Source organism: Somniosus microcephalus, chromosome 21, assembly GCF_052327205.1.
Source record: "Somniosus microcephalus isolate GS21.2 chromosome 21, FLI_Smic_1.0, whole genome shotgun sequence".
NCBI classification, from domain to species: Eukaryota; Metazoa; Chordata; class Chondrichthyes; order Squaliformes; family Somniosidae; genus Somniosus; species Somniosus microcephalus.
In genome coordinates, this window is record NC_141007.1 from 64,848,497 (window position 1) to 64,971,970 (window position 123,474).

Sequence of the window (123,474 nt, forward strand, 5' to 3'; positions counted from 1 at the left end):
CTCTCAGGATGATAGCATTCCTGCTCCCACCACTGCCACTTCCCCATTGCACTTGCCACGGGCTGCAACACAGCCAGCCCAGACTGCTGCCGCCCATGCAGAGTTGGTGCAGTCTGCAGCCGGGCCCTCCAGGCCCAGAGCTGGTCGAGGGCGTCCTTCAAGGCTATCTCCAGTCTCTGGATCCAACATTCAGCAGCCTTCCGCCAGCCTTGTTGCAGTCACTGGGCCACATTACGGAGGAGCAGTAGGGTGGGAAGGGGGGAAGTACGCAGGGGATGGAGGTCTCCCTTGAAGGCCGAAAAGTAGAATTTTTTAATAAATGGGAATGTTTGTGGGAAAGTTCAATGTTGATGTTATTGTATTTGTTTACTGTTTTGCCGCTTATCTCCATGTTGTGAGAACACGTTTTGTTAGTTCATTAATTGTTGGGTTTGTTTCTAATTGTTTGTCCTGAATAAATGACAGAGTTTGTAATATAAATAAAAAAAATTATTGTTACTTTACATCTTTGCTGATTTGAGTCATTGGAGCTTTGCCCGGCAATAGTGGCTGCGGGATGTTTGCGATGATGTGCTTCTTCATCCCAGAAGCCATCTTCTCTGTAATTCGTTAGAAGCGGTGTCTTATCAGGCGTTCACGGACAGCCCTTGCAGAGGCAACATTGAGCGCCTCCCTCCCACATTGGTGCTGCTGATCCTCCTCCTCCTGAGGTGGTGTACCAATCCCTGGTGGCAATGGCTGGGTCCTCATAATTACAAGGTTGTGAATCATGCAGCACACAACAATGAAAAGCGAGACTCGCTCGGGAGAGTACTGCAGGGCTCCTCCAGAGTGGTCAAGGCACCGGAACCATTGTTTCAAGGCGCCGATCGTCTGCTCAATGAGGTTCCTGGTGACGCTATGCTCTCATTGTATTGCAGATCAGCAGGAGTGTTGGGGTTATGGAGCGGTGTCATCAGCCAGGTGCAGAGTGGATAACCCTTGTCCCCGAGGAGCCATCCACTAGGTAGATGCGGTGGTTGGAAGTGGTCTGGGACACCGGTCTGGGACACCAGTCTGGCGTAGGATAAAAGCATTGTGGCTGCTGCCAGGATAGCGGGCATTGACGGCGAGGATGCGCTGTCTATGGTCACACACCAACTGGACATTCAGAGAGTGGAAGCCCTTGCGGTTTCGGCACACCTCTGCATTCTCATGAGGTGCCCACAATGCCACATGCGTGCAGTCAATGGCACCCTGAAACATGGGGAAGCCTACTATTCTACCAAAGCCACATGCGCATTCGCGCTGTTAGTCCCAGGTCATGGGGAAAGAGATGTACTGCCTTTTCCTTTTGTACAGAGCACTTGTCACCTCCCGGATGCAACAATGGATAGTGAACTGGGAGATATTCGCTATGTCCTCAGTTGAAGCCTGGAAGGAGCCGCTGGCGTAGAGATTCAGAGTCACCGTCACCTTCACTGCCACTGACAGAGACGCCCTGGTCCTGAGCTGAGGCTGTAAATCTGGTTGCAGAAGGTAGCAAAGCTCAGTGACCACTTGCTCAGCCTTCTGAAACACTGCTCCTCAGACAAATGAATGTAGGAGAATAGCCCCAGAATACCCTGGGAGGGTAAGGTCTCCTGTTCAGAGGCCTGTTGGCCCTCCTCCCTTTGGCCACGTTTGCCATTCTCTCTCTGCGCCTCTGCTGCCTCCGAAGGTGAAGCTGGAGGACGACGCCCCGAGTTAGTACAGCCCCCATAAAATCTTCTAAATGTGCTAAATATGAAGGTCAAATAACTAGGAACCTCAGTAGTGGTGCTGAGGATCAAAACTCCTTTGGACAGCATTAAATCTCTCCAGACGTCTCTCTCCCTCTCAACCTGCGTGTACCAAAAATGTTGGCGACAAGAAAAAGCAGGAAGCGCACGCCTTTAAATAGCGCTCCCCCAGCCCCTTCCCGACTTGAAAACATTCCCCTCTACCTGTTGTTCCTAGCGGCAGGCGCTAAGACGGGGGCGCTAATCAATTTCCGGTCCGGGGCGCTACCGGGGCGTTGCACGCTTGCATGACGTCACGATCTGCAGGCGCAGGCGATCGTGGCGGTTGTGTTTAGCGCCAGCCCAAAACGACAGGTCAATTTTGCGAGCGGCGCTCAAATCACCGCGCTCAAATTGCCACGCTCAGGCACTAAGTTGCTGGCGCCCCGTTAGCACCCCCCCTATGGCGCTAACCAACCAAAAATTTCCCCCTTCATCTCCAGAGCTTCAGAAAGCTTTGGCATTTCATTTTTTTTTCTCTGTGCATAAACTGTGCAAATATTTTGAATTTAGTTTGAATGTTGGAGGAAACAGTTCCACAAGTGGCTTTCTGTCACCTCATCATCTCCCCCTCCTCAGCAGTCGCCAAAATTAAGATTCACTGTCCGTAGAAAACGGCAAGCACACATAAAACCAACCATTTATCAGACGTTGCCTGGATATGGAAACTCGCCTTCCGGGGAAAGGATCTTCCCCAAATCTTTCCTTCTTGTTGTAGCTATGGGACAAAGGCACCTATTCACTGGGTAAAATTGCATGAAAAAGCCCATCAAACGTGACCTTCACTAGCTTGTTCTCCATCAGGGGCCTAATCAAAATTGCTCAACTGGAAATCAATGCAGTGTTCCGTGTCCTTTCCTTGCAATGAGTCAGTGTGTTCCGGGGGAGTCATTGCGCAGAACAAAGAGGCACTGTTATTTCCTCTGTGATGCATATCTGGTACTTTGTTGTAAAGTCAGTTCTCCCATCTCCTCACGGAGCAAGGCACAGAAGGTTGAAATCCATCCGTGCAATATTACTAACAAAGACACTCATGACATTTCACAAATAACCTGGTTTAAACTCATTTAAAATAACTTGCTTAAAGCCATCATTAAAATATTGAACAAAGGAATATCATACAAGTGCATTAATACCACGCAGCACAAATTCAAATCTCGCAGTGTGCAGTCTTTCCTCAATTAGTTTGGGCATCGTACAACACATCATTTTGATCACCCCCTTGTGCACTGTTGAATGTGGTCTGTTGCCATTGGTGACAAAGTACCATTCCCAGTACATAGTACTGCCCCATATTGTTATTACATTGTACACCACCTGACTAATCCATCTCATTAGATCAATACAATGGCTATTGTCACTTTAGAAGAGGAAAGAATTAAAGCGGAGAGACCGAGCAATTCCCTATGCCGAGGAAGAAAAATCAGAGAGGGAGAGCTGTCATTGGAACATTCCTGGGCATCTCTTCACACTTAGAGCAGTAATTGCAGAACCCTGGGACCAGGCCCCCTGCCTTCCTCCCTCTTGTTTACTCGTGTACAGCTCAGGGTGAATTAACACGATGATTCACACCACAGTACAGACGTCAGGTCAGGCAATAACATCAGAGCAGAGGGGTCACTACCACACTGCTACGCTTTGTGTTGACTATGTGGTTCCTCATTATAACCTTCACTCCGCTGCTTGTAACAGCGAGGGAAAGAAAGCATCCATTAACCCCAAGGGGGAGCTTGATATGAATGTCAAAGTTAATCAGTGTGCTGTCTCAGTAATTGTAGTGTTAATAACATTTCCTCATTGTGCATCTGTAGTTAGATGCTGCTGTATTTAATCAGTGCTGGTTGGATTAATTGAGACAGCTCTTGTTCCAAACAGGTAGCATATCTGTTATATTGTGCTTAGCTTTTTTACTGGGTGATGAAGCATTCCTGTGACCCTCATTCCTCACAGTAAACAGCCTCATTTTCAGATTTTTCTATTACAAGTTTTCTATTTATTCCCTTTGCATTTCTTCTGTATTTTTATGTCTAAGTGGTTCATATTTTGCCAGCAAATTATGGATGTTTCTGGGATGACACTGGACTTTTTTTCTTCTCTTCAGTAAATTGGTGAAAATCTAGATATGAGTGAAGAGTGAAGGCTTGCCAGTAGAAAGTTTTAGTGGACAATTCATCAGTGCTTCTCTTGAGGACCCCTCCTGTTCCAAAGTGACTTCACAAACATTATTTGTTAAGGGCTTGTCAAAAGCCAATCATGAAAACCTTGTGCAGTATTACAAAGCTGTGTGGGACAATTGAAAAGGGAGTGCAGTATTTAACGCCAGGTCAGACCGCCTTTGCCAGGTATCTTATAGTGCAACAGAGGGGAAAAGGAGGGGAGGTTGGCCCAGGAGCGTAGCGGGCATAGAAGGCAAATAAAGCATGGTAGGCACTTATCCAGTCAGTGGGTTTACCGCCAAAGAGTCAGCTACCTGGGCACGATGAAGGAGCAGAGAATGATAGGCTTATGTGTGAGTGACTGTGCCATCTGGTCAACAAGATCTGGAGGGACAATCTACCATTCACACTGCTTACCAGTGGTGCTAAAGGTCACGACTGTCATCTGACCTTCATGCCACAGGGTCCTTCCAGGCACCGACGGGAGATACCTCAGGAGTCAGATGGTTTACGGTGCACCATTCATTATATATGTGATTGGATTGTTGGTTGAGGCAAGGATGGCAGCATGTCTAAAGTCAAGGATGCCATCCATATACCTTGGGGAAAGCCACCAATTTGGAGAGAACTTTAACTTCCTCTGCTGCTGGTGCTCACTTCTGAAGTTTACATAGGCGGGTATGTGATGAAGCAGAGTTTCAGTTAACTCCTTAATGGAACTGCAGGCACCAGAATGGCTGACTCTTGCGATGTCTGCTTGGTGCGCCGGAAAGGACTGGGGCACGGCTGTTGAGGGCCGCTGTGATATACACCGATAGTGCGGTGAAGATGAAAATCTCTCTTTGGAGCTCTTTTGGATTAAATTACACAGTTCAGTCAGACCTCCCCTCCCCCCATGTCCATGCACTGCTCCCACTCTTGCCCGGGTAGTGTCTCCTATGCACTCTCAGGCTACCCTCTCCTCGTCCTCCGGGCAATGCCTGCTGTGCCTATGTGCTGGGAATGAAAACCCCTGCCCCTTCCCTTGTACAACTAACTTACAGGCCTGATTTATGTGTTCAGAACTCAATTTTTATTCCCCGCCATACAATTCTGTGCAAACGTCTCTTAATTGGCCTTTAACAAGGCCTTAACCAGTGCATTACTCTTTCTAATAGTCTTGCTGTCATTTACTCACATCTACTTTTTCATTAAACTTAACACCCAGAGAAAAATGAGGCCCAAATTGGCCAACAGGCTTCACAGATATCAGCGCTGGTTACAACACATTTCCTGAATTTAACGTATCACAAAATTCAGCACAATAGCAACACAATAACAAACTGCAACATCACTGTACATTAACACGGTGCTCATATGGTGGCCGACTGCTCTGGATGCTGCGCAGCAACGAGCTTGGCAGCCAGCAGAAATAAAGCCCCAGAAATGACCTCCAAGACACAAGAGAAGCAGGCCAAAGCCATGGACCAACTGAAGCCGATGTGAACATTGTCAAACAACTTGTGTCCGTACAAACGCATCGCGATGGCGAAGGCTGCTTTTGAGTAAGCGATGTACACCGAGATCCCAGTGAGGGTCAGAGCACCTGGAACACAAAGAACAGGTGACGTTAGGACTTCAACCTCAAAATATATCCACACGTTTGCCTTTTTTTGTGTTGACGCCAAGGAATATTCACCTTGGGCTAGGGGAAAGGACCATTTTCCATTTCAGGTGCCCAGTGCCATCAAGCCCAGGTTTAGCAGTTAAATGCAGCAAGTAGAACCAATCTCAAGAGTATCCCCTACTGCACCAGTGTGACACTTCTCCATTTCCTTACACCACTTTTGAGGCTTCTCTGCGAAAAACTGCCCATTTAGAGGGCCCACACTAGGGGCTGGATTTCACATGGAGTCCTTCCAACTGGTAGTCGGACGTCACTTTGATCTCGTCAGTCTGGGCTGAATTTGAACCCAAGTCCCAGAGGTAGAAGCTCAGCGTCTAACGCACTGCACATCCAGGCCTTCACCATACGTCAGAGCCAAGGTACTCTGTGGGCTGAGTTTTGTTCAGTTGTTAGCCAGTGAGAAATACCAGCTTGGAGAAGTCCCGCTGACCTCTGACCTCTGATCCCACTCACTGGATCACCAGGGAGACCAACCAGCGGCTGCTTTTAACGTTTGATCTCCACCACTACATGCACCAGCTGACAGAAGAGAATCTTTTGAAAGGGTCAAGGTGGTCCAGGTAAGGACTAACAAACTGCAGTACTAACCTCTGGAATTCCCTTCCTAAAGCTCTCTACCTCCTTAAAACTGACCTCTTTCACCAAGCCTTTGGTCACCTGTTCTAATAAGTCTTTATGTGGCTCGGTGTTAAATTTTGTTTGAAAACGCTCCTGTAAAGCGCCTTGAGACGTTTTACTATGTTAAAGGCGCTATATAAATGAAAGTTGTCCTACACATACTGTGGCAAAGCACTTAGATTTCACCATATTTTAGAATAACATTTCACTGCAAATAAACGACTACAAAGCAGTGGAATCTTTTATTACAGGGAGCAGGTCATTTACCTGCCTCCTCCGTTGATCAAAGGTGTGTGACACAGAGGGAGGCAGAACTGAAAGGAGAGTTAACTAACGGCAGGAGGAGGGAAGAGAACATGTTTTGTAAAATATCATGGTACACAGTTTGACACTGTTTGAGGAAGGTGTTTTGGCAGGTCTTGCTTTACACTGATTCCACATTTTGCCACAATCCCATGTCATCCCTTTTCCAGGATAGTAACTTATTGAAGGATTTTCTTTAGTACCTATCACAGTGCTGATTCAATCACACAGGATTGCTGATTATTACCAGGGACTGATAGCTCAGCTTCATCAGCCGAACAGAAACACACAGACGGTGGGAAGAGTCTCTCACATTTAGGTGCTTCTCGTCTCTCAAACGTCTCCTGTTGCTGGGCTCCTGAGGAGCATCGGTTCAGGCAGAGATACCAGCTGGTTCACAAGCTAAATATAGATGAGGCAGATCATTTGGACAGTCCTAAGTTCATCCATTCAAAAATAACATATGTTACCACACCCCCTGAATTCATCTAATTGTGTATCTGGATGAATGTAAGCTCTTACGCTTTCCCACCCAGAAGATTTACATCATCTGTGCCATTTAACGTCTTGTATACTTTTATAAGAACTTAGAAAATCATAATGTGATTAGAGAGAGTCAATATGGTTTTATGAAAGGGAAATCATGTTTAACAAATTAATTAGAGTTTTTTCAGGATGTAACTAGCAGGGTAGGTAAAGGGGAACTAGTGGGTGTAGTATATTCGGATTTCCAAAAGACATTCGATAAGGTCGTACATAAAAGTTTGCTCAACAAGATATGGGGTTGGGGTAATATATTAGCATGGATAGAGGATTGGTTAACGAACAGAGGGTAGGGATAAATGGGTCATTTCCAATTGGCACGCTGTAACTGGTGGGGTGCCACTTGGGCCCCAGCTATTTACAATCTATATTAATGACTTAGATGAAGGGACCGAGTGCAATGTATCCAAGTTTGCTGATGATACAAAGCTAGGTGGGAAAGTAAGCTGTGAGGAGAACACAAAGAGCCTGCAAAGGGATACAGACAGGTTAATGAGCGGGCAATAAGGTGGCAGATGGAGTATAATGTGGGGAAATGTGAGGTTATTCACTTTGGTAGGAAGAATAGAAAAACAATATTTTTTAAATGGTGAGAAACTATTAAATGTTAGTGTTCAGAGAGATTTAGGTGTCCTCCTCCAGGAAACACAGAAAGCTAGCATGCAGGTACAGCAAGCAATAAAGAAGGCAAATGACATGTTGGCCTTTATTGCAAGGAGGTTGGAGGACAAGAGTAAGGAAGTCTTGCTACAATTGTACAGGGCCTTGGTGAGACCACACCTGGAATACTGTGCACAGTTTTGGTCTCCTTATCTAAGGAAGGATATACTTGCCTTGGAGGCGGTGCAATGAAGGTTCACTAGATTGATTCCTGGGATGAGAGGGCTGTCCTATGATGAGAGATTGTGTAGCATGGGCCTATACTCTCTGGGGTTTAGAAGAATGAGAGGTGATCTCATTGAAACATATAAGATTCTGAGGGGGATTGACAGGGTAGATGCTGAGATGTTGTTTCCCCCTGGCTGGAGAGTCTAGAACTAGGGGGCATAGTCTCAGGATAAGGGGTCGGCCATTTAAGACTGAGAAAGGGAGGAATGTCTTCACTCAGAAGGGTTGTGAATCTTTGGAATTCTCTACCTGAAAGGGCTGTGGATGCTGAGTCGTTGAGTATATTCAAGGCTGTGATAGATTTTTGGACTCTAGGGGAATCAAGGGATATGGAGATCAGGCGGGAAAGTGGAGTTGAGGTCGAAGATCAGCCATGATCTTATTGAATGGCGAAGCAGGCTCGAGGGGCAGTATGGCCTACTCCTGCTCTTTGTTCTTCTCTTTTCAGTCCCCTCTTTTCAAGACTGACACAGGTTATGTTGCAATCACGCCCACCAGTGCCCCCCCCCCCAGTGCTGACCCCCTCGGAGTTTATGGGGTCAGTGGGAGGGGGTGCGACTTTGGGCGTATCTCTGGTGCCCACCAGCGTTGCATGTCCGAAACAGTTTAAGAACAGTGAATCAAATCTCCAACCTAAATACTGAGGGGAAACCCTTTGGGGCCTGAGCGCCATGTGACTGGTGCCAGCACTGTGTGCACCTGCGCACAAATGGTCCGGCCCGATCCGACCAGCTAATGTCAAGTCATCTTATTTACATCACTCTGGACACACCAGGAATGCCGGAGCTGTATTAGTGTGTACCAGTGACGGAGAGCTGGCTGCCTGTTGTGAGCCAGGCGCTTTCCCAGCATGGGGGAGGAGGAGCATGGGAAAAAGGGGAGAAAAGTGGCATGGAGGGGGGGATCGGGTATATGGGGAACCAAGGTCAGAGGTGACTGGGGGGCACCAAGGTCCGAGGTACTGGGGGGCAAAGGGCAGAGGTGACTGGGGGGGCACAGGGCAGAGGTGACTGGGGGGGCACAGGGCAGAGGTGACTGGGGGGGCACAGGACAGAGGTGACGGGGGCACAGGACAGAGGTGACTGGGGGGCACAGGGCAGAGGTGACTGGGGGGGCACAGGGCAGAGGTGACTGGGGGGCACAGGGCAGAGGTGACTGGGGGGCAAAGGGCAGAGGTGACTGGGGGGCACAGGGCAGAGGTGACTGGGGGGCACAGGGCAGAGGTGACTGGGGGGCACAGGGCAGAGGTGACTGGGGGGGCACAGGGCAGAGGTGACTGGGGGGGCACAGGGCAGAGGTGACTGGGGGGGCGCAGGGCAGAGGTGACTGGGGGCCACAGGGCAGAGGTGACTGGGGGGCAAAGGGCAGAGGTGACTGGGGGCAAAGGGCAGAGGTGACTGGGGGGGCACAGGGCAGAGGTGACTGGGGGGGCGCAGGGCAGAGGTGACTGGGGGCACAGGGCAGAGGTGACTGGGGGGCAAAGGGCAGAGGTGACTGGGGGGGCACAGGGCAGAGGTGACTGGGGGGGCACAGGGCAGAGGCGGCTGGGGGGGCACAGGACAGAGGTGACTGGGGGGGCACAGGACAGAGGTGACTGGGGGGCAAAGGGCAGAGGTGACTGGGGGGGCACAGGGCAGAGGTGACTGGGGGGCACAGGGCAGAGGTGACTGGATTTAAAGGCGGCATCCCCTTCAGCAACAAATCAAAAAGTGCAGGTGCTCCAGCCCCACTATGGGGCGGGCACCTATTTGAAATGCAAGTCAAGAGTCTAATGAGCCCCGTACCCAACCTGTGTGCTGACTCCCAGCCCCCTCCACATTCAACGCTGCATTGGGTGCATTGAGATCCTCGGGTGCCTTGTAGGGTTCAAGTCACTGTTCCCGATCTTCCAGTGTGACTGTCATCATATTATCAGCCCCTTTATTTGTACAGAGTAATTTAAAATTCAACTAAGATCATTTTTTTAAAAACCTGTGTAAAATCTTCAGGGTTAAAGCATTAACAAATGATAACATATCGAGGGGCCATTACATTGTCACTTTCAAACCAATGCAAAAATGTTTTGAGTGCTCATCAATGCAGAGTAAGAGTATAAAAAGAAAGACTTGCATTTATATAGCGCCTTTCACGACCACCGGACGTCCCAAAGCGCTTTACAGCCAGTGAAGTCGTTTTTGAAATGTGATCACTGTTGTAATGTAGGAAAACATAACTGAGGAGACGGCCAAGAACACTAGAGCCTTCAAGTGTGAGATCTTCTACAGGAGGTCACCTCACACTGGTTTTAGTTTGCAAAGACTGCGGTATAACTCCAGCCGAAATAAATTCATAAGAGCTGGCACATGTGGCAAGATGTCTCCAAGATCATGTCCCTCGCCATCAGTCACACAATTAATTCAGTAAATCTCACAGTTTCTCTTCCAATTGTCTCTGTGGTTTTATTATGCACCAATTTAATCTCGTCCTATTTTGCGATGGTTGATTAGCCTTTCTCCTGGTTAGGAGCGGTACTGATTTATCAGTCCTATTACTTCAACTGTTCTTTTGCACTTCAATTATCCTCCATTTATCCTCATAATCTTCCCATCCTTCCAATCTATTTAAAATATAAAATAATGAATGCAACCACTCCCAGCTTACACTGAAATTACTTCCCTCTGCACTTACCTTTTTCTCCAAGAGATTCTGTACATGTTGTTGAAGATTAATAATGACATTTTTATCTTCTATATTTAATAGGACTTTGAAATTTCATGCCAATGCTCAATCATGGGCAGTTTTGTGCTGCGGATCTGCACCAATTAGTAACTGTTAAGACTGGGCGGGCGCATTTCATATAGGGTCTTAAAATACTCCTGTGCAGCGCCTTGGGACATTTTACTACGTTAAAGGCGCTATATAAATACAAGTTGTTGTTGTTGTTGACTTATGCCCATTTTATGTTCAGGCGTATTCTAATGAGATCTGCAGGAAATTTGAGTGGAACTTGACATCAGCGGGAACGGGCGGATTGTCGGGTCTAACTTCCGACTTCCGCCCATGGAGGAGATTCCAGAACAGGGTGCTCACAGCTGTCAGCGGGCCTCCAGATGTGAACCCAGCTCCCACTGTACAACACACCGTGCTGCACACCCAGCTTCATTTCCTGCCCCCCATTATTGCTGGAATTTTCACAAGATCCTGCTGTTCACCAACATGGTGACATATGTCACATGTGTTGTGTATGTACCTTTAAGAGAATAACTGGTCTCAGACTGCAGTACCAGCAGTGACCACCCCTGTATAAAAGGCGCTAGTGAGCCTCTGTTGTTTCAGTTTCACTATTGACTTCCACCAGTAAAGACTTATTTTGTTCCACTCCTGCTGTCCGTGTCTCAATCATTCACGGACGTAATACTGGCGACGAGCAGATACGAACCTACCTACAGTCTGCACCACCTCCTGGGATCCATTCCTACAGCGAAGTGAGCAGAGGTCGAGGCCAGAAAGAAAAGAAAGTAAGAGGCAGTAGAAACGGACGTCGACCGTGGGCATCCGCCCTGTGTTGCAGAGTTGAAGATTGCTGGAGAAGCTGTCGGATGCGGGGCCTGGTTCCTGTCGACGGTGTTTCAGCTAATCGGGCTGGTGGCAGGTAGTGCACTGATCCTTCCTGGGCTGCGGCGGTCGCGAACTCGAGCGGGTGGTTTGCAACGGGGCCGAGCAGCGTTGTCGGGAAGAAGAGAGAGAGAGGGTGGAGCACACAGGGCGTGGCCGGTGCTACGAAGCCGGGCTGCGTATAGACCCGCGAAGAGGGAGGCAAGAGTCCCACAGGGTTGTTCCACGACGGGAAAATAATTTAAAAAAAATATTAAACGCGCAAGAAACCGTGGAAAGCAGCGCTAACAACAGCGGGGAAGAAGGCAAAGCGCGGGAGGCGCCATCTTAATCAGCGGGGAAGAAGGCAAAGCGCGGGAGGTGCCATTTTGTTAAATCGGGGAAGAAGGCAAAGCGCGGGAGGTGCCATTTTAGATTTGCAAGATGCCGAAGACTGGCTGTATCACTGCTTTTGATAATACAATAGAGGACTGGACCACGTATGTGGAAAGAGTCGAGGTATATTTCGAGGCAAACGAAATAGCGGAGGAGAAAAAGGCATCGATATTGCTAAACTTAATGGGCGCTAGAACGTACAACCTATTGCGGGACCTGATTACTCCAGCCAAACCGAAGGCAAAGAGTTTTAACGAAATTGTTGCTGTCCTACAGGAACACCTAAACCCTGCACCGCTGTTGATAGCAGAAAGATTTAAATTCCACAGGAGAACTCAGCACAAAGATGAGAGCAATGCTGAGTATCTTACGGAACTACGCAAGCTATCAAAGCACTGCCAGTTCAGAGCAGGACTGGCAGATACCCTACGGGACAAATTTGTCTATGGACTCCTGAGTGAAGGAACACAGAAGAAGTTACTCTCAGAGAAACAGCTGACGCTAGATAAGGCTTTCAGCGTGGCAGTATCATATGAAGCAGCAGCCAGGGGAGCTGCAGAAATTCAACAAAAACCACAGGAATACGGCACCCACGAAATGACACGGGGATTTGCAAAATGTTATCGCTGCGGCAGAACTAACCATGACCAGAAGGACTGCTGGTCCAAAGACAAAATATGCAGGCAATGCAGGAAGATGGGACACATTGCATGAGTTTGCAGGTCTGGGAAGAAGACCAGCGACAACAAAAAGGCTACTAAGGAACCATACAAGAAAGTACAAAAGATGACGGACAATAGTTCCGAAGACCAGATGAGCGATAGTGAATCCGGGAACAGGAGACTAAGCTGTCTCAAACTTCACAATGTAATCGCAAAAGAGGATCACCGAACCATTTGGGTCACCCTCACGATAGCAGGGTCCCAAGTTAAAATGGAATTGGATACAGGATCAGCGCTAACCGTCATGAATCGACGAGACTACGAGTGGCTATTTTCACATATACCCTTGAGAGAGACATCCATCGTCTTGACGACGTATACGGGGCAAAAAGTATACCCCAGAGGAAAAATAAGGGTGCCTGTTGAATACAACGGCAAGAAAATACGGAAATTGTATCTCTACATACTGCCAAATGGTGGACCACCGTTATTGGGACGGGAATGGATCAGGAAGATAAACTTAGATTGGCACTCCATTCATGCAATGACGGTGGACAGTAAAAAAGATGAAGATGTCACTCCTGGACGATTGTCAACAATCTTAGCTAACGCCAAAGAGGTATTTCAACAAGAACTGGGCACGCTTAAAGGCGTAACCGCCTCGATAAAAATAGAAGAGAATGCAGTTCCCAAGTTTTTCAAAGCAAGACCGGTACCATATGCAATTCGCCCAGCCGTCGAGGCAGAGCTGGAGAATCTGGAGAAGGCGGGCGTGTTGTCTAAGGTCGACTGGAGCAAGTGGGCGACACCCATCGTTCCTGTCATGAAGAAAACGTTAAGCAATAAGTCCGGGGAGCCAAGGAAGATTCGCATCTGTGGGGATTTCAAGGTGACGGTGAACCCTGTCCTTCACACAGTACAATATCCTCTTCCAAGGATAGAAGACATCTTCGCCTCACTGTCTGGAGGGAAGCGTTTTACAAAAATTGACCTAGCACAAGCATATTTGCAGATGGAGGTTGACGAGTCCTCTAGGAAGTATCTCACGATAAACACTCACAAAGGTCTTTACCAGTATCATCGATTGGTATTCGGAGTAGCATCGGCTCCGGCGATATGGCAAAGAGCGATGGAACAAGTCCTGCAAGGGATTCCGGGGACTCAATGTTACTTGGACGACATCCTTGTGACAGGTGAAGATGACAGTGAACACCTTAACAACCTAGAACAGGTGCTCACTAGACTACGGGAACATGGGCTGCGAGCCAACCGCCCCAAGTGCGAATTTTTTAAGAAACAGATATCGTACTGTGGCCACATGATTGATGAAGAGGGGTTACATAAGTCCCCTGACAAAATTGAAGCGGTTGTTAAGGCCCCAGTGCCTGAAAATGTGTTGCAACTGAGGTCATTCCTCGGATTGGTGAATTACTATCATAAGTTTTTGCCGAATTTGTCGACAATTCTGCACCCACTGAACGCCCTGCTACGAACGGGGGTAGCATGGAAATGGAGCAATGATTGTAAGCGTGCTTTTCAGAAGAGTAAGGACTTAATCACTTCAAGGGAAGTATTGGCTCACTACAACCCAGCACTGCCGATCAGACTGGCGTGTGATGCGTCTCCCTACGGCATTGGGGCAGTACTGTCACATAAATTCCTTGATGGGTTAGAGAGGCCGATAGCTTTTGTGTCACACTCGTTAACTTCTGCCGAGCGTAACTACGCCCAGATTGACAGAGAGGCCCTCAGCCTAGTGTGGGGGGTGAAGAAGTTCAATCACTACCTGCACGGTCAAAAATTTACTCTACTAACCGATCATCAACCTCTTGTCTCCATTTTCAACCCTCAGAAGGGCGTACCGATAATGACAGCACAACGGCTGCAGAGATGGTCCCTTTTCCTAGGGGCACACCAATATGACATCGAGTACAAAGGAACTAAACAGCATGGAAATGCTGATGGATTGTCACGCCTACCGTTGCCGACGGTGGAAGAAGAAGACCTTGCAGTGGATCCAATGGAGTTATTCCACTCGACCATAGTCGAATGTCTCCCTGTGACGAATGCAAACATAGAAAAGGAAACACGGAATGACCCGACACTATCACGGGTCTATGATTTAACGGTGAAGGGATGGCCAGCACATGGCGGACCACTGCTGCCAGCATTCTCGCCAAGAAGAGAACAGCTGTCAGTGTGCAGAGGAACCTTGATGTGTGGATCCAGAGTAGTAATTCCACCTAAGTTGACGGATAGAGTGCTCAATGAGCTTCATGAGGGTCATCTGGGTGGGGTAAAAATGAAGAACTTAGCCAGAGCGTTTGTGTGGTGGCCGGGAATCGATAGAGAAATCGAAGAGATGACCAAGAGCTGTGCAGGATGCCAGAAGGTCCAAAACGCCCCACCACAAGCTCCTCTGCATCCATGGGAGTGGCCCTCATCTCCATGGCAAAGGGTGCACATTGATTTTGCTGGTCCCTTCATGGACTCGATGTTTTTAATTGCGGTGGATGCACATTCAAAGTGGCCAGAGGTAATAAAAATGTCCTCAACCACCACGGAAAAAACTATCACAGTTTTACGAACCATATTCGCCAGGAATGTGCTGCCTGAACAGATTTGCTCTGACAATGGACCACAGTTTGTGTCTGAAGAGTTCCGGAGGTTCTTAAAGAACAATGGTGTTAAGCATTATACATCTGCCCCATATCATCCAGCCACTAATGGATTGGCCGAGAGGTTTGTCCAAACATTCAAGAAGGCTATCAAGGCAATGTGTAATGAAGATATACCCCTACAACACAAGGTGGACAACTTCTTGTTTGCCTACCGGAATGCGACACATGCGGTTACCAACCAAACTCCAGCCATGATGTTCTTCAATCGAAGACTACGATGCCGCTTGGATTTGGTTAAGCCAAATGTCCGAAGAGATGTGGAGAACAGGCAGTTTCAGAATATGAATGAAAGGCCGACCAGGAGTTTTAAGATAGGTCAACCAGTTTTGGCCCGGGACTACCGCACTGAGAAATGGCAGCCAGGAACGATTTGTACATGACAAGGACCTCTCATGTATACCGTGGATGTTGGGGAGAGCATTGTAAGACGCCATGCTGACCAGATTCTAGAGTCACTGGAAAACGTCAACTCCACACCACGATCTGATACACCTGGTAATGAAATCGACGTTCCAATTGCAGCTACCGCAGAACCGGTAATATTGGAAGCAGATGAACCAAACAACGACATTGATCCCGACTCAATATTGCCAGAAGAACCTGATACCCCAAAGAGGCGTTATCCAGACAGAATCAGGAAGCCTCCTCAAAGACTGAACTTATAATTGCTTAAACTTAACCAATGTATCTAGCAACAGTAATTGTGATTGTAATTAGTTATCATTTAGTTGTTAAATGAATGTTATGTACTGTTTATCTAAAAGGGGAGAAATTGTTGTGTATGTACCTTTAAGAGAATAACTGGTCTCAGACTGCAGTACCGGCAGTGACCACCCCTGTATAAAAGGCGCTAGTGAGCCTCTGTTGTTTCAGTTTCACTATTGACTTCCATCAGTAAAGACTTATTTTGTTCCACTCCTGCTGTCCGTGTCTCAATCATTCACGGACGTAATAACATGCACTCTCTCCGACATTATAACAGTGACAACACGTCAAAAGTACTTCATTGGCTGTAATGCACTTTGTGATGTCCTGAGGTCGTGAAAGACGCTATTCCTTCCTTCCTTCCTTCCTTCCGTCCTTCCCTTTCCTTTCTTCTTCAGTTAGTAAACACTCGAGTCTGAGTGCAGGAGATCTTCCTGATGTCATTGCTAGCATCAAATAAAATGCTCTGGTTGGCTTCATAGATCACAGCCCTTTCGACAGCAACCTTTAGAGAAAGCATCTCGCAGAACAATCACCTCTGGTGCCGTGCCTGAATTAAGGCATTAATTCCACTATATGGTCCATTACTGTCAGGTGGCCAGTGCTCTAAACTGCTTAGCTACACTCATTTTTTTTTAAAATTCAGTCAAGTTTCTTTTTAACAGGATACAAACAGAAGGCTACATAAATTGCCTAATCAAGGCTTGCATCCTCTGAGTAAGTCTATTTAATGAAACAACAGACATTTGGTGAAAAACATACAATATCCAGCCAAGTAGTAAATTGTATCTCCTCCCCAGGCAGAACAGTCAATAACAGGAGATTGTGTCACCTCCCGGCACAGCACACTTCTCTTGTTAAAGAATAACACTCCGGGCCTGAAATATCTGTCAAATCCTATTTTTTTTTCTCAATATTATCCTAGCATAGGCTGACCATACGTCCCCATTTTCCGGGGACAGTCCCTAGATTAGGTACTGTGTCCCCGGTTCAGGAAACTCATCCCCAAATAGAGCCATGTTCATTGATCCGCCTGTCGGCAGGAGTTGGATTTAATCTTTATTTTTGGATAAACTGGAAAAATGTAATCTTTGTGTTTTTTTAAACCCGTATGTACAGAAACCTCAGGGAAGAGGAGCTCCGTGTCCTGTCCGCGCCCGGTTTGAGCTCAGGAATGGATTCCAGGAGCCGGTTGAACGGAGTTGACGATGGCGGCCCCACCTTCCCACAATGCAGCACGGCGGAGAAAAGGCCCCATCAACAGCTCGGGTTGCACTGCACTCTGGGGGATTGAGTCACCTGACCCCGTGTTGTAGGCAATAGTGACTGAACCTGTAAAATGCGCGGGAGAAGCCGAGGGTGCGGCAGTTGAGAGCTGGTGGGCGAGTGGATTTACTTTACCTCAGAGATTAGTACGGTGCATTGTGTTTTTTTTTACTGAATAAAGCAAGCTCTAAATCCTCCCACTGGGAAGAGGTTTCTGAGACAGAGGGTGTTTCACACCTCAGTTGGAAAATCTCAGTCTGTTTGGAACAGATCTAAAATTGAGAAATTAAAAGTTAGGGTATTCGGGGATGAGTGTGGATGGTACATCACTATTGCCAGAGCACACGCAAGATTCAAGATTCGATGTAAAGTGAAAATGGCGCTGTCTCCACGCGTATTCCACCAGCAGAAGCAAAAAGTCGTCATGCCGGTTTTCTTGAAATGCGTCCTGGCTACTTTGCTGTGCTCCCACCCTGTATATCCCAGATTCGATTTACAAAATATGGTCATCCTATCCTAGCACAAATTATCGCACAGAAGTACAACAGCAGTTTGTTTTTGCCCACTGTTCGTGGTGATCTGAGAAATGGTTGGTAGTTTTTTTCTGAAGGAGTCTGCGTGACATCACTAGCTTTGGGAAACGAATGAAAACCCGATAGCCAGTTGGCTCAGAGTTAGCCCAGCAAACACGCGTGCTCGGTGAGCAGCTTCCGTGCATAACATGGAGACTCTGGAGCCACATACCAGGGTGGAATTTCCAAACGGGTTCGCCAATCTCCCGCTGTAACATCGGCAGGAGATCGACGGAAATCCTGCACCAGTGGCAAAAGCGACCGTGAGATCGGGAGAACTCCCCCCGCGGGAATTCCAGACGGTGCAGAGTTTAAATCGAAATGGCGGATTCTCCGACCGGGTGCTCCCTGTGAGGAGTGGCACCCACAGGGATCACTGGTCAGGGAATCGCAGGCCTGTGCTGCCTGATTTAACGCCCATTTAAACTAACACATGGCTCAGTGGGTAGCACTCTCGCCTCTCAGTCAGAAGGCTGTGGGTTCAAGTCCCACTCCAGAGACCTGAGCTCAAAAATCTAGGCTAACTCTCCAGTGCAGTGCTGAGGGAGTGCGGCACTGTCGGAGGTGTCGTCTTTCGGATGAGACGTTAAACCGAGGCCCTGTCTGCCCTCTCAGGTAGATGTAAAAGATCCCACGGCACTATTTTGAAGAAGAGCAGGGGAGTTATCCCTGGCGTCCTGGGCCAATATTTATCCCTCAATCAACATCACTAAAAACAGATTATCTGGTCATTATCACATTGCTGTTTGTGGGAACTTGCTGTGCACAAATTGGCTGCCGCGTTTCCTACATTGTAACAGTGACCACGCTTCAAAAAGTACTTCATTGGCTGTAAAGCACTTTGAGGTGTCCGATGGTCATGAAAGGCACTATAAAAATGCAAGTCTTTTCTTTTTTAAATCAGGCACCGCGAACCAGTGACTTCCTGCCTACAGATCCCCGAGAGTGTCGGGAACGCTCGGTCAGGGTATCAGTCCGATGCTTCCATTAATTAGCACAGAGCTCGATACCGGCAGACCTTGGTGTTCTGACTCAGCATTTATCAACCAATAAGGCAACAGTGCTAAACCGCGCCCTTTCCAAACCTCCAGGTTCACACAATTCAAATAGGAGAGACCGGTGGATATGAACCATCAGCACAAGTGGCACAAAGTTATCTGGGCTTCAAGACTGGGTTGCCAGGGTCCAGGAAACACTCCTGCTGTAAAGAATTCTCCTCAAATTGTGCTATGCTTAAAGATTTCAGATAAATAGGGAAGTCACAGTGGAGAATGAGAAGCACAGTAAGAAATGGTTAATTCTACATGGGTTTAATTACACTATATTAGTGAGAATAATGCACCGTACATGCTCAGGCATTGGAGTAAACCACTAGCATACTCCTCCAGGGTTTTCTGTTAATGGGCAGGGCCCTGGCAACAATCAATCTGATTGATGGTTATAACTGCTCCTCTGTATAAAAAAAGGATGAATTAAGCTGTTTGTGTGAATCAGTTACTGGCCTCTATGTCTGAATCCTCGGGGAAACCTACCCATCAGCTAAGACTGTAGGAGATTCACAAGTCTTGTTCTTTCTTAGGTATAAGTCAGAACTGTAATGTGCTGGACTCCAGGTCAGTCACAGCTGTGAGAGCATTTTCAGGCTCACTGTTGGTATAGTGTATGTATGTAGTCGGTGAATGCCACCAGTAAGGCTACGGGACAACTGAGTCAAACCACTGGTTCACTCCGCAACCACACCAAACAAAATCTATGGGTACGACTTCTAATTGGTGAAGTTCATGTTTATGTTTGACCTACTTATCCTACATTATATTGTGTGCTATTTTCACGAAGCTTTAACTAATTTACAATAAATGGGTTAAAAGAGTACACGCAGGAACGTAGTACAAGTGTGTTTAGCATTCATCACCAATTGCCAGTGCTACCTCCTTAACCTGTGCTCTAACAATGGGGCCTTTTATTCTACACATTTTCTCCCTATTCTCTCCTGATTTATGAGTCCTTGGGACCTGACAGTCCTCTGTTTCCTTTCCCAAATAGTCATTCTTTGTAATATTGACCTGTGTGTAGGCAGTCCATCTGTAGCTGTAGCAGTAGCTTCGCTCCCCACCCCGCCACTTCTGGAGTACTCCACTGATCTCTCCTTGGCCCCCGTCTTCCTCCTCTTCCTGCCGTACATGGGGAAGAGCAAGGCACAATTTCAGCTTCCACAGGAGGCTCTGCTGATGACACCTGTAATGTATGTACCTTTAAGGGGGAAACTACTTTCTACAGCTCATGTATACTGTAGTACCGGCAGTGACCACACCTGTATATAACGCTGAGTAGTAATCTGTTGTTTCAGTTGCATTTTGAACCACGTTGAGTAAACACCTGTTGTACCGTTCTCTGCAGTCCTTTTCTTATTATTACACGGACGTAACAGTGGCGACGAGCAAGTTCGAACCTACCTGCAACTCTGCATCACCTCCCAGGGATTCGCTCCTGGAGAACAGTGGAAGAAGGTCGAGTCCAGAAGCACGGGCGTCGTCCACGGGCAACCGCCCAGTCATCCAGTGGAGATTTGAGCATCGCAGGGGAGGCTGTCGAGAGCCAGGCTTGGCTTTCCAGTCACGGTGGTCCAGCGAAACGGGCTGGCAACAGGTACTGCGCAGGCCCTTCCCGGACAGCGACGGGCTAGAGCCCGACCGAGCGGCACAGAAAAAGGCCGAGCAGCGTCAACGGGGGAGAGAGAGAGGGCAGAGCGTACAGGGCACAGCCGGTGTTCAGGACCGAGCGGCGTCAACGGGGGAGAGAGGCGAGAGAGAGCAGAGCGCAGCCGGTGTTCAAGGGCCGAGCAGCGTCAATGGGGGAGAGAGGCGCGCAGGAAAACGCGAGGCGCTGCCATTGCCACGAGGACCGCAGAGAGCGGCGTTGGCAGCAGCGCAGGAGCAGCGCATGAAACCCACAGGGCGTCGCCATTTGCCACGAGGACCGCCGAGAGCGGCGTTGGCAGCAGCGCGGGAGACGCCATTTTAAGCCGCAGCGGGGAAGAAAGGAAAGCGCGGGAGACGCCATGTTAAGCCAGTCTAACCACACCCAAAAATGCCGAAGAGTGGCAGTATCACAGCGTTCGACAATGAAGTCGAAGATTGGACGACATATGTCGAACGCATAGAAGTATACTGCAAGGCGAATGAAGTACCAGATGACAAGAAAGTGCTGGTATTGTTGAATTCAATGGGTGCAAAAACGTATGGCTTACTACGAAACCTAGTAACCCCAGAAAAGCCAGTAGAAAAGGATTTTGAAAACATAGTGTCAATCCTACAGGACCACTTAAACCCCACACCGCTGCTGATAGCAGAAAGATTTAAGTTTCACAAAAGGAACCAGCATAAAGACGAAAGTAATGCTGAGTATTTAACGGAACTGCGCAAGCTATCGAAACACTGCCAGTTTGGAACGGGACTAGCAGATACTTTAAGGGACAAGTTTGTGTGTGGGCTTCAAAGTGAAGGAACCCAGAAACGGCTTCTATCAGAAAAGGATCTTATGCTGGACAAGGCTTTCAGCATTGCAGTATCACACGAAGCAGCAGCATGGGGCGCTGCAGAGATACAACGGAGACCGCAAGAATATGGCACAAATGAAATGTCATACAGAACAGTGAAGTGCTATCGCTGCAGCAGAACAATACACGACCATAATGATTGCTGGTTCAAGGACAAAGTGTGCAGACAGTGTGGAAAAGTAGGACACATAGCAAGAGTCTGCAGGTCGGGAAAGAAAACCAGCAGCAAGAAATCTCCACAGGAGAAGTACAAGAAGGTACATAAGGTGACGGAGAGTAGTTCAGACGAACAGAAGAGTGATACAGACTCCGGAAGCAAGGAGCTGGGTTGTCTGAAACTACATAATGTGATCAAAATGGAGGATCACCAAACTGGGTCACGCTCAAGATAGCAGGAGTCCAAGTGAAAATGGAATTGGACACAGGATCAGCCCTAACAGTCATAAACCGAAGGGACTACAAGCGGCTATTCTCACATATACCCTTGAAAGATACAAAGATTGTCTTGAAGACGTACACGGGGCAAAAATTCTACCCCAAAGGAAAAATAAGGGTGAACGTTATATATAACGGCAAGGAAACACCAAAAATGGACCTATATGTATTGCCAGATGGAGGACCACCACTACTAGGACGTGAATGGATCCGGAAGATACAGCTAGATTGGCATTCCTTACAAGCACTGACTGTAGATGCCAAAAAGGATGACGACGTCACACCTGGACGACTGTCAAAAATGCTAACTGATGCACGAGAAGTGTTCCAGCAGGGACTCGGAACACTAAAAGGCATAACAGCGATGATCAAAATAGAGGAAAATGCAAGCCCAAAGTTTTTTAAGGCCAGACCGGTACCTTATGCGATCCACCCAGCCGTCAAAGCAGAGCTGGAAGGTTTGAAACATTCTGGAGTACTGTCCAAAGTGGACTGGAGCGAGTGGGCTACACCCATCGTTCCTGTAATGAAGAGGTCATTGAGTAATACGCCTGGGGAACCAAGGAAGGTTCGCATCTGTGGGGACTTTAAGGTGACAGTGAACCCAGTCCTTCACACTGTACAATATCCGCTTCCGCGGATTGAAGATATTTTCGCCTCGTTATCTGGAGGGAAACGCTTCACTAAGATTGATCTGGCCCAGGCATACCTGCAAATGGAGGTAGAAGAAGCCTCAAAACAGTACCTCACAATCAACACTCATAAAGGTCTCTACCAATACAACCGGCTGGTGTTCGGGGTAGCATCAGCTCCGGCTATTTGGCAAAGGGCAATGGAACAAGTCCTGCAAGGGATTCCAGGGACCCAGTGTTATTTGGACGACATCCTGGTCACGGGCAAAAATGACAGTGATCACCTTGCCAACCTGGAGCAGGTGCTCACTAGATTGAAGGAATATGGGCTCCGAGCTAATCGCCACAAATGCGAGTTTTTCCAGAAGCAGATCTCGTATTGTGGCCACGTTATTGATAAAGAGGGGTTACATAAGTCCCCTGAAAAGATTGAGGCAGTAGTCAAGGCTCCAGCACCGGAAAATGTGTCACAACTGAGGTCGTTCCTCGGGCTGGTGAACTACTACCATAAGTTCTTGCTGAATTTGTCTACTGTACTACACCCACTGAACACCCTACTGCAAACGGGGGTACCATGGAAGTGGAGTGACGAACGTAAACGAGCTTTCCAGAAGAGCAAAGCATTGATCACATCAAAAGAGGTGTTGGCTCATTGCAACCCAGCACTACCAATTCGGTTGGCGTGTGATGCATCACCCTATGGCATTGGAGTGGTGCTGTCGCACAAATTCCCGGATGGCTCAGAGAGGCCAGTAGCCTTTGCGTCTCGGTCACTAACCTCAGCCCAGATTGACAGGGAGGCCCTCAGCCTAGTGTGGGGAGTGAAAAAGTTGAATCACTATCTGCACGGGCAGAAGTTCACCTTGCTGACTGACCACCAACCACTTGTCTCCATCTTTAATCCAAAGAAGGGCGTTCCGGTGATGACTGCGCAATGGCTACAAAGATGGTCCCTTTTTCTAGGGGCGCACCAATATGAAATCGAGTATAAGGGCACGAAACGGCATGGAAACGCTGATGGGCTATCACGCCTGCCACTGCCTACTGCGGAGGAAGCACCAGCAGTGGATCCTGTCGAAATATTTCATTCGACTATAATTGAATGCTTGCCAGTAACTAACGCTGGTATAGAGAAGGAGACCCGAAATGACCCGACACTGTCTCGGGTATATGATTTGACGGTGAAGGGATGGCCAGCACATGGCGACTCACTGTTGCCAGCATTCTCATCCAGAAGAGAACAGCTATCAGTATGCCAGGGGACCTTGATGTGTGGATCCCGAGTGGTAATTCCACCCAAGTTAAGGGAGAGAGTGCTCAATGAGCTTCACGAAGGTCATCTGGGAGGGGTGAAAATGAAAAGCCTTGCTAGGGCTTATGTGTGGTGGCCGGGGATCGATCAGCAAATCGAGGACCTGACAAAAGAGCTGCTCAGGATGCCAGAAGGTCCAAAATGCACCACCACATGCCCCTCTACACCCATGGGAGTGGCCCTCATCTCCATGGCAACGGGTGCATATTGATTTTGCTGGTCCATTCATGGACTCAATGTTTTTAATAGCCGTGGATGCACACTCGAAATGGCCTGAGGTGATCAAAATGTCCTCCACCACCACGGAGAAAACTATTGCAGTCCTACGGACCATTTTTGCCAGGAACGGCTTGCCAGAGCAGATTTGCTCTGATAACGGACCACAGTTTGTGTCCGAAGAGTTTAGAAGATTTATGAAAAGGAATGGGGTAAGGCATTACACATCCGTCCCGTATCATCCAGCCACAAATGGATTGGCTGAGAGGTTCGTACAAACCTTTAAAAAAGCAGTAAAGGCCATGTGCGATGACGGCATTCCACTGCAGCATAAGGTGGACAATTTCCTGTTAGCCTACAGAAATGCGACACATGCAGTCACCAACCAGGCCCCGGCCATGATGTTCTTTAACCGAAGGTTGAGATCTCGTCTGGATTTGCTCAGACCAAATGTACGAAGAGATGTTGAGAGTAAGCAATTCCAGCACATCAATGAGAAGCCGACAAGGAGTTTCAATGTAGGGCAACCAGTCTTGGCTCGCGACTACCGAACAGAGAAATGGCAACCAGGAACGATATGCACACGGCAGGGGTCACTAATGTACACAGTGGACGTTGGGGAGAGCATCGTGAGATGCCATGCTGACCAGATCCTAGAGTCACAGGAACGAGTCAACCCCATGCCTTGCCCATACGTACCTGGTGATGAACCCGACGTACAGGTAGCATCTACCCCAGAAACAGTAGCATCGGAAGCTGATGAACCAACCAACGACAGGGGGCCAGAATCGCCTCCGGACCAAGAGCAAGACACTCGGGAAAGGCACTATCCAGAAAGGATCAGGAAGCCTCCCCAAAGACTGAATTTATAAATAGACTATTTTCAGCTAATGTTGCATGTTAAAAGTGTTAATTGTAATTAGTTTGATATTTAATTGTTAAATGAGTGTTATGGTACTGTTAATCTAAAAGGGGAGGAATTGTAATGTATGTACCTTTAAGGGGGGAACTACTTTCTACAGCTCATGTATACTGTAGTACCGGCAGTGACCACACCTGTCTATAACGCTGAGTCGTAATCTGTTGTTTCAGTTGCAGTTTGAACCACATTGAGTAAACAGCTGTTGTACCGTTCTCTGCAGTCCTTTTCTTATTATTACACGGACGTAACAACACCCAGCTCTACCTCTCCCGCGCATCCCTCAACCTCAAAACCACCTCTATGCGGCCAGCTCTTGCCAAGTTGTTCCGAGTCAAAATTTGCTTCAAACGAACAGCGGACAGAAAGACCTAAAGAAAGACTTGCATTTATATAGCGCCTTTCATAGCCTCAGGACATCCCAAAGCGCTTTACAGCCAATGAAATACCTTGGAAGCGTAGTCACTGTTGTAGTGCAGGAAATGCAGCAGCCAATTTGTGCACAGCAAGCTCCCACAAACAGCAATGTGATAAATGACCAGATAATCAGTTTTAGTGATGTTGATTGAGGGATAAAAGCAATTGTTTCTGGACACCACATTAAACTCTGACCCCCCGCCACTGATTCCAACTTCCTCCCAGGCCACTCGTTGAGGTTGAACCATGAAATATCTTGGCATCCTGTTCAACCCAGAGCTGAGTTTCAAATTCCATATCCTGTCCATCGCTGCCTGCCTCTGCTACTACCTCAGCCCCACTGTTGCTGAAACCATTATTCACACTTCTGTTACTTAATTTCTCCAATGTCTTCCTTCCTGGCCTTCTCTTCCTCACCGTCCATAAACTCCAACTTGTCCAAAGCTCAGATACCCATACCCTGTCCTGCACTCAGTTCTGCTTACCCATCTCTCCTGTCCCACAACACATTGAATTCAAAATCCTCATCCTTGTCTTCAAATCTCTCCATGGTTTCAGTTCACCCTACCTCTGGTCTTATATTCTGGCTTCTGTGCACCTCCACCTCCCTTCATCTCATTATTGGTGGTACAGCCTGCAGCCACCTTGCCCCATCTCTCTCAAACTTCCACTCTAAACACCTCCTGATCACCACTTCTCCCTCCAGCTTTAAAATCCTTCTCAAAACTCACCTCTTCAACCAAGCTTTCGGTCACTCCTCTTAACTCACACACATGGCTTTGCGTCCAATATTCTGTCCTCCACCCCCCACTCTGTGTCGATGTCAACCTTGAGTCAGTGGTAGCCCCCTTGCCTCTGAGTTCCAGCTTCACTCCAGAGACTTGAGCACATAATCTAGGATGACGCTCCAGTGCACCACTGCCGGAGTTGCGATCTTTCAGATAAGATGTTAAACTGAGGCTCCGCCTGCCCTCTCAGGTATCTGTAAAAGAAGAGCAGGGGATTCTCCCCGGTGTCCTGGCCAACATTTATCCCTCAACCAACATCACTAAAACAGATTATCTAGTCATTTACCTCATTGCGGTTTGTAGGACCCTGCTATGCACAAAATGGCTGCCATGTTTCCCTACATTGTAACAGTGACTACATATTAAAAGTACTTTTTTGGTCGTGAAACATGCTGTACAAACGCATAGACAACTGAACGTGTGTGTGTGTGTGTGTGTGTGTGTGTGTGTGTGTTGCGTGTGTGTGTGTGTTGTGTGTGTTGCATGTGTTGTGTGTTGCGTGTGTGTGTGTGGCGTGTGTGTGTTGTGTGTGTTGCATGTGTGTGTGTGTGTTGCGTGTGTTGCATGTGTGTATGTGTGTGGCGTGTGTGTGTGTGTGTGTGTGGTGTGTGTGTGGCGTGTGTGTGTGTGTGTGTGTGTGGTGTGTGTGTGTGTGGTGTGTGTGTTGTGTGTGTGTGTTGCGTGTGTTGCATGTGTGTGTGTGTGTGTGTGTTGTGTGTGTGTGTGTTGCGTGTGTTGCATGTGTGTGTGTGTGTGTGGCGTGTGTGTGTGTGTGGCATGTGTGTGTGGCGTGTATGTGTGTGTGTGTTGCATGTGTTGCATGTGTGTGTGTGTGTGTGGCGTGTGTGTGTGTGTGGCGTGTGTGTGTGGCATGTGTGTGTGTGTGGCATGTGTGTGTGTGTGTGTTGCGTGTGTTGCATGTGTGTGTGTGTGTGTGGCGTGTGTGTGGCGTGTGTGTGTGTGTGTGTGTGGCGTGTGTGTGTGTGTGTGTGTTGCACTGATAAAGCTGGTGGGAGGTTTGCAGGAGCAAGAATAAGTTTAATTCACGACTGACATCCCATCACTGAACCCCTGCGACATTCAGCCGAGTGTAGCTGTTACTGAATCAGCCTGCAGTCTGTATACAGGCTGCAGTGCTCTCCATCCCAGCCTCTGACTGAAGCCTACACAATATGGACTGGTAAACTGCTTTGTTATTACGAACTAGGGGAGCATTTGAAGTTGGAATACTGAAGGAATTTTGTAGGTTGTCAATTACAAATTTACATCCATTACAAATAGCCTGTTAAATTGACAAATACGAGTGACATTTGAAGATGCTGCTGTTGCCTCTCGTAGGTCCTTGTATCTCACCAGTGGGAGAAGCTTAATTGCTGCTACAAGACTGTTTTAATTACACCGCTCCGACAGGTAATAATTTAATTGACATAAGCTGCCTAGTACTAATAATATACAATGATTCCCAGCTGATGCCGAGTTTCAGAGGTACAACTTAAAGTCTGCGTTCTCTCAACAATCAGTACATAAAACCTCAGACAGTCTTATATTCATGAGAAAGCCTTTATATTTCACTGTATGCCAAATGTTTTAAGTGTTTTTCACATCTCTGTACAACAAGCTGACTAATGATGTCCCAAAACGCTTCATGGCCAAAGAAGTACTTTAAATTTGTAGGTTGGCGTTTTCCGGGGGATCAGTGGCGGGTCGGGTGGGAAATTTGATTTTTTTTGACAGCGGGTCAGGACCCCGCTGTCAACCCGCTGCCACGCACCTTTCCCAATGCCGGGTCTGTCAGCGCTGAGCAGACCCGACAGGCAGCGGCGGGCGGCCCAATTAAACTCATTACCATCTAGTTGACAGATCATTAACAGGCTTTTTTAACTTACCTTTTCACTTTAACTTCCTGGCCACGGGAACCACGCAGTTCGGGGACCACGTCTGTCAACCTCAGGTGGGAGTTCAGTGGCCATTGCTCCAGCTGATTACTTGACAGCTTCAAATGTACAGTTAAAGCTCCCACCTGACAGATCATCATTTTCCTCAGCCACAAGCTGTTTCTCAGTCCATTTCCAGCACAGATTCTGCAGACTTTCCACTCGCACCTCATTGGAAGAACTCTCTCACCATTGAGAGAGTGCTTCTGTCATCTCCACTTCACCTGCCGTCTATTCCATCAACATGGGTGCCCTTTATACTCTCTCACCTTGGTCCTCAGAATCTGACCATGATCAGCCCCAACACCAGCAGCACCAACAACACCAACCTTCTCCGCAATCACCTGATGCTGCACAGGACACAAGGCATCAGCACCCGACTACATTGCTGTCCGGGAGGCCAGGGATGGCCTCACCATGGCCACATTTACTTCACTTGACGCCGTACACCCTGGCTGTCACATGATGCGCCAGGTTAGCACCACCCCACACCAACACCATAAAACATCCCTGCAATGCCCAAGCCATTCCTTTCACACCATTGCAGGGGGTACCGTTATGTCTCATTATTCACTGCAACTCACTAAACCACTTACAAAGGTGCATACAAATCTGCCCAAGAACGCAAAGTGTTGAAAATAAAGGTTTCAATGTTTAACACCACATTAACAGAAACTTCACATGAACATTGGCTAAAACACACAAGCACCTACCCTTGTGTGTTGTTAGTTGGTATGATTGGACTAGGGTTAGTTGGTATGATTGGACTAGGATGAGGGTGAGTGTGAGGAGTGGCTAGTGAGATGTGGAAGTGATAATATAGATAGAGAGGGATGGGTGGAAGTGCAAGGTAAGTTGGTGTGAATAAGGATGTGCAGGAGTAGGGCAGGGAAGGCAGAGTGATGGGGATGTGATGAGTGGCACAGCAGGATGAGGTTGAGTGTGGCTTTCCAGTAACGTTTCGTGATCTACTGAGATCATTGAAAGGTTTGTGCCACTGCAGCCTGGTCCTCCTGACGACATCCCTGCTTGTGTCCTCCTCTGCAATGTGTAACCAGGCTGTGTTGGTCTCCTGGGGAGGTCTCTTCCGCCCATCGGAAGGGAAGAGGACCGCCCTGCGTGCTGTGACTCCCTCCATAAGCATATGGAGGAAGTCATGGAAGAGCCTGGGTGCAGCCGTGCACCTCTGTGCAGTGCTTGTCAGTGTTTGCAGCACCTCAATGCTGTAGAACACTGACAGCACAAATGTTTAAAGAAAGTTGACCATGGTCCCTTTAAGGAAACCGGCTGATGACGTGTCATGAATGATGTCACCAGAACCGCTTCCTCTAATTGGACTGGAAAACGCGCTGGGCGGGATTAACAAGCCCCATCAACGTAAAATCATTTTCCAGAGCGGGATGGAGCCAGCAGCAGGGTCGGGACCGACATCACCTGCCCCGGATCCACCGAGGTAAGGAAAATCCAGCCCGTTACAACTTAGGGAAACGTGGCAGCCATTTTGTGCACAGCAAGGTCCCACATACTGTTATACTCCAGTAAGGATACAAGGGATTGGTGACATTTGTCAAGCGTTACAATTGTAACTAGACATTTCACTGCCTTCCTGAAGCTGTGAGTTTTGTTGGAAATCCTGAAGGCTTGTCCTCTCTGTAGTGTATGTACCTTTAAGGGGAGAACTACTTTTTACAGTAACCACACCTGTATATAAACCCTGAGTAGGGATCTGTACTGTTAGTTTTAGAGTAACCCTCATCCAGTAAACACCTGTTGATTGTTCCTCTGCAGTCTCTGTCTATTTCTTGAAGGACACCATACATCAAGATTCACGGATTTAACATTGGCGACGAGTCGATTCGAACCCACCTGCAACTCTGCAGAGGAAGGCCGATTCCAGAGGCACGGGCGTCGACCATCCGGCGGAGACTCCAGCGAGGCGGGCTGGCAACAGGTACGGCGCAGACACTTCCTGCACAGCGGCGGCTAGAGCCGACCGACGGCACAGGAAAAGGCCGAGCAGCGTCGACGGGAGCAGAGAGAGAGGGTAAAGCGCACAGGGCGCAGCTGGGGTTCAGGACCGAGCGGCGTCAACGAGAGAGGCACGCAGGAAAATGCGCAGAGCGCGGCCGGTGTTCAAGGGCTGAACAGCGTCCGCGGGGGAAGAAAGGGAAGCGCGGGAGACGCCACTTGAGCCGCAGCGGAGAAGAAGGGAGAGCGCGGGAGACGCCATTTTTAAGCCGCAGCGGAGAAGAAGGGAGAGCGCGGGAGACGCCATTTTGAGCCACAGCGGAGAAGAAGGGAGAGCGCGGGAGACGCCATTTTTAGCCAGTCTAACCACACCCAGGGATGCCGAAGAGTGGCAGTGTCACAGCGTTCGACAATGAAGTCGAAGATTGGGCGACATATGTAGAACGCATAGAAGTGTACTGCAAGGCGAATGAAGTGCCAGATGATAGGAAAGCGCTGGTATTGTTGAATTCCAAGGGTGCAAAAACGTATGGCTTACTGTGAAACCTAGTAACCCCAGAGAAGCCAGTGGAAAAGGATTTTGCAAGCATAGTGGCAATCCTACAGGACCACTTAAACCCCACACCGCTGCTGATAGCAGAAAGATTTAAGTTTCACAAAAGGAACCAGCATAAAGACAAAAGTAATGCTGAGTATTTAACGGAACTATGCAAGCTATCGAAACACTGCCAGTTTGGAACGGGACTAGTAGATACTTTAAGGGACAAGTTTGTGTGTGGGCTTCAAAGTGAAGGAACCCAGAAACGGCTTCTATCAGAAAAGGATCTTACGCTGGACAAGGCTTTCAGCATGGCAGTATCATATGAAGCAGCCGCACGGGGCGCTGCAGAGATACAATGGAGACCGCAAGAATATGGCACAAATGAAATGTCATATGGAGCAGTGAAGTGTTATTGCTGCGGCAGAACAACACACGACCATAAGGATTGTTGGTTCAAGGACCAAGTGTGCAGACAGTGTGGAAAAGTAGGACACATAGCAAGAGTCTGCAGGTCGGGAAAGGAAACCAGCAGCAAGAAATCTCCACAGGAGAAGCACAAAAAGGTACATAAGGTGACGGAGAGTAGTTCAGATGAACAGAAAAGTGATACAGACTCCGGAAGCAAGGAGCTGGGTTGTCTGAAACTACATAATGTAAACAAAATGGAGGATCACCAAACTATCTGGGTCACGCTCAAGATAGCAGGAGTCCAAGTGAAAATGGAATTGGACACAGGATCAGCCCTAACAGTCATAAACCGAAGGGACTACAAGCGGCTATTCTCACATATACCCTTGAGAGATACAGAGATTGTCTTGAAGACGTACACAGGGCAAAAAGTCTACCCCAAAGGAAAAATAAGGGTGAACGTTATATATAACGGCAAGGAAACACCAAAAATGGACCTATATGTATTGCCAGATGGAGGACCACCACTACTAGGACGTGAATGGATCCGGAAGATACAGCTAGATTGGCATTCCATACAAGCACTGACTGTAGATGCCAAACAGGATGACGACGTCACACCTGGACGACTGTCAAAAATGCTAACTGATGCACAAGAAGTGTTCCAGGAGGGACTCGGAACACTAAAAGGCATAACAGCGATGATCAAAATAGAGGAAAATGCAAGCCCAAAGTTTTTTAAGGCCAGATCGGTGCCTTATGCGATCCGCCCAGCCGTCGAAGCAGAGCTGGAAGGTTTGGAACGTTCTGGAGTACTGTCCAAAGTGGACTGGAGCGAGTGGGCTACACCCATCGTTCCTGTAATGAAGAGGTCGTTGAGTAATACGCCTGGGGAACCAAAGAAGGTTCGCATCTGTGGGGACTTTAAGGTGACAGTGAACCCAGTCCTTCACACTGTACAATATCCGCTTCCGCGGATTGAAGATATTTTCGCCTCGCTATCTGGAGGAAAACGCTTCAGTAAGATTGATCTGGCCCAGGCGTACCTGCAAATGGAGGTAGAAGAAGCCTCGAAACAGTACCTCACGATCAACACTCATAAAGGTCTCTACCAATACAATCGGCTGGTGTTCGGGGTAGCATCAGCTCCGGCTATTTGGCAAAGGGCAATGGAACAAGTCCTGCAAGGGATTCCAGGGACCCAGTGTTATTTGGACGACATCCTGGTCACGGGCGAAAATGACAGTGATCACCTCGCCAACCTGGAGCAGGTGCTCACTAGATTGAAGGAATATGGGCTCCGAGCTAATCGCCACAAATGCGAGTTTTTCCAGAAGCAGATCTCGTATTGTGGCCACGTTAATGATGAAGAGGGGTTACATAAGTCCCCTGAAAAGATTGAGGCAGTAGTCAAGGCTCCAGCACCGGAAAATGTGTCACAACTGAGGTCGTTCCTCGGGCTGGTGAACTACTACCATAAGTTCTTGCCGAATTTGTCTACAGTACTACACCCACTGAACACCCTACTGCAAACGGGGGTACCATGGAAGTGGAATGACGAATGTAAACGAGATTTCCAGAAGTGCAAAGAATTGATCACATCAATTGGCTCATTTCAACCCAGCACTATCAATTCGGTTGGCGTGTGATGCATCACCCTATGGTATCGGAGTGGTGCTGTCGCACAAATTCCCGGACGGCTCGGAGAGGCCAGTAGCCTTTGCGTCTCGGTCACTAACCTCAGCCGAGCGTAACTACGCCCAGATTGACAGGGAGGCCCTCAGCCTAGTGTGGGGAGTGAAAAAGTTCAACCATTATCTGCACGGGCAGAAGTTCACCTTGCTGACTGACCACCAACCACTTGTCTCCATCTGTAATCCAAAGAAGGGCGTTCCGGTGATGACTGCGCAACGGCTACAAAGATGGTCCCTTTTTCTAGGGGCGAACCAATATGAAATGGAGTATAATGGCACGAAACAGCATGGAAACGCTGATGGGCTATCACGCCTGCCACTGCCTACGGCGGAGGAAGCACCAGCAGTGGACCCTGTCGAAATATTTTATTCGACTATAATTGAACACTTGCCAGTAACTAACGCGGATATAGAGAAGGAGACCCGAAATGACCCGACACTGTCTCGGGTATATGACTTGACGGTGAAGGGATGGCCAACACATGGCGACTCACTGTTGCCAGCATTCTCATCCAGAAGAGAACAGCTGTCAGTATGCCAGGGCACCTTGATGTGTGGATCCCGAATGGTAATTCCACCCAAGTTAAGGGAGAGAGTGCTCAATGAGCTTCACGAAGGCCATCTGGGAGGGGTGAAAATGAAAAGCCTTGCTAGGGCTTATGTGTGGTGGCCGGGGATCGATCAGCAAATCGAGGACCTGACAAAGAGCTGCTCAGGATGCCAGAAGGTCCAAAATGCACCACCACATGCCCCTCTACACCCATGGGAGTGGCCCTCCTCTCCATGGCAACGGGTGCATATTGATTTTGCTGGTCCATTCATGGACTCAATGTTTTTAATAGCCGTGGATGCGCACTCGAAATGGCCTGAGGTGATCAAAATGTCCTCCACCACCACGGAGAAAACGATTGCAGTCCTACGGACCATATTTGCCAGGAACGGCTTGCCAGAGCAGATTTGCTCTGATAACGGACCACAGTTTGTGTCCGAAGAGTTTCGGAAATTTATGAAAAGGAATGGGGTAAGGCATTACACATCCGCCCCGTATCATCCAGCCACAAATGGATTGGCTGAGAGGTTCGTACAAACCTTTAAAAAAGCAGTAAAGGCCATGTGCGATGACGACATTCCACTGCAGCATAAGGTGGACAATTTCCTGTTAGCCTACAGAAATGCGACACATGTAGTCACCAACCAGACCCCGGCCATGATCTTTAACCGAAGGTTGAGATCTCGTCTGGATTTGCTCAGACCAAATGTACGAAGAGATGTTGAGAATAAGCAATTCCAGCACATCAATGAGAAGCCGACAAGGAGCTTCAATGTAGGGCAACCAGTCTTGGCCCGCGACTACCGAACAGAGAAATGGCAACCAGGAACGATATGCACACGGCAGGGGCCACTAATGTACACAGTGGATGTTGGGGAGAACATTGTGAGACGCCATGTCGACCAGATCCTAGAGTCACAGGAACGAGTCAACCCCATGTCTCGCGTACCTGGTGATGAACCCGACATACAGGTAGCATCTACCCCAGAAACAGTAGCATCGGAAGCTGATGAACCAACCGACGACAGGGGGCAAGACTCGCCTCCGCACCAAGAGCAAGACACTCAGGAAAGGCGCTATCCAGAAAGGATCAGGAAGCCGCCCCAAAGACTGAATTTATAAATGGACTATTTTCAGTTAATGTTGTATGTTAAAAGTGTTAATTGTTAAATGGTACTGTTAATCTAAAAGGGGAGGAATTGTAGTGTATGTACCTTTAAGGGGAGAACTACTTTTTACAGCTCCTGTATACTGTCGTACCGGCAGTGACCACACCTGTATATAAACCCTGAGTAGGGATCTGTATTGTTAGTTTTAGAGTAACCCTCATCCAGTAAACACCTGTTGATTGTTCCTCTGCAGTCTCTGTCTATTTCTTGAAGGACACCATACATCAAGATTCACGGATTTAACACTCTCTTTGCTAAGTTCTTTAATGGGAATGTTAAATTCACTGAGGTGTGGCTTTCTTGCTAACTTAATGTCATTTTCCCTTCCTTTTTCTGAACCTTTTTCTTTGTGTTTTGTCCCTCCCTCATCGTATATCCCCCACCCGCCCCCTTTCTGACCTCAAGGTGCTGCCTCAGATTAGTCACAGGCACCAGCAGCACCTTCCTTACTTCACCGCGAGTGACCATTCTCTGCATGTGGGCCCCGACAGTGAGTATCGACAGGCTCTTTGATCATGGGTGGCAGTGCTACACATGTTCCAGCAGGGGTCGCCAGAGAGCAATCAACGCCGATTAACCTTGGCCCACGAGCTCTGAGACCAGTCACCAGCTTGCTCAGCACATTCTGAGATTGAACCTGGGGCCTTCCGCTTTGACATACCTCAGTTCTGCAATGAGAAGAACGTACCAAATAAGCACCATGTCCTTTTCCGTCCCCGCCATTGCAAAGTATGCTTCACTTCTTCGCAAAGGTCAGTTAGATTATTTCTTAAAGTGTTAAAATAGCATGACTTCATCTAATTCACCAATGCAGAGATGTGGGCTACGCTACACTTACAGAACAGCAGTAAACACCAACACATAAATACTAAAAAAGTGTCTTAATGGCCCATCCCCGTCCCCCGCAGGATAATTCCTCACCCTTATTCATCACGTTTAAGGTGTTTTATTAAACTGGTCAATAGAAAATATCTGCTTTAGATCCACTTGATAATAATTACTTTCTGTTTCAAATGATTAAGTCTTGTTCATCCAATTAGGCAAGGAAAATTCAGTGGCTTCGTAGCAAGGGTTTAAATAATTGAGGCATGAAGGTGCAGCCACACTGCGAACAATAAGGGTTATGATGGAGGAGCAGGGTATAGAGCCATAAATATTCTGATTTTATTGCACTTCACACAGGAAGGGCACTGGAAAAGCAGTTAACTATTCAACTGTATAAAAAAGTGAAACCTGTTCCATCTTTTACAAATAGTAAACAAAAATGAGAATTAATTATCAATCATTTCTTAATGAGAACATTAGGAATTCCATAAATTCATATATAATTTTTAAATAAACAGCTGGATCAGCAGAACCTGAATGTACAGACCCCATGTTTTTCTCCTCTTATATCACCTAACTCCCTCATGCCCTCTCAGCCTTAGCTCAGCTCCCTAGTGCACACTATTGTGGTTTCTAGATCATGCTGCTCCCAATGCTACTCCAGCACTGTTTGCAGTGACTGTGCCTCCTGTCCTTTGTATAGTAAAGTTACCAAACAATTAGCTCTGGATTGTAGTAAATTACACTGATGGTAATACAACACTTACAGTAATCACTAGTGCTCCATATTTTTCATGTACCACACCTTATCCAGCTGTCCTGGAGTGTTGCATGTTTACTAAAACACTAATTATTAGGAGGATATCAGACTAAAGTAAGTCGGAATGGTGTTGTCCACATTGAATAGCCTTGAGCTCCACGGTATTTTGTCACAACTGAAGTGGATTTAAACACTGCCGTCCTCTCACTCTCCACCCTCACTGGGTTTATGAGCTCATATATATCTAGTGTGAGTACAGTGTTCCCTTTGATCACTGACACTATGCAGCAACAGAGCAGAGGCATAGATTTAAAGTAATTGGTGGAAGGATTAGAGGGGAGTTGAGGAGAATTTTTTTCACCCAGAGGGCGGTGGGGGTCTGAAACTCACTGCCTGAAAGGGTGGTAGAGGCAGAAATCCTCATCACATTTAAAAAGTACTTGGATATGCACTTGACGTGCCGTAACTTACAGGACTACGGACCATGAGCTAGAAAGTGGGATTAGGCCGGAGAGCTCTTTTTTGGCCGGCACAGGCACAATGGGCCAAATGGTCTCCTTCTGTGCCATAAATTTCTGACTCTATGAAAGGAAAGATAATTCAAATGGAAGAAGAAAGATTTTATTTTGCAATTTGGCCTTTGTACTTTTCTCCCCTTATCTCAGCCACTCCTGAAGGCAATGATTTGAAGGTGGGCATCAGCACCCTCCACTCAGCAGTGACTAATCCATTATTCAAGTCTGATCCTGGGTTGTGAGTGTCAGCAGGTTGCTTAATTCAACAGACGAGCTTCAAATTGTCCCAATCTGACATCCGCAGGTTCACACTGCAGCAAGAGTCACTGAGCAGTAATTATGGTCTGGAACTCCAGTTGATTATCTCCCAGGGAGGCCAAGACTAAATGTAGTATCACCGCCCTGACTGAGGTTAGCTAAATCAGTACAGAGCAGAGATCGGATTTGAGACCTCCCTGGTCTGTGTGACTCGGCTAAGGAAGCCGCAAACTAAATGTAGCAAATAACTCCTTATAATTCCTGTCACATAGTGAAGTAAGTACTGACTCGGTATTTTAAAAGGAACTTTGTGGATGTAACGAGCAGGGTGGACAAAGGTGAACCAGTGGATGTGGTGTATTTGGATTTCCAGAAGGCATTCGATAAGGTGCCACATAAAAGGTTACTGCATAAGATAAGAGCTCACAGAGTTGGGGGTAATATATTAGCATGGATAGAGAATTGGCTAACTAACAGAAAGCAGAGAGTCGGGATAAATGGGTCATTTTCCGGTTGGCAAAAAGTAACTAGTGGAGTGCCACAGGGCCTCAACTATTTACAATCTACATTAATGACTTGGATGAAGGGACCGAGTGTAATGTAGCCAAGTTTGTGGATGATACAAAGATGGGTGGGAAAGCAAGTTGTGCAGAGGACTCAAGGAATCTGCAAAGGGATATAGACAGGCTAAGTGAGTGGGCAAACATTTGGCAGATGGAGTATAATGTGGGAAAGTGCAAGGTTATCCACTTTGGCAGGAAAAATAAAAAAGCAAATTATTATTTAAATGGAGAGAGATTACAAAATGCTACAGTTCAGAGGGACCTGGAGGTCCTTGTGCATGAAACACAAAAAGTTAGCATGCAGGTACAGCAAGTAATCAAAAAGGCAAATGGAATGTTGGCCTTTATTTCAAGGGGGTTGGAGTATAAAAGCAGGGAAGTCCTGCTACAACTGTACAGGGTATTGGTGAGACCACACCTTGAGTACTGCGTACAGTTTTGGTCTCCTTATTTAAGGAAGGATATACTTGCATTGGAGGCAGTTCAGAGATGATTCACTAGGTTAATTCCTGAGATGAGGGGGTTGACTTATGAAGAAAAGTTGAGCAGGTTGGGCCTATACTCATTGGAATTTAGAAAAATGAGAGGTGATCTTATTGAAACATATAAGATACTGAGGGGATGCACGGTGGCATAGTGGTTAGCACTGTTGCCTCACAGCGCCAGGGACCCGGGTTCGAATCTGGCCTCGGGCGACTGTCTGTGTGGAGTTTGCACATTCTCCCCGTGTTTGCGTGGGTTTCCTCCGGGTGCTCCGGTTTCCTCCCACAGTCCAAAGATGTGCGGGTTAGGTTGATTGGCTATGATAAATTGACCCTTAGTGTTAGGGGGATTAAATACGTGGGGTTACGGGGATCGGGTGGAATATGTGTCGGTGCAGGCTCGATGGGCCGAAATGGCCTCTATCTGCACTGTGGGGTTTCTGTGATTCTGTGATTCTGTGAACAAGGTAGATGCAGAAAGGATGCTTCCCCTCGTGGGGAAATCTAGAACTCGGGGGCATAGTTTCAGAATAAAGGGTCGCCCTTTTAGAACTGAGATGAGGAGGAATTTCTTCTCTCAGAGGGTCATAAATCTGTGGAATTTTGTGCCCCAGAGAGCCGTGGAGGCTGGGTCATTAAATACATTTAAGGTGGAGATAGATTTTTGCAAGATAAGGGATTGAAGGGTTATGGGGAGCGGGCGGGGAAGTGGCTTTGAGCCCAAGATCAGCCATGATTTTATTGAATGGCGGAGCAGGCTCGAGGGGCCAAGTTGCCTATTCCTGCTCCTACTTCTTATGTTCTTATGAACTGGCACAATCCTTGATTCAGTAGAAGTAAAGAGATAAATGGTTTGGGGCTGTATAAATGGTCACTATGATAGCCTGGCAAGCACTTGTCAATCCCTGCAGTCTCCAGTTCCCTCTCCCCACTGTGGGATTCATTTCATTCACAGAAAAGTAGAATATTTAAATGTCTACCTCAATCTTGTAACAGGAGTTAGATGATCAGGATGGCATTTTTCAATGCTACATCCTTATGCTTGTATGACATTTCTCTGTTAAACTCTAATAAAGCCAATTATATTGATATAATGTACTCACTCAAGCTGAAATGATGTGATATAGCAGTGAGTCCCAGGGCTTGTTGCAATGTTTTATAAGTATATTAAGGGCAAGAGGATAACCAGGGAAAGGATAGGGCCCATTAGGGACCAAAGTGGCAATCTGTGTGTAGAGCCAGAGGATGTAGGCGGGGTTTTAAATGAATTTTTTGCATCTGTGTTCACTATGGAGAAAGACGATGCAGACATAGAAATCGGGCAAGGGGACTGTGACATACTTGAACATATTAGCATCGAGAGGGAGGAGGTGCTAGCGGTTTTAGCGGGCCAAAAAGTGGATAAATCCCCAGGCCCGGACGAGATGTATCCCAGGCTGCTGTGGGAGGCAAGGGAGGAGATTGCAGGGGCTCTGACACTAATTTTCAGAACCTCTCTGGCCACAGGGGATGTACCAGAGGACTGGAGAACAGCTAACGTAGTACCATTATTCAAGAAGGGTAGCAGGGATAAACCAGGGAATTACAGGCCAGTGAGTCTAACATCTGTGGTGGGGAAATTATTGGAAAAAATTCTGAGGGACAAAATTAATCTCCACTTGGAGAGGGAAGGATTAATCGGGGATAGTCAGCATGGCTTTGTCAAGGGTAAATCATGTCTAACAAATCTGATCGAATTTTTCGAGGGGGTGACTAGTGGGGTGGATGAGGGAAATGCTGTGGATGTGGTGTACATGGACTTCAGTAAAGCTTTTGACAAAGTCCCGCATAGGAGACTGGTCAAGAAGGTAAGAGCCCATGGGATCCAGGGTGCCTTGGCGCGTTGGATCCTAAACTGGCTGAGTGGCAGGAGGCAGAGGGTGATGGTCGAAGGTTGCTTTTGTGACTGGAAGCCTGTGTCCAGTGGGGTACCTCAGGGATCGGTGCTGGGTCCCTTATTGTTTGTGATCTACATAAATGATTTGGATGAAAATGTAAAAGGTATGATCAGTAAGTTCGCAGATGACACGAAAATTGGTGGGGTGGTAAATTGCGAGGAGGAAAGCCTCCGGCTACAGGACGATATAAACGGGTTGGTCAGATGGGCGGAAAAGTGGCAAATGGAATTTAACCCTGAAAAGTGCGAGGTGATGCATTTTGGACGGACAAATAAGGCAAGGGAATACACAATGAGTGGTAGGACCCTAGGAAGTACAGAGGGTCAGAGGGACCTTGGTGTACATATACATAGATCCCTGAAGGCAGCGGAGCAGGTAGATAAGGTGGTTAAAAAGGCATATGGGATACTTGCCTTCATTAGCCGAGGCATAGAATATAAGAGCAGGGAGGTTATGATGGAGCTGTACAAAACGCTGGTGAGGCCACAGCTGGAGTACTGTGTGCAGTTCTGGTCGCCTCACTATAGGAAGGATGTGATTGCTTTGGAGAGGGTGCAGAGAAGATTCACCAGGATGTTACCTGGGATGGAGCGCCTCAGCTATGAAGAGAGGCTGGACAGGCTGGAGTTGTTTTCCTTGGAGCAGAGAAGGCTGAGGGGGGACCTGATTGAGGTGTACAAAATAATGAGGGGCATAGATAGGGTAGATAAAGAGGAACTTTTCCCCTTAGTGGGGGGGTCAATAACAAGGGGGCATAGATTCAGGGTAAGGGGCAGGAGATTTAGAGGGGATTTGAGGAGGAACTTTTTCACCCAGAGGGTGGTTGGAATGTGGAACTCAATGCCTGAAAGGGTGGTGGAGGCAGGAACCCTCACAACATTCAAGAAGCATTTGGATGAGCACTTGAAATGCCATTGCATACAAGGCTATGGACCAAATGCTGGAAAATGGGATTAGACTGGACAGGGATGGATGGGCGGCGCAGACACGATGGGCCGAAGGGCCTCTTTCTGTGCTGTAAAACTCTATGACTCTATGACTCAATGTAATAATTCAGCTGCTGTACATGTTTAGTCTGACTTTGTATAGACGTTGTAATCAAAGAATTATTATGTCGAGGACAAATGAATTGTGAAGGATGTCTATGGAAAATAGTGTACAGTGGTTCATCAAATTCCAAAGTAGGAGCTGCAATTTATGAATTTTATGTACAAGTTAAAAATTCAATTTAAAAGTAATGAATTACTTTATTTTCTGTTTCTGTCTGTATATCGAACGATGGGCAGTTTAGCTGGTCGAGTGCCTCATTGGGACAAAATGGCTCTTGATTCGAATCCTGGGGGGATCCAGCCTTTCATCTTTCTTCACTTGTGTCAGCTTGGCTCAGAGGTCGCATTCTCACCTCTGAGTCATACAGTCACGGGTTCAAGCCCCATGTCAAGGGCTTAAGCACAGTGGCCCAGAAATTCGGCTCTCCACGGTTGAGTACGCACGGGGTACTCACCCATAGGCCGAATGGAAGTACGGGTTTCCTGCATGCACTGCGCATGCGCGGGAAACCGGCACTTCCGATCCTCTGAACGAAGGGGTTCAGAGGTTGAACGCGTGCGCCGGGGAGGCTGCGCGTGCGCTTTGAACTTAGGTTTTTTTTCAGGTTTTCACGCGAGGTTAAGCCTGTAGGATTTACACATTTAAAAAGCAGGCGTAAGGCCTGCTTTTTACAAGGTCAGTGGTCAATTAATTAAAATTAAAACATTTTTTCAACAGGTTTATTATTTTTAAATACTTTAAAGCAAGGTAAGTTTATTTTTAGCCGTTTTTTTTATAAATTTTTTTTCAAAAATTTAAATTATTGTTTAAAATAGTTATTTAATGTAATTTGTAGTTTATTGAAAAAGTGTGATTTAAAAAAAAAATTATTTGAAGGTTTAATGCTATTTTGAGGCCCGTAGTATTCATAAGTTTAGACAGGTCTTCCTGTCAATCTTATGAATGGGCTTTTCCCTCCTCCGATTGGCTGCCCATGGCTCACGTGATCCCAGGGGACACATCACACTAACTACGCCCCTGGGACACGCAAGCACAGCGCACCGGCAGCTGGACCAGGCCCCGGAGCGGAATTCCACGGGGGCCCACAGCTCAACTGCCGTCGCGCAAGGTAAGTGCAGGTCGGGGGCTTGCACCCGCGGGAAGCCCCCGACCCGAATTTCTGGGCCATAATCTAGACTGACATTTCAGTGCAGTGCTGAGGGAGTGCTGCACTGTTGGAGATGACTCTTTCAGATCAGATGTTAAACTGGGACCATGCAAAAGTTTCCATGGCACTTTTTCGAAGAGCAGCGAATTCTCTGAGTGTCCTGACCAACATTCATGCCTCAACTAACACCACCAAAACAGACTATCTGGTCATTCATCTCGTTGTTTGTGGGGCCTTGTGGTGTGCAAACTGCCTGCTGCATTTGCCTACAAAATAAGAGACCACACTTCAAAATTAATTCATTGGCTTTGAAGTGTTTTGGGGCATCCCAAGGATGTGAAAGGCACCATATAAATGGGAATTCTACTTTTTCTATGAACGAAATGAATCCCACAGTGGGGAGAGGGAACTGAAGAGTGCAGGCATTGACGAGTGTTTGCCAGGCTATCATAGTGACCATCTTCAGAAACAACAAAAGAAATTTAGATCTTCACTGACTCATTCTACCTTCTGGTGGCAACAAGATAAACCTCTCTATCTGTCCCTCTTTCTTATAGCTACATATGAAATAGATCCTTCTCTATAAAGTTGTCCGTAGAGCTATGTGATTCAAGGTGAGTTTTAGAAGTTTCTCTAGTGGCAAGAGAGCAATCCGTAGTAGGTTTTATTCTAGACAATAGAATGTTTACTTATCTATCAGGGTAGCAGAGTGGTGCTGGTGATAATGCCCCAAGGTGCTGGGTGTGCAGTGTTTGGATGCAGACTCATACCAGTGATGCCTTACCTCAGTTGTGTAGCAATGGAGATGGTGAGGGGAGGCCACAGAGAGGGGAGGGAAATCAGAGTTTGCTCCCATTCACCTCCCAGCATCCAGCTCTCGAGCAGCACTGGCTTGCGAGCAGGTCTCACCCCATCTTGCACTGGGGCATGTGATTGAGAGTAATTAAATAACTGGCAGAAAATGCAATTGGTAGAACCCAATGATAGTCACTGCTTTCAACACCTCTTATTCTGAAACAAAAGTCAAAGTTTTGGGTGTTTTGATTTGCTTTTATTCTGCTTGTTTCATACTCTGGAGCCCTCAAAGAGTCAGACAAGTGCAGTTCTGAAATCTGGGCTGTTCTTTGGGTTCATTAGAGTTGAACAGAAAATAAAGGGCAGCAGGACAGCCTGCTAAAGTATCTGAGTTTATCAGCTCCTCAGGCTGGATTTTACCAACCTCGGCGGGTCCGTGGCGGGTGATGTCGGTGGCGGGTCCTGACCTCGCTGTTGGCTCCAGCCCGCGGTCCAAAATCATTTTCCCCTGATTGGGCTTGTTAAGCCCGCCCAGCGCGTTTGCCGGCCAGTTGAAGGAAGCGGGTCTGGTGACATCATTTAACGACGCATCATCAGCCAGTTTCCTTAAAGGGACCATGCACAAATTTAGTTTGACAGTTGTGCAGTCAGCGTTCTACAGCATTGAGGTGCTGCAAACACTGACAAGCACTGCACAGAGGTGCACGGCTGTACCCAGGCTCTCCCATGACTCCATCCATATTATGGAGGGAGTCACAGCACGCAGGGAGGCTCTCTTCCCTTCCCATGGGCGGAGGAGACCTCCTCAGGAGATCAACGCAGCCTGGTTGCACATTACACAGGAGGACACAAGCAAGGATGTCGTCAGGAGGACCAGGCTGCAGTGGTGCAAACCTTTCAATGATCTCAGTAGATAACGTAACATTACTGCAAAGCCACACTCAACCTCATCCTGCTGTGCCACTCATCACATCCCCATCACTCTGCCTTCCCTGCCCTACTCCTGCACATCCTTATTCACACCAACTTACCTTGCACCTCCACCCATCCCTCTCTATCTACTTCTCACTAGCCACCCCTAACACTCACCCTCATCCTAGCCCAATCATACCAACTAACAACACACAAGGATAAGCACTTGTGTGTTTTAGCCAATGTTCATGTGAAGTTTCTGTTAATGTGCTGTCAAACACTGAAACCTTTATTTTCAACACTTTGCGTTCATGGACAGATTTGTGTGCACCTTTGTAAGTGGCTTAGTGAGTTGCAGTGAATGGTGAGACATAACAGTACTCCCCGCAATGGTCATGAGTGTGAAAGGAATGGCTTGGGCATTGTAGGGATGCTTTATGATGTTGGTATGGGGTGGTGTCAACCTGGCATATCATGTGGCAGCCAGGGTGTACAGCGTCAAGTGAAGTAAATGTGGCCATGGTGAGGCCATCCCTGGCGTTCCAGACAGCAATGTGGTCGGGTGCTGATGCCCTGTGTCCTGTGCAGCATCAGTTGATTGCGGAGAAGGTTGGTGTTGTTGGTGCTGCTGGTGTGCCTGGTGCTGCTGGTGTTGGGGCTGATTGTGGTGGGATTCTGAGGACCAAGGTGAAATAGTTTCAAGGGCACCGATGCTGATGTAATAGATGGCAGGTGATCTTGAGATGATAAAAGTGATCTGTCAATGGTTAGAGAGGTTGTTCCAATGAGGTGACACAGGATAGAGAGTTTACTCCAGACACTTGCAACCTGCATAAAGCTCAATCTGTCTTCCAAATGCAGTAAGCAACAGCTTCTGAGCTTGGAAAGTGAGCAGCAATGAGAGGGGAGCTTTTATAGCACATTTGCAGCCGTCAAGTAATGAGATGATTCCATGGTCATACAACCCCTGACCTCCTAACCTGACGTGATCCCCGAGCAGCATGAACCCCGTGGGCGACCTCGTAAAATGTAAAGTTGAGCTCAAAATACTTCTTAGTGGGCTGTTAACAAGGTCATAATGACCTGAATTGCCTTCCCCGCCGCTGCGTGTCAGGTCTGTTCAGCGCTGACAGACTCGACATCTGGGAAAGGTGCATGGCGGTGGGTTGACAGCGGGGTCCCGACCCGCTGTCAACATTTTTTTTTCCTATCCGATCCATCACCGAACGCACACGCTGACCCCCCGAAAAATTCCCCCCGAGTCCATCACTAGATATACTGTGTGATATTCATCATAAAGGGAAATATTTCACTACTGATGCGCTATCAATTACTCATAAAAGACTGAGAGTTAAGAGAGTAACTAAAGGCTTTTATTAGCAAAGAACAGAGCATGCCTCTCGTGGTTGACTGGGTTCCAAGAAGGCAGGGGGCTGCAGGTCAATCACCTTTATACCTGGGCCTGTGTGGGTGGAGCCAGCCGAGACATGTTGAGGCATGCATAGGTACAACAGTGTGTATCAACAACAACAACAACAACAACAGTGGTTTACCGCATTCACCCCTTGTTTAAAATTGAGTCCGGCGGGGTGAAGTGTACTAAAGGTTCGTGTAAGTAAGTCTATCAGGTGGCCTTGTATGCCGTCCTGATCGTCGTGGTGGCGGCGGTGATGGTGCAGCATCCAACGTTGAGTCTGGCGTCTCATTGAGTGGTTGGGTGGTCAATGACGGGTCCTGGGGCTGCGGCATGCCGTCTAGCGGGGTTGGGTTATGGGTAGTGGTGGATGGCAATGGTAGTGTTTCAGGGGCACCCAAAGGTGCGAGATCTCGTGTGGGGGCTGTATCCTCCCGCCCATCCGGTTACGCTACGTAAGCGTACTGGGGGTAGGCGTGGGTAGTGGTGGATGGCGAGGGGGGTGTTTCGGGAGCACCCGAAGGTGCGAGGTCTCGTATGGAGACTGTGTCCTCCCGCCCGTCCGGGTACACCACGTAAGCATACTGAGGGTTGGCATGGAGGAGGCTCACCCTCTCGACCAGGGTTCCGTCTTATGGGACCTCACGTGCTTCCGCAGTAGGACGGGTCCTGGAGAAGTCAGCCATGTCGGTAACGAGGTCCCCGATGTGGACTTCCTGGGGAAGGAGAACATTCTCTTGTGAGGGGTAGCATTGGTGGCTGTACAGAGCAGTGACCGAATGGAATGGAGCGCCGCAGGGAGGACTTCCTGCCAGCGAGAGGTCGGGAGGCCCTTAGATTTCAAGTTTAAAAGGACTGCCTTCCAGACCGTCGCATTCTCCCTTTCCACCTGGCCATTCCCCCGGGGGTTGTAGCTGGTGGTCCTGCTTGTAGCGATACCTCTCGAGAGCAGGTACTGCCGGAGTTCGTCGCTCATAAAGGATGAGCCCCTGTCGCTATGAATATAGCTAGGGAAACCGAACAAGGCGAAGAGGTCTTTCAGACATTTAATGACCGTGGAACTGGTCATGTCTGAGCAAGGGATGGCAAACGGGAAACGGGAGTACTCATCAATTATGTTGAGGAAGTACACATTGCGGTCGGAGGAGGGGAGGGGCCCTTTAAAATCGACGCTCAGCCGTTCAAAGGGGCGCGTGGCTTTGATCAGGCTTGCTCTGTCTGGCCTATAAAAATGCGGTTTGCACTCGGCACAGATTTGGCAGTTCCTGGTCATGGTCCTGACCTCCTCGATGGAGTAGGGCAGGTTACGGGATTTGATGAAGTGAAAAAACCTGGTGACCCCCGGGTGGCAGAGGTCATTGTGGAGGGTCTTCAGCCTATCGACCTGCGCGTTGGCGCATGTACCACGTGATAGGGCATCTGGGGGCTCATTGAGTTTCCCGGGCCGGTACAAGATATCGTAATTGTAGGTGGAGAGTTCGATTCTCCACCTCAAGATCTTGTCGTTCTTGATTTTGCCCCTCTGCTTATTATTAAACATAAAAGCTACTGAATGCTGGTCAGTGAGCAGGGTAAATCGTTTTCCGGCCAGGTAATGCCTCCAATGTCGCACAGCTTCCACAATGGCCTGGGCCTCCTTTTCGACAGAGGAGTGTCGAATCTCGGGGCCCTGGAGGGTCCTTGAGAAAAAGGCCACGGGTCTCCCCGCCTGGTTAAGGGTTGCAGCTAGGGCAAAGTTGGAAGCGTCGCTCTCCACTTGGAAAGGGATGGACTCATCCACTGCGTGCATTGTGGCCTTCGCAATATCTCCTTTTATGAGAGTGAAGGCTGCACAGGCCTCTGCTGTCAGGGGGAAGGAGGTGGACTTGATGAGGGGTCTAGCTTTGTCCGCATAGTTCGGCACCCACTGAGCATAGTACGAGAAAAACCCTAGGCATCTCTTCAGTGCTTTTTGGCAGTGGGGGAGGGGGAGCTCCATAAGGGGGCGCATCCTGTCGGGGTCGGGGCCGATGACTCCGTTCTCCACTACACAGCCAAGAATGGCAAGGCGCTTGGTACGAAACATACATTTGTCCTTGTTGTATGTTAGGTTCAGCCGCTGGGCCGTACGGAGGAATTTCTCTAGATTAACATCATGGTCCTGCTGGTCTTGGCCGCAGATGGTGACGTTGTCTAGATAGGGGAAAGTGGCCTGGAGCGCGTTCTGGTCAACCATCCGGTCCATCTCCCGTTGGAAGACTGAAACCCCGTTGGTGACGCCGAAAGGAACTCTGAGGAAGTGGTAGAGACGACCGTCAGCTTCAAAAGCTGTGTACTGGCGGTCCTCAGCCCTGATGGGGAGCTGGTGGTATGCCGACTTCAGATCAATCGTCGAGAACACCCGGTATTGTGCTATCTGATTGACCATGTCAGATATGCGGGGGAGTGGGTATGCATCTAGCTGGGTGTAGCGATTGATCGTCTGGCTGTAGTCAATAACTAGGCGCTGTTTTTCGCCAGTCTTCACTACCACCACTTGTGCTCGCCATGGGCTGGTGCTACTTTCAATAATCCCTTCCTTCAGGAGTCTTGCTACCTCGGATTTAATGAAGCTCCTATCCCCGGCACTGTAACGCCTGCTTTTGGTAGCGATGGGCTTACAGTCGCGGGTGAGGTTAGCGAACAAGGAGGGGGGGGGGACTTTAAGGGTGGAGAGGCTGCAAATGGTGCGCGGCGGGCAATTTAAAAGCTGCTGGCTGCAGACTGTGAGTGGGGGGAGGGGTCCGTCGTACGCTAATGTGACACTCTTAAGGTTGCACTGAAAATCCAACCCCAGTAGAACGGCAGCGCAAAGATGGGGCAGGACCAGGAGTTTAAAATTTTTGTATTCTGTGCCCCTTACTGAAAGGGTCACTACACAGTAGCCACTGACGTCCGCTGACTGGGCTTTGGAAGCCAAAGAGATCCGATGTCGCGTCGGCAGGACCGGGAGAGAGTAACTCCGCACCGTGTCGGGGTGGATAAAGCTTTCCGTGCTCCCGCTGTCAAAAAGGCAGGTAGTGGCGCGGCCGTTTACCTTAATGTCCATCATGGACCTGGACAGTTGATGAGGGAGAGATTGGTCCAGCGTCACGGAGGCCAGCGTATGGTCGAGCGAGTCGATGTGGTCGTCAGGTGAGGCGGTGGTTGAGTCCGGGTCCCCCGTGGTTGAAGTTGGAGACGTCCGAGATGGCGGACAAAATGGCGGCGCCCATGGTCCCGATCCCCACGCGGCTGGGGGAGCCCAAGATGGCGGACAAGATGGCTGCCCCCACGGTTCGCACGTGGCGCTGCTGGCGTTAGCGGTTTTACCTTTGCAGGCGCTGACATAGTGTCCTTTCTTCCCGCAGCTGGAGCAGGTAGCGTTTCTCGCCAGGCAGCGTGCTCTGGGGTGTTTTGCCTGGCCACAAAAATAACATTTCTGTGCCTTGGACATCGCAGCAGCAGTTGAAGGTGGCGGTCCCATGACCCAAGGTTGTGGCGTCCACGTTGCGGAGCGGTTAGGGGAGAAGGCGTCCATATTCCTGTGGGCCGCGTCGAGCGAGAGCGCGAGGGACACTGCCTTTCTCGGGTCCATTTCTCCCTTTTCCAACAGTCTCTGCCGGGAGTAGTCGGACCTTAGACCCGCAACGAAAGCATCTCGGATCAGTCCCTCCGTGTGTGCTGCGGCTGATGCTTCTTTGCAGTCGCAGTCTCGGCCGAGTATCCGTAGTGCCCGTAGGAAGGCCTCCACCGATTCCCCGGGCTGCTGTCTGTGGGATCTTAAGAGGTGCCGGGCATAGACCGTATTTACCGGGCGTGCGTATTGCCCTTTTAGCAGACCGATAGCCGCCGCGTAGGTCGTCGCGTCCTGGATTATTGTATAAACTTGGTGGCTCACCTTTGAGGCCAGGATTTCCAACTTGTTTTCGTCCAGGGTCACAGTTGAGGCTTGCAGGTAGGCCTCGAAGCAACGCAGCCAATGCGCGAATTTGGTAGCCGAACCCGCCTCTTGGGGGTCTAGGTCCAGGCATGTTGGTCTGAGGGCTCGCAGCAGCTCCTGTTGCTCAGCGTTTGGTGCAGCAGTCTGCTGTTCAGCGTTTGGTGCAGCAGTCTGCTGTTCAGCGTTTGGTGCAGCAGCCTGCTGTTCAGCGTTTGGTGCAGCAGCCTGCTGTTCAGCAAATGTCGACATTTTGTTTTTGCTAATAAAATTGATGCGCTATCAATTACTCATAAAAGACTGAGAGTTAAGAGAGTAACTAAAGGCTTTTATTAGCAAAGAACAGAGCATGCCTCTCGTGGTTGACTGGGTTCCAAGAAGGCAGGGGGCTGCAGGTCAATCACCTTTATACCTGGGCCTGTGTGGGTGGAGCCAGCCGAGACATGTTGAGGCATGCATAGGTACAACAGTGTGTATCAACAACAACAACAACAACAACAGTGGTTTACCACAACTACTTTACCTCAAATGGAGCATTTTCAATTAAACATTTAGTAATTTTTGAATCACTGTGTAATTGTTCTCGTGTCACCCAAAGAAAATGAATGGGGCTCAAGGAAAGTGCAAGTTCGTGATTACCGTTTCTGTAACTGTATTTAAAAAAAAGACATCAACAAGTCTTACCTCCAACCAGAAAGTAGGAACCAGTGAACATCAACATGTAGAGACCGTTAGCCAAAGAGCTGACCAGCCCGCAGATACCACCAAGCACCAGGAGAACCAGACTGAGAGGGAGCAAAATGACAAATGCCTTCTGCATAACTGAGAAGAGAGAGATGGTGTAAGCTGTCAGTTAGTGGCTCGGCTAAGAACTGTTGCAAACTCAGTGACCTTCAAACATGGGCCAACACACCAATTATCTCACAGAAGTGAAACTATAAATACAGCTTATAAACCTGACAATAATAGATGGGACATGAAGTCCCTCTCTGATGGACTCCAGTGCTCTGAGACTGGTTATATTTTATCTATGTACTGTGCATTGTTCCTACACTTTTCCATGTTGATTTTCTTGAACATGATTGAATTAAATATCTTCAGTGCATGAAAGTTTGTGAAATCAAGACGAGATGTACAAAATATGTACCATGGCACAATACAGGAGACTGACTTTCAAATAATAGTTTTAAGAGAAAATAAGCTCTTGTTTCCAGTTGTCAATATAATGTACAGGACCCGTGCAAAATACATTGCTGAAAAAGCCCTCAAGTATCATTCTAAAGATCAAGATCGAATTTATTTTGTACAGAAACGCTACCCGTTAAAAGGTGTGTATATATCGTACGTATGTTTATTAATAATGTTCCTTACTGATTCAGCTTTGACCTATTTCTACTAAGTTTGACAGTAATGTGGCATTGTTGCTGTAGGGCATCAGAGTTCCAATTTGTGGTATCCTAGTGTGGTGGGATGGGAAGTTGAACTCCCCGAGTTGCTGATCTGAGCTGTACCACTATAGGGTGTTACCAAGCGGAGATGTGACAATGGAAGAGAAGAGAGACTTGTAAAGAGCTTCATTCCGGGACACGATTACATTAAATGGGTTGATGTCTGCGTTAAAATAAAGCAGAGAGGAATTTGGTCCAAACACGTTAAGCGAAAATACTGCTGGCCATAATTTCTACCCTCATAATTCTAAAAATAAGAATCGGTCTGATACCTGGGATGGCAGGAATGACGTATGAAGAGAGATTGGGTCGATTAGGCTTATATTCGCTAGAGTTTAGAAGAATGAGAGGGGATCTCATTGAAACTTATAAAATTCTAACAGGACTAGACAGACTAGATGCAGGAAGGATGTTCCTGATGGCGGGGGAGTCCAGAACCAGGGGTCACAGTCTAAGGATAAGAGGTAAGCCATTTAGGACTGAGATGAGGAGGAATTTCTTCACCCAGAGAGTGGTGAACCTGTGGAATTCTCTACCACAGAAGGCAGTTGAGGCCAATTCATTAAATATATTCAAGAAGGAGTTAGATATATTTCTTACGGCTAAAGGGATCAAGGGATATGGAGAGAAAGCAGGGACAGGGTACTGAATTTGGATGATCAGCCATGATCTCATTAAATGGCGGAACAGGCTCGAGGGGCCGAATGGCCTACTCCTTCTATCTTCTATGTTTCTAACAGAAAATGCTGGAAATACAAAGCGGATTTATCAGTCTGGGAAAGGGGAAAGGGCAGGTTTTGAATAGAGACATTTCACACATCATTCTAAAACCAGTTGAAATTGGCAGCTCAGTGGGATAATGCGTCAATAACAAACCAGATTGGAGCTCTCCGATTGGATCCCTGGTCTGTGCAAGAACCTGATTGATCTTTGTCTCATTATCACATTCTCGGAACATTGAAATTGAAATTGAATTTCAGGTAATGACTAGTTTTTCTCCATTTAAGCCATCGGTTGTAGTTTAGAAACACCTTTTGTCAACAATCGCACAGTGGGAATTTTATATAGTCCTGGACACCAGCTGAGTCAATCTCCGAGAATTCTGGCACAGATCATCTGAAGCTTCTCCACACTTGGCTTCTCGTGGCTGTTATGTCCAGGCCCTCCCTATACTCTCAGAACAGTCAGAAAACAAAGAGAACCTTTTTCAGAGGATGATTCTGTCCTTTCATCCAAGTTGAATAACAACAGAAAATGCTGGAAACACTCAACAGGCCAGGCAGCATCCGTGAAGAGAGAAACAGTTAACGTTTCAGGTCTGGGACCCTTCATCAGAACTGGAAAAAGCTGGAGATGTAACAGATATTAAGCAGGTGCAGAGACAGGGGGGGGGGCGGGTTTAGGAGGGGAGGAAGGAATTTAATTCACCGCTTCACTCCCACTCTGATCTCTCTGTCCTCGGGCTATTGCATTGTTCCAATGAAGCGCAACGTAAGCTCGAGGAACAGCACCTCATCTTTCGATTGGGCACTTTGCAGTCTGCCGGACTCAACATTGAGTTCAACAATTTCAGATAATTATCCCTGCCCCCATTTTTCATGCAGTATGATTTTTGCCATTCCCATTTGCAACATTTTATCTTTCCTGCCTCTTACAAAAGTACAGGATGTTCTTTCAATTCCTCCCTCCCCTCCCAAACCGCCCCCCTGTCTCTGCACCTGCTTAATATCTGTTACATCTCCAGCTTTTTCCAGTTCTGATGAAGGGTCCCAGACCTGAAACGTTAACTCTGTTTCTCTCTCCACGGATGCTGCCTGGCCTGCTGAGTATTTCCAGCATTTTCTGTTGTTATTTCAGATTTCCAGCATCAGCAGTATTTCGCTATTATACCCAAGTTGAATACTTTGATAGGGCTCTAGGAAATGTGTTTAGGAGCGCGAACATGAGCTGCCTGTTGAGCAGTGGGTTCAAGGAAGGAAGTTTGTGGGGAAACTGCTCCTCAGTAATTGTCCTTTTAAGAGGCATATAGCAGGGACCAGACTTTTGTACCTTTGATTTGGTGCACTTTATGAACAGGAGATGGAAAGTCAGAAAATGGCTGCTGAAATTCCCAATATTGCTTATGATCTGCACATATAATAATGGTCTAATAATTTAGTGGTTGAGTATGGAACATCTAATTTTATCATTTAAGATCAAAGATTTCCAGTTGATGTACAAGTAGATGTGTAAAACCATTGAAAAACAATTGTTTTTACAAAACGTAACCGCCATATCGCAATGGAGTGGTTTTAACTTAGTGCCCTGATTTTACTTTGATGCCAACACCATGATATGTTTGTAGTGATATCTTAATTTTGCTCCAATGCCTACACTTTTCTCCCAAGAGCAAACAGTAGCAATATGGCAGGATCTGCCCTCCTAAATGTTCTAAAAGGTTTGAATTTAATTGATATCTTATGAAATCAGTATAACAGGCATCCATTGATCTGGCTCTTGACTCTGCTGCGATAAGGTACAATGGAATAGTCTGTGCTGATTTTCCCATTGATTTTGCATTCATCACTGTAAGAAACACGTAGTCAGATACTTATCAATCGCTGTGCCACAAGGCTGCTTTGTTCAGTCAATATCTTTAAGCACCTTCAAGAGCACCAGTGTCTACAAACTAGCATGAATCCCGGGGCACAGGTGTCCCGTATGACATTTGTTCTGATTCTAATCTGGAATCAGATGATTCGAAGGTTATTCAATATAATCTCTTAGAAGTCGAACTGACCTTGGGATTTCATCAATTATAAAAGATTAAAGAGATTGTCAAAGTCATAGGCAGGAATGTGGCAAAAATTGGTCAGAGTAAGGTGGATATATACAAGTAAAAACTGTAGGTTAAGAGTAATGTTACAGCAGCCTCATTCCAAATATATTAATGTTTAAATAATTTCTTTTCATTTTATATCTTTTTCTCCCAGTTTTCTCCACACAATAAGAAATTAACATTACGACAATCAGCCACTGTGATTTTGATTTAATGAGGAAGGTGAACATAGGAGCAGGAGGCGGCCATTCAGCCCCTCGAGCCTGTTCCACCATTCAATGAGTTCATGGGCTGATCTGTATCCTAACTCCATCCACCTGCCTTGGCTCCATATCCCTGAATACCCTTGGCTAGCAAAAATCTACAGATCTCAGATTTAAAATGATTCATTGAGCAAGCATCTACTGCTTATTGTGGGAGAGAGTTCCACACTTCTACCACCCTTTGAGTGAAGAATTGTTTCCTAACTTCTCTCCTGAATGGCCTGGCTCTGATTTTAAGGTTATGTCCTCTTGTCCTAGACTCCCACACCAGCGGAAAAAGTTTCTCTCTATCTATCCTATCAATTCCTTTCAAACCCCTAAAAACCTCAATCAGATAATCCCTTAACCTTCTATATTCCAGGGAATACAAGCCTAGTTTAGAGAATGAAGTCATAGGAAAGTGCAATTTTTAATTGATTACTAATAACAAGGGGACAGTCATTTATCAACAGAATCAATTTTCATGGTCCCTGGTGCCTATCTTGGTAAGTCTAATGTGTTCATATTCAGTTGTGATAGTGATATTACCAATATTAATGTCTAACTGTATGTATTACCTCTACTAAGGGTAGCCAGTTATAGCAATGGGTAAAGTGGCTTCACCATGAAGCAGGAGTTTGCTGATAATGGAGTAGATTTTAACTATCGGGCAGCCGCACAATCCGGCTGACAGAAAGCCCGGTCCATTTTGAGAGCCAGGCCTCATTACCATGCCGCTGGCAAACTGTGGGCACTAAACAGGTAGGTGCCCCACTGCAGCTCGTCAGCTCTGGGCTGGTGCAAAATCAGATGGCCCGGAAGCCAACCCAGCTAGCAGGAAAGTGGGCAGGGGTGGGGGTGGGGGTGGGGTAGAGCCCGGGGCAGGGGCGGGGGTGGGGGTGGGGTGGAGCCCGGGGCAGGGGTGGGGGTGGGGTGGAGCCCGGGGCAGCAGCAACCCACATTATTCTTGTTGTGCCTGGAGGAGCACAGCTACCCCTCCTAGCCCCTCAAGAATAATTGTAAACTTACTATTTGGGTGTCACTTTTGCTGCACCATCTGCTAAAAGTGGGCCAAGTTTACACGACGCATGCTCCACCCAGTTGTCCATCAGAACTGTACTGGGTACTATGTACGTCAGAGTAATATTTAAGCTTAACCTTTGAGCCTGCCCTGCAAAACCTCTTCCTCGTCTCTCTCATTGTTCCGTCTCTTTCCCCATTTTCCCTTACGACCCAAGAATCTGTCTCTCTTTCCATCTTCATTTCTCTTCCCATCTCTTTCTCACACCTCTCTTTTGCCGTATTTATTTTTAACCTCACAATCTGCCTCTCCCCATATCTTACTCTTTAATTGCTCTCTCCTCACTAGCTCCCTTTCCCACCTCTCTCACCAAACAGGTGGGGGCTGTGATTCAATATATCCCTGTGTTTTCAGTGCAGATGCTTGCAAACATAGACACAAAGTAATATTTTGGGCAGGACATAATTGGTCCATCTCACCTGCCCTTCCAAACCTCCCATCACTTTCCTTACTGTGATTGGGAAACTATCGATTTCCTAATAGGAATTTATCCAGTCTTGTCATGGGTTTTTGTTCTGTATAGGGACAGAATGATCTGGAAGAGTTTCGATCGCCTAGATGGGTCGGAGAGGAATTTCCCAGATTTTTTTCTCCCAAATTGGTCATTGGGTTTTTTATCTGGTTTTTCGCCTCTCCCGGGAGATCACATGGGTTCGGGTGGGATGGAGAGTGATAGAAGATTTGAGGTTAGGATCAGATCAGCCATGATCTTATTGAATGGTGGAGCAGGCTCGAGGGGCCGATTGGCCTACTCCTGCTCCTATTTCTTATGTTCTTATGTTCCATCACACCTACTGGTAATCTGTTCCACAATTCCATCATTCCTTTACTAAAAAACTTGCCTGAATGTATGATTCCTGGGTATCCTTGTACACAAATCACTGAAAGTTAACATGCAGGTACAGCAAGAAATTCGGAAAGCAACTGGTATGTTAGCCTTTATTACAAAGGGATTGGAGTATAAGAATAAAGAAGTCTTACTGCAATTATATAGGGCCCTGGTGAGACCATACCTGGTGTATTGTGTACAGTTTTGGTCTCCTTACCTAAGGAAGGATATATTTGCCATAGAGGGGGTGCTACAAAGGTTCACCAGACTGGTTCCTGGGATGGGGGGATTGTCCTATGAGGAGAGATTGAGTAGACTAGGCCTAGATTTCCTAGAGTTTAGAAGAATGAGGTGCTTTCATTGAAACATACAAAATTCTTAAGGGGCTTGATAGGGTAGGTGCTGGGAGGATGTTTCCCCTGGCTTGGGAGTCTAGAATCAGGGGTCACAGTCTCAGAATAAGGGGTCGGCTATTTAGGACTGAGATGAGTGGAAATTTCTTCACTCAGAGGGTGGTGAATCTTTGGAATTCTCTACCCCAGAGGGCTGTGGAGGCTCAGTCGTTGAGTATATTCAAGACAGAGATCAATAGATTTTTGGGCACTAAGAGAATCAAGGGATATGGGGGTCGGGTGGGAAGGTAGAGTTGAAGTCAAAGATCAGCCATGATCTTACTGAATGGCAGAGCAGGCTCGAAGGGCTGAATGGCCTACTCCTGCTCCTATTTCTTATGTTCTTATGTACACAGAAAATACTTGGACTCACACAGAAAATACTGGTGCTTACACTGAATATACTGGGACTCAGAAAATACCGGGACTCACACAGAAAATACCGGGACTCACACAGAAAATACCGGGACTCACACAGAAAATACCGGGACTCACACAGAAAATACCGGGACTCACACAGAAAATACTGGGACTTACACAGTAAGTGATGCTGTGATTCAGGTACATTCTGACTCTCTTCCCCAAAGGGGTCTATTAAAGCAACGCAAGCATTTTTACCTGAAAACAAAAAGAACAAGACAGAATATTTTACACAGATGATCCTAAATATTCTTTAAATAGTTGTAGTAAAGAGCAGTGAATGTATCACACCTTCATATCTGTTTATTGTACTTAAATAATTTCATTCATCGTGTAACCTTTAGTTTTCAGTTTTACAGAACATAAGCTATAAAATTAGGGGACTGATAATATAAAAGGGGGTGATTTACCGGCATTCTGATATAATACAACTAATTCTGAAGATACAGTGTCACAAAAGCCCTGTTCATCTATAAATATGTCTTTAACTGACACTTTATCGAAGCTGAACTGGACAACATCCAGGCTTGGGCTGATAAGTGACAAGTCACATTCGCGTCACAAGATTGGGAAAATAGATTAACGGGTAAGACGATACATGATCAGTGGTGTACATTTAAGGAGTTATTTTACAACTTCCAAAAAATATATATTCCACTGAGAAGAAAAGGGTGTAAAAGAAAAGACAGCCATCCGTGGCTAAGTAAAGAAATTAAGGATAGTATTCGACTAAAAACAAGGGCATATAAGGTAGCCAAATCTAGTGGGAGGATAGAGGATTGGGAAAACTTTAAAAGACAGCAAAAAATAACAAAAAGATTGATTAAGAAAGGGAAGATAGATTATGAAAGTAAATTAGCAAAAAATATAAACACAGATAGTAAGAGTTTTTATAGTTATATAAAAAGAAAAAGGGTGGCTAAAGTAAATGTTGGTCCCTTAGAGGATGAGACTGGGAAATTAATGGTGGGAAATATGGAGATGGCAAAAACACTGAATGAATATTTTGTATCAGTCTTCACAGTAGAAGACACTAAGAATATCCCAACACTGGACAAACAGGGGGCTAAAGGGGGGGAGGAGCTAAACACGATCAAAATCACTAAGGAAGTGGTACTCGGTAAAATAATGGGACTCAAGGCGGATAAATCACCTGGACCTGATGGCTTACATCCTAGGGTCTTGAGGGAAGTGGCGGTAGGGATTGTGGATGCATTGGTAATAATTTTCCAAAACTCCCTGGACTCGGCAAAGGTCCCGGCAGACTGGAAAACTGCTAATGTAACACCCTTATTTAAAAAGGGCAGTAGACAGAAGGCTGGAAACTATAGACCGGTTAGCCTAACATCTGTGGTAGGTAAAATTTTGGAGTCCATTATTAAGGAGACAGTAACAGGACATTTGGATAATCATAATTTAATAGGACAAAGTCAGCATGGTTTTATGAAGGGGAAGTCATGTTTGACAAATTTGCTGGAGTTCTTTGAGGAAGTAACATATAGGGTGGATAAGGGGAACCAGTGGACGTAGTGTATTTAGACTTCCAAAAGGCATTTGACAAGGTGCCACACAGAAGATTATTGCTTAAGATAAAAAATCACGGGATTGGGGATAATATTCTGGCATGGATAGAGGATTGGCTATCTAACAGAAGGGAGAGAGTTGGGATAAATGGTTCATTCTCAGACTGGCAATCAGTAACTAGTGGTGTTCCGCAGGGGTCCGTGCAGGGTCCCCAACTCTTTACAATCTATATTAACGATTTGGAGGAGGGGACCGAGTGTAACATATCAAAGTTTGCAGATGATACTAAGATGGGAGGGAAAGTAGTGAGTGATGAAGACATAAAAAACCTGCAAGGGGACATAGACAGGCTAAGTAAGTGGGCAGATATTTGGCAGATGGAATACAATACTGGAAAGTGTGAGGTTATGCACTTTGGCAGGAAAAATCGTAGAGCAAGTTATTATCTTAATGGCAAGAAACTGGAAAGTACTGAAGTACAAAGGGATCTGGGGGTCCTGGTGCACGAAACTCAAAAGGTTAGTATGCAGGTGCAGCAAGTGATTAAGAAGGCCAATGGAATGTTGGCTTTCATTGCTAGGGGGATAGAATATAAAAATAGGGAGGTATTGCTTCAGTTGTACAAGGTATTGGTGAGACCGCACCTGGAATACTGCGTACAGTTTTGGTGTCCATACTTAAGAAAGGACATACTTGCTCTCGAGTCAGTACAAAGAAGGTTCACTCGGTTAATCCCGGGGATGAGGGGATGGACATATGAGGAGAGGTTGAGTAGATTGGGACTCTACTCATTGGAGTTCAGAAGAATGAGAGGCGATCTTATTGAAACATATAAGATTGTGAAGGGGTTGGATCGGGTGGATGCGGGGAGGATGTTCCCGATGATGGGTGAAACTAGAACTAGGGGGCATAGTCTTAGAATAAGGGGCTGCTCTTTCAAAACTGAGATGAGGAGGAACGACTTCACTGAGGGTGGTAGGTCCATGGAATATGCTGCCCCAAAAAGCTGTAGAAGCTACATCATTACATAAATTTAAAACAGAAATAGACAGTTTCCTAAAAGTAAAGGGAATTAAGGGTTATGGGGAGCGGGCAGGAATTTGGACATGAGTCTAGGTTCGGATCGGTCATGGCCCTGTGGGTAGCGGAGCGGGCCCAGGGGCCGTGTAGCCTGATCCTGCTCCTATTTCGTGTGTCTGATTCTGTTAGATTCAGGAGATGGTTCTGTGATAGTGGATTGGCGGTTAGGATCAGATCAGCCATGATCTTATTGCATGGCGGAGCAGGCTCGAGGGGCCGATTGGCCTACTCCTGCTCCTATTTCTTATGTTCTTATGTTCTTATGTAAGAAGTGGCAGGCAATGACCATCTCCAACAAGAGAGAGTCTAACCACCTCCCCAGGGCATTCAATGGCATTACCATTGCTAAACCCCCCACCAGCAACATCCTGGGGATCGCCATTGACCAGAAACTGGAGCAGCCACATATGCTATGGCTACTAGAGCAGGTCAGAGGCTGGGTATTCTGTGGCAGGTGGCTCACCTCCTGGGTCCCCAAAGTCTCTAAACCATCTACAAGGCACAAGTCAGGAGTGTGATGGTATACTCTCCACTTGCCTGGTCGGGTGCAGCAGCAACAACACTCAAGAAGCTCAACACCATCCAGTTTGCTTGATCGGATGCCCATCCAACACCTTAAACAACCACTCCCTCCAGCATTGCCACACCATGGCTGCAGTGTGTATTATCTACAAGATGCACTGCAGCAACTAACCTAAGGCTTCTTCAACAGCACCTCCCAAACCTCCACCACCTAGAAGGACAAGGGCAGCAGGCGTATGGGAACACCATCACCTCCAAGTTCACCTCCAAGTCATGCACCATCCTGCCTTGGACATATATCGTTGTTCCTTCATCGTCGCTGGGTCAAAATCCTGAAACTCCCTACCGAACAGCACTATGGGAGTAACTTCAACACACGGACTGGAGTGATTCAAGAAGGCGGCTCACAACCACCTTCTCAGGGGTAACTAGGGATGGGGAATAAATGCTGGCCTTTCCAGCGACGCCCATATCCTGAGAATGAAAAATAATAGTATCTTAGCTGATGTGTGGGTGTAAGAAAGCAAGTGACACAGCAGGTAACATCGAGAGGGTTGAGGCAGAGGAACATGGAGGCAGATCATGCTCCGGAGACTCCTATCATCATCATAGTCATAATTCACGAGGAACTATTTCCTTTCCTTATGCTCCTCCTCTTCATCATCATCACCTTCCTCCTCTTTATCATCATCTGTCTCCTCACTGCTGTGATGGATCTGCAGGAAACAAGGGCATAAGAATGGGTGAGCATAACCCCCTTGGGTTCAAGGAGAAGGATGTAGAAATTCCTGGCTGCGTGCTGCTTCACAGGGATGCCATGGTGACTGTACAGGTGTACACCCGTTAACCTGCAGTCTGCACTGTCCCACCAATCTCTCCATCTTCCACGGTTAGAGCAGAGTGCCTCTCCAGCAACTCCTTAGCCTGCTCCTCGGGGGGTCAGGGTCAGCTTTCTGATTCTCCGGTCCCCTGCCTTTCATGGGCATTGTGTGCGAGTTTCACCTATAAGATTAAAAGAATTACGTGAAGGCCAGCAATTGTGAGATGTCTCCCATGTGTTCTCAGGCAGCTGGTGTAATAGATTTGCTGTTAAAATAAAGGAAGGGCTCCAGTTCTGCATGCAAGTAGGTGCTGTTAGGGGAGATGGCGACACATACTGTAAGGTCCCAAGTTAATGATCCCCTGAACCATAGTGCAGTGTGATGGTTACTTATGCAGCTATTAATTTTAGAGAGTGAACAGTGTGTTGGTGCCCAAGGAAGAAAAAGTACAGCAGCCAGTGTGTTACCTTGCCTGCCCTTGTCAAGTCATTGAACTTTTTCTGTCACTGGTCTGCAGTTCTTGGGTGAGGCTCCATGCCAATGCTACTTCTCTCCACATGCCACACAAGACATTTTCCTGCAGTTCCCTGCCATGGCACCAAGCAATCTTTCTCTCCTTTGCTTTTCTTCTCTGTCTCCTTGCAATGACCTGCTCCCTTTTTTTTTTGGGTGCCTCTGCCAGTTTCTCCACTTGAAGACACGCTTTAAAAGAGCACAGAATCACACATGACCCTCCAGTGCAGCTATCTGAGAGTCAACCTAATGTGTCAAACACTCTTAGATTTACCCGCTGTTCCACCCAGCCTGCTGCTGCAACCTTCAGCCATTCTTGACTTTTTAAAGGCTCTTAATTGCCAAGCACCCGCCAGCACATTACTTCCATTTTACATGTGGTTTAATCTACTGAACTACGAGTAATTATTTAAATAAGCTGACTCCAGAGTTTATGGTGTGTCGGCGTAGTAATGGGTATCAACAGGTATGAAGTAAAGGTGGGTAAATGGAGTCAAGGTACAAATCAGCCATGATCTAACTGAATGGTGGAACAGGCTCAAGGACCTTGATGGGTAGAAGTCCCATCTCAAGTCGCAACACACCTCAAGGTGCCCTCCATATTTTAATGTTCTCCTCATCCTTCTGGCAATTTCATTCCCTCGGTCACCCTCCAGTACCTCACCCAGCTGGCCATTGTTCATTTCTCAGCCAAGATGCTAAGCGTTGGCATTGCCTTCAGCCATGAAGGGGGCATCACTGCCATGGTCCTGTCTTCACCTGACATCCAAGCACATATACCTAAGGCAGTGATCGGAAATGGTGGTCCTGGTCAATTCTTTGTGCTACTGTTGAGGCCAAATGTAGTGTCCCAGCCACAGGTCAAGGTGCGATCAGCTAATACAACAGACCGTTGAACAAATCTGAAGCCTTCCTATCTGCTCACTCCCTTAACCAGCTGAGAAAATGGGATGGGGGGATAGAACTTAAGCTTTTTATCAAAATATTTAGATGCTATAATGATATCTGACCAATTACAGCTACATCAACGTATAACAGAGCCGTTCAATGAGACAGTCATTCCAGTGTCGTTGACTCAACAAGAGGGAATGAACTCTGAGATATCATTACTTTTGCAACAGGAAATAATTTATAACGACCGATTCAAATTAATATTTTCATCATTGAGGTTTCTCTCACTGTGTCAGTATGCTTTGTGGCATTTGCATCATACCTTTGCTTTAAATATTAGTTTATATTCCTGTAAAAGTTTGTGGTGCACCATAATATTGCAGCATTTATGTTTGTCACACCAGATAAATTGCATATACAATAGTTACCCGCATATTCGATTATGGTTAAATGCTGTCAGAATAAACGTCTTGTTCAAAATTTGTTTGTGATGTTCTGCCTCATAGATCTTGGAAATAAAAGCATTTTGTATGGCACCTTGAGGCTAAACTATCTGAGAAATAAATTAAGCCATAAGATATTTAATCATTTTTCATCTCAGTAAACCTCCAGGAAAAGAAAGCTGTGTGTAATAAAATCTCATACAAAACAGAGACAATCAAACAGAAAAGGAAGTGTGTGATCTGCATTTAAAAATACCGTGTTTTTTACCTATAAAATTGATTATAGGGATATTGTGATATAAATAAAGACATTTGTTAATTATGTGGCTCATAGCAGAGTATTATTCAGTTATTCACTACAGTGAGAAAAGAGTGTAATTTAAAGCATTGTGTTAGGCTCAGAAAATGCACTGCTAACCACCTAACCATCACTTCCCGTCATTGTGGGGAAAAATACAGTATAGAAAATTTACCATTTTATCACTTTTGGGTGGTGAAACATATTTTAAGTTTTGTATCTTTTTTAGACTTATTAAAGACGCATGAAGAAAGGTGTGTAGTTGTTCTTTTCTTTCCCATTGATAACATTATAAGCCTTAGTTGCTGTACAATGCCATCAGATATCATGGCTAGGGTCAGTAGTGATGTATAGTAACTGGACATGTTAAAGATTTACATTTATATAGCGCCTTTCACAACCTCAGGATGGCCCAAAGCGCTTTACAGCTGATGAAGTACTTTTGAAGTGTAATCACTGTTGTATTATAGGAAAGTCAGTTTGCGCACAGCAAGCTCCCACATACAGCAGTGTGATAATGACTAGATAATCTGTTTTTGTTATGTTGATTGAGTGATAAATATTGGCCAGGACACCGGGGATAACTCCCCTGCTCTTCTTTGAAATAGTGCCACGAGATCCTTTACGCCCACCTGAGAAAGCAGATGTCTCATTTGACAGATGGCACCTCTGACAGAGCAGCATACCCTCAGTACTGCACTGGAGTGTCAGCCGAGATTTTTGTGCTCAAGTCTCTGGAGTGGGATTGGAACTCACAATCTTCTGACTCAGAGGCGAGAGTGCTACCCACTGAGCCACGGCTGACATCAGAGATGTTAGCTCGAAGAGCCGATTTAGTCAGCACTCCACTTCATATTAATGACCCACTTCTAGTAGAAAATACTGCAATATGCGAGGGCTGTCAATGCTATGAAACTCATGCCATTTGCACTGCAAGGTAGATTCCATAGCACCAGCAGCATCAGAGAAACAATAGCACAAATGCAAGGGTCCCTCTTGAGATGGTTCTTCACTTCTCCAAAGGCAGTAGCCCTGCTGCCTGTACATTGCTGCATTTCCACTAGAGTTGTGGAAGCACTGCAATGTAAAGGGGACGTATGGTAGTTGAACCATATGGGGGTGATTTTGCCAATGGGGGCGCGTTGGAGGCGGGACTGCTGCTTGTCGGGTTTTAGTCCCGCCTCCATCGACGTTCGGCCAACCCACGCTATTTTCCCTTGATTAGCCCACCCAGCAGGCTTAGCAGGCCAATTAAGGGGAAGCCGGTTACAGAGAACGTCAGCATATGACGTTTCATCTGTCAAAAATTTTTGACAGATGAATTGTCATCGTTGGACAGCCCTGTGACGCTGTCAAACACTGACATTCTCTGTTGTTTGATGAGTTCTTGTATTCAAGACTCATCAAACCTCTTGTGAGCAGAAATCAGATGATTGTTGCATCGGAGAATGCAGCAGCCATCTGTCATCCCTGCCGGTGAGATGCGAGGGTCTCCGCATCCCCAACTGTTGAAGCCTGCAGGAGGAAACAAAGGTAAGTAAGCATTTTCTATCACTTTCCACTCACCTGACATACTTACCTCTCCACACTTGCACCCATCACTTACCTTCACAGCGCACTTTTGCACCCCGCAGACCCACTGCTCACCTCAATGACCCTGGCGGGGTTTCCCGACCTCGGGAAGCCCGCGTCTCTGGTGAAAAAATGGGGATAATCCTCTTAACTGCCTGTTAACAGGCAGTTAAGTGGCTGTAATCCCTTTCCCGCCTCCAGGAGACGGACCCGGCGCGGATCGGCTACCCGCCTCCTGGGAAGATGGCACGGAGGCAGGTTGGGGGCGGGATGGGTACCCGCCCCCAGATCCTGCCATTTTCCTGGCAGTCCTGCCTCCAAACCCGCCTCCCCAGGGCTGGCAAGATCCAGCCCTATATATCAATGAATTAGATGAAGGATTAGAGAATTGTATATCCAAGTTTGCAGATGACGCTAAGTTAGGAGGCACAGCAAGTTATGTAGATGGGAGCAGGAAATTATAAAAGAACATAGACAGATTAAATGAATGTGGCAGACGGAGTTCCAATATGAGATCATCCAGCATCCAGGTTGTGGATCAGCAAAGAGGTTTGGGTGTCCAGGTACACAAATCACTAAAAGCTAGTGCACAGGTACAAAAAGTAATCAAAAAGGCTAAAGGAATGTCCTTTATCTCAAGGGGGAGGAAGTATATAGCCTTAGTCAGGCTCAATCTGGAGTACTGTGTTCAGTTTTGGGCACCGCATCTCAGGAAAAATATAATGGTCTTGGAGAGGGTAAAGTGCAGATTTGCCAGAATTATACCAGCGCTTGATGGGCTGCATAAATTTAAGAAATCACACAACACCAGGTTATAGTCCAACAGCTTTATTTGAAATCACAAGCTTTCGGAGCGCTGCTCCACACCGTGTATAAATTTGAAATGCATTCCCATGAGTTTAGAAGGTGATCTAATCGAGGTATTTAAAATGATAAAAGGATTCAATAGGGTAGATGCAGCTAATTTATTTCCTCTCGTGGGGGAATCTAGAACAAAGGGGCACAATCTTAAAATTAGAGCTCGGAGTGAAATCAGGAAGCAATTTTTCACAGAAAGGGTAGCAGAAATCTGGAACTCTGTCCCCGAAAGGCTGTGGATGCTGGGACAATTGACATTTTCAAGACTGATATTTGTTAGGTAAGGGTATCAAGGGATATGGATCAAAGGCTGGTAAATGGAGTTGAGGTACTGATCAGCCATAATCTAATTGAATGGGGGAACAGGCTTCAGGGGCCAAATGGCCTATTCCTATGAACAAGTAACTGAATTGTTGTCTTTATACTGAAAGTAATAGATGTAGCGATGCCATGGTATGGTATGGAAGTGGCTTCTGTCCACAACCTCACAAATGCTGAACTCCTGAACTCTGAAGGGGCACAATTCCCATTGTTAGCGCCTCCAGTGGGTGCTTGGCGCTAACTTTTCAAACATTTTTGACTTAGCGCCCCAAATGGCCCTCATGGGGAATTTCTCCCCCCTAATCTCAAGTTTTGTTGCCATGTAGAAGTGTGAGGAAACTCAAAGGACTAACTGACAGAGCGGCCCTGGGAATTTTTAATTTTCCTTTGCAGCCAGGGCATCTGATGTACGGTTCACCATGTTTAGCAGTCTCCAAACTCTCAAGTAGAGTTTCTCTTTGCCTGATATGGTGTGTGCACGCTCTCCCCATATTGTTTAAATCTAGAGGCAGCTTGGCAGAGCTTCGTACCAGGAGCGAGCTATACTGTTACCAGCGACACAATGTAAATCTGGCTGTAGTGCTTTGGGGGGGGGGGGCGGGGGGGGAGTGGTGGCATGATCCAATATTGTTGCCAGCTCTGCATAAATGCAGTAACAATTGTCCATTGATACAGTTTCAGAATCACTTGCTTTCCATTTTTCACAATAATTAAGTGGTTATCAATTCCAGATTTTCTTATTATTAAAGAAGACCGTGATCACCTGATGTCAGCCAAGACAATGAAGTAAGAAGTCAACAAGTATAAGAAATATAAATTGTTAAAAAACAATAGTGCTTTAAAGAAATAATTATGCTTCACCAGTAGAACAAAAGTGCACCAATGACTGACTTCTTACTGGATCGTAGATGGTTAACAATCCAAATTTTGGGAGAGACAGATCCAAAACCTGAATTAATATGAATCCTTATCCCTCATCAGGAGGAGCTTAGTTTCACTGAGAAATTTTAGATTTGTAGACTATTAAAGTGGTACAGGTATATTTTGCTGCTGGACTAAATTTTAATGCAATGGTACATAGTATTTAGCGGATATTATACTGTGATGTAGTTTGTTACTGGCCAGTATCATGCACGTGATTATGTACATATTGTACAAATTCAACACACATTCCTCACAGGAACACAGTGTATAAATTTAAGAACTGCATGTTAAACTGCTAATGTGATTTTCAAACTGAAAGACTGAATGTTTTCATCTACAAAACATTTGATATTTAATATACTGCAATAAACTCAACAAATCGTATGTTGATTCTTTTAAAAAATTAATTGAAAAAGAAATAGTCAACAAAGCATTTGAAAAATTCTACCATCTGCCAATCAATTTTCAAAGGAGCAGTCAGTGGCTTAAAATGAGAGATGACAATGTCATTGAATCTTGGTGCATTTCCTGGTGTATTGTATTTCATTCATCTCTTCATGCCACAAATGTTAAATTGCTTTTCTTCCTTTCTAATTAAAGAAGCACCCAAAGTTCAAAGTGCTTTGTTTCAATAATTTATTGAACGATTCAGCAGAAATTGTTTGGGGTGTTTGGGCATTCGCAGATAAAAATGTTGTTTATGTTCTGCTGATTGGATTGGGTGGTTTTATTAAGTTGCGCACTTGCATACGCGCGTTTGTTAAGCAGCATTTGTTCATGATATAACTGAAAGGTAACTTTAAGATAATCTGTTAATAGGGGGTTGCTTTTCTTTATTCATTCTGACCAATCTGTTGTTTGAATAAATGGAAGGCTCCCGTGTCCCTCCCTATCTGAGAGACACTGTTATTGTGTTATGTTATTTTACCCCAATACCGAGAGCAGCACGAGAAAATGTAACGATTAAATCAGTTTCGCTAGTAATCAAGACTTTATTGTTTTCAAATGGAGAGGATTATTGTATAAGTGCTTACTAATGGTAACTGACCCAGTACAGACTTTTCTCAATGTGTATATATTTATATTGTACTTGTGGTGATAGTTACCCTCCGCCCCGGTAGGGGGCGACGGAGGGTAGACGGAGAAAGGAGATGAATAAAGAAGCCTCGTGTTGATGGCTGAAGGAATACATCCAGTGTCCGTGTCCGTGTGTTGAGTGCATTACATGGTGACAGAAGTGGCAAGTACCCGAAATGCCCATGTTAAAGTCTGTCCGCGTCAATGGAACTAACTTTCCCAGTGAAACCGGTCAGCTCCCGGTGAGCGAAAGTTTACGATACAGGTGTAGCATAGTAGCTAGTTAAGCCAGGACAGAGATAAACAAGAGAGACTGAAAAAAAGAGTGTACTTACCCCACGTTGCTTACTATCATGGCCACTCAAAGTCCTGCATTCTTTCAGATTTCTCCCCCCTCCGAATTTGATTTTACACGGCCGGAAGAGTGGCCATTGTGGCTCAGCAGATTTGAACGCTTCAGACAGGCTTCAGGCCTTGATAAACAGTCACAGGAAAAACAGGTCAACACGCTATTATATTCCATGGGAGCGGAGGCTGAAGCGATCGTCCGGTGCAGGAATATTATGGCTGATCAACTGAACAGCTATGACACAGTTAAAACGGAGTTGTCTAATCATTTCATCCCACGGAGGAATTTGATATTCGAACGCGCAAGATTCCATAGGCGCGTGCAGGAGAGAGGGGAATCGGGTGATAGCTTCATCAAAGCGCTATATGAGCTCATAGAACATTGTGAATATGGAGCTATGCGGGACGAACTTAATTCGTGACAGATTGGTTGTTGGACTAAGGGATCTTAAACTCTCTGAAAAATTACAGATGGATCCAGACCTCACAGTTGACAAAACAAAAACACAAGTTTTCCAAAGTGAAGCAATAAAGAAACAGCAATCAATACTTCAGAAAGATAGTAATGAGGAGGAGGAGTCCATTGCAACCATAAGTGCTCCCCGACAATCAGCCCCCCAAAAACATTTTTCTACCTAATCAAGACAAACTGACTCACATGAATATGTACAGAGGCCTCGCACTGGAACTCAAACTGGAACACATTTCCAACCACGAAAGCGGAGTTGCAGATGGTGTGGCTGGAGTACACACAATAGACAAATCTGTCCAGCCAAAAATGTTAGCTGCAGGAATTGCCAGAAAAAGGGACATTTTGCTGCAGTTTGCCGCTCCACACCTGTGGTTGCTGAAATATCAGAGGACGACGACAATGAGATAGCGTTCCTGGGGTCAATTGGAGATGGGCAGGACCAGCCGTGGACCATCACCCTAAGCCTGTGTGGTCGGTCACATGACTGAATTCAAAATCGATACAGGGGCTGATGTCACTGTCATCCCGGAGTGCCTCTACAACGACCTAGGTCAAGAGGCTCTTCAGAGCACCACTAAGATTCTTCAGGGGCCTGGTCAAGTCCCATTGAATGTCAGAGGAACATTTTCAGCTACCCTGACCCGTGGTCCACGGTCTACAAAACAGGACGTGTGTGTGGTACGCGGTCTACGAACAGTGCTCCTCGGTCGCCCCGCCATCATTTCCCTGTGTCTGGTGTCCAGGTTGGACCCACAAGTAGCAGAGACAGTATCTATGGACCTCGAACGGGAGGTCAGACAGCGGTTTCCCAGACTGTTTCAAGGCATTGGGCGACTGCAAGAGGAGTATCACATTCACCTCAAGCCGGATGCTAAACCTTTTGCTCTCTCTACACCCCGACGTGTCTCGCTCCCCCTTATGTCCAAAGTTAAGGAGGAACTCACCCACATGGAGCAACTGGGGATAATTGCAAGAGTTGAGGAACCCACAGCCTGGTGCTCCGGAATGGTTGTAGTCCCAAAACCCAACGGAAAAATCAGAATCTGCGTAGACCTAACAAAACTCAATGAAAGTGTCTGTAGAGAGCTGCATCTCTTACCCTGCGTAGAGCACACTCTGGGGCAGCTGAAAGATGCAAAGGTTTTTACAAAGCTTGACGCTCAATCTGGTTTCTGGCAAATACCCTTGTCAGAGGAGTCAAAACGTCTCACCACGTTCATCACGCCATTCAGACGTTACTGTTTCCACAGACTGCCCTTTGGAATATCCTCCGCCCCTGAGCATTTCCAGCGCCGCATGTCCCGCCTCCTTGAGGGACTTGATGGTGTCTTATGCCAAATGGATGATGTGTTGGTGTTTGGCGCAACCCAAGAACCGCACGATCAGCGACCTTTTGCAATTCTCAGTAAACTACAGCAAGCTGGACTTACTCTTAACTCCAAATGTGAATTCGCCAAAACGCGGGTGAAATTTCTTGGCCAGGTCATCGATGGGACCGGTGTCAGAGCAGATCCTGACAAAGTCAAGGCCCTCGCACACATGGCCGCACCAAGGAATGTATCTGAAATATGCCGCTTCATGGGCCTGGTCAATCACTTGGGCAAATACATACCCCATCTAGCCGATAAAACCAAGCCACTCCGGGATCTCCTCAACAGGCAGACCTCATGGTATTGGGGACCCCAGCAGTCCCAAGCTTTCACTGAGATAAAGACGGAGCTAACCACCCCGCCAGGCCTTGCACTGTATGACCCCAATGCACTCACTAAAGTGTCAGCTGATGCCTCATCATTTGGCTTGGGTGCAGTCCTTTTACAAAAGAGACCTGACACTGACTGGCGCCCTGTAACCTATGCTTCATGAGCCCTTTCAAAAACAGAGCAGCGCTATGCGCAGATTGAAAAAGAGGCCCTTGTGGCAGAACCACTGAATGACTCTGGCTAACTATATAATTCTCTTTAACAGTGTTCTAACACCAGCCTAAACCTGTACCATTGTGTTAGGCATTACTGTGTTTTGTATATAGAGTTTGCATGTACGGGGCGTGGCCCCTTTAAGAGCGCGGGAAAACACGGGCAAACACGATGACGTCACGTTGCAAACCATGGGGCTGCCCAGGCAGTCCTCGTGGCATTTCCGTTGAGTAAAGACCTGTTTAGTTGTTCTCTTGTGTCGATCTCCGTTATTTGTTGGAATTCGTTAATTCCTACATTGGTGACCCCGTTTTTGTGAACGTTTTCACATAAGAAGAGCACAGCATGGAAGCAAACGCCGTTTCGCTAAAGCTACCGCAGTTCTGGGAGCAGCAAGCGCCCTCATGGTTTATTCAGGTCGAGGCCCAGTTTGCCCTGAGGAACATCGATGCGGATCAGACCAAGTACCTTTATGTGGTCTCCGCACTCGACAGCTCTACCGCCTCTCGGATCGTCAGACCCCCTCCCCGTTTGACTTTGTCCGTTAAAGCGAATTCTGGGGGGGCGCATGTGGTAGAACCACTGAATGACTCTGGCTAACTGTATATAATTCTCTTTAACGATGTTCTAACACCAGCCTAAACCTGTACCATTGTGTTAGGCATTACTGTGTTTTGTATATAGAGTTTGCATGTACGGGGCGTGGCCCCTTTAAGAGCACAGGAAAACACGAGCAAACGCGATGACGTCACGTCGCAAACCACGGGGCTGCCCAGGCAGTCCTCGTGGCATCTCCATTGAGTAAAGACCTGTTTAGTTGTTCTCTTGTGTCGATCTCCGTTATTTGTTGGAATTCGTTAATTCTTACACCCTGGCCATTACATGGGCATGTGAGCGCTATAGAGACTTCCTAATAGGCATGACATTTCAGGTCGAAACAGATCACAAGCCCCTCCTTACACTATTGGGATCTAAAAACCTGGACGAGTTGTCCCCCCGCATTCAGCGCTTTCGGATGCGACTCATGCACTTTCACTTCACTATATCACATGTACCAGGGAAAAGCCTAGCAACTGCCGACATCCTCTCCAGGGCTCCCTACCAGCCACCAGTGGATGATTCCCCTGAGGTGCAGTGCATAGAGAATTATGTACACTCAATACTCACTGCACTGCCCATTACCGAGAAACGCCTGGCTGCACTTCGTCAAGAACAGGAAACGGATGAACTACTTCGTCAGGTCTTCACATACTGCCGTGAGGGCTGGCCAGATCATGCGAAACTTGACAACGCTCTTAGACCTTACGCAGCCGTTTCAGGTGACCTCACTATTGCACAAGGATTGCTGCTACAAGGGTGCCGGTTGGTCATTCCAGCCTCAATGCAGAAAGACATTCTGGACAAACTGCATGATGGCCATCAAGGGATCACAAAATGCAGAGCACGAGCCAGGTGTTCTGTCTGGTGGCCTGGATTAAGCGGTCAACTACAACGTAAAGTACAACAATGCCCAAGCTGCGCCCAAATGAGACAACAACCACCAGAGCCATTGATTCCAGATGACACCCCTGAGGGCCCATGGCAGAAGGTTGGGGCTGATCTATTTCATTTGGATAACTCAACTTACCTGGTAATGTTTGACTACTTCTCTAAGTTCATTGAAGTTATCAAGCTCCTCTCCACCACCTCACATGCAGTCGTTGAATGTATGAAATCCTGCTTTGCCCGCCTAGGGGTCCCCCTGCTGGTCCGAACAGATAATGGCCCCCAATTTGCCTCGGACACCTTTCGCTCATTTGCCGACAGCTGGGACTTTACCCATGTCACATCCAGTCCTCTGTATCCTCAAAGCAATGGGGCTGCCGAGCGCGCTGTCCAGACAGCCAAACAGCTTTTTAAAAAGTCACCTGACCCATACCGGGCACTCCTTGCATACCGCTCCACACCTCTTTCTAGCGGATTCAGCCCTGCTGAGTTGCTGCAAGGCAGAAAACTTCGTACAACCGTGCCAACTATGCCATCACTCCTGACCCCAGGCTGGCCCGACCTCCAGAATTTTACAGACGAGGACAAATAATCTAAACTAAGACAACAGGCCAACTTTAAAAGTCGCCACAGAGCTAAGCCCTTGTGTCCACGCCTTCCAGGTGACTATGTTTGGATACGTGACTCCCGCAAAAGAGGCATTGTGCAAGGACAGGCCAACACCCCAGGATCGTATCTGGTTGATATCCAGGGCCAGATTGTTCGCAGGAACCGCAGACACCTCGCACTTACCCAGCAGCCCCCAGACGCTGCTGATGAGCCTTCCGTTCCCGATGACTACAATGGGGATGCGGGTCCTGGAACTCCTCCACCCACAGGGGATACCCCACCTCCGTCTCCTCCACCCACAGGGGATACCCCACCTCCGTCTCCTCCACCCACAGGGGATGCCCCACCTCCATCGGGTTCCAGACGATACCCTGAAAGGGTCCGCAATCCTCCTTCATACCTCCAGGACTTTGCAACATGAATAGCTTAAGAACCAAGACACCTCATTGGGCCAGAATAATACCCGAGGTACTTGGTGGAGGGTTCAATCACCTTGTCCCTCCAAGCTTACTCTGCTTGCATTATTTGTCTTTCTCTAAAAAAAAGAAAAAGGAGAGATACATTGTGCATTAGAGATGTTATGTTTGTTAGAGTTTGTTATTTCTTAAGCACAGTAAAAAAGTAATGATTTGAAAGAAGGTCATTTGAAATGTTAATAGTAAATGAATAGTATTCAATGTCTGTTTAGAAAGGGAGATGTGGTGATAGTTACCCTCCGCCCCGGTAGGGGGCGACGGAGGGTAGACGGAGAAAGGAGATGAATAAAGAAGCCTCGTGTTGATGGCTGAAAGAATACATCCCGTGTCCGTGTGTTGAGCGCATTACAGTACTATTAGTATTCACCTAACTTCATGGATCCATTTAGCAAAAAATAAATGTATTAGTTGTTTAGCCTGTCAAATCTGATCTGAGTGTAATTTCTACCATTCCTAAGGGAGTGCGATATTGTAGCATGGGGCTACATTTAATTCTGTCTACAGATCACTCGAACTAAAGGCAATTCTTAACCTTTCGGGTCACAGCATTCTGCAAAGGCACATTATCTAAAAGTACAGCTTTGGGACCATGGGGACAATGAGCAATTATTGGAACTATTGGAAAACCACTGAAGAGAAAATTGTTCTATAAAAACCTAAAATTGTAACACTTTGTAAATTATTTAATCAGACCAATGGAGCTTAACTACAAATCCCATTCAAGTGGAGAGATTATGAAAGTCCAAAATGTACCTATCCTTTCATTAAACCCAACAAGACCAGTTATTAATCAGAGCCACAATAAGTGAAAGTCATTTTAGCTCTTTGACTTTTGTACATTTTGTTCCTGTGAGAATTGATATTAACTTGGTACATTTTGTCTGTGTGAATAGGTTTGTCAGTTTCTTTCAAATTAGCAGATCGATCCCAACTATACCAAATTCAGACATTTGGAGAATCAAGTTAAACTGGCCCAATTTTCACCGGTAATTTCCACGGAGATTCTCCCTGTCACCCGCCGTAACTTAGGCAAAAGCTCGGTGGAAACCTAAGACAAACAGCATAAGTCCCTACCTGACTGGAATTTGATAAAGCCGTGTTTTTGAACCACTGTATGTCTCAGCTGCAACCAATACTTGAAAATGACTGAACTCTGCCCCATGAATATCTAACATTACTCATGTATCTCGTGGCCTTACTCACAGGTAGTCTTGCCTTTGGAGCACAGTTGTGATGATTAGCTGCAAACTTGGCTTGTTCCTTGAAGGCCACTGCTGTTGAGTGTTAAAACTGTTAAGTGTGGAAAAAACTCAACTGGTTCACTGATGTCCTTTAGGTAAGGAAACCCACCATTCTTACCTGTTCTGGCCTATATGTGACTCTAGTCCCACACCAATGCAGCTGACTCTTCACTGCCCTCTGATAGGGCCTATTAAGCCACTCAGTCATATCAAACTGCTACAAAAAAGGATAAGAAGAATAAAACTAGACGGACCAAACTAGACGGACCATTCATCTTTGACCTAGGCATCAGATTCGGACACGATGAAGGCACACCCAGCCCAGTCGACCCTACAAATTCCTCCTCACTAACATCTGGGAATTGGTCCCAAAGTTGGGAGAGCTGTCCCACAGAATAGCTAAGCAACAGCCTGACATAGTCATACTCTCAAAATCATATATATCAGTCAATGTCCCAGACGCTTCCATCACCATCCCTGGCTATGTCCTGTAGGACAGACCCACCAGAGGTGGGGGCACAGTGGTATACAGTCAGGTGTGCGTGGCCCTGGGAGTCCTCAACATTGACTCCTGCTGATCATCACCTACTGCCCTCCCTCAGCTGATGAATCAGTATTCTTTCATGTTGAACACCAATTGGAGGAAGCACTGAAACTAGCAAGGGCACAGAATATACTCTGGGTGGGGGACTTCAATGTCCATCAAGAGTGGCTCGGTAGTACCACCACTGAGTGAGCTGATCGAGTCCTGAATGACATAGTTGCCAGACTGGACTTACGGCAGGTTGTGAGAGAACTAACATGAAGGAATAACCTACTTGACCTCGTCCTCACCAATCTACCTGCCGCAGGTGCATCTATCCATGAGAGTATTGATAGGAGTGACCACTGCACAGTCCTTTTTGAAACTAAGTCTTGTCTTCATACTAAGGAGACCCTCCATCGTGTTGTGTGGCACTACCACCATCCTAAATGGGATAGATTAACAACAGATCTAGCAGCTCAAGACTGGGCATCCATGAGGCGCTATGGACCATCAGCAGGAGCAGAATTGTATTCCACCACAATCTGTAAACTCATGGCCCGGCATATTCCGCACTCTACCATTACCATCAAGCCAGGGGACCAACCCTGGTTCAATGAGGAGTGAAAAGAGCATGCCAGGAGCAGCACCAGGCAGACCTGAAAATGAGGTGCCAACCTGATGAAGCTACAACACAGAACTACATGCATGCTAAACAGGTGAGGTGAGAGTAACTACCCTTGACATCAAGGTAGCATTTGACTGAGTGTGGCATCAAGGAGCCCTAGTAAAACTGAAGTCAATGGGAATCGTGGGGGGGGGGGGAGAGGGAGAAACTCTCCACTGGCTGGAGTAATGCCTAGCACAAAGGAAGGTGATTATGGTGGTTGGAGGTCAATCATCACAGCCCCAGGATATCGCTGCAGGAGTTCCTCAGGGCAGTGTCCTAGGTCGAACCATCTTCAGTTGCTTCATCAATGACCTTCCCTCCATCAAAAGGACAGAAGTGGAGATGTTCGCTGATGACTGCACAGTGTTCCGTGCCATTCGCAACTCCTCAGATAATGAAGCAGCCCATGCCCACATGCAACAAGAACTGGACGACATTCAGGCTTGGGCTGTTAAGTGGCAGGTAACATTCACGTAACACAAGTGACAGGAAATGACTATCTCCAACAAGCAAGCATCTAACCATCGCCGAATCCCCCACCATCAACATCCTGAGGGTCACCATTAACCAGAAACTTACTGGACCAGCCACATAAATACTGTGGCATCGAGCAGGTCAGAGGCTGGGTATTCTGCAGCGAGTGTCTCACCTCCTGACTCCCCAAAGCCTTTCCACCACCTACAAGGCACAAGTCAAGAGGGTGATGGAATACTCTCCACTTGCCTGGATGAATGCAGCGCCAACAACACTCAAGAAGCTCGACACCATCCAAGACAAAGCAGCCCGCTTGATTGGCACCCCATCCACCACTTTCTCCACCACCGGTGTATTGTGGCTGCAGTGTATACCATCTACAAGATGCACTGCAGCAACTCGCCAAGGCTTCTTCAGTAGCACCTCCCAACCCCGCGATCTCTACCACCTAGAAGGACAAGGGCAGCAGGCGCATGGGAACACTGCCACCTCCAAGTTCCCTTTCCAAATCACACAACATCCTGACTTGGAAGTATATTGTCGTTCCTTCATCATCGCTGGGTCAAAATCCTGGAACTCCCTTCCTAACAGCACTGTGGGAGTACCTTCACCACACGGACTGCAGCGGTTCAAGAAGGCGGCTCACCACCACCTTCTGAAGGCAACTAGGGATGGGCAATAAATGCTGGCCTTGCCAGTGACACCCACATCCCATGAATGAATTTTTTTTAAAGCAGAAGCAGTATGCTATAGACAGAGCTAAGTGATCCCACAACCAACGGATCAGATCAACGCTCTGCAGTCCTGCCACATCCAGTCGTGAATGGTGGTGGACCATTAAACAACTAACTGGAGGAGGAGGCTCCATGAACATCCCCATCCTCAATGATGGCGGAGCCCAGCATGCAAGTGCAAAAGTCAAGGTTGAAGCTTTTGCAACTGACTTCAGCCAGAAGTGCAGAGTGAATGCTCCATTTTGGCCTCTTCCTGAGGTCCCCACCAAAGTTCCCTTTATGATGCGTGGCCGCACAGTGCTCTGAAGGTCCCACGCAGCCAGTGAGCTGGCTTTTAAGTAGAAAAACCACACATGCGCAGAATTTTGAATGTCCTGCACAGCCTATTAAATAGGGCCACGCGGGCCAAAAAAAATTAGAGGGAACATAAGAAATAGGAGCAGGAATAGGCCGTTTGGCCCTTCGAGCCTCCTCCGCCATTCAATAAGATCATGGCTGATCTTCTACCTCAACTCCACTTTCCTGCACTATCTCCATATCCCTTGATTCCTTTAGTTCCCAAAAATTCATCAACCTCTGTCTTGAATATACTCAACGACTGAGCATCCACAGCCCTCTGGGGTAGAGAATTCCAAAGATTCACAACCCTCTGAGTGAAGAAATTTCTCCTCATCTCAGTCCTAAATGGCCGACCCCTTATTCTGAGACTGTGTTCTCGATTCCCCAGCCAGGGGAAACATTTTCTCAACATTAACCCTATCAAGCCCCTTAAGAATTTTACATGTTTCAATTAGATCACCTCTCATTCATTTAAACACTAGAGAATATAGGCTAAGTCTACTCAATCTCTCTTCATAGGGCAATCCTCTCATCCCAGGAACCAGTCTAGTGAACCTTCATTGCACTCCCTCTAAGGCAAATATGTCTTTCCCTAGGTAAGAAGACCAGAACTGTACACAGTACTCCAGGTGTGGCCTCACCAATGCCCTGTATAACTGTAGTAAGACTTCTTTACACTTATACTCTAATTTGTAACAAAAGCTAACATATCATTTGCTTCTGTGATTCATGTACAAGGACACCCAGGTCCCTCTGAATGCAAACATTTCCCAGTATCTCACCATTCAAAAATATTCTGCTTATGTTTTTCCTACCAAAGTGGATAACTTCACACTTCCCCACATTGTATTCCATTTGCCATGTTCTTGCCCACTCAAGTCAACCTGTCTATATCTCTCTGCAGCCTCTTTGCGTCCTCCTCACAGCTTACTTTCCTACAGGAAACTTTGTTATCCAGAGGCTAAATGTCCGGCAAGCTCGAGCCACCGGCAAAAATCAGGAGCCGTTTCGTTAGGTATTTTTTCTTTTTGTTGCTTTTTTCTCAACAGTCAAGCTCTGCAAGGTCTCGCTGAAGCTGTTGCTAAGCTACAGAGACGCTACAGAGACGCTTGCAAGGTACGGCCGACTGTTTAGAAGCTTTTGCTAAGCAACAGGGTTTGTTGCCAGATACGGAGCTCAAAATCTCCGTATGCTTCAACATTAGCGCTGGTTTGTTAGGCAGTTTTGATCTAACGGCAACAGCTCGGTCCCGTCGGTGCCGAATAGTACAAAGTTTCCTGTACCTAACTTTGTATCATCAGCAAACTTGGCTACGTTACACTCAGTCCCTTCATCTAAGTCATTAATATAGATTGTAAATAGCTGAGGCCCAACCATTGATCCTTGCGGTACCGCGCTAGTTACAGCCTGCCAACCCGAAAAGTCCCATTTATTCCTCTCTCTAACATCTGTCTGAGGCTGAACCACACTGTTCACAACCTTGGTGTCATATTTGACCCTGAAATGAGCTTCCGACCACATATCCGCAGCATAACTAAGACCGCCTATTTCCACCTCTGTAACATCACCCGTCTCTGCCCTTGCCTCAGCTCATCCACTGCTGAAACCCTCATCCATGCCTTTGTTACCTCTAGACTTGACTATTCCAACGCCCTCCTGGCTGCCCTTCCACATTCCACCCTACAGAAACTTGAGGTGATCCAAAACTCGGCTGTCCCTGTCCTAACTCGCACCAAGTCTCGTTCCCCCAACACCCCTGTGCTCGCAGACCTACATTGGCACCCAGTTAAACAATGTCTCGATTTCAAAATTCTCATCCTTGTTTTCAAATCCCTCCATGGCCTCGCCCCTCCCTATCTCTGTTATCTCCTTCAGCCCCACAACTCCGAGATATCTGCACTCCTCTAATTCTGCCCTCTTGAGCATCCCTGATTATAATCGCTCAACCATTAGTGGCCGTGCCTCCTGTTGCCTAGGCCCTAAGCTCTGGAATTCCCTGCCTAAACCTCTCCGCCTCGCTACCTCTCTTTCCTCCTTTAAGATGCTCCTTAAAACCTACCTCTTTGACCAAGCTTTTGGTCACCTGCCCTAATTTATCCTTATGTGGATCAGTGTCAAATTTTTTGTCTTTTAATACTCCTGTGAAGCACCTTGGGACGTTTTACTATGTTAAAGCCGCTATATAAATACACATTGTTGTTGTACTCTGTTTTCTGTCCATTAATCAACCCTCAATCCATGCTAATATATTACCCCCAATCCCATGAGTCCTAATTTTGTATAATAACCTCTTGTTTGGCACCTTATCAAATGCTTCTTGAAAATCCATTTATGTTTGCTACCTTCCAATCCTTGGGAACTCTACTAGAATCTAGGGAATTCTGGAAGATTAATACCAGTGCATCCACTATCTCTGCAGCTACCTCTTTTAAAACCCTAGGATGCAGGTCGTCGGGTCCAGGGGATTTGTCACCATTTAGTCCCATTAATTTCACCAGTGCTATGTCTTTACTTATACTGATTTCTTTAAGTTCCTCATTCTCCCTGGGCCCTTGGTTCCCCATTATTTCCAGAATTTTTTTGTGTCTTCTACCATAAAGTATTTGTTTAATTCCTCTGCCATTTCCTTATTGCCAATTATAATTTCTCCTGTCTCTGCCTCTAATGGGCCCACGTTTACTTTCACTAATCTCTTCCTATTTACATACCTATAGAAACATTTACAATCTGTTTTTATGTGTCTTGCTAATTTACTCTCATGTTCTTTTTTTGCTTTCCTTATCAATTTCTTGGTCCTCCTTTGCTGAATCCTAAAATCCTCCCAATCCTCAGGCTTTCTATGCTTTTTAGCAACATTATAAGCCTCTTCCTTTGATCTAATACTATCTTTAACTTCTCTTGTTAGCCACGGTTGGACCACTTTTCCTGTGGGATTTTTGTGCCTTAAAGGAATGTATATTTGTTGTAAATTAGGTATTAATTCTTTAAATGCTAGCCATTGCTTGTCTACCATCATACCTTTTAATGTAGTTTCCCAATCTACCTTAGCCAACTCGCCCCTCAAACCTATGTAGTTGGCTTTGTTTAGATTTAAGACCCTAGTTTCGGACTTAACTAAATCACTTTCAAACTCAATATAAAATTCCATCATATTATGATCACTCTTCCCTAAAGACCCCTTTACTACAAGGTTATTAATTAGCCCTTACTCATTGCACAATACTAGATCTAAAATAGTCTGTTCCGTAGTTGGCTCCTCAACATACTAATCTAGAAAATCTTGTAAACATTCCATGAACTCGTCCTCCACACTATTACTGCAAATTTGGTTTGCCCAGTCTATGTAGATTAAAGTCCCCCATGATTACTGTATTACCCTTGTTACATGTACCTCTAATTTCCTGATTTATACTCTGCCCTACATTACAACTACTGTTTGGGGACCTATAAACAACTCCCACCAATGTTTTCTGCCCCTTGCTGTTTCTTAGCTCCGCCCAAACTGAATCTACTTCTTGATTTTCAGAGCTAAGATCCTTTCTCCCTACTGTCTTTATCCCATCCTTTATTATCAGGGCTACCCCTCCTCCTTTTCCATTTTGCCTATCTCTTCTAAAAGTTAAGTATCCTGGAATATTTAGTTCTCAACTTTGGTCACTTTGCAATCATGTCTCTGTAATGGCTCTTAGATCAAACCTATTCATTTCTATCTGCGCTATTAATTCATCTATTTTGTTGCAAATGCTTCGCGCAGATATAGTGCCTTTAGCTTTGATTTTTTTCTATTATTCTCTGATGTCACCTTAGTTACTGATGCCCTATTGCCTTTGTTACTCTCATCCCAACAGAACAGCTCCCTCTTTCCCCAGTACTGGTGCCAGTGGCCCATGAAGCGAAACCCCTGCCTCCCACGCCACACCACACATTTAACCTTCTAATCTGTTTGTCCCTATGCCAATTGGCTCATGGATCAGGTAGCAATCCAGAGATTATTACCTTTGAGGTTCTGCTTTTTAATTTGGATCCCAGTTCCTCAAACTCTCTCAGCAGAACCTGATTCCTAGTTCTACCTATGTCGTTGGTTTCAATGTGGACCACGACAACTGGATCCTCCCCTTCCCACTCCAAGTTCTTCTCCAGCCATGAGATGTCTTTAACCCTGGCACCAGGCAGGCAACATAGTCTTTGGTACTCCCGGTCACGGCTGCAGAGATAGTATCTATCCCACTGACTATACTGTCGCCTACCAATACCACATTCCTTTTTACTTCCCTCACTTGAATGGCCTCCTGTACCATGGTGCCGTGGTCAGTTTGCCCTCATTGGTCCCCACCATCACAGATGCCAGTCTTCAGCCAATTCAATTCACTCCACGTGATATCAAGAAATGGCTGAGCGCACTGTACACAGCAAAGGCTATGAGTCACGACAACACCCCGGCTATAATGCTGAAGACCTGTGCTCCAGAACTAGTCTAAATATTGGGAAGACCGAAGCAGTTGTCTTTGGGCCCCGCCACAAACTCCATTCCCTAGCCACTGACTCCATCCCTCTCTCTAGCATCTGTCTGAGGCTGAACCAGACTGTTCGCAACCTTGGTGTCATATTTGACCCTGAAATGAGCTTCCGACCACATATCCGCGCCATAACTGAGACCACCTATTTCCACCTCCGTAACATCGCTCGTCTCCACCCCTGCCTCAGCTCATCTCCTGCTGAAACCCTCATCCATGCCTTTGTTACCTCTAGACTTGACTATTCCAACACACTCCTGGCTGGCCTCCCACATTCTACCCTACAGAAACTTGAGGTCATCCAAGGCTCCCGGTTAAGCAACGCCTTGATTTTAAAATTCTCATCCTTGTTTTCAAATCTCTCCATGGCCTCGCCCCTCCCTATTTCTGTAATCTCCGCCAGCCCCACAACCCCTCGAGCTATCTGCACTCCTCTAATTCTGACCTCTTGAGGATCCCTGATTATAATCACTCAACCATTGGTGGCCGTGCCTTCAGCTGCCAAGGCCCTAAGTTCTGTAATTCCCTCCCTAAACCTCTCCGCCTCTCTACCTCTCTTTCTTCTTTTAAGATGCTCCTTAAAACTTACCTCTTTGGCCAAGCTTTTGGTCACCTGCCCTAGTTTCTCCTTATGTGGATCGGTGTCAAATTTTGTTTTATTAACACTCCTGTGAAGCGCCTTGGGACATTTTACTATGTTAAAGGCGCTATATATGTTGTTGATGTTGTTGTAGTCATGCTTCTAGCTAAGATGTTCCAGTACAGCTACAACACTGGCATCTACTCGAAAATGTGGAAAGTTGCTGATGTATGTCCTGTCAACAAAAATCAGGACAAATCCAAACCGGCCAATTATCATCCTATCAGCCTATTCTCAATCATTAGCAAAGTGATGGAAGGAGTTGTCGACAGCGGCACTTACTCACCAATGCTCAGTTTGGGTTGCGCCAGGACCACTGGGCTCCAGACCTTGGTTCAAACATGGACAAAAGAGCTCAATGTCAGAGGTGAAGTAAGAATGACTGACCCTGACATCAAGGCAGTATTTGACAGAGTGTGGAAACAAGGAGCCCTAGTAAAATTGAAGTCAATGGGAACCAAGGGGAAAACTCTCCAGTTGCTGGAGTCATACCTAGCACAAACGAAGATGGTTGCGGTTATACAATCATCTCAGCCCCAGGACATTGCTGCAGGAGTTCCTCAGGGCAGCATCCTAGGCCCAACTATCTTCAGCTGCTTCATCAATGACCTTCCCTCTGTCATAAGGTCAGAAGTGGGGCTCTTCGCTAATGATTGCACAGTGTTCAGTTCTATTCACATTCCTCAGACAATGAAGCCGTTCATGCCCACATGCAGCAAGATTTGGAGAACATCCAGTCTTGGGCTAATAAGTGGCAAGTAACATTCAGGCCACACAAGTGCCAGGCAATGACTATCTCCAGCAAGAGAGAGTCTAACCACCTCCCCTTGAGATTCAATAGCATTTCTACTGCCAAATCCCCACCATCAACATCCTGGGGGGTCACCATTGACTAGAAACTCTACTAGACCAGCCACATTAATGCCATGGCTATTAGAGCAGGTCAGAGGTTTGTGATGAGTGGCTCACCTCACGATCCCCAAAGCTTTTCCACCATCTACAAGGCACAAGTAAGGAGTGTGATGGAATACTCTCCACTTGCCTGGATGAGTGCAGCTCCAACAACACTCAGGAAGCTCAATATCATCCAGGACAAAGCGGGCTGCTGGATCGGTACCCCATCCACCACCTTAAACATTCACTCCCTCCACCACCAGTGTACCGTGGCTGCAGTGTGTACCATCTACAAGATGCACTGCAGCAACTCACCAAGGCTTCTTCGGCAGCACCTCCCAAACCCGCGACCTCCACCATCTAGAAGGACAATGGTAGCAGGTGCATGGGAACACTACCATCTCCAAAATAACAACAGAAAATGCTGGAAAAACTCAGCAGGTCAGGCAACATCCGTGGAGAGAAATTTGAGTTGACGTTTCGGGTTTGACCCTTCTTCAAAACTGGAGAGAAAAGGAACTAGATCGAAGGCAGGGCTGCGATCGGACAAAAGAATAAAAGAACCAAAAGAAGTAAAAGAGATTAGAAGCTAGACGAGATGGTAATATGCTGGGATTAGGTGTAAAGTGTACTGGCAGGGCAAAAGATAGCTGCCAGGTGTGAGAGAGAAACAAAAGGAAAGGGGGGGGGGAGGAAAGGAGTGGAAAAATATAAGTAAAAATGAAATAGGGGCCGAGGTTATGATCTGAAATTGTTGAACTCGATATTGAGACCGGAAGGCTGCAGAGTGCCTAATCGGAAGATGAGGTGCTGTTCCTCGAGTTTACGTTGAGCTTCCGTGGAACAGTACAAGAGGCCAAGGACGGTGAGGTCCAAGTGGGAATGGAGCGGTGAATTGAAATGACAGGCGACCGGAAGCTCGGGGTCACCCTTACGGACTGAACGGAGGTGTTCCGCAAAGCGGTCACCCAATCTGCGTTTGGTCTCCCCAATGTAGAGGAGACCGCATCGTGAGCAGCGAATACAGTATACTAGATTGCGAGAAGTACAAGTAAATCGCTGTTTCACCTGGAAGGGGTGTTTGGGGCCCTGGACAGTGGGGAGGGGGGAGGTATAGGGGCAGGTGTTACATCTCCTCCGCTTGCACGGGAAGGTGCCAGGCGAAGGGGGAGGGCTGTTTGGGGTGATAGAGGAGTGGACTAGGGTGTCTCGGAGAGAGCGGTCCCTGCGGAATGCTGAAAGGGGAGGGGAGGGGAAGATACGTTTGGTGGTGGGATCACTTTGGAGGTAGCGGAAATGCCGGAGGATGATCCGTTGAATGTGGAGGCTGGTGGGGTGAAAGGTGAGGACAAGGGGAACCCTATCGTGGTTCCGGGAGGGAGGGGCAGGGGTGAGGGCAGAGGTGCGGGAGATAGAACTGACACGGTCGAGGGCAGTGTCAACCACGGTAGAGGGGAATCCTCGGTTGCGGAAAAAGGAAGACATGTCTGAAGCACTGGTGTGGAAGGTGGCATCGTCGGAGCAGATGCGGCGGAGGTGGAGAAACTGGGAGAATGGAATAGAGTCCTTACAGGAAGCGGGGTGGGAGGAAGTGTAGTCCAGGTAGCTGTGGGAGTCAGTGGGCTTGTAGTAAATATTGGTCGATAACCCATCCCCAGAGATGGAGACGGAGAAGTCGAGGAAGGGAAGGGAAGAGTCAGAGATGGACCATGTGAAGGTGAGGGAAGGGTGGAAATTGGAGGCAAAGTGAATGAAATTGTCAAGTTCGGGGCGAGAGCAGGAAACTGCACCGATACAGTCATCAATGTATCGGAAAAAGAGGTGAGGGAGGGGACCCGAGTAGGACTGGAACAAAGATTGCTCCACATAGCCCACGAAAAGGCAGGCATAGCTAGGACCCATGCGGGTACCCATGGCAACACCTTTGATTTGGAGGAAATGAGTGGAGTTAAAGGAGAAGTTGTTCAATGTGAGAACAAGTTCAGCCAGGCGGAGGAGGGTCGTGGTGGATGGGGACTGGTCGGGCCTCTCTTCAAGGAAGAAGCGGAGTGCCCTCAGGCCATCCGGGTGGGGGATGGAGGTGTAGAGGGATTGTACGTCCATGGTGAAAAGGAAGCGGTTGGGGCCAGGAAACTGGAAACTGTTAAAGTGGCGGAGGGCGTCCGAAGAGTCGCGGATGTAGGTGGGAAGAGACTGGACAAGGGGAGAAAAGATAGAGTCAAGATAGGAAGAGATAAGTTCCATAGGGCAAGAACAGGCTGAAACGATGGGTCTACCAGGGCAGTCCTGTTTGTGGATCTTGGGAAGGAGGTAGAAGCGGGCTGTGCGGGGTTGGGGAACTATGAGGTTGGTGGCAGCGGGGGGAAGATCTCCAGAGGAGATGAGGTCAGTGACAGTCTTGGAAACGGTGGTTTGATGTTCGGTAGTGGGGTCATGGTCCAGGTGGAGGTAGGAGGAGGTGTCGGAGAGTTGGCGTTCAGCTTCCGCTAGGTAGAGGTCAGTACGCCAAACAACAACAGCACCACCCTTGTCAGCGGGTTTAATGACAATGTCAGGGTTGGATCTAAGAGAATGGAGTGCTGCAAGTTCAGAGGGAGGTAGGTTGGAGTGAGTGAGGGGAGCAGAGAAATGGAGACGGCCGATGTCACGTCGGCAGTTAGCGATGAAAAGATCTAGAGAGGGTAAGAGGCCAGGGGGAGGGGTCCAGGTAGAATGGGAATTCTGCAAGCGGGAGAAAGGGTCAGTTGTGCGGGGGGAAGACTCCTGGCCAAAGAAGTGGGCACGGAGACGAAGGCGGCGGAAAAGAGCTCAGCATCCCCTCCAAGTCACACACCATCCTGACTTGGAAATATATCGACATTCCTTCGTCGTCGCTGGGTCAAAATCCTGGAACTCCCTACCAAACAGCACTGTGGGAGTACATTCACCACACGGACTACAGCGGTTCAAGAAGGCGGCTCACCATCACATTCTCAAGGGCAACTAGGGATGGGCAATAAATGCTGGCCTTGCCAGTGATGCCCATATGCCAAGAATGAATAAAAAGGGGAAGAAAGTAGAAAATTTGGATAATTATAGCTACTTATAAACTGCTACGGTCAGGGTGCAATTGTAACTGCTTGCTTAAAATTGTAAATTTCAGGATCCAAGTCAATTACTTGCTTTTTTATTTCCTTTATATATTCTCTAGGTTTTTGTCACCTTGCCACGCTCCATTAATCCTGGCACTCTCGTCCTCGTCACCCCCTATTAATGCTGGCACTCTCCTTCCAATCACCCTCCTCCATTAATGCTGGAACAATCCTTCCGATCACGCCACCCCTCACCCCCCCACCCCCGCATTAATGTGGGTACTCTCTCCTTTTTCCCCACCCCTCAGTTAATGCTGAACCTGTCTTCCACAAATATCACTGCTCCCAGTTTCCCACCTTCCTGGACCTCTGTTCCCAATTTCTCTCCTCCCTCCCCATAATCATAATCATAATCAACTTTATTGTCATTGTTAGTGCACAAGTGCAGTACAACGAAATGTAGGCTTGCGGCTCCCGAGAGTGTACATTTAGATTAAGACATTTAAACATTCAACATTCATTTGGCTTGTAATACATTAACATAAACATTATAAAGTGCATTGGCAGATGTGCAGGCTTTAGAGTTTATTTGTGGAGTTCAGTAGGATGACAGCCCTGGGAAAGAAGCTGTTCCTAAATCTGGTCGTTCGGGTGCGAATGCATCTGTAGCGTCTCCCAGATGGCAGGGGGGCGAACAGACTGTGGCTGGGGTGGGTAGGGTCTTTGATGATGGTCCGTGACCTCCGTAAACAGCGTTTCTGATAGATGTTCTCTCTTCCTCCCTAGCGATGCGACTGGCTTCCCCCCCACCCACCCCCCCCAAACTACTGCGCCCCTCTATGTCCCCCACCAAACGTGCTTCTCTCGGATTCTCCTCGCTCTCTACTACCCTGAAGAATGGTGCCTTTCGCTCATCACTCCTCTCTCCCAGCGCTGCCTGCAGCCTGTACCCGCCAGCGCTCCTGCGGTGATTGACACCTCGGCATGCTGGGGTGGAATTCCCAGTTTCACAAGAACTCCTGTCCACAGTGTGCAGCAGCAGCAATTACTTCCAGCAAGAAGCGCCGCATATTCGGAGCCCCAGAGCAGTGGGCAGTGGTCGTCTGGTCAATTGATTTTCAGTGGCGAATGCAGACAGCGCCCTCAAAATCCCAAGTGTCCATGTCAAAGGCGAATGGTTGCCATGTATGAAACTACTAAATTGAGAATTTTATAAGTAACACATTCTGTAGCAGCAGCGTGTATTAATGAGGCTTTAAAACACAGTTCAGTCCAGTAATACATTTTCAAGATTAATGCTATTTTCTACATCCCAAGGCCAGAAGGTAGACAAAGTATACAACAAAATGAAATCAACTTCATGTACCTTATTGAAATCTTTTGAGTGCCAAATAAAATGTTGCGCTCAGCCTTACTCGTCAACTGATTGATTCAACCAAGTACAGTGATACTGGTCTATCTCTATTCTTCACATCTACATGGGGACATTATTGACAATACCTTTGAAGTAATTATAGTCGGTAACCTTAGTGCTGGTCATGAGCATTGTTGTCACAATGCTTCTGAGAGCAAACAACAGATGAGAGATATAAATACATCATGTCATCAATATAAAGCTGTATTCCTAAGGCACACCTTTAGTCTGTTAACTCATCAGCATCCTAGATTATCCTCGGTAGAAAAACTAAACATTACAAATTGAGTTTGCTAATGTCGATGTGCCCAACTCCCATACTTTGCATGAAACAGCAAGAGTAAAATTACTGTGAGGATCCCACTATTGTATTTATATAGTGCCTTTAACGTAGAGGAACATCACAAGCAGCTTCACAGAGGCGTAATCAGGCAATAATGGACAGCAAGCTAAAGAAGCAGCTATTATGAGGGGTGACCAAAACGTAGTCAAAGAGATGGATCTTAAAGGAGGAGAGAAAGGTGAAGAGACGGAAGGGTTGAGGGAAGGAATTCCAGAACATGTGGTTCTTCTTCTGTAGCTGTCAATCTCCTCAAACACTCCCTCCCTTCTGTATTTGATGCCCCATATCCCAAGTAAAACCTTTACTCTCACCCATCCTGGACATTCACAGAATCACAGAATCACAGAAACCCCACAGTGCAGATAGAGGCCATTTCGGCCCATCGAGCCTGCACCGACACATATCCCACCCAATCCCCGTAACCCCTACACCTAACACATATCCCCACTTAATCCCCCTAACACTAAGGGTCAATTTATCATAGCCAATCAACCTAACCCGCACATCTTTGGACTGTGGGAGGAAACCGGAGCACCCGGAGGAAACCCACGCAAACACGGGGAGAATATGCAAACTCCACACAGACAGTCGCCCGAGGCCGGATTCGAACCCGGGTCCCTGGCGCTGTGAGGCAACAGTGCTAACCACTATGCCACGACATTCTGCCCGGTTTGGCCCTCATCTTCACTCCCTCAATTCCAAAGGGTGCAGACTTGAACATATCTGTCACACAACTGGTTTAGCCACCCATCAGAAATATTAGATGGGGTGACCAAAAGCTTGGTCAGAGAGGATCTTAAAGGACGACTGAGTGAAGGAGAGGTTTAGTGAGGGTACCCAGAAGGTGGGGCCTTCTTCTGCAGCAGCTGATCTGCTAAACCACTCCCTCTCCTCCACCTCAGCCTTAAATCTATTGCCCATCTTCAACCTCTTTTTCCTTTCCAAAACCTTGAATGTGTTGTTGCCTCCCAAGCTATGCCCATCTTACCTGCAACTCCATGTTTGAACCTCTCCAATCAGGTTTTCTTCCCACCATAGCACTGAAACGGCCTAATAAAATTCACAAGTTACATCCTCTGCGACTGTGGTGCACTATCCCTTCTCATCATCCTCAATCTCTCTGAAGCCTTTCATGTGGTCAACTATACCATCCTCCACCAATGCACCTCCTCAGTTACCCAGTTCCCTGGGGCTGCCTTCACTTGTATCCACTATCACCTATCTGATTGTAGCCAAATCATTTCAAGCAATGACTTCTCTTCCCACCTCCGCAGCATTATATCTGTAGTGCTCCAAGGATCTCTCCTTGATCTTTTCCTCATCTGCAATCTGTGCCTTGGCAATGTCATCCGAAGACAAAGGGCTGGATTTTCTCAACCCCGAGGAGACGGGTATGTATTGTGTCTGTGTGTTGATAGAGACACTGAAGACAGGAGTTGGTTTCATAGGTGTTTACTAAACAAAGTCTGGAGGGGAACTAACGGATACAACACAATATACAGGCTTATATAGCCCGAGTGGCCATTACCAGCATTACAGTACACATGGGGCTCTTAAAGGCACATACACTACAATTCCTCCCCTTTTAGCCAACCAGTACATAATATTTTAAGTAATTATTAATTACATGTTACAAGAAAAATAATCTACACATTGCTGCAGTTAATTAATTATAAGTCAGTCTCTCTGGAGGCTTCCTGACTCGGTCCGGATAACGCCTCGGTGGCGTAGTAGTTTCTGGTGGTGTAGTAGGTTCTTTTGGCAAGGCTGATTCGGCTTGAATGCCAGTGTCAGGTTCATCGGGTTCCAGTATCACCGGATCAGAGGTAGATATGGGTATCTCTACTTCATCGTTAGGCATATAGAGTTGTGGTGTAGGTTGTCCCTTTTCGGATGACTCTATGATTTGGTCAGCATGGCGCCTTATTATGCTTTCTCCGATGTCCACGGTATACATCAGCGGTCCTAGTCGTGTGCAGATAGTTCCAGGCTGCCATTTCTCGGTACGGTAGTCCCGGGCCAAAACTTGTTGACCTATCTGGAAGGTTCTAGTTGGCCTTTCATTCATGCCTTGAAATTGCCAGTTCTCCACGTCCCTTCTGATGTTGGGCTTGATCAAATCCAGCTGGCATCTTAGGCTTCTACTGAAGAACATCATGGCGGGAGTTTGGTTTGTAACCATATGTGTTGCATTCCTGTATGCGAACAAGAAGTTATCCACCTTGTGCTGAAGTTTTATGTCTTCATTACCCATGGCCTTTATAGCCTTCTTGAAGGTCTGGACAAACCTTTCAGCCAATCCATTGGTGGCGGGATGGTATGGGGCGGACGTGTAGTGCTTAACCCCATTGTTTTTTAAGAACTTCCTGAATTCTTCGGACACAAATTGCGGTCCATTATCAGAACAGATCTGTTCCAGCAGCCCATTCCTGGCAAATATGGTCCTTAATACTGTGATGTTTTTTTCCGTGGTGGTGGAGGACATCTTTATTACCTCCGGCCACTTGGAGTGTGCATCAACTGCGATTAAGAACATTGAGTCCGTAAATGGACCAGCAAAGTCGATGTGTACCCTTTGCCAGGGAGATGAGGGCCACTCCCATGGATGTAGAGGGGCTTGGGGTGGAGCGTTTTGGACCTTCTGGCATCCTAGGCAGCTCTTGGTCATTTCTTCGATGTCTCCATCGATACCTGGCCACCATACAAACGCCCTGGCTAGGTTCTTCATTTTCACTCCACCCAGATGCCCCTCGTGAAGCTCCTTTAGAACTTTATCCTGGAGTTTGGGTGGAATCACCACTCTGGATCCACACATCAAGGTTCCTCGGCACACTGACAGCTGTTCCCTTCTTTGCGAGAATGCTGGCAACAGTGGTTCGCCATGTGCTGGCCATCCCTTCACTGTTAAATCGTAGACTCGTGAGAGAGTCGGGTCATTTCTAGTTTCCCTTTCAATGGCAGAATTTGTTACTGGTAGACATTTGACTATGGTAGATTGGAAAATCTCCACTGGGTCTACAGTAGGTGCTTCTTCTACCGTTGGCAACGGTAGGCACGATAACCCATCAGCATTCCCATGCTGTTTTGATCCTTTGTATTCTAGGTTGTATTGGTGTACCCCTAGAAAAAGGGACCACCTCTGTAGCCTTTGCGCTGTCATAATGGGAACACCCTTTTTAGGGTTGAATATGGAGATGAGGGGTTGATGGTCAGTCAACAAGGTAAATTTTTGTCCGTGTAGGTAATGGTTGAATTTCTTCATTCCCCATACCAGGCTGAGTGCTTCCCTGTCGATTTGGGCATAGTTACGCTCAGCTGAGTTCAATGAGCGTGACGCAAAAGCTATCGGCCGTTCCGAGCCATCAGGGAATTTATGTGATAATACTGCTCCTACGCCGTAAGGGGATGCATCGCACACCAGTTTGATTGGCAGTGATGAGTTGTAATGAGCCAAAACTTCTTTGGACGTGATTAAGTCTTTGCATTTATGGAAGGCACGTTTACAGTCTTCGCTCCATTTCCAAATTACTCCTGTTTGTAGCAGTTCATTAAGAGGGTGTAGAAGAGTTGATAAGTTTGGTAAAAATTTATGATAGTAATTTATTAATCCCAGGAACGACCTTAATTGTGAAACATTTTCAGGTGCTGGGGCTTTTATGACCGCTTTAATTTTTTCAGGTGACTTATGCAACCCTTCCTTATTAATTATGTGGCCACAATATGATATTTGATTTTGGAAAAATTCGCACTTGGGGCGATTTGCTCGTAGGCCCCGTTCTCTCAGCCTAGTGAGCACCTGCTCCAAATTGGCACAGTGCTCGTTGTCGTTTTCTCCTGTTACAAGGATGTCGTCTAGGTAGCATTGAGTCCCCGGAATCCCTTGGAGGACTTGCTCCATAGCTCTTTGCCAGATAGCTGGAGCGGATGCTACTCCGAAAACCAGTCGATTGTACTGGTACAGACCTTTGTGTGTATTTATCGTGAGATATTTTTTAGAGGCCTCTTCAACCTCCATCTGTAGATATGCCTGAGCCAAGTCAATTTTGGTGAAACGTTTCCCTCCGGATAGTGAGGCGAAAATATCTTCTATCCTCGGAAGAGGATACTGTACCATGTGAAGGACCGGGTTTACAGCCACCTTGAAGTCTCCACAGATGCGAATTTTTCTCTGTTCTTCAGATTTATCATTATTCAATGTTTTCTTCATGACTGGAACGATGGGTGTTGCCCACTCGCTCCAATCTATTTTGGATAATACGCCTGCCTTTTCCAAATTCTCCAGCTCTGCCTCAACTGCTGGACGAATTGCGTATGGCACCGGTTTTGCCTTAAAAAACTTGGGAATTGCTGCATCTTCCACTTTTATTGAGGCGGTGATGCCTTTCAAGGTTCCTAGTTTCTCTTGAAACACTTCTTTCGCGTTGGCCAAGATGTCTTTTAATCGTTCAGGTATGACATCATCATCGTTTTTTTTCTTACTGGTCACCGTCAGTGCCTGAATGGAGTGCCAGTCTAAACGTATTTTCCTGATCCATTCACGTCCCAACAGCAGTGGACCACCATCTTGTAGAATGTATAAATACAACTTTTGTATTTCCTTGCCGTTGTACACAACAGGCACCCTTATTTTTCCTTTGGGGTATACTTTCTGCCCCGTATATGTTTTCAAGATAATGGATGTGTCTTTTAAAGGTATATGCGGAAATAGCCGCTCATAATCCCGTCGATTTATGACGGTCAGAGCTGATCCTGTATCTAGCTCCATTTTAACTGGGGACCCTGCTATCATGAGGGTAACCCAAATGGTCTGGTAATCGTCTTTGGCAATTACATTATGTAATTTGAGACAGCTTAGTCTCTTGTTTTCGGAGTCGCTATCGCTCTTCTGGTCTTCGGAGCTACTGTCCGTCATCATTTGTACCTTTCTGTACTTTTCTTTATTGATTTTTTTTTCCTGTCTGTGGATTTTTTTTGTCCAGATCGGCATACCCGTGCAATGTGTCCAATCTTTCCGCATTGCCTGCATGCTTTGTCCTTGAACCAGCAGTCCCTCTGGTCATGGGTGGATCTGCTGCAGCGATAACATCTCTCGAAACCCTGTGTCATTTCATGGGTGCCGAAGTCCTGTGTCTTTTGTTGTATCTCTGCAGCTCCTCTTGCGGCTGCTTTGTATGATACAGCCATACTGAAAGCCTTGTCCAGTGTTAAATCTTTTTCAGAAAGCAGCCTTTTCTGTGTTCCTTCACTTGAGACTGCAGACGAATTTGTCTCGAAGATAATCTGCTAGTCCTGCCCCGAATTGGCAGTGTTTTGATAGCTTTCTTAATTCGGTGAGGTAATCAGCGTTACTTTCATTCTTGTGTTGATTTCTCTTGAAGAAATTGAATCGTTCCACTATCAGCAGTGGTGTTGGGTTTAAGTGCTCCTGTAGGGTATCAACAATTTCTTTAAAATTCTTGTCCTTTGGTTTGGCTGGAGTGATTAAATTTCAAAACAGCCCGTATGTCTTTGCGCCCATTAGATTTAGCAGTACTGAAGCTTTTTTTTCATCTTCTATTCCATTTACGGTGCAATATACCTCCACTCTTTCCACATATGTGGTCCAATCCTCTATCTCGTTATCAAAAGCATCAATATTGCCAGACTTAGGCATCCTAGAAATAAAATGGCGCTTCCCGCGCTTTTCTTTCTTTTCTGCAGAAAAGATATGGTGCTTCCCGCGCTTCCCCGCCACTGCTGCCGATGACAACGCTGTTTCCCGCGGTTTCCGTTCTTTTTATTTATTTATTTACAGTTGGAGACTCGTTCCCGCTGGACTCTCTCTCTAGGTCTGAACGCCGACCTGCTTGCAGCGTCGGCTGTCTCCCGAGTGCTCCCTCCCCGTCTGTTACTGCTTGCCTCCGCTTTCGCTGCTTGGCCTAGCTGTAGAGCCAGCCGCTGGAGCCCCAGCCCGATGCCCAGGAAGGATTATTGCAGTACCTGCCACCAGCTTGGCTAGCTGGTGAAACCACAGATTTTTCTTTTTCTTGATTTTTCTTCAACTTTGGACGCCAGAGGAATCGATGTTCTTGAGGTGCTGCCGAATTGCAGGTAAGTCCGTTTCCAATTCGTCGCCACTATTGTGTCTGTGTGTTGATAGAGACACTGAAGACAGGAGTTGGTTTCATAGGTGTTTACTAAACAAAGTCTGGAGGGGAACTAACGGATACAACACAATATACAGGCTTATATAGCCCGAGTGGCCATTACCGGCATTACAGTACACATGGGGCTCTTAAAGGCACATACACTACAGTATGGAGGCGCGACTGCCGGGAAAGTTGCAGAATTTGGGGGCGGGTGGCAAACCCACCCCCAACCCGCCTACGTGTCTTCTTGCCAGGAGGCGGGAAGCCGCCCTGCCCTGGGTCCCGTCTCCTTGGAGGCGGGAAGGGATTAAAACCTATTAACTGCCTGTTAACAGGCAGAAAATAGGATTATCCCCATTTATCGTGCTGAAGTGTGGAAACCCGTCGGGGTGTAGGAGGCAAATAGGAGGTCTGTGGGGGTCGGAGCGGTCTGAAAGTGCGATGTAGAGGTGAGTGATGGGTGCAAGTGTGGAGTGGTAAGTATGTGAGGTGAGTGTAAAGTGTTAGAAAATGTTAACTTACCTTTGTTTCGACCTACAGCCTTCAGCCGCTGTGGAGCCGTAGTCCCCGACATCGCCATTGTAGAGATCACAGACTGGCTGTTGCATCCACCAATCCAACAGCCAGCTGAGTTCTGCAAAGTTGAAAGGTTTGATGAGTCCTGAACACAAGGCCTCATCAAACTACATAGAATGTCAGTGATTGACAGCTTCACAGAGCTGTCAAACGATGACATTTTTTCTTTCAAAAGTTCTTGACGGATGACACGTCATACGTTGATGTGCTGTCACTGACTTCCCCCTAATTGGCCTGCTGAGCCCGCCAGGTGGGCTTAACAAGTTCAATCAGGGGAAATTCCCGCTGGTTGGCCAGAAGCTGATGGAGGCAGGACTGAAACCTGGCAAGCAGCAGTCCCGCCTCCAAAAGCTTCCCATTCAGAAAATCCAGCCCATAGTGTCAGCTTCCACATGTACACTGATGACCTAGCTCTACCTCTATATAATCATAGAATCATAGAATGGTTACAGCACAGAAGAAGGCCATTCGGCCTGTCGAGCCCGTGCCGGCTCTCTGCAAGAGCACTTCAGCCAGTCCCACTCTCCAGCCCCTTCGCCGTTGCCCTGCGGAGAGGAGAGGGTGAGAGAGAGAGAGAGAGGGAGGGAGAGAGAGAGATGTAATGTTGGGGAAATTAGAGACTGTATTGACCGAGTGAGTCTTTTTGTCTTTCTGTGAGAAAAAAACCCAAAGATGATTGGCACTTAGACAGTTTAAATAATGTTGCTGTTGCTTTAACAATATGTGTTATGTTTACAGGAGAGGCAGAAACATTATTATGCTTTTAACATGATTCAAGTAACAACCATTGACACATTGAAAGTGTGTGATTATCTCTGCACATACCCTGAGAGCTTGGATCAACAGAAATAATCTGCATCACACAATCTCACCTGATGATGTCCCTTATGACATCCTCCTAAGGGGCTTGGTGGTACATGACCGCCACAGTTAATGTGAATTGTTGCCTGTTGAACACTGGCTTTTTCTTCAAGGAAGTGAAGGGTACACCACATATGGATTGCTAGGCATAATGAATTACAAAGTGAAATTCCTCAATAGCTACAAACCCTGAATCAGAGACTCCCCTGTATTTCTATTCATACAAGATCCTCTTACATGTCTTTTCTCCTGCACGTGCACTATTTAATGGATAAAATTAATCTGTTTAGTGAAACTAGTCATTGAACCATAGCTAACACCTTTTACCTCCTTTATTGCCATTGGTATCAACAACAACTTATATTTATATCGCACCTTTAACGTAGTAAAATGTCCCAAGGCGCTTCACAGGAGTATTATCAAACAAAATTTAACACCGAGCCACATGAGGTGATATTAGCGCAGGTGACCAAAAGCTTGGCCAAAGAGGTAGGTTTTAAGGAGCGTCTTAAAGGAGGAGAGCGAGGTAGAGAGGCGGAGAGGTTTAGGGAGGAAATTCCAGAGCTTAGGGCCTCGGCAGCTGAAGACACGGCCACCAATGGTAGAGCGATTAAAATTAGAGATGCTCAAGAGGCCAGAATTAGAGGAGCGCAGAGATCTCTGGGAGTTGTAGGGCTGGATGAGGTTACAGAGATAGACAAATTTGTGCTATACCCATATGTCATGTTTTGGGATTTCTGGTCAAATTTTTCCTTTTTCGCAGAAAGGGTTTTACGATTGAGTTTTGTTTAAGGCCGCGATTTTGCCGGCGCTCAGAGATGGGTCAGGAGTGAAAATCTAAATGATTGATGGCGGGTTGCGAACCCGATGCCATCCCGCATCCACACAACTTTGTAAAGTGTCGGGTCTGTGAGTCCCGATCAGACCCGCCACCAAGCGGTGGGAGAGGAACTTAAGGCAGTTAATAGCTTGTTAACTGCCTACATAATCCCATTTTAACAGGCTCGTCCCATTCTGCAACATTTTCAGCGTGTTGCACGTCATGCACCAAACATGCCAGCTGATAGAACCCGGCACAACCTGAATTCTTCACAGCTGCTCCTGCAGCATAAAAGCAGACCTGTAACATGGCTGACTTTCAGATGCCAGAACTTTGTGTTTTGAGGTGTTGGAACACATTTTGCAGGTATATTGAGCTTGTAAGTGTTTAAGCTGAGATCCATATGCACTGTGACCTCCTTGGAAAACCCTCTCCCCACATTGACTGAGCACTTGTAACATCTATTCCTCAACTGAGATACATACCAGCGGAATAGGAACCATTTATACCCTCTCATCCTGGTCCTCAGATTCGGAGGAAGAGCAGCCGCGGCAGCAGCAGAACCAGGCACAACAGCAGCAGCAACAACAGGAGCGCCAACCTCCTCCTCACCCACCTGATGCTGCACAGGGTAGAGGGCGTCAGCGCAGGGCTGCACCGCGCCGCAGGAGATACCCCCAACACAGGGTTTACAAGCCGAGGATGAGCTTCCTCAACATGAATGAGCAGCAATGCCAAAGGAGGCTGAGACTTTCACGAGAGGTAGTCGCTGACATCTGCACAATGCTGCACCAACACCTGGAGCCCAGAGGAGTGGGTGGCCACTCCTTACCTGTGGCTGTTAAAGTCACCACTGCACTCAACTTTTTTGCCTCAGGGTCCTTCCGGGGATCATCAGCAGACATCAGCGGCATCTCCCAGTCGGCCGCACACACTTGCATCGCGCAGGTTACCGATGCCCTCTTTGCAAAGGCGCACAATTACATCCACTTCTCCACGGATGAAGCAAGTATAACCGTGCGTGCGGTTGGCTTTGCAAATATGGCAGGCTACCCAAGGGTGCAGGGCATCATAGACTGCACACATGTGGCCATTAGGGCACCCCATCACAACCCAGCTGTATTTGTCAACCGCAAGGGCTTCCACTCCCTTAACGTCCAGCTGGTGTGTAACCACAAGAAGAACATTATGCATGTTTGCGCCATGTTCCCTGGAGTTACCATGACTCGTTCATTCTGCGGCAGTCTACTGTGCCTCAGTTGTTCAATCCACCAACCCAACTTTCCGGATGGCTACTTAGAGACAAAGGCTATCCCCTGAAGACGTGGCTAATGACACCGATGAGAAGGCCATCAAACGAAGCTGAGGAGTGCTACAATGTGAGCCACATTTCCACCAGAAGCATCATAGAGCAAACCATCGGCTTGCTCAAAATGCGATTCAGATGCCTCGACAGATCTGGTGGAGCCCTGCAGTACTCACCAGCCAGGGTCTCCAGAATCATCGTGGTCTGCTGTGCCCTGCACAACATCGCACCGCAGCATGGCTTACCACTGCCTGAGGAACAAGTGGCTCAGCGCACAGACTCCTCAGAGGAGGAGGAGGAGGAAGACCTTGCAGAGGCGGATGTTCCAGTTCCACCAGCATGCAAGCGCATTGCTGGCCTTGAAGCAAGGGATGTATAACTTTACAAAGCAAACACATATGGCTGCCACATGGAAATAAGAGTCTGACCAACCTTCTTAACACACTGTACAGCATCTGTACAATAAACTGTAGGTTCCTATCACTATCACCACTGTCATTACAGATGAAAGGTGCCCTCACCCCTCACTGCGACACTTCCATTTCTGGGCATACATAGGCCAATTATTTGAATCTTTGCTATCATATTTCTTTATTACAATTGAAATAATGAGGACATTCTTCACTTTATATTAGATCAAAACACCCAAGTGACTACCCTTGTGATTATTTGTGTGTTAACTTTCTCTTACGCATGCTTCTACGTGGTGCTTCCCCTGTGGCCTCAGCAGATGTTGAGGCATCTTGCTCACTTTGATGCTGCGCCTGCTTCGACATCTTTGGTAGGCGTCCTCTCGGTTTGGGAGCCTGTGAGGGCTCGGCAATAGTCTGCTCCTTCTGCGGCTGTGCAGGGGCTGAGACGGCCATCTCAGTTGGGTGAGGAATCTGGGGCTCTGACCTAGAGCTCCGCAGTTGCATGGGAGTGTGAGCGCTTGGAGAGGAGCCCACACTTCCTTGATGTCGACCACCAACATCCCTCAAATGGGCAGCCCGCATTTCACTGCTAGCAAGTAGCTGGAGAGCACCTTGCTGCACATCAGTGGGGCCATGAGGACCCGTCTCTGTACTGACAGTCCTCATAAAGGGGACGTCCATGTACCTCTGGTGTCTCTCCTCAATAGCTGCCCATCTATCCTCCATAGCTGACCATCTATTTAGAAGAGTCACCGTGTTCATTTGCATCTGGTGACTTATGTCCTCCATGGAGGTTGCCATTCTTTCCATGGCGGCACCTACATTCGCCATTGAGTGCACCACGGCATTGCTCATGTTTGAGATGGACTCCTCCATTCTCTACACACTCGCAGTTACAGTAGTTGCAAACCCTGTCAGAGACTCCTGCACTTGTTCCTGAAGTTCCAGCACTGCTCTCTTTCTGGATGGCCCCAGAGGCACAGCGTCTACATGCAGCTGAACAAAGCTAGGAGAGTCCTGCGACCTCCGACGAGAACTCTCCACTGCTGTCCCTGTCTCCACCATCTGCTGATGCTCACTTGTGAGCTGAGATACACCAGGTGACAACACTACTCCATCTCGCGAATGACCCACCGAGGTGTGCGTCTCTGCACTGGTGTTGGGTGTGCTCAATTCTGCTGACGCTGCACCCTCAGAGGTTGCAGCTTCCTGAAGAGTAGTCCGGCTCTTCCTCCTGGACAGTGGGGAAGGGAGCTCTCGATGGTCTTATGGCGAAGCAAAGGCATGAGTTAGACATGTGATATTAACATAGCAGACACATCCAATTGTGCAGATGATCAGAACTCAATCTGTATGAACATCAGATGCCATATCAGTCACTCATGCAATCTAAATGAGAGGGTTGCAAATCTATTCTGTCACCAGCTTGCTCTACTGCGCCCGTCTCTCCGTTCCCCACTTCCAGCTCCTCAGCATGATGCCGAGAGCATTGGTGGTCAAGTACGCCATGGAAGGTAGCCCTCCTCCTGTCCTCCCCCTCTCCATCTTATTGTAGGCTCTCTTTTCCTACAATGAGGGACACAAGTGGAGTTTGAGTGAGAATGTTGGAGTGAGTGTAGAGAATCCATAGCATAGATGCTTAGAGTGAAACAAAGATGGAGTGAGGTGTCAACATCAAGGTGCCTCCCTGTGCGTTATTAGTTGTTGTCATTGCATAACAGTGATAGCGAGTGTGAGGGGTGCATAGTAGAATGGTGAAGTGATTCGGTACATAGAGAGAGGGATGGTTAAGGGTAAATTGGGATGTGCAGGAGTAGGTTGACAATGCAGAGTGTTGGTGATGAGAGGAGATGGGGAGCAGATTGAAGGTAAATGTGATGTTATACTCACTTTTGCTGAGCATAGCAGATCATTGAACCTTTTGCGGATCTGAACCCAGGTGCGTGAGTACAAAGACCTGGCACTAACCTCCTCAGCAATTTGCAGCCAGGCTGCCTTGGTTTGCTGAGGAGGCTTCCTCCGTCCATTTGAGGGATACAGAACCTCTTTGCATCCTCTCACAAGAGCATGGAGGGAGTCATCATCGAATTTTGGAGTGGCCTTTGATCTTGAAGCGGTCATCTCGCTATCTGCCACAATGAGAAGCATCAGGAAATGAATGAAAAACCACAAGGCTGCATGGGCCCCTTAAATGCAGCTGGATGGAAGATGTCAGCAGAGGCAAGCAGCAGACCCGAACCCACTGATTGGGCCCGGTAGCGCGCACAACAAGCTTAATAAGCCCAGTTAAGGAAAAATGGTTAATTCAGAGCGATTGAAACCGGCAGCAGGACCAGAACCCGCCGAACAGCCAACCCGACTCCAACCCACCGCCGATGGTAAAATCGCGGCCTAAGTGTTTTATTTTGAAACAAAATTATCTCTCATGGGTTTGAAAAGGGGGGAACTGCAGACATGGAAGGTGTGTACTGAAACATAGAAACATAGAAGATAGGAGCAGGAGTAAGCCATTCGGCCCTTCGAGCCTGCTCCACCATTCAATGAGATCATGGCTGATCATCCAAATTCAGTACCCGGTCCCTGCCTTCTCCCCATATCCCTTGATCCCTTTAGCCTCAAGAAATATATCCAACTCTTTCTTGAATATATTTAATGAACTGGCCTCCACCGCCCTCTGTGGCAGAGAACTCCACAGGTTCACCACTCTCTGGGTGAAGAAATTCCTCCTCATTTCAGTCCTAAATGGCTTACCCCTTATCCTTAGACTATGACCCCTGGTTCTGGACTCCCCGGCCATCAGAAACATCCTTTCTGCATCTAGTCTGTCCAGACTTGACAGAATTTTATAGGTTTCGATGAGATCCCCTCTCAATCTTCTAAACTCCAGTGAGTATAAGCCCAATTGACACGGTCTCTCCTCGTACGTCATTCCTGCCATCCCAGGTATCAGCCTGGTGAATCTTCGCTGCACTCCCTCCATGGCAAGAACGTCCTTCCTCAGGTAAGGTGACCAAAACTGCACACAATACTCAAGGTGCGGTCTCACCAAGGCCCTGTACAACTGCAGCAAGACATCCTTGTTCTTGTACTCGAACCCTCTTGCTACGAAGGCCAACATACCATTTGCCTTCTTAACCGCCTGCTGCACCTGCATGCTTACCTTCAGCGACTGGTGCACAAGAACACCCAGGTCTCGTTGCACTTCCCCGTCTCCCAATCTATTGCCATTCACATAATAATCTGCCTTCCTGTTTTTGCCACCAAAGTGGATAACCTCACATTTATCCACATTATAGTGCATTTGCCATGTTTCTGCCCAATCACCCAACCTGTCCAAATCGTACTGGAGTTTCATGACATCCTCCTCACAGCTTACCCTCCCACCCAGCTTTGTGTTGTCTGCAAATTTGGAGATATTACATCCAATTCCCTCGTCCAGGTCATTAATATATATTGTGAACAGCTGGGGTCCTAGGACCGATCCTTGCGGTACCCCACTAGTCACTGCCTGCCACTCGGAAAACGACCCGCTTATTCCAACTCTTTGCTTTCTGTCCGCCAACCAGTTCTCTATCCAAGTCAATACCTTGCCCCCAATCCCATGTGCCTTAATTTTGCACGCTAACCTCTTATGTGGGACCTTATCGAAAGCCTTCTGAAAGTCCAAATACACCACATCCACTGGTTCTCCCTTATCTATTTTACCAGTTACATCCTCAAAAAATTCCAGTAGATTAGTCAAGCATGATTTACCTTTTGTAAATCCATGTTGACTTTGTCCGATCCTGTCACTGTTTTCCAAGTGCTCTGCTATTACATCTTTTATAATGGACTCTAGCATTTTCCCCACTACCGATGTCAGGCTTACCGGTCTATAATTCCCCGTTTACTCTCTACCACCTTTTTAAAATAGTAGGGTTACATTAGCTGCCCTCCAATCCATGGGTACTGTTCCAGAGTCTATTGAGTCAATAGACGGACCAAATGGGCCAATTTGTGAAATGTTTCCGCTCACAATCTGCTTCAAACTGATACAATAAGGCTCAATTGTCTCGTCCCAGCTCCATTAGCCAGGATGTCCCCTATTGATCTTGAGAACATTGTGGGGAGGGGCCATAGCCAGTTTTATTGATGGGGCTGCTGGCAAACTACTATGGTGAGGAAATCAGGATCTCAGCCCTCCTCTTGGCTGGGGACACAAGGTGCTGCATGGGCAGGTAGGTTTCAAACAAAGTAACTGGCACACAGCACTGGGCCTGGAGTTGGAGATAAAAATGCCACCAGTCAGGCTTTGCAGTTAGAAGTACTCTGAAAGAAAGGTAATGTCGCAAACAAGCAAATCAGCACACATGGATAAGACGTGTGGTTTGCTATTTTTCTCCATATTTTCAAAGAGGGAATTGAAATTGAGTGGAATTGTTTTGAGGTTTATGTTCACTTGCTATCCGTGAAATAAAACAGATTAGCAATCCAGGTCTGGACTCGTCTCACCAAGCGTTAGTTTGCTGTGTAAAGATTGCAGAGAGGCACAGCGGGGCATGTGCGAAAAATCCAGTTCAGATCACCTGGTAAATCATATTGTTACACTCCAGGGTTACGTACGCTATTGTATAATTAGATACAGGCACATTGTTGAACACAAGATGATCAGACCACTAACAGGAGTGTCCAATACCACTGTAACCGAGACAATAACTAAGGCAAGACCCAAAACTTGTAACACAATATGGTTATGTAAGATCATTTCAAATCAGACCAGATACTGCGAGGTAAGGTCATTATCCTTCAGGCCTATATATTGCTAAAAATAAAAAGAAGAAATTATGACCTAAACTCATATTTGAATCTTTCCTTATAATGAGCATAAAACGCAGCATTGACTAAATAGCTCCCATGACAGTTGGATCTGCTTCTTATTTGCTGGATAGACTTCAGACCTGTAAAGACTTTCCTATTCTCCCTCACACGGTGACTATAATCTGCAGGACATTGTCAGTAAACCTGGCCATTTTCTGCTTTGATCTCTCCACTGCTATTCAAATTTGCTCACTGCACAACTGTATTTGCTCGCTGTATGCTAATTATAACTCTATCAATTGTACTGGTCAAAAATGAGTTAATAATTTTACAGTAGGTGTGATTAAATGGGCTGCTCGGTTCTGCATTAGTGCTAGTACATTAGGTCTCAAGGTAAGTGCAGTGAGTAAGGTTGCATGGAAATGGCATGTTACAAAACAGGGGTACAATTAAGTCTGATTTAACACACTCTTACTTAGACCCCAAATGGTTACCTACCTCTCACTCAGACCTTGTACGAACTTTCCTCTGTGGAAGCAAATGGATTCTGATGCCCTCACTTCAAACAAGCTGGGTTCAACACTTGAACTGCAGAATACAGGAGCAAGCCCAGTATCAATGGATTGTGTGCTCAGGTGCCTTCTAGAGATTCTGTTAGCCATAAGCTGGCTGTGTGTTTCTTCCTCTCCCTCCTCTGAAGTTAGTTGACCAATGATGATGGGGAGAATTGCTCCTTCGGTTAATTGTATTACTTTGAGATTGCATTTGAATAATTCCTTGACTCAGGCTGACTCCAAAACTCGGTTTTGACTACATTAGTGAATCATTTTGCTCCATAGGTACCCTAGATGAATGCATTTATTATGCAATACTTTAATGGTCTTGCACATAACTAGAATCTACCCAGTCATTTGCAAAAGAGTATTAGAGTTTATGTTACAGTATGAATATTTCTCTGAAGGTTTGTGGCCTTCAGGCTTAGTGGTCATCATTTAATGATTAATGTTTACTCTCTTAAAACCATAACAATGTGTCGCCTATGTAAAAACAAATTTTGAAGAATTATGGCAGCATTTCTGCGCTGTGTGAGAGGGCACAGTACTAGGCAGAGGTCAATGTTTTCACAGTTCTTACAGTAATGTGCAGGATGGATATAAACCAGCTCAGTGAAACAGCTGCTCAGTGTACTGGCGCCTTACAGATGTTTATTTGCTTTGTGCTGATCTTGGCAGAGCCGTTCACCGTTATTTCTGTCAGTGATTATACACAGATACAATTCTCATCTTGACCTCGATTAATTGCCGAGGTTCGAGATTAACACGGTGCTGATTTTACCTTGTTTAGAAATATGTTAGAGAGTGTCTTTGGTTACTATTGTTTGTAAATACAAATCGTGTGTCCAGGCTGTAGAAAAGGGCATTTTGATGCAGAAAGGGGAAACGATGTTTGAATTTCAATATTTGAATATAGACGATAGTTACTACCCCGCAATACCAGTTGTATACATCTTTGAAACCCACGCTAATTTCGGGAGACAACTGACTATTTTTTCTTGTATCAATAGCAATGATTCCATTACTTGAAGAAAATGGCATTAAAAGGTCCGCTCCAATGACAATGAGAAAGTGCGGCACCAGATGGGGAAAGCAACACTGAAAAACATTATATTTAACCTGTCCAAATTTTTAGAAAATGTAAAATACAGTCGAAAATCCGAGTGAGATTGCCGTTTGCGGTGACACACAATGAAACTAGCAAAAGTGGCTATAACCGATTACGATAGAGTAAAAATAACAGGATTAACCCGTAGAAAATCTTCAATAGTTTATAACTTAAAATGTCTCGTGATAAGTTACGATCACTATGAAATATCGTAACTGCTAGCTTGGTCAAGAATCACCGCACACTCTAAGATTTCCCTACCTTCGCAAATTCTCCAGAGCCCAGAATGGGAGTTTAACTCTTCCCAGTCCTCGCTATAGTTATAGCTGGAGTTTGAAACGTCGATAATGTACCAGTAATCCGTGCCGATCGCTACCGCCAGAAACACAAAACTCAAGAGTCCAGTTAACCCAGCGGTCACGCAGACTGTTCCAATAGTCATTTTATTTACAAATATCGCTCGCTATGTCAGACGAGATCATTTTGTTGGATTGAGTACCTCCCCTTTCTGTATTTTCCTGTCTGCAGACTGTGCTCACACACCCACCCTCAGCTGTGCGCGATTTCCTCGAACTGGTTGTTCTTTCCAATCCCAATTAAAAGATGATGATATAAGGAGATGGGAAAGAAAAGCCTCTCCAAACAAACAGTTTAAAGGGAAAAGGCCGTAGAAAATTGTACGTCAGCAGTTGGATGTTATATCCCCCCCCCCCGGTCATACGAGTTTCATTTACAGGTATTTGGGCTCTTACGTTATAATGACTCTTCATCGGTGTCAGCTTTGGCAATAAGTTAAAAAAAAATAACACTAAAATCCTAGAGTTTTACAGCAGGTACCGGGCAGATGGTTAACCCACAGGTAACTCCTGGCTGAAAACGGGTCACTTGGCATGTTCCTAGTATAACCATAATACATTCACTGTACCAATGGTTAATAGACTTCCTCAACCCTTGCCCGCCATGTTGCGCCGCCTGAAGGAGCAGCACCAGGAAAGCTGCCCCAGCCCTCGATACAACTGTTTGATGACCGAGGTTGCAGATTTCATCTGTTGCTGCTCATGTTCTTTCTTTACAGTAGCTGGTTCTTGTCTAGCCAGCTGATCACCTTATTACATTTGTCCAATTTTTCTGGTTCCTTCTCATGTCCAGGTTTTCCCTTTCAGTTTCGTGTCCATAATAATGCCCAGCAAGTTTTTTTTTATTGGTTCATGGAATGTTGGCATCCCTGGCAAACTCAGCATTTATTGCCCATCCTTAACTGCCCTTGAGAAGGTGGCGGTGAGCTGCCGCCTTGAACCGCTGCAGTCTGTGTGGTGAAGGTACTCCCATAGTGCTGATAGGGAGGGAGTTCCTGGATTTTGACCCAGCGACGATATATTTCCAAGTCAGGATGGTGTGTGACTTGGAGGGGAACTTGGAAGTGGTGGTGTTCTCATCACCTGCTGCCCTTCTCCTTCTGGGTGGTAGAGGTCACAGGTTTGGGAGGTGCTGTCGAAGTAGCCTAGGTGAGTTGCTGCAGTGCATCTTGTAGATGGTACACACTGCAGCCACGGTGCGCCGGTGGTGGATGGGGTGCCAATCAAGTGGGCTGCTTTGTCCTGGATGGTGTCGAGCTTCTTGAGTGTTGATGGAGCTGCACTCATAGAATCATAGAAAGTTATAGCATGGAAGGAGGCCATTTCGGCCATCGTGTCCGTGTCGGCCAACAAAGAGCTATCCAGCCTAATCCCACTTCCCCGCTCTTGGATTGCTATGGGTCTGGAGTCACATATCGACCAGACAAGGTAAGGATGACAGATTTCCTTCCCTAAAAGACATCAGTGAACCAGTTGGGTTTTTACAACAATCCGGTAGTTTCATGGTCGCCATTACTGATACTAGCTTTTTATTCCAGATTTATTTAATTAACTGAATTTAAATTCCCCAGCTGCTGTGGTGGGATTTGAATCTTGCCTCCGGATTATTAGTCTCGGCCTCTGGATTACTAGTCCAGTAACATCACCACTATGCTACTGTTCTAGCCACGCAAGTGGAGAGTATTCCATCACACTCCTTACTTGTGCCTTGTAGATGGTGGAAAGGCTTTTGGGGAGTCACTCGCCGCAGAATACCCAGCCTCTGACCTGCTCTTGTAGCCACAGTATTTGTGGCTGGTAATTGGTCGGATTGGATTTGTCCTGCTTTTTGTGGACAGGGCATACCTGGGCAGTTTTCCACATTGACATAATTGCCAGTGTTGTAGCTGTACTGGAACAGCTTGGCTAAAGGTGCGGCTATTTCTGGAGCACAACTCTTCAGCACGACAGCCGGGATGTTGTTGGAGCCCATAACCTTTGCTGTATCCAGTGTGCTCAGCTGTTTCTTGATATCACGTGGAGTCAATCGAAGTGGCTGAAGACTGGCTTCTGTGATGGTGGGGACCTCAGGGGGAGGTTGAGGTGGATCTTCCACTCGGCACTTCTGGCTGAAGTTGGTTGCAAATGCTGCAGCCTTGTCTTTTGCACTCACGTTGTTTAATTGTCCACCACCATTCACGACTGGATGTGGCAAGACTGCAGAGCTTTGATCTGATCCGTTGATTGTGGGATCGCTTAGCTCCGTCTATAGCATGCTGCTTCCACTGTTTAGCATGCATGTAGTCCTGTGTTGCAGCTTCCCCAGGTAAGCACCTCATTTTTAGGTGCGCTTGGTGCTGCTCCTGGCATGCTCTTCTACACTCCTTATTGAACCAGGGTTGGTCCCTTGGTTTGATGGTAATGGTAGAGTGAGGGATATGCCAGGCCATGAGGTTACAGATTGTGGTGAAATACAATTCTGCTGCTGCTGATGGCCCATAGCGCCTCATGGATGCCGAATTTTGAGCTGCTAGATCTGTTCTGAATCTATGTTGAAAGCATAGGCTTCCAAGCATTTTTAAGAGCCCTTTTCACGTTACTGGTCATCTTCACATTCGGATTTCTCAGCCTCCTGAGCCATAAATTCAATGTATTCATTGCTGAAGACATGTTTGTCATTTGTGATGGTGATCTTCTTTTCATTTACCAGTATTCTTGTCCACTGCAATAGATTGGCACCAAGATCAAGTCGCTTCAATTTGAGGCACATCCCTTGGAGGAAGTGGAATTTCAGTCAGCTCAAACTTACTCAGCAAGTTGTTATCCATGGTCATGGCTTTTTCACCCTCATAAATCTGAATCAGCACATCAGGCTTGTTATCAGAGCAGGCAGTGAGTTTGCTTTGTTGGAATGGTGGTGCTACTCTTGATTAGTGCAGTCAAAACACTACCAGCAGTCTCAATACCCAGGGATCGAGTAGCACACGCTATCAACAGCAGATCCTGCACATTCTCTGCCTTGTCATCAGACAGTTGCATCATATGAAAAAGCCATATGATGGTGCGCTTCTTTAGATCTGCCAATAAATAAATCCTGGAGCAACTACTGGATTTTGGGAATCTGGTGGATCCACCAAACAACACAGTTTAATGGATTTGAATGTTGTCAAGTTTGGCATCTGGTAAGGATTCCTCTGAAGGATCAAATGTACCACAAAATACAGCATCACTGAGTTCAATTCATACCCCAGTGGTGGAGGTATAGAAACTAATATCCTAATAGATAGAGTAAATCTCAGTATTAACCTCTACTTAGTTGTGGAGAGAGCAACAGCTCTTGCGGTCAGTCATATCCTGTATTTCCCTTTCAATTCAGTAATTAAAAGGTTGCCCATGTGGTTGTCCAAGGCCTCACCGCCAAGATGGGTGCCACCAGCTGTGAACTTTACTGCAAAAATACCATTGAGTGGTCAAAATAGAGACATCAAAAGTATCACCAGCCAAGTCAAAAAATAGTATGTCTTACAGACTCATCTTGTTCATATCATAAGCAATAGCAGCTGCAGTTAATTCATTGATCATGCAATGCACATTAAGGCTAGAAATAGTACTAATGTTTTTTGTGGCTTCCCATTGAGTCATCAAAGTAAGCTGGCATTGTGATAATGAAATTATAACTGTCCTTCCATGGTAAGCCTCAGCAATCTCCTTCATCTTGGAAGAAGCTTCTGGGTAAAAGGAGTTTTTTGCGTGTTCAACCTCAACCTTAAAGACAGCCACCATCATTTACACAAATGAAAGGCCAGACTTCAGGTCAGGGTGAGCCTGGGTATCTTTCAATCTGCAGCTAATAAGACCGTTGGCATTGGATGCGTACATCATCACCTGATTATTCAAGGTGGCAAAATCCTATTATCATTTTCCCCCAGTAACTAAGATGTAATGTTTATGATCAATAAGAAAGTTGCCACTTTTAGCAAGCCTGGCAGTTCTCATATTAAGGCAAATTTGAATTCTATTAACTAATATCCCATTTATACTACAAAATAGGTGTCTCTTAATGTAACTCCAGTCTATCAGTTATGTTTATCCTGCACATTAATCTAGTTCCATACTTGTGTTTAATATACTAGTGATCATTTTTTGTCTGAGGCATTGTTGATCACATTCCCTTGCTGCTATTACTGTATCAGGCTCACAAACACATTAGACTCTGGAGAACTGGCTGCCTTTTGGCACAAACATTGAGTTACAATTCACAAGATTTTACGTATTAGAAAAGCAGGAGCAGCAATATCTACAGAAAAAAACAATAGTTATCAATCTGAAGACAGATTTTATTAGACTTGTTTAGGAGCCTAGACATCTTGCATAGAAATATAGGAACCATTTAGCCCCTCGAGCCTGTTCCGCCATTCAATGAGATCATGGCTGATCTGCAACCTAACTCCATATACTCACATTTGGCCCATATACCTTAATATCTTTGGTTAACAAAAATCTAGCAATCTCAGATTTAAAATTAACAATTGATCTAGCATCAATTGCCGATTGCACCAATTTAATCAAAATAATTAATGCTTTTGCTTGAGCTTGATAGTCGTAATGCACCTCATCCAATTCCATAGAATAAAGCTCTGCGACTACTGCTAAAAGGAAATCTAAAGCACGACAAACATCCAATTTCTAAGAAGTTGTGTGAAGTCAACTCTTTCCAGCTTATACTGCACTTTTAAAAGATTTTTCACCCCTCCTCAAGGCACGGTCACATGCTACGGTACACTTTTATGGGTACAAGCAGTCCTTCAAAACTAATTCAAGTTGGCCTTTTTCATGCAAGTCTGGATGGCTATTCATAGAATATATCAGTTTAGGCAAATCATGTCCTCATCTGCCATCTCATTTATGCACTTTCCACCAAGAGTCAATGGCTGCTTTTTTCACCTCTAGCCCAAGTTGCTGAGCCCAATTGTAGCATCTAAAATGCAACTAGCTAGCACACAACCTGAAACCTTCTGGTCTGCATGCCTCATTACTGCACCAGGCAATGAATTTATTTAGTAAGACATCTAAAACAGCTCAAGTTCATGCAGTCCCAGCTCAGTTCCTATTCAGTATAGAACCAGGGATAATTTCAATTCAAGTGGTTAATCTTACACAGGGTACAGGAATCCTGCAATAAGAAATGCTTGGCAGTTAAAGGGAATTGTAGGAATGAAAGTAGAGGAAGCTTTAACTTACCCGACACTGCAGCATAACTAAGACCGCCTATTCCCATCTCTGTAACATCGCTCGTCTCCGCCCTTGCCTCAGCTCATCCGCTGCTGAAACCTTCATCTATGCCTTGGCTACCTCTAGAATTGACTATTCCAACGCACGCCTGGCTGGCCTCCCACATTCTACCCTACGTAAACTTGAGGTGATCCAAAATTTGGCTACCCGTGTCCTAACTTGCACCAAGTCCCATTCACCCAACTTGTGCTCGCTTGACCTATATTGGCTCCTGGTTAATCAACGCCTCGACTTCAAAATTCTCATCCTTGTTTTCAAATCTCTCCATGGCCTCGTCCCTCCCTATCTCTGTAATCTCCTTCCGCCCCACAACCCCCCCCCCCCAAAGATATCTGTGCTCCTCTAATTCTGCCCTCTTGAGCATCCTTGATTATAATCGCTCAACCATCAGTGGCCGTGCCTTCTGTTGCCTAGGCCCTAAGCTCTGAAATTCCTTGCCTAAACCTCTCCGCCTCTCTTTCCTCCTTTAAGACGCTCCTTAAAACCTACCTCTTTGACCAAGCTTTTGGTCACCTGCCCTAATTTCTCCTTATGTGGCTGTGTCAAATTTTTTGTCTTATACTCCTGTGAAGCACCTTGGGACGTTTTACTACGTTAAAGACGCTATATAAATACAAGTTGTTGTTTATCAAAGGGAAACCCTCCGAGTAAAGAAATTTCTCATCTCGGTCCTAAATGGCCGACCCCTTATCCTGAGACTATGACCCCTAGATCTAGACTCTCCAAGCCAGGGGAAACCGCCTCAGCATCTACCATCTTTCACTTTGATGAGCAAAATCAATAAGCAAGAACCGTTACGAAATCAAACAGTACTTTTCCAAAGTGAAAGTGGTGGTGGGAAAGGGAAAGAGACAGAAACAACACAAACTGTTTTACAGGAAACTGCTGTGGATTCCAGGCCCCAATTATCCAGACTTTTAAAAAAAACTTAAAAATGCAATTTTCTACCCAGATCAATTAAAACTTCAATTTTAGCCCCTCCTGCAAAAATAATAAACATTTTCTTTTTGGTACAGTGTTGAAATAGGACACTGGGGCCACTTGCTTCTCAACCTTATTTTCTGCAATCACTGACCCAGGATTACTGCATTTATACATAGGTAATTAGAAATTACTCGTTTTCTTGCTCTTTCCCCGACCACCATGGCCCACAGGGTAAATGTATAAATGTATTGATGGTGTGGTACTGAACACAGAACAGAAAGTTCCTGCTTGAATGTCTCATCTGGTTTAGGCAGGGGTAGTTGATCACTATCTTGTGGCTGTCGCTAGAATGAGTGTTTGTGGATGTCAGGGAAGGGTAGGATCAAGCCCTGGATTTTTCCACCAAATTGAATAGTCTACAAGGGGATGCACAAAGAATCAATTTTGGACATAGTGGTGAGAGCTACCAGTTCCCAGTACAAGTGCCCGGTTCAAGAGTTAGGGAGAAAAATCAGAAGTTACTTTAACATTTTCCAAATGTTGCTCTCGGGTATAAAAATGAAATGACTCCTATGCCTGCTGGATCTGCTTATTTGCTGGATACCCTTCAGACTTGTAAAGATTTTCCTATTCTTCATCCCACTTACCAAAATCTACAGGACATAATAGGTAAAACTAGCCTTTTTGTGCCTTGCTATCTCCATTGCTCTTCAACTTTACTCACTGTATGCTATTTATAACCCTTTCCTGCCAATTGCACTGTCAAAAAGAGATACAAAATTTATAGCAGGTGTGATTAAGTTGTCTGCCCTGTTCCTCATTAGTACGAGCACATCAGGTTTCAAAGATAGCATAGTGAGAAATGGCCATGTACTACTATCACACAGGATGTACAATGAAAGCTAATTTAACACATTGCATGAGAGTATTAGACTCCTAATGGTTACTTACCTCTCACTCAATGTACCTGTGCCTTGTACCAACTTTGCTTGATAGAAGCAAATAAAATCCGATGTCCTGGACGGGCCGAATGGCTTCCTTCTGTGCCATTATGACTCACTCCAAACAAGCCAGGTGGGAACCTTGGCCTGCAGAATACAGAAGCAAGTAGTGCAATCCAGCCCAGTATCAATGGATTGTGTGCTCAGGTGCCTTCTAGAGATTCGGTTAGCCATGATAAACTGGCCGCGTGGGGTTATGTCTCCTCTTCCTCAATTTAATTGACCAATGATAGGGAGAATTGCTCCGTCAGTTAACTGTATTATTTTCAGATTGCATTTGAATAATTCCTCGACTCAGATTGACACCAAACTCAGTTTTGGCTACATTAGTGAATCATTTTGCTCCATAGGTACCCTAGATGAATGCATTTATTTACACTTTAATGGTTTTGTGCATAGGTGGAATTTACCCAGTCATTTACAAAAGGTTTAGAGTTTGTTACAGTATGAATATTTCTCTGAAGATTCGTGGCTTTTAGGCTTAATAGTCATCATTTAATGTCAGTGTCCTTCACTGTTGGGTAGTTATACATGCTGGAGGTGGAACTTAAGCATCTGTTAAGTGGGCTTTGAGGTGGAGACCATATAATTTAAAGAGGAACTGGATGAACATTTGAAAAACATGAGGGCAGGGAAATGACAGCAGATAATTCCAGTTGACGTGGATCTCGTTACCTTGCTGTTGTATTTTAAAATAGAATGCAATTTATTTCTTCAGAGTGGGCTCCTGCAGCAGTCATTTCCGCAATTCACCTGATCATCAGTCATAACTTTGGCAGAAATGCCATAGAATAAACAGCCATGCAGTGGCCCTGGATTTCACAGCAGCAGACTCCCTCAGCGATTTTACCTCTGCTGTCTTTATAAAACTATTGAGTTCTGACTTACTCTTATTAACAAATATGGCAGCTATGCAGGCCTTCTGTATGAATTAACTGTTGCAAGTAGTTTACTTATTATAGGAAGAGATGAATGAGTGTCTCTTAATTTCATTTCAGAGTACATTGAAATGAAGCCAACTGCCTTACAGTCAGTTAAATGTATTGGTCACACCCTTGTCAAACCTACAGCTAGCTAAAGCCTTCTATAAATCAAATTTTTCCTTTTAAAGTCATATGAACTCTAATGATGAAATTGCTCCACTTGTCACAGTGCAACTGCCAGGATGCTATTAGTAATACAAGTGAAATAACATTCAAAGAATACCTGGCAAAGTACAATATTCAGGAAGAGGAGCAGGCCATTCAACGCCTCAAGCCTGGTCCACTATTCAGTTGGATCATTGCTGATCAGTATCCCACTCCATTTGCCCGCTTTTGCTCCATATACCTCATTACCCAGACCCAACAAAAACTTAATCGACCTTAGTCTTGAAGCAAGTTAGTTTTCAATTGTGTTTTATTTAATGTAAAGAAAAATGGGAATTAGTGCCTTCTTTATAATCGTAGCACCTAGCGGTGTTATTTCAAGATTACGCATTGCAGATTGAATCCCTACGCATATAAAAATAGATGGATAGGAGTGATTGTAACAAGAATAATTTCATGCCATAATTTAGTATGGCACTGTTACCACATCACCGTTTGGAAAAAATAATCACGAACAGAGCACAAGGTTAACCATCAATGTCAGCAAGTTTTTGAAGGTGTTGATTCCCCAACTATCTCTAAAGAAATAATGAGAATTGCTGATACAGGTAGACTACCCTTTATCCGAGCTTCCGAAAACCGAAACCCTCTAAAAACCGAAGGTTTTTTCGTTCAGCGTAAGTCGTGCGCACGACCCCCCGCCGACCCCGACCCCCGCCGACTTACGCTGAGCGTCAGTCGTGCGCACGACCCCCGTGGACCCCGACTTACGCTGAGCGTCAGCGTAAGTCGTGCGCACGACCCCCCCGCGGACCCCGACCCCCGCCGACCTCGACGCGGGGGTCAGGGTCGGCGGGGGGGTCGTGCGCACGACCCCCCGCCGACCCACCTTCCGAAATTCTCCGAAAACCGAAACACGGCTGGTCCCGAGGTTTTCGGATAAAGGATAGTCTACCTGTACTTGTAATTCAATGGATTCTTGAATCAGCCAAGGCAGTAGAAAAGTAGAGGTAAGAAGGACCTGTGCTCCAACAGTTGTAGTGAGACAAGTAAGTAAGTCTGGGTCTTCAATTATATCTGCAAATGCTGCGAGGGGCTGATGCTCCTAAAACCATTCCCTCCTGCCGATCACTGTACAAGCTTGCAGTGCTCATGCCTCTTTCCTCATCCACCCAACTTGCCAGTCAAGGACACTAAAAACCCTTGCTCAGTTAACAATTCAGCAGTAGACCCCCCCCCCCCCCCATTATATATGGGGTGTGTTTACAGAGATTAGACCATTAATATATCTGGCTCTAAAACAATAGCCATCAAGTCGCCCACATTGTGGGTGCAAATCCACTACATATTACAGGAGGATAGAAGGAGCAATTAACACTCAAAAGCCTTTGATCAATATCCCATAGATACTTCTGCATTGCACAAAAAAAGTGTGAAAGTGTTATGGCAGTGATATAATGCAAACAGGAGATGGATGTGATAAAGCAAGATACTCTTCCACATCACCTAAAAAACCAAACCCAATCCCTCTGGAGCATTTCTGCAATAGGGCTCTAAGGGTTCTATCGCAGTACTGACCTGCTTTTTTCGGTGGCACAATGCTTGACCAGGATTGGAAAAGAAAATCAAGCTGCCAGCTATAAATAAGTACCTAAGCAATTTTGATCACTACAAAGTAATAAGAACTTACTTTGTGAGTTCCTTCCATATAAAAGTAATCTGACAAAGAACATTCCAGAAGTTTACAGACAATTTTAGAAGTATGCTGTACAATACATAGCCATGGTGCTCAATCTGAGGATTCTGATCAACTCAACTGAGCTTTTGATAAACAGATTGCTTCTTGTTTTAAAAAGAACTTTACAATAGGAGAACATCCTGCATCACTAGCAGGCTTCAGTAACAAAGTCTTCAATTGTGCTTCTTACAACTTTTGCCTCTTGCTCAAACGACGGAATTCTTTGGGAGATTTGTTTGATCTGAAAAGTAAACAAAAAGTCCATTCTTTACATTTCAAATCCATCTTCGTCCTGTTAACCCCCCCACTTTATGCCCAACAAATTTATAATCACAGTACCATTGACCCAAGGGGTCCAAGTACAAAAGCAGAGGGAGGAGAACAGAAATGACCAAAGCTAACTTGAATCAAACATAGCAAGTAAAGGAGATACAACCATATCTCAGTGCTTGTATTTTTTTTCAAAAAAGCAAAATTGAGAGCCAGACTTCCAACTCCAACTAGTCTAAGATATGGAAATTAGAACCTGTTAAAGTACTGAATGTGGTATCAAACCAGTTTACGTAAATTGTAGTGATAGCAACACGACCAGTAACATGATCAATAGTCTAATCATCACCAATTGCAAGTTCCAACTTTTATCAAATATTGGAAAGAAATTTCTGCATCCCAACAGTCTACTCGCATTAATTCCAAGTCTATTGCTGTTACTTCAAAGTCAAAATTCAAATTACTGGACAATTCACTCTTTTTGGTGCAAAAAATAACTAAATTAACAGTAGACTGTATTAAAAGAGAAAGAAGTCAGAGAGGGAAATTAGATCATTTTGTTCAAAGGGCTATCCTGTTTAGAAAATGGAAATGAAGCACCAGTGGTATTCGGATATAAAATGGGACTGCTCTGAAATACCTCCTAGCAGCTGACTAAAAGCAGCATTGGTGGAGGCCCAGAAGTAGATATCTGCAGCTTATACAAGTCCTGGGGAAAAAGCCTCAAAACAAAACAAGCTGCCTATGGTAAACACTGCCCCTTTTTATATGCATTCTACTGTGTCACTGATAAAGACCTACATAGATGCACAAGTAAGCAACCAACCAACCATTATATTCTTTACTCTTTCCTTGTCCAGCTTGAGAAACTCCTCGTTTGTTAAATGTTCAAACTTTTTCTTCAGTGCAATGAAAGCACACTTCGAGGAATGGCTTTGATGTTCAACTCTGGGAGAAAATGTGAAAGTTAGGTCCATATACTTTGCATGTACTTGCCCACCAAGTTCATGATCCTCAACATCTTACTTGTGAAGCCAGAAACAGTTTAAGCTAGCACAAGATTTTAGTACAGCCACTTTATCTGTGTCATTTCAAATATTTGAACTTGTTAAAGCCAACTCCCCAACCAGTGTTTAATAGCATTGATTCTGTCACTATATGAAAGATATGAGCATACATTTCTCTTACCTGAGAAAAAGCAGGAAGGTCTGCTACTTTTGTCAAGGCATATGCTTGGATTGGCACTAAATCAGAATGCTCGATACAGATTCCATGTGTAAAACCATTTTACAGTGATACAAAAGTATTTAAGCCCTTATTGGTGTAATGTCACTGGGTAAACACTAAGCATATATTGCATTGCAACGTTCAAAGCAACAACAAAAATTCACTTGAATGGGTTTTACAGCCATTTTGCTACAGCTACTGTTAAGAGTACAAAGATAGCGCCAGGTGCAGACCAGTGCACTGAAGTACAAGTTAACCAAATAGCACCAGTGCTGTCCAGTACAGGAAACTTTGTGATATCCGGCACCGACGGGACCGAGCTGTTGCTATCCCATCAAAACTGCCAGACAAACCAGCGCTAATGTTAAAACATACGGAGCTTTTGAGCTCCGTATCTAGCAACAAACCCTGTTGCTTAACAGCTTCTAAACAGTCGGCCGTAGCTTGCAAGCATCTCTGTAGCTAAGCAACAGCTTTAGCTAGACCTTGCGGAGCCTGACTGGTGAAAAAAAAAAGCAACGAAAAGAAAAAAAAACTTACTGAACCGACTCCTGAATTTTGCCGGTGGATCGAGCATTCCGGACAGTTAACCTCCGGATAAACCAAAGTTTCCTGTACTTCTCCAGAATTCCTCACTGGCTTCAGATTTGCTTTAAAAAAATAGTTCATTCATAGGATCTTGTAAACATCTATTCAAGCAACCCAATATGAAGTAGAGGTTCTTGGGTGACATTAAATAAGAGTATCCTTTGGTATTGCTGTTCCAAACGAGTAGGATCTTCTTTTCCCTTGATCAAAGGACAACTGCAGATCAGTTCAAGTTCCTCTCTCCGCACCACCACCCCCCCCGCGCCCCCGTCCCAAGTCTAGCGAATTCTTGCTGAAACCTTAGGACTTGTACATGATTGGTATCCGTGAGAATCAGAGATCTTGCTTAGTAGCACAACAGCATTGAATATTACTGAAACGTGGCAAAGTGCTATTTATTGAGGGTAAGCAAGCAAACATCCAAAAAAGCAGCACATGGGAAAAAGACCATGCTAAAATTCAAGTACATAATTCAGTACTTACAAAGGTTCATCTTGAGGTTCCCATCCTTCCAGCTCTTTGTAGCAAAAGAAGCACTGAGCAACATCAGGACCATTCTCACTTGGGGTGTGAATAAAGCCTGCTGCAGCCATCTGAAAGCAACATAACCACTTTTAGACTTTAAAAAAAAAGTTCAGAGAACCAATGACCACACAGGTGAGGTGGCAAAGTGGTCAGACTAGCTATTCCTTACATCTTCAGAGTGTGCAAAGGAGGCATTAGAAATGTTAGCTTGGCTCAAGTCAGAGGGATTAAAACCCCACTCTCGACTTGAACACAACCTAGGATGACACTTCAGCGCAGTACTGAGGGACTGCTGTATTGTCAGAGTTTTTCCAGATGAGACTAAACGGGCCTGGTTTGCCAGCGCAGGCGGAACTAAAAGATTCCATACCACTATTTGAACAGCACGTAGTTTCCCCAGTGTCCTCACAAACATATATCCCTCAAACAACACCATAACGAATCATGTGTCTCAAAAGGCAGCACCTCCAGTTTTGAGGGCGTGCCGTGCTGAAGCACCAGCCTCGTCTATGGACGCAAAAGATCCCATGGTACTATTTCGAAGCGGAGTAAGGGAGTTATCCCAGATGTCCTGGCCAATATTTCTCCCTCAACCAACATCACTAAATCAGATTATTTGGTCATTTTCACATTGCTGTTTGTGGGAGCTTGCTGTGCGCAAATTGGCTGCCACGTTACAACACTTCAAAAGTACTTCATTGGCTGTAAAGCGCTTTGCGACATCTGGTGGTTGTGAAAGGCGCTATATAAATGCAAATCTTTCTTTCCTTGCATGCTCAAATCTCTGGAGTGGGGCTTGAACACACAACCGCCTGACTCAGACACGGAACCACAGCAGACACCAAAAGGCCAGCCTAACACAACACTTCACTACAAATAGCAACGACATTTTTACAGCAGTTAATCTTAGCTAGCGCCTTTCAGAATAGCTAAAAATTGCTTATTTGCTAAATTACAATGTCCTTGCATGCCAAATTCCCTTACTGTGTACAGAAACGAGCTGGTCGAACCCCCTCCAAAAAGTTCATAACAGACTCAACAAGAAAAAAAAACTAAAGAGAGTACTTTGAAAACACTGACTGGGGCTGTGAAGGAAATATTTCGGTACAACTTAGATCACCCTCCATCCCACACCCAATACCACACCGTCCCAGAAGGAGTAAGTAAACACGTTCAGCACAGAAAACTGCTAGGGGGAAGAAAAACAAGTTGGCGGCTCATACAGAGACAGTGTTAAAGAAGCAGGTTTTAAAACCGGATGGGTGACCACGACAGAAAATACTTAGCGATCCTTTTAAACAAAGCCCAGTGCAGATAGAAAGGAGGGGGGGCGGCCCGCAGACACGGGCAGGACGCAGCCGGCCGATCACTCACATTCTCCGGGGTGCACACACAATCGTTCACGAAAGGCCAGTTCTTGAACGTGGCCAGGCGCTCCTGGAAGAAATAGTATTTCCTGTGGTGCTGCAGCAAAACCTCCATCGCGCTCCCGGCGGGCGATCAGGCGCGCGCCTCCCAACCGCCGGCAGATTCAAACCGCCGACCGTCAACCCCCGCGCGCTCGCCTGGCTCTGCGCTTATTGGCGGGCGGCACCGCTGCGTCACAAAGAGAGTCACGTGGTGAAGCTTGACGGTAATGAGGTGAGGAACCCGCCGAACAGCAGGAGGCCATTCAGCCCATCGAATCTGGGCCAGCTCTCTCCCCAGCGCAATCCAGTTGCAGGAAACTCTCGTTTAAACGGAATTCTCTATTAACCGGCAAAATTCTCACTCCGAAAACAACACCTCAATAACCGGCAATGTTGCCGAGTCCGAGTCTCCCGCGGTGGCCGAGTTAGTCAGTGGGGGTAGTTCTCCAAACTGCTACTACTCGGCTTCTTGGCACTGTCGGAAGTTGGAACACCTCAATACCCCTGTAACAGGAGTCTGACTCTCCCGCGCTGCCGGTAGTCTCTTCTGATCCACCATTTTACAGGGGTACTGTGTGTCTCCCACGCTGCTGGTAGTCATTGCATTGCATTACCCTCAACTGGCAGTACTGTACTTAATCAAGCATCTTCCACCATCCATTTAACACAACATTCTGTAGGTGAGTACCCAATTACTGTATACTGCACATTTCTTGATTTTTTAATTTTTCTTTGTTAAAAATAGCCTCGGTAGATAACCCTCTCCATCATCCGGAATTTTTGATCAACCAGCAACACATCGGTGCCGGATACCAAAGAGTTTCCTGTAGTACCTTTCCTCATATCCCTGCAATTTTTTTTCTCCTTTGAGTTTTTTTTAAATTCATTCGCGGGATGTGGGCAAGGCTGGCATTTATTGCCCTCGAGAAGGTGGTGGTCCAGCCGCCATCTGGAATACAACCGAGTGGCTGGCGAGGCCGTTTCAGAGGGCGGTTAAGAGTCAACCACAATGCTGTGGGTCTGGAGCCACATATAGGCCAGACCGGGTACGGGCAGCAGATTTCCTTCCCTAAAGGGCATTAATGAACCAGTTGGGTTTTACATCAATCCGGTAGCTTTTATTCCAGATTTATTTAATTGAATTTAAATTCCCCAGCTGCCATGGTGGGATTTAAACTCATGTCCGCAGATCATTGGTCCAGGCCTCTGGATTACTAGTCCATTAACATAACCACTATGCTACCGTACCCATTGTATTTATCCAAACAGGGTGACTGCTGCCAACAACCGGAAGCGGAAGCTCCAAAGACTGGAAGCTTTTTTTTTTAAACAAGCCTGCTCCCTCCCCGGCTTTTTTTAAACGAGCCCGCTCCCTTCCTGGCTTTATAAAAAAATTTTGAACGAGCCTGCTCCCGTAATGAACCGGAAGCGCACATGCGCACAACAGTTCTACGCAGCTTCCAGCTCATTGGCTCGTGGTGCTGCGGCACATAGCACCGCGATATTCCCTCGCAGCGCCCCAAGAGGGAGGCGGGGTGCTTCCAGTAGAGCCCTGCTTCCCTCTTGGGGGCGCTACCACTCCATTTTGGCCATGGGGGTGCTAATTTTAGTAGCACCCTGGCAAAGTTAGCGCCCCAAAGGGGGCACGACTCAATTTCCCCCTCTAAATGTCCCATGGAAGGAAAAGGACCCTGTAAAGTTGTATGGCAATCTCTAACTGAGACAACTGGAAAAGCAACTAACAACATTCAAAGGCTTGCAAAATACAATTAAACAATAATGGTGAAATTGTCATTAAACCCGCTGACAAAGGTGGTGCTGTTGTTGTTTGGCGAACCGACCTCTACCTAGCGGAAGCTGAACGCCAACTTTCCGACACTACCTCCGCCTGGACCGTGACCCCACCACCAAACATCAAGCCACCGTTTCCAAGACTGTCACTGACCTCATCTCCTCTGGAAATCTTCCCCCCACGGCCGCCAACCTCATAGTTCCCCAACCCCACACAGCCCGCTTCTACCTCCTTCCCAAGGTCCACAAACAGGACTGCCCTGGTAGACCCATCGTTTCAGCCTGTTCTTGCCCTACGGAACTTATCTCTTCCTATCTCGACTCTATTTTTTCTCCTCTTGTCCAGTCTCTTCCCACCTACATCCGCGACTCTTCCGACACACTCCGCCACTTTTAACAGTTTCCAGTTTCCTGGCCCCAACCGCCTCCTTTTCACTATGGACGTACAATCCCTCTACACCTCCATTTCCCATCAGGATGGCCTGAGGGCACTCCGCTTCTTCCTTGAACAGAGGCCCAACCAGTCCCCATCCACCACCACCCTCCTCCACCTGGCTGAACTTGTTCTCACATTGAACAACTTCTCCTTTGACTCCACGCACTTCCTCCAAATCAAAGGTGTTGCTATGGGAACCCGCATGGGTCCTAGCTATGCCTGCCTTTTCGTGGGACATGTGGAACACTCTTTGTTCCAGTCCTACTCAGGCCCTCACCTCTTTTTCCGGTACATTGATGAATGTATCGGTGCCGTTTCCTGCTCTCGCCCTGAACTAGATAATTTCATTCAGTTTGCTTCCAATTTCCACCCTTCCCTCACCTTCACATGGTCCATCTCCGACTCTTCCCTTCCCTTCCTTGACTTCTCCGTCTCCATCTCTGGGGATAGGTTATCGACAAACATTCACTACAAGCCCACTGACTCCCACAGCTACCTGGACTACACTTCCTCCCACCCCGCCTCCTGTAAGGACTCTTACACCCCTGCCCCAACCCTCCCGGAACCACGACAGAGTTCCCCTTGTCCTCACCTTTCACCCCACCAGCCTCCACATTCAACGGATCATCCTCCGCCATTTCCGCCACCTCCAGCGTGATACCACCACCAAACACATCTTCCCCTCACCTCCCGTTTCAGCATTCCGTAGGGACTGCTCCCTCCGAGACACCCTAGTCCACTCCGCTATCACCCCCAACACCCCTTCCCCTTCGCCTGGCACCTTCCCGTGCAAGCGCAGGAGATGCAACACATGCCCTTATCCCTCCCCCCGTCCCACTGTCCAGGGCCCCAAATACCCCTTCCAGGTGAAGCAGCGATTTACTTGTACTTCTCGCAATTTAGTATACTGTATTCGCTGCTCACGATGCAGTCTCCTCTACATTGGGGAGACCAAACGCAGATTGGGTGACCGTTTTGCGGAACACCTCCGTTCAGTCCGTAAGGGTGACCCGAGCTTCCGGTCGCCTGTCATTTTAATTCACCGCTCCATTCCCACTCAGACCTCACCATCCTCGGTCTCTTGCATTGTTCCACGGAAGCTCAACGCAAACTCGAGGAACAGCACCTCATCTTTCGATTAGGCACTTTACAGCCTTCTGGACTCAACATAGAGTTCAACAATTTCAGATCATAACCTCGGCCCCTATCATATATATATGTATTTTTTTCTTCTCCCCCACATGGCAACTGTCTCTCATTCCGCCAGCGCAATTTACAATTCATCTGGAGCCATCCTTTGTTTGTTAACCTGTTCCATTACCATCTCCTTTTGCCTTAAATATCTCTTAGGGCTAGATTTTTGGGGAGCCGTCAGGCGGGGTTTCAGGCGTGTGGGGGGGGGGGGGGAAATCCCGACTTTGGAGGTCCCACCACCATCCCGCCCAAAACCCCGTCCCACGTAACTTTCAGGGGCGGCGGGTACCCACCCCGCACTGGGACCCCCCCGAAACCAGGCGGGAAGGGATTAGTGCCAATTAACTGCCTGTTAACAGGTAGTTAACAGGCAGTTTTTAGCCTAATCCCCATTTTTGAGGGGTTTCGTGTGGGTTTCCCGACGGCTCCAAACCACGCCAGGTTGGAGCGGCGGGCCGTCGGGTTGAATGAGTTGGAGGGGTCGCGATGTCGGCGCTCAGGTGAGTGATGGGTGCATGAGTGCAAAGGTAAGTGTGTTTGGTGTGTCTAAAGTGTGTAAAGAACTTTTACTTACCTTCACAGCCTTTCTTCCTCTAGGCGTCGGGAGCGCGTCAGTCAGCCAGAACTTAAAGCTGAACGGCTGCGATCTGTCAAAAGTGACAGCCTGCAGCTTTTAGTGCTGCTGCGATTTCTAACTGAGTCTGCATAGAAGGACTCAGCTTGGAAATCAGACTGTCAGTATTTCACAGCTTCAAACAGCTGTGAAATGCTGAGATTTCATCCGTCAGAAATCTTGACAGATGAAATTGCCGTCTGTGACATCACCTGTTGCCGGGTGGCCCTTAATTGGCCTGCTGAGCCCGCTGGGCGGGCTCAACAAGGTCAGTCGAGGGAAAATCGCGCGGATTGGCCGGACGTCGAAGTAGGCGGGTCAGAAACCTGAAAGGGGAAGTCCCGCCTTCTTCCCGACAGGTTCCACAAAATCGACCCCTTAATGTCTCTTAACCTCTCCTGCCTTCCATCCTATCACAGACCTTCCCTTTTGTTCTTTCATCCCCTCCCCCATTTCCCAGCCCCTACACTTGCTTAAAAATCTGTTCCATTTCCTGCTTTTTTTCCAGTTCTGATGAATGGTCATCGACCTGAAACGTTAACTCTGTTTCTCTCTTCACAGATGCTGCCTGGCCTGCTGAGTTTCTGCAGCATTTTCTGTTTTTAATTCAGATTTCCAGCATCTGCAGTATTTTCCGTTTGTAATGGTGAAATCATACTGTTTGTTTACACAAAATTGAGACTGCAGTTCTCACTCGGCTCCATTCCAGCCTTAACCCCAGGAATGCCACCGCTCCTGGCCTCAGTCCCAGGAACACCTCTACTCCTGTCTTCAGCTTCAGAAATGTCTCCACCCACCTCAGGCTCGGGACCTTGCTGCAATCAGTTGCCATATAACAGGAAACCAATCCCATTCCATCCCTGCTTCAACTGGGGCCTTGCGTGCCACTCCAACTCTGGCTCCCACTGCACCCAATCGCACCACTCCCTGAGCCAGTGTTGCATTCCCCACCTGACCGCTCTGGTCCTCTCCAAAAAACATAGGACTTGTCAAAAGCCATGAACTCGGACTGTATTACTAAGGCTAAACACTGGAGTTTTTTTTAATCGTACAGTATTAGATTTACTGTGGCATTGCTCACAGAGAGTCTGGGATACAGTGGAAGAGTTGGATGGGGGATGGAGCAGATACTGATGCTAAGAGATAATACACTGGGAGTACAACCTCGGACTTTTTAGGTCAGTATTACTCAGCACCACATTGCTGTTGCCAAAACAAGCGCTCTACTCGGAGATCCGGCACGGCAAGAGAGCCGCAGGTGGGCAGAGGAAACGCTTCAAGGAC

At 46.6% G+C, this 123,474-nt stretch overlaps 2 protein-coding genes and 1 pseudogene across 2 annotated transcripts; all 3 read right to left on the reverse strand.

Moving 5' to 3' along the window:
• Positions 1-2,851: 2,851 nt before the first annotated feature.
• Positions 2,852-104,217, reverse strand: tmem235b (transmembrane protein 235b). The gene is made up of 4 exons (XM_085963774.1): positions 104,021-104,217; positions 56,310-56,390; positions 49,647-49,784; positions 2,852-5,540 (listed from the first exon to the last, which is right to left on the reverse strand). The coding sequence occupies exons 1-4, from the start codon at positions 104,199-104,201 to the stop codon at positions 5,308-5,310; spliced, it is 633 nt and encodes a 210-aa protein (XP_085819900.1). The 5' UTR covers positions 104,202-104,217; the 3' UTR covers positions 2,852-5,307.
• A 2,407-nt stretch (positions 104,218-106,624) lies between these two features.
• On the reverse strand, positions 106,625-111,360 carry LOC147102883 (heat shock cognate 70 kDa protein-like; annotated as a pseudogene).
• Positions 111,361-114,136: 2,776 nt separating this feature from the next.
• birc5a (baculoviral IAP repeat containing 5a) lies at positions 114,137-118,309 on the reverse strand. The gene is made up of 4 exons (XM_085963775.1): positions 118,122-118,309; positions 116,706-116,815; positions 115,238-115,355; positions 114,137-114,378 (listed from the first exon to the last, which is right to left on the reverse strand). The coding sequence occupies exons 1-4, from the start codon at positions 118,227-118,229 to the stop codon at positions 114,286-114,288; spliced, it is 429 nt and encodes a 142-aa protein (XP_085819901.1). The 5' UTR covers positions 118,230-118,309; the 3' UTR covers positions 114,137-114,285.
• Positions 118,310-123,474: the final 5,165 nt, after the last annotated feature.

Bases quoted from the DNA above. Each gene is read 5' to 3' on its own strand.
- tmem235b (XM_085963774.1), bottom strand. From the start codon at position 104,201: ATGACTATTGGAACAGTCTGCGTGACCGCTGGGTTAACTGGACTCTTG. The intron at 56,391-104,020 runs GTAGGGAAATCT...TTTTGTTTTCAG, and splicing joins GCTCTGGAGAATTTGCGAAG to GTAAAAATGCTTGCGTTGCT. The intron at 49,785-56,309 runs GTAAGTCCCAGT...CTCTCTTCTCAG, and splicing joins ATCACAGCATCACTTACTGT to TTATGCAGAAGGCATTTGTC.
- birc5a (XM_085963775.1), bottom strand. From the start codon at position 118,229: ATGGAGGTTTTGCTGCAGCACCACAGGAAATACTATTTCTTCCAGGAG. The intron at 116,816-118,121 runs GTGAGTGATCGG...TGTTGCTTTCAG, and splicing joins GTGTGTGCACCCCGGAGAAT to ATGGCTGCAGCAGGCTTTAT. The intron at 115,356-116,705 runs GTAAGTACTGAA...ATTTTCTCCCAG, and splicing joins GAACCTCAAGATGAACCTTT to AGTTGAACATCAAAGCCATT.